The sequence below is a fragment of the Saccopteryx bilineata genome, chromosome 6 (assembly GCF_036850765.1).
Source record: "Saccopteryx bilineata isolate mSacBil1 chromosome 6, mSacBil1_pri_phased_curated, whole genome shotgun sequence".
NCBI classification, from domain to species: domain Eukaryota; kingdom Metazoa; phylum Chordata; class Mammalia; order Chiroptera; family Emballonuridae; genus Saccopteryx; species Saccopteryx bilineata.
This window is the reverse complement of record NC_089495.1, coordinates 138,244,705-138,388,883: the sequence shown is the minus strand read 5'-3', so window position 1 is coordinate 138,388,883 and position 144,179 is coordinate 138,244,705. Positions and strand designations below refer to the sequence as shown.

Genomic DNA, 144,179 nt, shown 5'->3' with positions numbered 1-144,179 from the left:
TCTTTTAAGGTTGTACTCGTCTCTCCTCTTTTCTGTCTCTTTCATTTTATTTTACTTCAGAGGGATTTCTTCAACTCTATCTTTCAACCCTTCTACTGACTTAGAAAACCCCAGCAACTTGGTTATCTATTTTTAATTTCCAATGGATGATGTTTCTCTTGTTCTCTGGTGATACCTTTAAAACTAACTAAATAAATTTATGTTCTTGTTTTGTGGACACAATATCTTTTCTCATCTCAGGATATGACCATTAACTTATATTACCAACTGACTCATTTCCTCTGAATTCTTTTATTCTCTTGGTTGGTTTTCACCTCTTGTTGAAACTTTTCCTCAAATGCCCAGCAATCCCCAAATCTTTTATTTAAGAATGGGACATTGAGAACCTGAGTGGTAGGTGTGTGGTTGTGTGTAGTGTGTATCTGTGTGTGTGTGTGTGTGTGTGATATGTGTGTTGGGCTGGGGTGGGACTGGGAATAGTTGAGGACTGTTTGGGCCTCACGACAATGTGATCAGATGGCAAGCTAATATTTTTTGGAGAAAGTGGGTTTGGTCTTGGGGTTTCAGAAGTTTCCCAACTTTATCAAAGACGAAATTTGTGTTTCTAATTGGTTTTCCTTGTTTGGGTTTTTGGGTGATTTTCAAGAGGGGGAGAAAGTGGACACATCCTCCAGGCATCTTACAACAGGATGCCCTTGTTGCATCATTTCCTAGTGTTTCCCAAAGTGAGGAGACAGGCAGAAGGGCCGGGGGCCCTTGGAGAACGAACGTGAAAAACCGCGAATTTTTTTTTTTGGTGTTTATTTTCAGGACACTGTTACTGTGACGGACACACAACCAGTATAATGAATAAGCATAGGATTTCACAGTCCCGGGAGGACGATCCTGCACATTTCACAAACCTTTCTTGAAACGGAAATGGCTCTTTTCTGCAGGTAAAAAGGGCCACTGCATTCTCGCTTATCTTGGAAAGAGCTCCACATTACAGATAAGAAAAAAAAAAAGACGCATCTTTCTGAGTCTTTCCAATCCCAGACCAAGCTCCTAAACACTAATGCTGTCTGAAACGGAGTGAAGAAGTTCTTGGAAAGTCAGTGAGGTGGTATTGACAGGAAAAACCTCAAAAGCTAGCTTCAAAATGACTATCCCGGATAATCAATACAACTTGGCAAACAAACAAATTTGGCAAGGAGAAAAGAGGCTGTGTCACTCATCTGAGAGCATTGTTTGTTCTGTTGTGTCCTGGCTTGCAGGACCAATTCACGTGCCAGCTTTCTGTACAGGTCTGAAATTGTTTTCCTTGGCATCGTATACAGTCTCTCTCAAGGTGTCCCGAAACATCGCAGAGTGGATCTCCCAAATAGTGTCCATTGGAAACCACAGATTAAATGTATTCAGTCACTCAGTTAAACTATGGGTTATCCCTGAATATTCATTTCATATTTTACATCTTTGTGCTCCCTTGAGATAATCCCGTGCCCTGAGGCTCTGTGGTTCCTTTGCCTAATTTACACAGTGTTAGTGCTGACTGAGAAATGTGCAAGAGCTTCACAGTCACACAGGTAAAAGGGACTTTTTCAGCAGTGCCCCCAGTGAGCAGAGCAGATCTGTGCTAGCCTTCCTAAACTCTTCCAGGTGTTGCTAGAGAACCTTTGCCCTTCATGGACAGAGTGTCCAAAGATAATATTGTACTTTTAGAACACAGGGTTTACATGGTTGAAAAACTAAATTTTATATAGGAAGGTGTTGGGGACAAAAAGCCAACAGGGTTTTTGCAGTTTAGATTTTTAGGGGACAGAGGTGTGGGGAACTGGCTGTAAACTGACAGTCTGCCCAACCCCCCACATCCTTTGCCTGATTTTGCAAAAAGCTAAACCCTTCCCCACACCTCCATGTTAGCTGTGATGCTGGATTGTTTGTACTCATCCTATCTGCCTTGCCCCCCAGAAAGACTGGAGGCAAGTTTCTTCAATTCTTTGTGTGAAGTTAAGATGTTATGAATGGTGGGGGTTTTCTGCACTTGGTAAAAATTCTTGGGTTGCCTTGGAAATGTGATCAGAGATCTCATTGATTTGCTAATGGCCCACTTTGCCCTATAAATAAAGCAAGATGAGGTTTTTTGGGCACGCTTTGCTTCTGCTTATTAGCTTTGCAGAGCCCTTCTGAACCCACTCTTTAATTCTTTAAGCCTATTTTCTTAATTCCGCACAGTTCCCACTCAGGACCTGGAATTACTAGTTGCGCTGGTTCGCAACAGGAAGGTCATTACAATAATTAAGCCATGGGATAAACACTTGGTATAAACACTCGGCATCCGATGCAGGCGGGGTTCTGGGACAGGTGGAGATGTGCTTTGGCGGGACAATGGGATTTGGCTCTGGAAAGCAGACTCGAATTCCTTCCATAAGGTAGTGGGCATGGGGGGTGTCTCCGAAAAGCATGCAGTCACAAAAAGATGATTTGTGTAAGCATTTCAATCGCACCACCAAGGATGTATCAAATGCCTTTGGGTGGCAATTTTCTCTCTTCAGTCTTTCTGTATGTCTACATATTCTGTGATGTCTACCACAATTAATGAATTCTGCTTTGAAAATGTTACAGCCCAAAAACTACAACTGAACTTAATGGGAATTTACAGCAGTAGATATTTCTGCTACACTCATGGATAGTAAGACAAACTATTCTCATCTGTCGGGAGCCGATCAACAACTGCTGGCTGACAAGGTCACAGCAGAAGAAGACCCACAACTGCTGGCTGACAAGGTCACAGCAAGAGAAGACCCACAACTGCTGGCTGACAAGGTCACAGCAGGAGAAGACCCACAACTGCTGGCTGACAAGGTCACAGCAGAAGAAGATCAAAAACTGCTGATTGACAAGGTCACAGCAGAGAAGACCAATGGCTACGGGTTGACAAAGTCACCCAAAGGAGAGACACAACGATACTTCCCCCTTTGACTTTTTGAATTAATCTGGCCTTATATCCCCCCTTTTCTGGGTGTGTGCTATTATTTATGGCACAGGGATAATAGTACCGTGCTTTCCCTGTAGATTCGTAGTAATTTCTTTGGAAATGAGACAGAGGGTGTGAGTTCCACAGAAAAGCCTGTGGGCCCCTTGAGGGGCTCATAGACATAAGAGGCTGGCTATGATATCCCTCGTAAAGGGTTAAGTCTGTAGAATTCCTTCTTAATCATGTTAGAAAGAATAGATTGTGACTTGTGAATGAGTAGGAGGCAGTGGCTATGCACAGAGCACCTTTTGGCCTTCACTTAATTCAACATTTTTCCTCCCTAGCCTTTTCATGTGATAGAGAAACATTCCTTTCTTCTTGCTTATTTGATCTGCAGATAGTGGTACACTCTGAGAAGAATAGAGTTAGAACTTAACTAGTGTTTAAATATAATAAATAAGTAATATTTGACTAGACAATAGTATCTTAGGTAAGGTATAGTAGAATGGCCCATTGTGTGGCCTAGGATGAGAGCGCAGTCAGCAAGAAAAGAATGTTTTACTAAGAGAATTGTCTTTTGACTAAAGGCAATTGCTAGGCTTTCTCAATGAGATGTTCTTGTGAGATTTATATACTTTCCAAAATTCTTTGATAATGAGAGAAATGTAGAGGAATCCATAGAAGTAATAACAGTTAATGTCTTATGTTGCTACTAGGCTATCTTTCAAGTGCACTCTGTATATCTTTGGGTGAAAGCTATTCTTAATGTTATGTCAATTTCTTTATAGGCAAGCCTTTTAGAATCTTGTGAGAAAAAGTAGGACACTGCATAAACTCAAAGCCATTTACCTGAGCAAGCGGTGGTCCATTGTTAGTCCTTAATAATTTCGTCTGCTAATCTCTCTCTGCCCCTTACTTAACTCACAACAGCAGTAAAGTTAGTTAACTATTAGTACTAATACTTTAAAAGTTTTTACCGATGTTGTTATCGCTATTCAAGTTATTTTGTATTTTGAATGATTTGCTACCTGGTTTGTGATTTATAGATATAAATTAACTGTTATCTGAAAACATGTAAACATAGTGAAACAAAAGCAATAATTAACACCATGTAATTGTAACTCAGTGTGTGTAACTCAGTGTGTGTATAGCATTTGAGAGAGATGCCTGGCAGTAAATGCTAACCAGAGAATAAAGAGAAAGAAAAGAATTCGGCTCTCTCACTCGATTTTTGCCGACGCCGTCTCCTCCTGTGGGACCCCTGGATCCCCCCCGGGGCTGGACCCCAGCACTCATCTAGTTAAATAAGAGAAAAAAGGTCTTCTGACATTTAATCAAGACCATTCAACCCTTAAATATGCAATGATCTAAAGATAATATCAGCAATTGTATCTGTCTAGACACTTAGGAGAAACACATGCATACTCACTTAGAAGGAGGCATGCTGAAATTCTGCCCCATCCTCGTGAAAATAGAATGTTTCCCTTTAAACCAAAATCTCTTATTCATATTTTGGGGGTCAGATTCTGAACAACCTCTTGGAATTCCCTCCTCAGTCCTTTTCTTGTTGCCATTCCAAATCGGCAGGAAAGACTTGCTTTCTGGTTGCCAAGTAATGACTTCATCAGAAGACGGAAAAGAGAAAGAACTTCTATTACCTCTCCTTCTGAGGATGCACCTTCCAGAAAAGATTCAAACTCTTTATACAAGGGAAGGAAAAAGCACACAGATGCACAGGATTTGAATTTGGCAGGAGTGCAAATGCATCTGAGTCATTAGATTTCTCCAGTTGCCTTGCCTAGCAGGATGATAGACTTGCCCGTTTTGGAGCGGCTGGCTTGTTTTTGGTACCCACGAACAGTATTCCTGCTCACAGAATAAACACAGCCAAGAGGAGTCTGTGCTCTCCTCGGAAGAGCACCTTGTGAAATAGTTAGCTGGACCAGCTCTGCTGCAAATTGTATGTATCATGTTCGTTATGTCCCTACATGTGTGTTCTGAGCCTTGCTTTTCTTTAACATGAGTCCATCCAAACCTGCTGCTCTGACGTCTCTTCCCATGTATCCCGAGACAGGAGCACTGTCCTGGGAGGCAGACACAAATCTGGTCCAGTCTTTGTCACTTTCTATGTGGCTAGGCGTCTGAACATCTTTTGTACCTGAGTTTGCCCATCTATAAAATGGGGACACTGATCCCCTGGCTGCTAGTAAGTTTCACAGTCATGAAACGACAGGTAGAAAAAAGTATTTCCGGCCCTGGCCGGTTGGCTCAGCGGTAGAGCGTTGGCCTGGCGTGCGGGGGACCCGGGTTCGATTTCCGGCCAGGGCACATAGGAGAAGCGCCCATTTGCTTCTCCACCCCCACCCCCTCCTTCCTCTCTGTCTCTCTCTTCCCCTCCTGCAGCCAAGGCTCCATTGGAGCAAAGATGGCCCGGGCGCTGGGGATGGCTCCTTGGCCTCTGCCCCAGGCACTAGAGTGGCTCTGGTCGCAGCAGAGCGACGCCCCGGAGGGGCAGAGCATTGCCCCCTGGTGGGCAGAGCGTCGCCCCTGGTGGGCGTGCTGGGTGGATCCCGGTTGGGTGCATGCGGGAGTCTGTCTGACTGTCTCTCCCCATTTCCAGCTTCAGAAAAATACAAAAAAAAAAAAAAAGAAAAAAGTATTTCCACCAATTGTTAAAATGTTATCAACAGGTAAGGTATTCTCAGTAGTAAATATCAACACATGTGGAGGAATTTTCAATTGTGTGAAGCCGTACAAATATCACCATTGTGCCCTTTACTAGTTAAAAGGATCAGCACTTGGCACTTCAGGGAGCTTTTTCTACTATTCATTCTATCTGCTTCTCTAAGGTAGGAAACTCTGTACAGAGAATCCCTGTGGCGGGGATTGTCCCCACGCTGGTTTCCTCACCAGGGAGCACCACGTGGCCCTGTGGAAAGAGGGCCCCACTCAGGATCAGGCCTTCAGTGTCACCTGAGTTGGGTTGCTAAGTACTTTGGCGACTTTCAGGAAGTCCCTGGGCCCCGACTTTTTTGTCTCTGGCATGTTAAGTTAAACTAGATAGGTTCTAAAGTCCTATCTGGTTGTACAGTTTTATTATTTTATGTTCAGAATATCAGTTGCTTGTGAGGGAGAGTTCTCTAGAGCAATGATTTTCAACCTTTTTTGAGCCGCGGCACATTTTTTACATTTACAAAATCCTGGGGCACACCACCTACCAAAATGACACTCTAACACAGTACATATTATACATATAGTTAATAATAATATAGTTTCTAAGTGTATTTATACTCACTTAGTGTGAAACCTGGGCCTGTTTCAATGAACACAAAAGGGATATCCTGGCAGGAATGGAAGAAAGACACACACGAAACTCTTCCTCAACAGTTCTCAGTCTCTCTCTGTTTTTAGTTTTTATCGCAGTCAAGCTTGAGAAGCTCAGCTCACATAGATATGTGGTTGAAAATGGGAGCAATGTCAAAATAGCTTTGTTGGCCAGAATGGGGAACTCCTTGGCAACAGATAACCAAAAACTGTCCAAAGGAAGATCAGCAAACTTTAGCTTTAAAGTTAGATAACATTGTGATGCATTGTATATCACCCTCTGCGGGGGCCTCTTTTAAAAAGAAAAAGGTCAAATATCTATATACAGTGTATATCAGGATAGACATAACCAGCTGAGGCTGAGGCTTCACCTAGTGGTGGCAACATTTACCTCCAGTCCTGACCAGGATTAGAAATTGGGACCATGGGGAGGAGTAGCAGCTTCAACTACTTGCCCGCTGCAGCCACACAATGACAAGTGCGCGGCAGCCCGAGTGGGGACCTTCCTGGGTATGGATGAGAGGTGGCCTACTATTGGTTCATCGCTAGGGATGAATCCTAGAAGGTGATTGGTCAGTGAGCGTTTCCTGAGCCTCCACTCTTCCTGTCGCTGATAGCTAGAAGGATTGTGAGGGGAATGTTTATGTTCGGATGGAGGTAGCTGGCGGTGGGCTGGATAAATAGCCTCCGCAGGCCGTATCCGGCACGCGGGCCGTAGTTTGGGGACCCACGTTTAATTTCCCCACAGCACACCTGACCATGTCTCACGGCACACTGGTTGAAAAACACTGCTCTAGAGTGATTTAGAGTCTTTGTGTCACATGTCATGTGAGGGAGGGGCTGTGAGTGTCATTGAACAATCAGCCCCCAGCTTCTTAAACACAGACTCAGGGAGAGATATTTTTGTTTTGCTGCCCAGAGTGAGCCTGCACAGTGGGGTGCCCGCTGCGTAGCATATTCAACAGCCCAGGAGCCATCAGGGAGATGAATAAACTGCCCGCAGGCCTAGTGAGGTATGTTTTGTTGCCATGGTGCTCCTGGAGCAGCTCAAGTATAAACCTACCGCTGGAGACCTGGCTCCATTGCTTTCAAATGACCTCCTGCCTTACAGGAGAGACATCAAGGGTTTCTGAGAATTAGCTTTTATTTTGAAAGTATTCATAAACCAAAGGCATTCAACGTGAAAAGCGCAGACTTTTGACTCAGAAGGACATTGTTTTGAGCCCCACGTTGAGTTTATTAATAGGAGGTGTTAGGTAAATTGATCTCTCTGAGCCTCAGTTTATTCATCTCTAAAATGGAATGATAGGCCTGACCAGGCGGTGGCGCAGTGGATAGAGCGTCGGACTGGGATGCGGAAGTACCCAGGTTCGAGACCCCGAGGTCGTGCGCGGACTCATCTGGCTTGAGCAAAGAGCTCGCCAGCTTGGACCCAAGGTCGCTGGCTCCAGCAAGGGGTTACTCGGTCTGCTGAAGGCCCGCGGTCAAGGTACGTGTGAGAAAGCAATCAATGAACTACTAAGAAGTCGCAACGCGCAACGAGAAACTGATGATTGATGCTTCTCATCTCTCTCTGTTCCTGTCTGTCTGTCCCTGTCTATCTCTGCCTCTGTAAAAAAAAAAAAAAAAAAAGGAATGATAGCTCTTTTGCAGACTCATTTACAGAAAATACATGAAAATACCTGGCCTGTATTGGGGACTCCATAAATGGTCCTTGTTATTCATGGATGAAAACATATTTCTAAAATCTGGCAATTAACTGCACAATTTAGATACAAAGGAGTCTGAAAAGTTTCAAAATAAAAACAAGGTGATATTTGAAAAAGTCCTTCTCAGCTCTGGCCGGTAGGCTCAGTGGATAGAGTATCAGCTCGATGTGTGGAGGTCCCGGGGTTCAATTCCCAGTCAGGGCATACACGAGAAGCAACCATCTGCTTCTCTTCCCCTCTCTCTCTCGAGAAGCAACCATCTGCTTCTCTTCCCCTCTCCCTCTCGCATCTCTCACTCTCTTCCCCTGTCATAGACAGTGGCTTGATTGGTTTGAGCATCAGCCCCAGATGGAGGTCACCAGGTAGAGAGACCCCAGTCGGGGTGCATGCAGGAGTGTCTCTCTATCTCCCCTCCTCTCACTTAAAAAAAAGTTCTTCTCAATTTTACAGTTTAAAACTGTAAACAGATAGAGCCTTTATAAAACCTGTTACCTGTTACTTAGATTTTATTATTTCCTATTCTATCATATGTTAAAAGAACAAAGAGATTTTTCTGTTTTACACTGTGGGGGAGGAAAAAACTTTCCTTTACCCTTTACAATTCTTTTTGGTGTAATAATTAAATCTACATAAGACAGATTAAAAAGAGAAACAACCAAATTTAATTACATATGTACATATGGGAACCTCACATACATGGGCAGTTCAAAGGCAGAAAGGGGGTGTGTGAGTCCTGCTGGATCAGTTTAGAAAGAAAGAACTTCCGCCCTTAATGTTGATCACCATGGACATAGAATCAAGTTCCTCATCTTTCCCCAACCCCAGGTGATTGATGTCTGATCTCCCTAGTTTGCCTCTGGCAAGAATCCTTCTGAATCAGTTTAGCCAGAATCCCCCTCTACTCTTGAGGTTTCCTCTTATTACTTTTCCATCCACTGACCTCTACCACCCTCCCCCCCCCCCCGCCCCCGACTCTGCTCCTTCAGTACAAAGGAGCTGCATTCAGAATTGAGCCCTGTTCATACCGAAGTCTCTCCTCTTCTATTGTAATAGAAGCCTTTATAATAAAATCAGTTGTTATCACTTTAACTATGGTCCAGCTTTGGCTTTTTTTTAATAGAGGGCAAAATTTAAGTATCGGTTCTTATATACTGATTTATTGATTTTCTTTTGTTTCCTAAAAAAAAAAATTGGGGCATATTATTCTGAAACTTTGGGTTTAATACCAAAAGTCCAGTCAGTATTCAAGACCCGTCTCTTGAACCTTCTCTTCCAAGAAGCTCTGGTGGACAGCTAGCTGGCCTCTCCCACGTGGCCATGTCGCTGTGAGTTACAGTTCATTGCTAGGACATGGGCGGGCTGTCGAGGGTCATGCCATCATTACCTCCCATTTCAGGAAAGAGCCTGGTGCCCTTTTCATCCAAAGTGAGGACTCTCTAGCTCAGTTCTCAAGATCATTTATTTCTTTTGCAAGCCCCCCCACCTCTGTTACAGTAACTGTTAAAATTAAGGTGACCAACTTTTTACAATGAAAAGGAGGACAAAAATAAATTGAAGAAAACAGTATCGTAAATAAAAGAAACATTTTATCCATTGCAACAATAATACACTAAAATATGATAAATGCATAATAAAAACTTTTGTAATATTTTATATTATAATTATGCTTACATGCTTATTAATTTTTAATAATAATTGTAAGAAAAAAGTACTCATTTAGATACACATATGTCACATCCCACACAATGGATCGACTCCGCATTGATCAAATACAGACATTTAGAGATTAGTCTTCCAATATCAAAAAGGAGGAAATGTAGGAGAACACTTTTCAAGGGAGGACGGAACTTACAAAAGAAGGACTGTCCTCCCTAAACGAGGACGATTGGTCACCTTACTAAAATTCTTTTTGCACCAAAAGCCTTAATCTAGAGTATTGTTTTCAAACTTCAGAAGAAAAAATACTTCTACGTTGGCTGAAGGCATATTTCATGAGGTTGAGTAGAAGAAAAAATTTTCAACCTCATGCTATTTTACTTTCTTTACTATGGGTCAACTATAAATATTTCAGAAGCATAACATACATGAAGTAAGGAGGCATGCTCCAGAATGTGGTTTGGTCCCAGGCAGTTGACAGATGGAGCCAGGTTGTTTACCCTGAGCCTCTTACCTCCATTGTTCTTCTCATTCTGCAGATAACATCAGAATTAGACATGGTGTATCATCTGCTGTTATAAAGTAGTGTACCTTAATTCCGTGGGTTGCATAGAGACACCAAGGCAGGATACAGAAGAAATTTTAGGAGAAGATTTATTAATAAGTCTGCTACATATGACTTACAAAGTGTACAGCCTACCCAAATTGTGCAGCCTCGAATTTAGCTCTGAGGCTAGTTATATACACTTGATCACATACAGGTTGGGGGGAAAAGGAGGGGGAGCATGACGCAATAGTCAATCATTAACATTTGTCTATAGGATCTATTAAAATGAAAAAAACATTCCTACATGTTAAAACTTACAAGGTAACACAATAGCCACAAATGTTATTTTACATATTAAAGACATTCCCAAATCTTCTAGTGTCTACCCCTCATCCTTGTCACCATAGCAAAATGGTTAGTTTAGGATAAGGAGAGAGGCTAAATGAAAATACCCTTGATAAAAGTGATGGGGCTAGCTTATTAGGAAACTTAATAAGCTAGTCCCCACTTGCTTAGTTTATAAGTTTTTTTACATATAAAAAGATTTCAAGAGGGATGATTATTAGAAAGCATATAAAATGTTACAGAATACAGGTTTTACAAGCAAGGGGGAGTTGGCTTGTGATCCCTTTGTCTAGCGGTATAGTCACTCTCAGGACTCCAGGAGGGGAGGAAGAGTTAGGATCATGTAGGATATGTAAACATTGTCTCCTAAAGGATCTTATTGAAGGGGAAGAAGTTCTTTGTTGTCTAGCAAGTAGTGGCCTCAGTCCTTCCAAAGAACTATAGTAAAACTATGATTAGTTACTAACTTTTGCCCCTTTAATCTCTTTCTCTGGGTTTTATTTTTCTTTTCAGAAAGGAGGGGTAAGGGGATCTGACTCTTCCTTCTAAAATACTAATGTTAATTTTTTCAATTCTTCAGCACCTTATCACACTGCCTGCTAGAAGATGGAAAGGTAGGACGTTCTCAACTAGAGAGTTTTAACTCCAGATTTTTTCAGGGAGCCTAGATTTGCAAGATGAAACAAAGAGTTCTGTTCCTGTTCTCACAGGGACATTTTTCTCTGATTGGGAAGGACAATCTGGTTCCTAAAAGGTCAGGAGAATGTTCACTTGGTGTCAGTACAGACACATTTTATGGGACAGAAGGGTGTTTTTGTGCTCAGCTTGTGAATCTAGGCCTGCCTCAGGCAGGAGGAGTCTAGCAGCCTTTCCCACGGCACTTTCAACATTTGTTGGTTTTGTTTTCTTTTTATTGAAAGCCATGAGTAATCTTTTCTCTTGTCGATGTGCATGTTAAATGACTGATTTGAGGGTACTGCTAACTTTCTGGTATATATATAGAGAGTATACGTTTATATAGCAAATCACATGCATATAAGGTAAGTAAAATGTATTATTTTGTTTCTGTTTCAAGAAGTATAGGACATACAGCAATAGTTTTTAAATTACGGTAACTGCCACTAGTAAAAAGTTCAGCATACACATGTGGTAGTTGTAGACTGAAAAAAGGGCCACCTACAGAACCTGACAGGCTCAGGGGTGGTCTGCATGGCGGCTTTGCAGACTCAGAGACCTAGAGTAACCACACAGAATGGTCTGAAATTAAAACCTTCTAACTAAAAGCAATTCATGGCAGGTAGTCAAGTCCTAGGGCGATATTTCTCTAACAAAGGTCCATGTTTACCTTAATTGAGCCTGTCTGTTGTCTTTTGGACTTACAATAACATACCTGACAACATACAGTACCTTTAAAATATAAGAGTAACCTTTTCCAGGTTCCAGACCCCTCAGGGCACAACCACCCCACCAAAGCAGAAACCACAAACCCCTTCATTATTCCTATTATCATGTTAATTGTTAACTGTTAACTATCCTATGCCCCCCTATGTAAATCTGTAACTTCTCCTTTTACTTTTTATCTAATCCTAGAGATTTCCTCGTTTTGCTTTCTCCTGCCCCCCTAATCTGTCACCAGTGAATTTCCTGTAACCCCCTGACGTCTTCCCCTTTGATTCTGATATATAAAATTGAGGAGCCACTGCACCACCTCACCCGTAGGTGTTGTAAAGTACCAAAAGCTACAGAAGTAATATTAATATTTTGGGAGGCTTGAAGAACATTTTATTAATTTGGGTTAAGGTGAGCAGAGAGATTGTGAGAAATAGTCTCTGTACTGTGTGATTTGCATAACCAGGATGGCCCTTGGCATTGTATTGTAAATGCAAAGGGGAGGAAAACAAGGATTCCCAGACATTTCACCAGGCCTGTGGGGAAAAGGGTAAATGGCTAGCCAGGTACAGGGAGAGAAAAGCCAAAATAAATAGCAATGAGCCATTTGCGGGCATTTGTCCCCACAGAAACTACCTCTCCTATGTAAATGCGTGTGGTTAACACGTGTGACTCTGGACAGAGAGATGGCAGATAAACACTAGATAATATAAGAATGCCTTTTAATATGTAAAAAGACATCTTTCTACCATTGTGTTGACTTGTAAATTTTGTTTTCTCCAAAATGATGTATGGCTTACAAATTGAACATGGTCCTATCATGTTAAAGGACATATGACTATATCCAATAGTGGTAAGGGGCTCCTAATTACAATTTTTGCTTCTGTACTTCCCACTTACAAAACTATAAAAACTAGGTAGAACAAAGGGCCGGCGTGCTCTCCCTCAGATTTCTGTCGGAGTTGCCTCCGCTTGGCCAAGCTAGACAATAAAGCTTTGATGTGTAATTGACAGACTTTGTTCGTTTCTTCAATGTTTCGGGTCCCTCTGGATTAGGCTTAACAAAATAAGCAGTGAAACCATCATTTTCTGGAGCATTTTCTCAATCTGGTGAGATTTTGCTTCCCCACAATCATTGACAGTTTGGTTGAGATAAACTCACAAAAACCCTTACAGGTTTGGACCTTTCTTGCATTGAGATAATAACACTGTCGGTATTGTCATGCAAAAATCAGGATGGCATGATAGATTTCTCTCTGACCAAGTTCCCTCAGGACTTAGAAAAATCTCTAAAAACACCTAATTGATTTAAATGTCAAACATTAAAAAAAAACCCAAAGCTTGATGTACTGATAGGGTCGTCCCTTCTGCCCTGAAGAGTGGTAATACTGGTTTTCCTACTCAGAACTTGCAGCTTCAGCAGCTAGAGTGCCAACCTTTATTTATGGGTCAACCGGAACATGAAAACGTCACTCCAGGTTTCTTACTCTTGAAGCTATTTGGACAGGGAAGGAGGTGGAAACCTGTGTACATACACAGGCGAAGGTCAAATATTGATTCTGGAGACCAGCTCATTCTGGTGACAATCTGGGGAAACGGCAGCCACAGCATTTCAGAGTCAGGAAAATAACTCGGTCATCTGGCGATGCCCTCAGTTTACAGATGAGGGAAAGGAGGCCCCAGAGCACCCTGCTGGTTTACTCAGCTAGAGTTCGGATAAACCGACAAGAGGATTCCTCACTCTTTCTATTGTACTGTGTTACCTATCCGTATTTCCAGGGCAGAATCTGGGTTTGGTCAGGGAATAACAAAAGATCCAATGTCACCAGATTATCAAAAGTATAGCATTAAAATGAATCACAAATGGAGAAACCATTCATTCAAAGGCTGATAGGGAGCATTATCGAGGAAGGCTGAGGCCATTTGACACCTAAATCCACTGAACAGTTTTTTGTTTTTGTTTTTTTACAGAGGCAGAGATAGACAGGGACAGACAGATGAGAAGCATCAATCATCAGTTTCTTGTTGCGCGTTGCGACTTCTTAGTTGTTCATTGATTGCTTTCTCACATGTGCCTTGACCGCGGGCCTTCAGCAGACCGAGTAACCCCCTGCTGGAGTCAGTGACCTTGGGTCCAAGCTGGTGAGCTCTTTGCTCAAGCCAGATGAGCCCGCGCTCAAGCTGGCGACCTCGGGGTCTCGAACCTGGGTCCTTCCGCATCCCAGTCCGATGCTCTATCCACTGCGCAACCACCTGGTCAGGCAATCCACTGAACAGTTTTAACATTACTAACAAAACCCCCGCCACATAGGGTGTGTTTCGATGTCACGCCAGAAGAAGCACATATTATCACCTGTGAAAGATTCTGGCCAAAAAATAAAATAAAATAAAAACGGAATCTAGGCCTGACCTGTGGTGGCGCAGTGGATAAAGCGACCTGGAAACGCTGAGGTCGCCGGTTCGAAACCCTGGGCTTGCCTGGTCAAGGCACATATGGGAGTTGATGCTTCCAGCTCCTCCCCCCTTCTCTCTCCGTCTCTCTCTACCTCTCTCCTCTCTAAAAAAATGGATTAAAAAAAAAAACAAAAAAACGGAATCTAAGGAACGACATCTAACTCCCAGTTGAAAGGAAATATGGAGGTGTTGGTCAAATAAGTTTGTAAATATGATATATATGTTTGCTTGCTTATAGTTTGCATTGGGTGTGGGAGACAGGCTGTAAGCTGGCAAGATCCTTATAGCCTAAGGCTTAGTTTTAAGACTAAGCCTTTGCTACCCTTCTAATACTAAGATCTTCTCAACACTAAGCTTTTCACCACACCCTTGACTGTTACATGATGTAGGATGGTTCACTTTTATGAGGAATCCCATTTCTGCCTCAGATAAGTGGCTTTATATCAGAGACTTCTTTATTTGTATATTGGCTTAAAGGTTTTAATTTCTACACTATAAAATATGGCAGACTGGGGGCTCTCTCTCTCAGTTCCTGCATTGCAGAGGAAGACAGCCAGGATGGTGGAGTGCTGAAGGAGAAGCCAGTTTGTGCAGAATTTGTGCAGAGAGAAGGAGATGGGGAACAGAGGTGAATAAGGCTGGTGGGGCCTTTGATTCTAGGAATACTTGGATGAATCAGTAGCTTTTTTTTTTTTTCTGAAGCTGGAAATGGGGAGGCAGTCAGACAGACTCCCGCATGCTCCCGACCGGGATCCATCTGGCATGCCCACCAGGGAGTGATGCTCTGCCCATCTGGGGCGTTGCTCTGTTGCAACCAGAGCCATGGTAGCACCTGAGGCAGAGGCCATGGAGCCATCCTCAGCGCCTGGGCCAACTTTGCTCCAATGGAGCCTTGGCTGCAGGAGGGAAAGAGAGAGACAGAGAGGAAGGAGAGGGGGAGGGGTGGAGAAGCAGATGGGTGCTTCTCCTGTGTGCCCTGCCCGGGAATCCAACCCAGGACTCCTGTATGCCAGGCCGATGCTCTACCACTGAGCCAACCGGCCAGGGCTGAATCAGTAGCTTTGTGAGCATTGAATGAGTGGGTTTTGGCGTCTAGTGTGTGTATTTACTCACCCGCTATGTGCCAGCTAGGATTAAAGGTAATGGCCCACCAGTTTTTGGCTCCGTTGTTTCATTACCATTTGTCCGAATCAAATGCAAACCTGCATGGGCCAGGCGGCTGTAATGGTGGCCGTGGCTACTGGCTTTACAGGAGGCATAGATGTTAAACACCACAGGGATGTAACTGGCCAGATACACACTGGAAAATTCTAGATCCGATGTCTGTAGAAAATGGATGACCCAATTTCTTTAACAACAACAATAAAATAATAGAAAGAAGAAATCAGAAAAGAGGTTAGGGAGGATTTTTACACATTAAAAGAGACATAAGAGATATTAATTAAATGTAATGCAGGGAGGTTGACTACCTCTTCATTTATTTATTTATTTATTTATTTTTATTTAGTGAGAGGAGGGGAGGCAGAGATGGACTCCCGTACATGTCCTGACCAGGATCCACTTGGCATGCCCACTAGGGAGTGATGCTCTGCTCATCTGGGGCCCTTGTTCTGTTGCAACCAGAGCCATTTTTAGCACCTGAGACAGAGGACACAGAGCCATCCTCAGTGCCCAGGGCCAACTCACTCCAATTGAGCCATAGCTGCAGGAGGGGAAATGAAGAGAGAGAGAGAGAAAGAGGAAAATGAGAGGTGAGAGGGGGAGAGGTGGAGAAGCAGATGGGCTCTTCTCCTGTGAGCCTGATTGGGAATTGAACCCAGGACATCCGCACACCGGCTGATGCTCTCTACTGAGCCAACCTGCCTGGGCCTTGACTACTTCTTAATTCAAACAAAAATAATGAAGGCTTAAAAAAAAAAAAGGCTTTTTATAGGACATTCAAGGATATTTGAACACTAACTGATATTAGATGATATTAAGTTTCTATCGTTAACATTTTTAGGTGTATATCTTTTAGAGATACAAATATTATTAATTATATACTATAGTTGTATAATATCTTAATATTATAATCCTATTCTAGTATATTAAAATTATATTAATTATTAAATAATATAATGCCTATCTGGGGAGGGAGTACATAGATGAAAGAAGCTTTGATTCATGTTGATAATTATTGAAGTTGATTGATAGATTAAATAAAGAACAAAATAATTGTTCTTTATTTTTGTGTACATTTGAAAAATCATTAAGGTAAAAAAGTGAAAAACAAATAAACCAAGGTAAACAGAATATGTAGGATAGACTCTATACATATACTCTGTTGCCAAATGTTTTTATAAGATTAAAATGATGATTGAGTCTGGAATGTTTCCATTTAAAGTTGCATTTCTGCATCTTTGCTGAATAGCATCCAAACACTGCTGGAAGGGACAGGTGGTATCCTTGGAACACCTCTCCTCTGCACTTGGTATCAAGATGAGTCTTTGGTGCCTCTGCCTCCCCCACTGACGCTCCTGAGGGTAGTGGCTGTATTTTACACCATCCTTCTGTCCCTGGTATATAAATAATGCAGTGTTTGATGGATGCCAAATAGAGAAATGAATTTTCAGAAAACAACATTTTCCTCCTTTGCCACTTTAATCAAGATTTCATTTATTCACGTTGACATGCAAACCTGTTTTTGTTTTTGCTGGTGTTGTTCTGCCCTTACTGAAAAAATAGGGGGAAAATGTTTAAAAAGAATCAAAAGAAATATCCAAATTCCCTTCCATCGCTCCACACTTTCTGTCGCCGGCCTTTAATTCTCTGAGCTTTCCTTATGCATAATTATTTAAAATTAATCATTACTGTGTATCTATCTGCCTTGGAACTTTTCCAGATTCTCAATTTTACTTCAGCTGATATTTAAAAGAAATTTTTTTCAAGATATCTATGTAAATTACTTCAATAACTTCTGAGTATTATGCTTCACTCTTATAAACAAAACTCATTCAGTGTAGGAAACAAGAATTTATTGATCAGTTGTTTGGACATTGTTCAAATAAAAGTGATGTAAATCTTTCTCATTCAGCGAGTGGAAACTCTCCATTTCTTCCTCTTCGAGTTGGAACTCAAAAACTAACTTACTTCTGGATGTTTCAAAAGAAGGTGTGGTTGATTGTCTACACAAAGATGGCCACAAACAAGTCTCTTCATCCCTACACATGCATGCTGCTTCTTCCATGAAGAGAGAGTGATTTCTTTCTCTTCTTTTAAAACTGGGCTACATTTGTGACTTATTTTGATCAACGCTGATCAAATGAAAAGGACATTGTGCCAGTTATAGGTTAAAGCTTTAAATGACCTAGCCACTTCTACCTTTACCATCTGGGAGCCCTGGACTGCAACGTGAGAACATCAAGCTCTCGTGTTGGAGAGAAAGGCCACATAGAGGTACACTGGTACCCAAGCCAGTAGGCAGCACCCAGTTCCCAGACATGAGTGGGGCCATCTTGGATCCTCTTATCTTTATTGAGCCCAGCTGAGGCTATGTGGGTCAGAGACAAGCTATTCCCACTGAGCCTTGCCCCAAATGAAGAACTACAGAATGGATGTTTTAAGCTACTGTTGGGGGGATAATTTGTTAAGCAGCTATAGAACACTGGCACAAAGGGAGAAGGTGAATCCTCTTTCTCTGTGATCAGCATATTCCTTGTTTGAAAATAAAGTGTTAATTTTCATTCTCTCTACCTTTCAAAGTTCTCCCATCTTTGGAAACTACCCAAAGTTCCCAAAGTCCAGGAGATTGGTTCTTTCCCAAGTGTTTTCTCCCCCAGGAAATGGGGCAGATTAGATTCGAAATGTGCCTGCAATATATCATTCCAGAGATTCTTCCAAGTGCCAGGATGAAAGGAAGTGATATAAAAAAATTATAGAGTACATCTTCAGGACACACGTACCAGCTTGAAGGAGCTTCCAGTGGCCAAATCTGGAATGGTTTGCCTACCAAAATAATTAAGTGTAATAATGCGTTATACACTATTTAAAATAGAAAAATAATTATTATCATATTATAATAAATGGGTAAGTAGAAAGGAAGGAAGAAGGAAAGAAAAAGATCACTCAGTCAATCAATCAATAGGAGGTGAGGAAGAGGAAGGGCTCACCCTTATGCCAGAATGCTGAAGCCCAATGTGTGTGCTGGGAGCGCTAGGGTTGGAAAATCCCCATTTTGCCACCATCATGTTAAAGACGGACTCTAGTCATCGATGGCTGACAAGTTTAAGGAAAATATCGGTGAGAGGAAGACATCTGTAAGCTCTTAATGTGCCACCTCCTAACAAAACTGCTTGTTAATGGCAAGGGAGAAAAATAAACAATAATTATAGAGCACGTGACCAGGTAATCATTTGTAAAGAATACGAAGTCTCCCCAATATGAGAGAAACACAAAGTGAGGAATAGCATATTTATTTATTTTTAAAGATTTTATTTATTCATTATAGAGAAGGGGGGAGGAGCAGAAAACATCAACTCCCATATGTGCCTTGACCAGGCAGGCCCAGGGTTTTGAACCGGCAACCTCAGCATTTCCAGGTTGACACTTTATCCACTGCACCACCACAGGTCAAGCAGGAATAGCATATTTAAAAAGAAAAGTTAGTGGACCTCGAAATATAGTCTTCGAAAGCGTCAATGTCAGGAAAGACAAAAAAAAAAAAAAGGTTATGAAAACGTTTTAGACTGAATGAGGCTAAAATGACCTGGCAACTCAATACAGTACTTGACCTGAGACTGGAACCTATCCCAGAAAACAAAATGTTCTCATATTGAAAAGTGCTATTAGATCAACTGACAAAATTGGGATATGGACTGTAGATTGGTCGATTAGATGAATGTGTTATGTGTCACTATAATTTATGAAGTTGATAACTGTATTGTGGTTGTTTAAGAGAAAAATCCCTAATCTTAAAAAAATGCACACTGTAAGGGAAGAGAGGGAAGGGGCTGGGGGAGGGGCATAAAGAGAAACAAATACAGGGTGCTGGAGGATGATTTGACTTTAGGTGATGGGTATACAACATAATTGACTATCCAACTGATGCAGAAATGTTTTCTCTAAATCTATGTACTCTGGTTGACCAATGTCACCCTGTCAAATTTAATTGTCTAAAAAAATATATAATAAAAAAATGCACACCAAAGTATTTAGGGGTAATGGGTTGTAATGTATGTAACTTACCTTAAATGATTCAGAAGCAAAAATGTGTGTAAGATGAATGAATGAGTGAATAAAGAAAAAGTACAAATAATAAAGCAAATGGAGTAGAATGTTACCAATAGGTGAATCTGGGTTTTGATAAACAGTATACAAGTATTGCCTGACCAGGCAGTGGAGCAGTAAATAGAGCATTGGACTGGGACGCAGAGGTTCCCTGGTCTGAGACTCCGAGGTTGTCAGCTTGAGCCCGGGCTCATCTGATTTTAGCAAGGCTCACCAGCTTGAGCCCAAGGTCGCTGGCTTGAGCAAGGGGTCACTTACTCTGCTCTAGCTCCCTGATCAAGGCACATATGAGAAAGCAATCAATGAACAACTAAGGTGCCACAACAAAGAATTGATGCTTCTCATCCCTCTCCCTTCCTATCTGTTTGTCCCTATCTGTATCTCTCTGATTCTCTCTGTCCCTGTCACAAAAAAAGTATACAAGTGTTAATTGCACTGTTTTTATACTTGTAGATAGTATAAGGCTGAAATTATTTCCAGATAAACATGTTAAAAAGTCCTACTGTTCTGAGATATAACCCATGAAACCATTTCTCAGCGTTCAAACCTAAATTATCTCCCTTTCTGAACAACTATAGCACTTTATTTATTCTATTTTATTTTATTTTTAAATGATCACATAGAACCTTGCATAGTTTCTTAGTGGTTTCAGGTTGTTTGGGGTGTCAAAGGCTGTACCTCAGTCTTCTCAATTGCATGTTAAGTGCTAGGTGTGGTCTTTGTCACTCTCTCCTGTCCCCTGCAGAACAATGGCACAGAGTAGAAGCCCTGCTTAGTCTGGAAAAAGCTCTGGGCATGAAGATTTGTCTAGAAGGGTCTGCACTGCCCTCAATTTCTCTGTGAACTTGAACAAATTATAAATGTACAGCTCTGTGCCTCAGTTTCCCCATTTGTTAAATCGCAGGACTATGGGTGGCTTTTCCTGTTCTAAAACCAGTGGTTAAATATTTGGTTCCTCTCCCTGGCCGGTTGGCTCAGTGGTAGAGCGTCGGCCTGGCATGCAGAAGTCCCGGGTTCGATTTCCGGCCAGGGCACACAGGAGCAGCGCCCATCTGCTTCTCCACCCTTCCCCCTCTCCTTCCTCTCTGTCTCTCTCTTCCCCTCCCGCAGCCGAGGCTCCATTGGAGCAAAGATGGCCCGGGCGCTGGGGATGGCTCCTTGGCCTCTGCCCCAGGCACTAGAGTGGCTCTGGTCGCAACAGAGCGATGCCCTGGAGGGGCAGAGCGTAGCCCCCTGGTGGGCGTGCCGGGTGGATCCCGGTCAGGCGCATGCGGGAGTCTGACTGTCTCTCCCCGTTTCCAGCTTCAGAAAAATACAAAAAAAAAAAAAAAGTTTTGTCTTCTGCTCAATAAAAGATGTGAGAAAAGGGAAAAAATATATATATTTGGTTCCATGGAAGCAGTTTTATATTCTAGACGTGACATGTGAAAAATTAAAAATTAGGATAAGTGTCCCTCAATATTTTTTTTAAATGCTTGATAACATATGAGGCTGCCGCTATTAAAAACAATTTAATAATTTGGGACCAAAAATCTTACAGGTGACATTTTGAACAAATTTGTTGAACCACACAGCAAACCTTGTATTTGTTTCGTGTTTGTGACATTTTTCTTTACCCTGAATACCACTGCAATGACTGCAGCTTGAGGCACGAGAGAGCAGACGCCCCTGACCCCTCGCTCTGGGTCTTGTCTTTTCAGCAGTTAAGTTGGTTTTATATCAATCTATTCACACTCTCCCCAGCTTCTCTGTGGCCAATGAAACACGCTTGTAAGATACTTGGTTGAGGTGAGAAGTTTGCCTGAGGTCCTCAGCAGTTTAATATTCATTTAATACCCTTCATTTGTTACTTCATTATTGATGCTAATGATTTTGAGGGAAGGCCCATAGACCTTCCGTCTTCTCTCTCCCTCCTTCCTTCTAAAATTGCTTGGTTTTCATATTGAAGCTATAAGAAGTCTCGTTCAAATGCATATTTTTTACTGAAAGATTGAAATGATGAACAGAAAAAGATTCCCCATTTTCTTGATTAGAATAAGTTCTCTCTTTTTATTTGATCTTTGCCTATGTCATGTCTATCTAACTCTAATCCTACCATCATAGTGGAAGTTTATAAAAGGTGTCAGCTGTTTTTGAAAATATTTGATCCACTGATAGAGTAACAAAATATAAGTTTTTTTTTAATTATAAACAGAATTTCAGCTAATAAAACAATATACTTAATTGAGTATCAGGCCTTCCAGTTGTCAAAGCTCCTATTCTATGCCTGGCAACTAAATAGAAAGGGGCTTGCACAGAGAGGCTAGACACTTAGTGAAGGAGGTGTGCAGTCCATGGCAACACCGTCAGGTAACTTTCTTTCATCTCTTCAGTAAACCAAACACATTGTGAATAAATGAACAATAATTAACACAAGAAATGTTAATTTCATATGGAATGTTTAATGTTCTCAAAAACAACTCAGTGAGGTGCTCAGTTATATCAGTGAGCAGGTTACATCTTGCTTTTTGTCACCTGTGGAAGCAAAAAAGTACAGTTCCTAAAATTTCCAGTACACACATGCAGGACATAGAATAGTCGTGACCTCAGAGGTAATCTAACCCCGCATGATTCTGTCACCTTTGAGCTCTAGTGTCCTTCTACCATATCACTGAGTTTGTGCTTTACATTGGCTAACTGACCTTACATTGGGCATACAGTAGCCTGCCACCCCACTCGTGTTCACTTTTTGTGGTGTCCGTTAACATAACTGTGGTCTGAAAAATTAAACGGAAAATTCCAGAAATAAACAGTTTAATATGTTTTAAGTTGCATTCCATTCTGAGCAGCGTGATGAAATCTCGTTTTGTCCTACTCCATCTTGTGCAGGATATGACTTTGTTCAGTGTCCCCTATTAGTCACTTAGGAGCTGTCTAGGTTATCAGATTGACCATCAGAGAGAGAGAGAAAGAGAGAGAGACCACACGCACACTTTTATTACAGTGTATTATTATAATCTTTTATTTTATTATTAGTCATTGTTGTTAATCTCTTGCTGTGCCTAATTTATTTATTTCTTTTTCTTTTTCTTTTTCTTTTTTTTTTTTCCTGAAGCCGGAAACGGGGAGAGACAGTCAGACAGACTCCCGCATGCACCGACCGGGATCCACCCGGCACGCCCACCAGGGGCGATGCTCTGCCCACCAGGGGGCGTCGCTCTGCCGCGACCAGAGCCACTCCAGCGCCTGGGGCAGAGGCCAAGGAGCCATCCCCAGCGCCCGGGCCATCCCTGCTCCAATGGAGTCCCGGCTGCGGGAGGGGAAGAGAGAGACAGAGAGGAAGGGGGGGGACGGGGTGGAGAAGCAAATGGGCTTCTCTCCTATGTGCCCTGGCCGAGAATCGAACCCGGGTCCCCTGCACGCCAGGCTGACGCTCCACCGCTGAGCCAACTGGCCAGGGCCGCTGTGCCTAATTTATAAATTCAGCTTTATTATAGGGCTAGGGAAAAACATAGTCTGTACATACGGTTCTGTCCTATCTGAGGCTTCAGGCATCCACCAGGAGGAGTGGTGGAACAGATCCTCTGCAGATAGTGCGCATTACTGCAGTGAAAAACTTTCTACCATTGGCCTTGTTGTTTTCATTGTTATTTTTAAAAGATTGGTGACAATTACATCTTGTGCCATAGCTCTGACAGATATCAAGATGGCCACGGGTGGAAATATTGTTCAGAATTTCTACTTTGTTAGCATCAAAGAATGATGGCTCATTGGACTGTATCACTCTTACTTTTGTAAATATAATTATGATTTTTGACTTTGTAAATATGATATTATAGGTAATATCAAATATATTACACAGATCATCAAATGAGACCACTGCCCAAGGTCAAAGACATATTTTAACTTCTACAAGAATACCATGAAAGGGGAGTAGTAACATTGTGTGGAATTCATGTCCATGTTATAACACCTTGCCCACATCTTCAGAAGCAGTATTGGTTCTTAAAAGACTAATAGGTTTTCAAAACTTTGGTGAGTTTATATCTTGCCCTCTTCCTTTCAAAGAAAGCATGTGTCTTCAAGAGAAACCCAAGATGAATTCCAGCCTGAAAGTTTAGGGGGCTTATTAAGAGATTGTATGCATTTTAAGATAAAGATCAGCTATTTTTTTCCACTCAACTATTTGCTTGACAAAATGTTTACACCCCATCTTGACAAATGTCTTTATTCAGAATAGGTTTGCCTGACCTGTGGTGGTGCAGTGGATAAAGCATTGACCTGGAATACTGAGGCCACCGGTTCAAAACCCTGGGCTTGCCCAGTTAAGGCACATATGGGATTTGATGCTTCCTGCTCCTCTCCCTCTCCCTCCCTCCTCTCTAAAACTGAATAACTAAAAAAAGATTAGGTTTATACTCTCATGTCTCAATAAGAGAAAATTGGGCACTAGAAATACTCCAAGTTTGTCTAACTGATGCTCTTTAGAAGTCTTTGTAAGAAATACCTGATGACACAAATGTAACTCAGGAAAAAGTAAGTTTATTTCAAAACTTAAATCCAAACATTGTTCATGAGTAATATGACATTTTAAATTATAAGCATGTTTTTTTTTGTTTTCCTTTTCTGATTAAATGGTAATTCTTAACAAGTGTACAAATATTAATTTGGGGTTAGTTGTTTGAAAATTTCTGATATGTAAATTCATATTCTTTGATATGGTGTTATGTCCGTATGTAAGGTTGGCTGAGTTAATGGGCGTTTAATTCAATCAGAACAGGGTTAAGATCAATACTTTAATATGTGTAGGTTTTACTTTTAGGGATATTTATTTGCTGTTTTTTGCTACTTATGCTGTTTTCTCTAATAATTACTCATACTAGTTTACTATCAGTTGTGTCAGATTCTTGGTGTAAGAATAGGAAAACCCACGATTGCAGCAAAACCTGCTCAGCAGGCTATGAGAATTAAGTTTGCTTTTTTACTTTGGAAACATTTAACAATTAGGGTCGATAAAAGATGCTATTATGAGTCTAGTGCTGGTATTGTGAAAAACAGAAACATAGGTGGATGTCGTATTTCTTAATGTTCTCACATATTTCCTATGCAGCTGATTTAGTAATTATGTAAACAATGAAACACACTGAGCCACTTGATGGGTGCATTGTCTTTGAACATCCATTTGGGTATGTTCTGAGGGCTTGTTTTCTCTTGAACAAATTCCCTTTCTTTTCTTGTAACATGAAATATTTAAATGTGTGAAACATATTTCATTGTTATCTTAATTTGTCACTTTCATTTAGTACAAGAATTCTGAATAAGAAAAATAGATATAATTTTTGTGAATGATTTTGTGGAAAATATTTGAAGGTTAAAAATATCAGTAAATGAGGAGAAGGTTGAAAGGTAAAGTTGAGAAAGTCTTATATGAGAAAAGACAGAGCTGGAAAATAGAGAAAAAATATTAAACTAGAGGCTCAACCCAGGAAGTTCACTATCTTATAAATAAGAATTCCATCAAGAAAGGACAGATATAATGAAGAGGGGAGGAAATGATCAAAAGAACAAAAAAACTTCTCTGAATTGAAGGTCCTGTGTTTGTAGAATGAAAAGGCCCACAAAATACCTGTAAGGTCGGTGGATAATGCGGAAACCCAGACCCGCGAACTTTGGCTAGGACCGCCCACAACCAAGAGCGCCAAAAGAGGCTTCACAGGAACCCTTTGGAAAAAAGCGACCGTCTGCCAGCCAGTGGGATTTCACCACATCATATTAGCTTGACTTCCCTAGAGGGACCCCTTTAAATATCTCCCACGCGGTTTAATCCTCGAGACTTCCCTGGCCTCCATCTCCTCCATCTTTCTTTCTTCGGGGCCAGGGAACCTTGCCGGGTGGGATGCTTGCTCTGTACTCAATAAAGCCTTTTGTTATTCCACACTTGGTGGCTCTAGCCCCCTTCCTTCCTTCTTGGTGGGGAAAAATACCTTACATTTTGGTGCCGAAAACCCAGGAGGAGTTGAAGTCCACAAGGACCGCTCCTCTTCCCCATCCCCTCCGAGAAAGAACCAGGATCTCCGACCTTCCACCCACTTCAGTGCACGGTGCGGTAAGTCCCCTGCCTCCACACACCCTTGAGTTCTTTCCTCCGAGACTCCCTGTCCGAAACCGTAGCTACATCAGGGGAGTCTTTTCCATTCCGAGTGAGTGTGTGTTTCTGGAGACGTCCAGAGCACATCCACTTTACCTTTTCCATCCGTGGCCAGACCTTGAGTTTTAGGATGCTAATACTCAAATCTGACCACTCTGAAGACTGAAGGCGGCCATGGGGGCACAGGAATCTCCCTCCCTAAAGAAGAAGAAACTGTTCTTCTTCTCTGCTGTGGCCAGGCCACAGAACCCACTGAATTAGCCTCCTGAAGGGACTTTCGGTGTTAACACCCTTGCCAATTTATCACCAAAAAAGCTGGGAACTGATTGGAGATCTCTTACATACACGGCTTCTAATTATTCATGCACTCGTCCTTAATCTCTGTGCTGCCTGTTCCACCACGCAGGCCTTTTTCTGGCCAGAGAAACCTCACCTAAAACCTCCACTCCTGATCTTTCCTTCTCCACGGACTCCCAACTCTCTCTCCCTCCTGTCTGACCCCCGGGGCACCCCTCTCTCGGGACTTTTCTCTGGTCCCTCTGTGGACCTCTTTTGTGCTTGGGTCTCTTCCTTCTGAGAGCCCCTCCCCTCCCTTCGCAAAAACCTGTTTCTTATTCACCACTACCATTCTCTTTCTCCTCCCCTGCTGGTCAGGGGCCCTTTCCTTCTCCACTGTGTTCTTAAACTCCTCCTCCGTCAGGGTATTCTCAGCCTGGCATTGGCTCTTACACCGGTTTTCAGGATGTCCAACCCCAATTTTCTTGCAGGAAATTCTGGCCCTGTGCTGCCTTTGGCTCCAGTGTTTCCTGTGGGATCTGGGTGCTGGGCTCTGCATGAGCCCTCCTCCTTTTATTCTCAACCCCCAAACCCCTATCTGGAACCTGTGAACACGGCATTTAAAGTTTTTAATGGTCTCAATTAGTAGAAACAGGCCAAGGCTGTTCGCCAGGCCCGCATGCAGCAGAAGGTAACGCTCCAAACCCTGGCTCTTGTGGCAACCCTGAGGCCAGTAGAACAACAGAGGCAAGGCACAGGAAGTGCCTGACCCAAATCCAAGCCATAAAGAGAAACCCCACCAGCAGCTTGCTTTAAGTGTGGCAAGCAGGACCACTGATCCCGGCAGGGCCCCTGCCCACGGCTGCCCACTGAGCCCTGCCCTGACTGCAAGCAGTCCAGTCACTGGCAGAGTGATTGTCCCTTTGGGCAACAGGCTTTTCCTCAGCGCCTCTATGTGGAGGACAAGCCGCCCGAATGGGAAGGCCAATCCAGCCAGGTGGGCACATCGCTCAAACTCCTAGGACACGGCCTGGACTTGGAGAACCCAGGGTATGCTGCAACAAGTGGGTAAGTCCATCTCATTTCTTGTGGACATGGGGGCTACCTTCTCTGTTTCGCCATCACACTCTGGACCTCTAATTCCCTCACAGGTCTCGGTTATGGGAATGGATGGGACCCCTTCCTTTCCCCTTTTTACGCCACTCCTGACATGCAGTTTTGCCTCAAGCTTGCCTCCTTACAGGGCCACTGGCAGTCAGAACCACTGGACTCCATCCATCTCCAGCTCACCAAAAGGCTGGACCCTAAAAATCCCCCTATTACTCCTCTTTTTTTAAATCCTTACAGGACTGCATCTGCAAAGTTTCTCAACTCACGGCCACACAGATGTTCCTCCTGACACCCCTCAAAGCCACCACCTTCCAATCTCCCCTCCCCACAATGCCCCTAATCAGCAGGAAGTAGCCAGACAAATAAACGGCTCCCCTTTTCTATTTAACACAAAAGGTCAGAATGTAAGGTCGGTGGATAATGGGGGATGGTCACGTGGGGAACCCAGACCCGCGAACTTTGGCTAGGACCGCCCACAATCAAGCGCGCCAAAAGAGGCTTCACAGGAACCCTTTGGAAAAAAGCGGCCGTCTGCCAGCCAGTGAGATTTCACCATGTCATATTAGCTTGACTTCCCTAGAGGGACCCTTTAAATATCTCCCACGCGACTTCCCTGGCCTCCATCTCCTCCATCTTTCTTTCTTCGGGGCCAGGGAACCTATCTGGGCGGGATGCTCTGTACTCAATAAAGCCTTTTGTTATTCCACACTTTGTGGTTCCTGCCCCTTCCTTACTTCTCAGCGGGGAAAAATACCTTACAATACCTAGTAACATGAATAGATTCACCCCAAGACTAATCATTAAAATTTCAGAATGTCAACAATAAAAAGAATATTCAAAAAGCTTTCAGAGAAGGAAGGAAATCCTCCCCCTCAAAAAAGATCACATACAAAGAATCAGGAATTAAAGTGGCATTTCTTAACAGCATCAGTGGAACTTACAAGAAAATGGAGCAATGACTTCAAAATTCTAAGTGAAAAAATGTTTCAGTCTAAAATCCTAGACTCAGGTCCTTGGCAGGTGTTACAGATTGTCACTTCCTCTGCTTGAAACACAAGTAAGCTAAAACCGTGTTTCCCAGGCTCCCTTGCAGCAACAATCCTAAACCTCACGAAGGGCCCATCAAGCCAACTCCCTCACGAGAGACTTGGAAGGTGGAGCAGGGTAAAGTGGCAGCTACACTGGGTAGGACATATTCTGGGACACTTGAGGCAAAGGTTATACCATCTCAGTGTTTTTCAGCCTTTTTTTTTTCTCCCTGGAAGAGCCTTTTTAAAACATTTTTTTCTCTAATTACCCCCACCAATGGAATTTTAATGCCACGGATATAACATATAGCTGTTTATGGACTTATGTGTGTGTTTTATATTTTAAAAGACTATGATGTTTTTGGACTCCCCACTCCCCCCAAAAATGTTTTTGTCCTTTTGGGGTAGTACTGCTCCACTGAGAACGTATGTAGTGTCCAGTCCGTGGAACCGTAAATACCACACACTGCAGGTGACATGGTGGTGGAATTACTACTAGAACAGTCCAGTGGTGTGACTGAGTGTGGTTCCTGGCTGTGTCACATTCAGGTGTTCCAATATAGCAGTGGTCCCCAACCCCCGGGCAGCAGACTGGTACCAGGCCATGGGCCATTTGGTACCAGTCCGCAGAGAAAGAATAACTAACTTACATTATTTCCGTTTTATTTATATTTAAGTCTGAACAATGTTTTATTTTTTTTAAATGACCAGATTCCTTCTGTTACATCTGTCTAAGACTCACTCTTGACACTTGTCTCAGTCACGTGATACATTTATCCGTTCCACCCTAAAGGTCGGTCCATGAAAATATTTTCTGACATTAGACTGGTCCGTGGCCCAAAAAAGGTTGAGGACCACAGCAATATAGGAGAGAAGTGAAAGGAATTCTTTCATGACCTCCAGAAAAGATTCTTGTCTGAAGTCTTGCTTCAGGGCTTAGAGAGCAGGCAGTCTAGAATGGAACAGGAGAACTCAGTGTTCTAGAACAGTGGTCCCCAACCCCCAGGCCGCGGACCGCTACCAGTCCGTAGGCCATTTGGTACTGGTCCGCAGAGAAAGAATAAATAACTTACATTATTTCCGTTTAATTTATATTTAAGTCTGAACAATGTTTTATTTTTTAAAAATGACCAGATTCCCTCTGTTACATCCGTCTAAGCTCACTCTTGATGCTTGTCTCGTAAGTTCGACAATTATATTTTAAAATACCACAGTTTTTACACCGGTTGCATAATTTTATTTTGTGCATTTATCCATCTCACCCTAAAGGCCGGTCCGTGAAAGTATTTTCTGACATTAAACCAGTCCATCGCCCAAAAAAGGTTGGTGACCACTGTTCTAGAACACCTAGAAGAACACAGAACTATATAGATTACCCCCTGCATGTGACCATGTTACGAGTTTTAGAGTTGGGTGGTAAGGATTTGGAAAGGAATTAGTGATAGCTACATAGAAAACTAAATGATGGAAAAGAAAAGGCGAATGGTAACTCCAGGAAAAATACAAAGGAGTAAACGTAATTATGGTACACTGTGTGATTCGCCTTTGAACAATATTTATGAGGTCATAATAATGGAAATGTTGGATATTTATTTAACCCAAAGTGGTGATATAATTATATTGGGCAGACAGGGTTCAAGGGAGGAAGGAAAAAAAGCTGCATTCTTTTCATCCATAGTCAGGTGGTCAATGAATGTTTAAAATTGTTAAAAATCTTGAAAGTAGTATAAACATTCCTTATAAAGAAAATGAGGAGGTCGATACCAATAGAGACAGTTTTAAGAGTTGAATGTGTTGACTATGGGAAGCAAAAATCAGGAGTGAGGAGAGGTTGGATAGGAAAGTTTCCTTTTTCTGTTAAAGTCTGTGTCTTTTCAACTTGTACACATATTACTTAGTGTAAAATAAAATAAAATAAAATTCAAAAAATAAAAGCAAGAGGAAAGAATGCCTGCACTGTTCTAGGGCCTCTTAAATGCTTCTTTAAAATTTTCCCCTGCATGATCTTGTAATATTTGTCAAAATTACTTTTTTTCAGGAAGAACCCAGTCGCTTCTTGGCAAAGACTTTAGACACGCATATTACCCATTGGTCTTGATCTAGATGAGTTTCTTAAAATTGAAAACTGTGGTAAACAAGTATTTTTGCTTCTCAAATTCTCTTCCTGGACCAGATGCTCTGTTACTTGAATGGTGCATTGGCCAGTGCTGGATCTTCAATGCAGGACCTCAAAGTTGGCAGGTTTCTGATATTTGTAAGAAACCAGAGTTATCAGAAATATGGAGGAATATTCATATCTTTATCTTTGTTACACATTGCAATCAACAAGAAATTTACTCTGAGCATTTAATTTTGATTTCAGTTAAGTAACAAAATGGGCCTAGGAATGCTAGTTGTCATAGTTATGAGGACCAATTTAGTATTAGTGGATTTAACACTTTGGCAGAGGAAAAGGGTTACACATGTGTTATTTGTAAGTTGGAAAGACACGTAATAAAACCTACCTACATCACTTGTTCTGGTATAAGAGTCAGCGCCTGTGAATTATTTCTGCATTTACTTAATTAAAAAGCAGTTCTTACCAAAGTGACGGCCTAGAGTATTGCTTCCTGAACTTCAGTGTGTGCTTAGGAATTACCCTTGGACCCTGGTAAAATGCAGATTCCAGGGCCCTGACCTAAAATAATAATTATCCTCCCCCTCCTCCCCCTTTATACAGATTCTGATTCTTTAAGAGTTTGATGTTGCCCTGGAATCTGGATTTTAAACATGTTCTGGGTGATTCTCATAAAGGTGGCCCTGTGGAAGCCACTGAGACACATGAACTTGTTGGCTTGTATCAGACACACTGGAGTTCATTTTCTTTTTATTTTAATTTATTTCTCAATGACACTCAAGCAACCCCAAAGGGAATGACTTTAAGTGCTCTCTCAGATAAGTATCTAGGGACCAGTAGCTGGATGTAGTTTGTACAAAGAGGAATAGAGTAGCTTTATGCGATAAGATCTAGATCCTGGCTCCTGTCCTAGAATAACATCAGATCATTTCATTGGTTACCAGCTGGACACTAACTAAAACCCCCCAATATTCGTGGATTCGGAGATGGTATTTAAAGAAATACTCTATAGAAGGAGGAAGTCTAATAATACCTGGAATTTTCAAAATCATCAAACAGAGCAAATAATTCTTACATGTGTCACAAAGTAATCCTCCCAATTACAAATCACACATTCATCTTAGTTCTTACTTATGAAATCCTTATATAAATTACCGTTTGTCTTTTTTTTTCATCCTTTTTCTATTGTGTAGGTTGTACAGACTCAGAGTAGAGGCTGATAGTTAAAACACAAGATAACCTAACTCATCACAGTATATTCAAGCATTTAACAAGAAAAAGTATTAAACGTTGTCGTCTGTGTCTGTAAATATAAAGCCCTGTTAATTCTTGCAGAGAAGATAGACTAGGACTTTAATAAATCATTCAATGTTCTCTTTATACTGCAAATCTTAGCCCTTGGTATCTCTTTTCCCTCCTCAATGTGGAGGGATGCGCTGACCATACCATGCTTTTGTTGTTAACTTGTACTTGGTGTATGATACCCGTGGGAAATGTGAGCTTGGATATTGAGACTTTCCACTTCTCTAATCGTAATGGTGAGGACAGTGAGGATGATGGAGGTGATGATGGCTAATATTTACCGGGAGCTTACAGTCTGACAAGCATTACATGTGTCATGTGCATTAAGTTATTTGAACAGCACAGACCATTATTATTCTCATTTTATAGGTGAGGAGACTGAGGCCCAAAGAGGTGAAATGACGTGTCCAAAATCAAAGAAATAATAACTAGCTTCAAACTCAGGTGATCTGGTGTCAGTGCCCAACGCTTTACCTGGTACATTTTATGACTCCCTCTCCCTAAAGCTTCAACCAAGTTAGGGGCAGTATTTCAAAGGAAGAATCTAAGAAAGGGGCTCCTATTGGTGCTTATTTCCACCTGATCTACATCCTCAATTTGGAAATGGAAACCCATTATTTGTAAATCTAATAGCAATTGATTTAAGCTACCTTGGGGACAGTTGGTATCTCTTTCATTGTAGATTTTTATTATTGTGTTGTGATTTTAATAAGCACTATCTTATGTTAATACAATATTTTAAGCCTAGATCAGAATTTACATACAGAAACCCAAATAGGAAAGAATATCTGCTTTCAAATGGAATTAAAAGATAATTTATTGAAATCGAAACCAAGCCATTATCTGATTAGAAGGACATTTCTTGGCAGGTATGTCATGTTTAACCAGAAGACTCACCTGTCTAGGACAGCAAGTCTTTGGCAAGAGAACTGGGTTAGATGTGGTAACCACAGACATGACACATAAGGTAGAGATGATATTCATTCCTTATTCTGCACTGCTTTGGGCCCTAGCAAAGATATTAGAATTCACGGAGCAGTCTCTGAAAAAGGACAGTAATGGAGGTAGGGTTTAAGCAGAAAATAAGTTTTTGACACATCTACCCACAAAGACGAAAATTTGCTGAAAGCGATGGGCTTCCAAGGGACTGCACGGGACTCTGGTCAGTTGGAGAATTGGCACTTTCTCTTTGTTACAGAGCTGGCACCAGAAGAGGGGGTGTAACTCCTCCCCAGTCCAGTTGCCAGACTAGACTATTTAGAGGAGCAGTGACATGTCAGCATGTTTAAGGGAGGAGCTCTTCTGATAACTGCAGATAAATATCAAGAATGTGCACTATTAGGCAGAACTGAGAAGATGCGGCCGGTGTGATATCTGAAGGATGTAGATGACCTAAGTGCTGCAGCTCCCGATGGTGATTATGATGAAACCTGGCTGGGTGTGGTGACTTACATGAAAGAGGCTTCATAATTTGAACACAAATGTTATTATGCAAATGCATGGAAGCATGGGAGTTTGTACTCTATCTTTCTATGCCTAGAGACCAGAGGGTTTCACACAGCACACTTAGAACAAGCACTCAGCGGGTGTTCTTTTAATAGAGACTAGACTCAGTCATATACAGGTGAAAAAAGCCAAACGAGGGAAATGAAATAGTTCCCCAAGATGTATAGATATAACACAGATATCATGAGAATAATAGATATTTTTAAATAAGAAAGATTAAGCATATAACAAATTAGAGGTAGCCCTGAGACTACTGGAGTGTTTTGAACACAATGCCGTTCTCAAACCAATGAGTAACCATCAGTTTTGCCTGCATCCTTTAAAGCTGGACTGAATGTAGGGTTAGGGAGATAAAAACATTCTGGAAATTGTTGGGACCCATAGAATTTTAGGAAGAAGGGACCATCAGAATTATATAGTTAAAAAAACTTTTTTTTAAATTAAATGATAGGTCGGGAGGCAAAGAGACAGACTCCCACATGTGCCTTGACCAGGATCCACCCAGCAAGCCCTCGTATGGGCTGATGCTCTGCCCATCTGGGGCCACTGCTCCATTGCTCAGCCACCAAGCTATTTTGGCGCCTGAGGTGAGACCGTGGTGCCATCCTCAGTGCCCACAGCCAACTTGCTCATTTGAGCCATGGTTGTGGAGGTGAGAGAGACAGTGAAGGTGAGAGAAGAGGGAGGAGGAGGGGTGGAGAAGCAGATGGGCACTTCTCCTGTGTGCCCTGGCCAGGAATCGAACTGAGGACTTCCACATGTCGGGCTGACTCTACGACTGAGCCAACTAGCCAGGGCCAGAATTATATAGTGTTTTAATCTCCTAATGTATGGACAATGAAACAAGAAAAAGTGAGGTACTGTTGCACAGGCCTTGGTGGTGGCACAGAGCCAGGACTTCCAAGTAGGTCCCTACTGCTTCCGTGTTCATGATCTCTCGTTCAGCCTACTTTGTGATGTCCTAATTGTTTAGGCCTTTAAGGGGGACTTTCTGAATTTCATTGTTTGGTCTTTGGTTAGATAGTTAAGTGCTTATGAAAACCAGTTGACTGGAGGCTTTTATTATGTGTATGGTCCCACGGCCTTCATCAACCAAGTTGCTCTGAGATACAAGGGTACCAAATTGGCAAAATCATTACCTGAGAATGCTAATTTCATGACACATACCATTTTTATGAAACAAAAACAGACTGGCAAGTTATTTACTTCTTCTAAGTAGTTCATTTCAAGTTAAAAATAAGTTGGGAAGAGAAATTTTAATTTTAGCAATCTTTGATTACTACAACCCTTTTTGGAGGGGAGAGCTAATGAAGAGAACGAGAACACCCGTAAATAGTCACTTTATTGTATATGAACTCTGCTCAGAGTTCTTACAATTCAGTCCAAGTTAGTAACTTGCTAAAATACGGTTGCCATACAGAAATCCCTTTTTTTACTCGTTACTTCTAATACTAATATATTTTAAAAATAATTTAATCTATTATTAATCTCATGCTCCTACTCACTATACTCCTGTCAGGCAGGACAGTTATTATTACCCTTAATTAACAATGAGAAACTTAAGGCACAACTAAATTAAGCAGATTTCTGAAGTTCATAGCTACAGTGTGTCCGTAAAGTCATGGTGCACTTTTGACCGGTCACAGGAAAGCAACAAAAGGCGACAGAAATGTGAAATCTGGCCCTGGCCAGTTGGCTCAGTGGTGGAGCGTTGGCCTGGTGTCCAGGAGTCCCGGGTTCGATTCCCGGCCAGGGCACACAGGAGAAGCACTCATCTGCTTCTCCACCCCTCCCCCTCTCCTTCCTCTCTGTCTCTCTCTTCCCCTCCTGCAGCCAAGGCTCCACTGGAGCAAAGTTTGCCCAGACACTGAGGATGGCTCTGTGGCCTCTGCCTCAGGCGCTAGAATGGCTCTGATTGCGGCAGAGCGACACCCCAAGATGGGCAGAGCATTGCCCCCTGGTGGGCATGCCGGGTGGATCCAGTTGGGCACATGTGGGAGTCTGTCTGACTGCCTCCCCATTTCCAGCTTCGGAGAGGTACAAAAAAAAAAAAAAAGAAAAAGAAAAAAAAGAAATGTGAAATCTGCACCAAATAAAAGGAAAACCCTCCCAGTTTCTGTAGGATGATGTGGCAGCATGCGCGCATGTGCAGATGATGACATAACACCGTGTATACAGCGGAGCAGCCCACGACCATGCCAGTCGAGATGTGGACGGTACAGAGGAAAGTTCAGTGTGTTCTGTGGCTCGCTAAATTCAAATCCATGACCAAAGTGCAACGTGAATATCGGCGCGTTTATAACGAAGCGCTACCACATAGGAATAACATTACTAGGTGGGATAAGCAGTTGAAGGAAACCAGCAGTTTGGTGGAGAAACCCTGTTCTGGTAAGCCATCAGTCAGTGACGAGTCTATAGAGGCTATATGGGATAGCTACCTAAGGAGGCCTAAAAAAATCTGTGCGTGAGCCCACATCGAACTGCACTGAATAGGTATGAAACTGGGAGAGTTTTCCTTTTATTTTTCACATTTCTATTGTCTTTTGTTGCTTTCCTGTGACTGGTCAAAAGTGCACCATGACTTTACGGACACACTGTATTTACTGGAAAAGTCAGGACTAAAATTCAGGCCTTTTGACTTCTAGCCAAATTTCTTTCTCCTGGACATTTTTTTTAAAAAAACATTTAATATCGAGTGACGTCACGGAAATGGCGCCGTGAGAAGCGCGTCCGACAGCTCTCCCCTAAATCACAACAAATTTATCAACTAGAAACAGAAAAATTTATCCTCGGAGCATTCCGGAGTTCCACACAAACTGAAAGCAAAAGGACTGTTATCACTTGAATCTGAGAGACGAGGGTGTGGAGAAAGCTACCGCAGCGACGCTCATTCAAGCCGCGAGGGAGTGCGCCTGCGGTGAGTCAGCCCATATACTTGGGAACCGCGAGCCGCCGCGAGCAGCCGCGAGCGCGCTCGGTCCGGTTGAGCACCGCTGACGTTCCCAGCGGCCCGCACACTGCGAGTGGGGGTCGCCGGCCACCGGTGCCCGAAGCGCCCCATTCACGCGCGTGCTTAGGCATTTTACGCGCCCAGGGCACCCTGCTGGCCCGCACACCCAGGGGGCTCCATTATCCTGCGCCTGGTGCGGTCCAGCCGCCAGCGGCGGGGCGAGCGGGAGAGGCTTGGGAGATTCTCTCTGTGGGCGGGGCACCTCACCCAGCCATTCAAGCTAACAATCAAGCGTTGGGGGAGGGGCGCGCGCAGGCAGCCTAAAATACCTTCGGAAGCACAGCTGCGACACAATCACTGAAATTAGCTTAACCCATAAAATCTGCGCACCCTCGGTTCTAATTGATAAGATCTCTCTCAGTTCAGCGATCCAAGACAAGAGGCGTGATATTTTTTAGTGCCTCTCGCTAAAGGGGCGGGGGCAACTTCTGATTGATAGAGCCTCCATATTCAGGGATAAACGCTAACAAGAAGGACTTGGCAGATAATAAGGTCTATACTACACTAGTCGTAAGCAGAGACTAGTGCCTCTTCTTCCCTGCAAAAACAGGCTACAAAGTGTGGAAAGCCTGGGTTGAGAGGTCCAACTAAATGATAGGCGCTGAACAGTCACCTTGACAACAATTGACTCCCACCCCCGCCTGATTACACTGGAGGCCCTGACTCTCAGAGCCTTTCCCAAAGCCTTGCACTGAGTGGGGATAGAGTGGGGATTTCCCAGCTCTTTGAGCCTCTTACTCCCCAGGCAGAAGCAGTTGCAGCCTTATAGCTGGATCACCAGGCTGCTAATTCAGAAAGGGGGGACTAGGAGAGAGAATCCAGGAAAGCAAACTCTCTCATCGTTGGACCCTGCAAACGCCAACAAGCCTTTACTTCCAGCAAGACTAAAGCCAATTATATGACATTGCCATAGAATCCCATCAACTGCAAATCCCTACCTAAGAGTGACACAGGGGCAGAGCCTGGGGTACAGAGTCACCGACTAGGAAGAGGGAGAGAAAAGAAAAAGGAAGAAGTTAACCTCTCAAAATCTAGAAAAACCCACAGACTTTACAACTTGATCCACTAATTTTTTGTTGTTGTTGTTTGTTTCTTCTATCTTTTTGCCTTTATTTCCTCCACCTCGGTCCTTCTATTCTCTGCCCATCTTATGCTTCCCCTTTCTTGAACTACACTACCCATGAGTGTTGCATTTTATTTTTCTTCTTCATCCTCACCCTCCTTTAAGGTTATACTCCAAAACACTTAACTCTCACTCTCTCCTCTTTTGTTTTTTTTTTTGTCTTGCTTTATTTTGTTTTTTTCTCCTCCTATTTTATTTCTTCCTTCATTTTTCTCTTTTTCTTATTTTTTCCTTTCTATTCGATTTTTGTTTTCTCATTTTACTTTCCTCCCATATAATCCTCAGTCACGAACAAATTAGTTAATTTGGGACTCAAGGCTTTTTTTTGGCTTTATTTCTCTTTTTTGCTTTTGTTTTTATTTTTTTTTTCTCTTGTTTGTTTATTTTTGTGGCATTTTGGGTCCTCCCAACCCAAGGTCTCCATTGTATTTAGTCTTCGCTCCACTTAATACAACAGATTTTTACTTATTATTTTTATTTTTTCTTCTTTATTATTCTTTTTTGGTCCTTTTTTCTGATTCCCTCTTATCCCTCTCATTATATCTCTTAGTTGACCATCACTTACAAGCAAATCATCTTATGCTTGTCTAAGATTTTCTTCCTTTTTTTTTTTTTTTTTTGCATTTAGTAGGTCCCTACTCCCTTTTTTTTGCCCCTTGAACTCTTCACCCCAAATCAGGCCCTCCATTATAGGCACGATATTTCCCTGAGGAGGGGAGAGGAGGGAAAGAGAAGAGAGAAAAAAAGGGGGAAATAATAAATTATTACTGTTTTTTTTGTGGGGTGTTTTACCCTTTTTTTTTTTCTTTTTACTCTTTATTAATTCTAATTAGTGCTATCAATAAGACCACCCTCAGATGCCGATAAGAAAGAGGAAATCGAATATTATGGATACAAAAGAAAGAGAGGTAACACAAATAGATGTGGAAAAATCTATGGAGAAAAGACTTAACATATTGGAAGACTTGGAGCTAAATGACAGAGAATTTAAAATAGAAATCTTAAAAATACTCAGAGATATACAAGAAAACACAGAAAGGCAATATAGGGAGATCAGAAAACAACTCAATGAACACAAAGAATATATTACCAAGGAAATTGAAACTATAAAAACAAATCAAACAGAAATGAAAAACTCAATTCACGAGCTGAAAAACGAGGTAACAAGCTTAGCTAACAGAACAGCCCAGATTGAAGATAGGATTAGTGAAATAGAAGACAAACAACTTGAGGCACAACAGAGAGAAGAAGAAAGAGACTCAAAAATAATAAAAAATGAGAAAGCCCTACAGAAATTGTCTGACTCCATCAGAAAGAATAACATAAGAATAATAGGTATATCAGAGGGAGAAGAGAAAGAAAATGGAATGGAGAATATACTCAAACAAATAATAGACGAGAACTTCCCAAGCCTGTGGAAGGAACTAAAGCCTCAAATTCAAGAAGCAAACAGAACACCAAGTTTTCTTAAGCCCAACAAACCCACTCCAAGGCACATCATAATAAAGATGACACAAACCAATGACAAAGAAAAAATTCTCAAGGCAGCCAGGGAAAAGAAGAGTACAACATATAAAGGAAGGCCTATTAGATTATCATCAGATTTCTCAGCAGAAACTCTACAAGCTAGAAGAGAGTGGACCCCAATATTTAAAGCCCTGAAAGAGAGGAACTTTCAGCCAAGAATACTATACCCATCAAAGCTATCCTTCAAGTATGAAGGAGATATAAAAACATTCACAAATACAGAAAAGATGAGAGAATTTATCAACAGAAAGCCCCCACTCCAGGAAATACTAAGGGGGGTTTCCCAACCAGATTCAAAGAACAAAAGAAAACAACACCACAAGTAACAGCTCCACCAAGAACACAATAAAACCAAACTTAAACTGTGACAACAAAGGAAAAAAAGGGGGGAGAGGATGGAGATTAACAGTGGCAAAGGATGATGAAGTGCAGAAATACTTATAAGATAGGGTACTACAATGAATATGGTAGGTACCCTTTTCATTACTTAATGGTAACCACCCTTAAAAAAACCAACACAAAAACACTTGACTTAAAAAAGGTAGCAACAGAGGAAAGAAGTATGGAACACAAACAAACAAAAACAAATGATAGAAAAACAAAAGAGAAGAATCAAACTAGATACAAAACTAACAGAAAGCAATTTATAAAATGGCAGTAGGGAACCCACAAGTGTCAATAATTACACTAAATGTAAATGGATTAAAATTACCAATAAAAAGACACAGAGTAGCAGAATGGATTAAAAAAGAAAATCCAACTATATGCTGCCTACAAGAAACACATCTAAGCAACAAGGATAAAAACAAATTCAAAGTGAAAGGCTGGAAAACAATACTCCAAGCAAACAACACCCAAAAAAAAGCCAGGTGTAGCAATACTCATATCTAATAATGCTGACTACAAGACAGAAAAAGTACTCAGAGACAAAAATGGTCATTTCATAATGATTAAGGGGAAGTTGAATCAAGAAGACATAACAATCCTTAATATATATGCACCAAACCAAGGAGCACCAAAATATATAAGACAGCTACTTATTGACCTTAAAACAAAAACTAACAAAAATACAATCATACTTGGAGACCTCAATACACCGCTGACGGCTCTAGATCGGTCATCCAAACAGAGAATCAATAAAGATATAGTGGCCTTAAACGAAATACTACAACACCTGGATATGATAGACATCTACAGGACACTTCATCCCAAAGCGACAGAGTATACATTTTTCTCTAGTGTACATGGAACATTCTCAAGAATTGACCATATGTTGGGCCACAAAGACAATATCAGCAAATTTAGAAAAATTGAAATTGTACCAAGCATATTTTCTGATCATAAAGCCTTGAAACTAGAATTCAACTGCAAAAAAGAGGGGGAAAAACCCACAAAAATGTGGAAACTAAACAACATACTTCTAAAAAATGAATGGGTCAAAGAAGAAATAAGCGCAGAAATCAAAAGATATATACAGACAAATGAAAATGAAAATACAACATATCAGAATCTCTGGGATGCAGCAAAAGCAGTAATAAGAGGAAAGTTCATATCACTTCAGGCCTATATGAACAAACAAGAGAGAGCCGAAGTAAACCACTTAACTTCACACCTTAAGGAACTAGAAAAAGAAGAACAAAGACAACCCAAAACCAGCCGAAGAAAGGAGATAATAAAAATCAGAGCAGAAATAAATGAAATAGAGAACAGAAAAACTATAGAAAAAATCAATAAAACAAGGAGCTGGTTCTTTGAAAAGATCAACAAAATTGACAAACCCTTGGCAAGACTCACCAAGGAAAAAAGACACAGGACTCAAATAAATAAAATCCAAAATGAAAGAGGAGAGATCACCACAGACATCATAGAAATACAAAGAATTATTGTAGAATACTATGAAAAATTATATGCCACCAAATACAACAATCTAGAAGAAATGGATAAATTCCTAGAACAATACAACTTTCCTAGACTGAGTCATGAAGAAGCAGAAAGCCTAAACAGACCAATCAGCAGGGAGGAAATAGAAAAAACTATTAAAAATCTCCCCAAAAATAAAAGTCCAGGCCCAGACGGTTATACTAGTGAATTCTATCAAACATTCAAAGAAGACTTGGTTCCTATTCTACTCAAAGTCTTCCAAAAAATTGAAGAAGAAGCAATACTTCCAAACACATTTTATGAGGCCAACATAACCCTCATACCAAAACCTGGCAAGGATGGCACAAAGAAAGAAAACTACAGACCAATATCTCTAATGAATACAGATGCTAAAATACTAAACACAATACTGGCAAACCGAATACAACAACATATTAAAAAAATAATACATCATGATCAAGTGGGATTCATCCCAGAATCTCAAGGATGGTTCAACATACGCAAAACGGTTAACGTAATACACCATATCAACAAAACAAAGAACAAAAACCACATGATCTTATCAATAGATGCAGAAAAGGCTTTTGATAAAATACAACACAATTTTATGTTTAAGACTCTCAACAAAATGGGTATAGAAGGAAAATATCTCAACATGATAAAGGCCATATATGATAAACCATCAGCCAACATCCTATTAAACGGCATAAAACTGAGGACTTTCTACCTTAAATCAGGAACAAGACAGGGTTGTCCACTCTCTCCACTCTTATTCAACGTGGTGCTAGAAGTTCTGGCCAGAGCAATCAGACAAGACAAAGAAATAAAAGGCATCCATATCGGAAAAGAAGAAGTAAAGCTATCACTTTTTGCTGATGATATGATCCTATACATCGAAAACCCGAAGGACTCCACAAAAAGATTATTAGAAACAATAAACCAATACAGTAAGGCCGCAGGATACAAAATTAACATACAAAAGTCCATAGCCTTTCTATATGCCAACAATGAAATATTAGAAAACGAACTCAAAAAAATAATCCCCTTCACGATTGCAACAAAAAAAATAAAATACGTAGGAATAAACATAACAAAGAACGTAAAGGACCTATATAATGAAAATTACAAAGCATTGTTAAGGGAAATTGAAAAAGATACAATGAGATGGAAAAATATTCCTTGTTCTTGGATAGGAAGAATAAATATAATCAAAATGGCCATATTACCCAAAGCAATATACAAATTTAATGCAATTCCCATCAAAATCCCTATGAGATTTTTTAAAGAAATGGAACAAAAAATCATCAGATTTATATGGAACTATAAAAAACCCCGAATAGCCAAAACAATCCTAAGGAAAAAGAATGAAGCTGGGGGCATTACAATACCTGACTTTAAACTATATTATAGGGCCACGATAATCAAAACAGCATGGTATTGGCAGAAAAATAGACACTCAGACCAATGGAACAGAATAGAAAGCCCAGAAATAAAACCACATATATATGGTCAAATAATCTTTGATAAAGGGGCCAACAACACACAATGGAGAAAAGAAAGCCTCTTCAACAAATGGTGTTGGGAAAACTGGAAAGCCACATGCAAAAGAATGAAACTCGACTACAGCCTGTCCCCGTGTACTAAAATTAATTCAAAATGGATCAAAGACCTAAATATAAGACCTGAAACAATAAAGTACATAGAAGAAGACATAGGTACTAAAATCATGGACCTGGGTTTTAAAGAACATTTTATGAACTTGACTCCAATGGCAAGAGAAGTGAAGGCAAAGATAAATGAATGGGACTACATCAGAATTAAAAGTTTTTGCTCAGCAAGAGAAACTGATATCAAAATAAACAGACAGCCAACTATATGGGAACTGATATTTTCAAACGACAGCTCAGATAAGGGCCTAATATCCAAAATTTACAAAGAACTCATAAAACTCAACAACAAACAAACAAACAATCCAATAAAAAAATGGGAAGAGGACATGAACAGACACTTCTCCCAGGAAGAGATACAAATGGCCAACAGATATATGAAAAGATGCTCAGCTTCATTAGTTATTAGAGAAATGCAAATCAAAACTACAATGAGATACCACCTCACTCCTGTTAGATTAGCTATTATCAACAAGACGGGTAATAGCAAATGTTGGAGAGGCTGTGGAGAAAAAGGAACCCTCATTCACTGTTGGTGGGACTGTAAAGTAGTACAACCATTATGGAGGAAAGTATGGTGGTTCCTCAAAAAACTGCAAATAGAACTACCTTATGACCCAGCAATCCCTCTACTGGGTATATACCCCAAAACCTCAGAAACATTGATACGTGAAGACACATGTAGCCCCATGTTCATTGCAGCACTGTTCACAGTGGCCAAGACATGGAAACAACCAAAAAGCCCTTCAATAGAAGACTGGATAAAGAAGATGTGGCACATATACACTATGGAATACTACTCAGCCATAAGAAATGATGACATCAGATCATTTACAGCAAAATGGTGGGATCTTGATAACATTATAAGGAGTGAAATAAGTAAATCAGAAAAAAACAAGAACTACATGATTCCATACATTGGTGGAACATAAAAATGAGACTAAGAGACATGGACAAGAGTGTGGTGGTTACCAAGGGTGGGGGGGGAGGGAGGACATGGGAGGGAGGGAGGGAGAGAGTTAGGGGGAGGGGGAGGGGCACAGAGAACTAGATAGAGGGTGACGGAGGACAATCTGACTTTGGGCGAGGGGTTTGCAACATAATTTGATGACAAAATAACCTAGACATGTTTTCTTTGAATATATGTACCCTGATTTATTAATGTCATCCCATTACCATTAATAAAAATTTATTAAAAAAAAACAAAAACATTTAATAAAAGACCTCATTTGCTACTTTTCCTTTTAAAAAAAATATTTTCTAATTACAATTGAAATACAATATCATATTCGTTTCAGGTGTACAACATAGTGATTAGACATTTATCAATATATACCTTACGAAGCGATCACCCAGAAAAGATGGGTACTTTTCTGATAACATTTCACTCTGTTTTGTGTGACTGTTTCTTCTTTTGATTGTTAAGTGTCATTTACTCTTCCTAGAACCCTACACATTCCTTGAACATAGCAAGTATGCAATAAATGTGCGTTTTTAAGAACTAAGAATGTGAGAATCATTTTTATAGGATGGATGTAATCTGAAGGACAGTGAGGCATTACACATAATTAGTTCAATTCTTTCTCCTCTCATCACCATGTAAGAGGTTTTAGTATAATCAGCAGTTATTGGTAGGAAGGCTGTCTCATCTATGCTATCTTCACTGAGCGACTAGCTTAAAATATGGGTCTCAGTTTCTTCATTAAAAACATGAAAATGTAGTAGTTTTAATATAAGAAAACAGTTTCTATTTTCAGAATTATCAATACATTATATTTCTTGAGTGGTAATTAACATTTTAAGACTTACCATGCACCATAGTTTGGATCTCTTTGTGTAGGTAAGACCTATACTTTATGAATTATAATTTATGCTATTTGTACACTCATGTTTACACAGGAGGAAACTGAGGCTTAGAATGGTTAAGTAACTCACCCAAGATCTTGCAGCAAATAAAAGCGACGGCTGAAAACCTACATCTGTCTGACTGCAAAATTTAAGCTATTATTAATACTATATTATATTTTACCTATAGCTTTATGACTGACACAAATTTTCCAGATGGCTAAAACCCTTCCCGTTGTAGATATTAAAGTAATTTTATGTAGTCACCCCAAACAGAGAACTATGCTCTTTCATATGCTACTAAAAAGTGCAGCCTAAGGCATCTCCTTTTTGTAGACATTATTCGTTCTAGACCTGAGAGTGTACCTTTAAACTTCTTACTTTAGACTGTAATCTAAATTAAAACGTGCTAAAACCTACCCTTTAGTTTTTTTTTAACAGTATCTCAAATTTCCTTCAGTTTATGCACTCTGCCACTTGTATACTTTACTTCTCCAAAATGGAAAAAAAGGGGGGAAATTTTCCCTAAAATTAAGAGAGAGGTCCAGATTATATGTTCAATGAGCAGCCCATTTAATAGGTTCGCTCTTTAATCGATTAAGACTCGTATTAGAACCCTACAGGGAGAATTAAGGTTCTGGTTGGTTGATTCTCTCTTCCATCCCTTATCCAGGGAGAGCTGAGACTGGGATTAAGTTCACCACATGATCCAAGAATGTTAGGCAGGGAGAGACTGAAACAAATTCATCCACCTCCTTCCCAGAGGGACAACCGAGGTCCAGAGAAGCGTTTCAGTGAAGCTTATGTATGCGCGCCTGCGCGGTCTTCATCATCCAAGGCTCTCCAGGAGTAATGGAGGAGACTGGGCACCTGGGAATTGATGAGAATTTCTGGGCTGGGTTTAAGTGTGAGGCACTTACCTTGTGCTAAGATGTAAACAGAAGGTAGATATCCTGGATCATAATCCTTTCTTACTAGATGTGCACTCTTGGGCAAGTGGCTTAACTTTTCAGTGGCTCAGCAAAGATTGAGGGTGGTTCCATCCCTATCTCATGAGGCTGTTGGGATTACCTGTTAAAACACCTTCAAAGCAGCGTTTAAAGCTTCTGGTCACTCACCATTACTGATTCCAACTAAAAAATTTAGGCTTTTTTTGAGCTCTCTTGACAGTCTATGGCATTCTTCCTTTTTTTTGAAGTCTTCTAAATAAAAGTTGACACATTTTCAAGGAACTCAAATGATTTTACTTCGATTAAGTTTGGGCAAGTAGGTTAGGCATGCACGTAACACACAAGCCACCACACTGACCGGGGTAGGTGGACAGAGCCCACATTGGAAGGGTCTGGCAATGGAAGCGACTCAGGGACGAGCAGAGGCTCAGAAACAGCGTTCCATCGTGGGGAAGGCAGGACCCTACGCCGGAGGTTGGTCACTGCAGGTACAGGTGAGGCTGTCTTCCCCACCCGAGCCTCTCACTCCTGGGAGGTCCAGGTTGGCTGGAGCGTGACCGAAAGGCACGCACAACTGGAACTGGCCTCAAGTCTGGGCTGTTTCACAGTAATCCTGAATGGGATTTCTTTCCTAAGTCACTGGTTTGGTTTGTTGTCCTCCTCCTCCTCCCGGGCCCAGGCTATGTCCCCAACTTCTCCCAGAGCTGGCTAGACGGCGCCCCTCACGTCGTCCCTTTGTCTGGCGGCCACTCGGTTCTCCTTTGTTGTCCACCGTCCCTCCTGGAGAGAGGTGCCGTGGCCGCTGACCCTCGGGAATACCGGAATAAAGGGACGAAGACCAGCACACCGCCCTTCCCCCCCTCCTCCGCCCGCCGGTCATCGCCACTCACGAGCAGCCCCGCCACGCCACCCCCAAGCCCCTCGGCCCGGGCCTGGCATGGGGCGGAGCGTGGCGCGGCCGGCGCGCTCTGATTGGCTGCCGCTGTCGGGGCGCCGCGCCCCGATTGGGCCGCAAGGCTGTCTGGCGCGAGGGCGCGCGAGGTGGGGAGGGGGCGGCTGGAAGCTGCTGGAAGTCAGGGGGCGGGGCGGGCGCGCGGGCGGTCTGGGGCGCTAGAGTGGGGACGCGGGGCTCCGGCGCGGGGGGCAGGGCCCGGCCGGTCACCGCCCCCGGCCCCTCCCCGACCCCGCCCCGTGCCGCCCCGATCGCGGGCGGCCAAGGGGCTGGCGCGCCGGGTGTATCCCCATCCTCGGCGGCGCCGGGCAGAGCGCGCGGGCGGCCTGAGCGTGGCGGGCGGAGCGCCAGGCCAGCCATGGCCACGACCAGCACCACGGGCTCCACCTTCCTGCAGCCCCTCAGCAACGCCGTGCAGCTGCCCATCGACCAGGTACCTGAGGCGGCCCTGCTGGCATCTTGCCCTTGCCGCCCCCTCCGGGGCCGTGTGGCATCCGCGCGGGAGCCGGGACCTGCGGTGCGGGCTGGGGCGGGGGCTGCTCCCCGAAGGGAGGGGGGGCGACCCGCCTGTTATTGTCCGCCCGCTGCCTGGCACCGGCCGCCCCTTCCCGGCGTGCCCACCCAGCCCCCACCCCGCCTGTACCCGTGCCGCCCGGGGTGGGGGGCTCGGGGCACCGACGTGCGCGTGTGCATGCTTGGCCTTGCTCCCTGCCATGGCAGCGCCCAGACCCAGGGCGTGCGTGCAGCGAGCCGGCGGAGATCGCAGTCCCGAAGCCACTTCAGTGCGTGTGGGCACCGGTGTAGACAGCGTAGAAAGGCTATGCTTCGGAAAAACCCGGGTGTTCGTGCCCTGCGCGCGTGGCACCCGCTGCCCCACGGGGAGGCTGGGTGGATGTACCCAGGTGGAGAGTGCGTTAGACATGGCGTGCGCGCGCGCGCGCTCCCGTGTCTGTGTAGGTGAGACCAGCTTGGGGGTCAGCCATCTGCGCTTTGGGACAGTTTGCTTTGAAGTGTGGTTTAATTTAAGAGACAGGCAACAGTTGGGGAGGAAGGCAGAGGTTATGCAGAAAAGTCAAAGTGAGTTAATAATCCAAAGATTTCTAGGTAAACGTTGCAAACTTGGAGCTAGAAGAAGCCACCCCACTGCTTTTCTTCTACCCCCCGAAAAAGCCTTTGACACTGTCTAGGGCAGGGTGGCATTTAAATGAGGCCAACTGAATTTGTATGACAGGTCTGAGGATTATTGTGAAATAAACAGTATTGGGATAAGGATAGCTGGGCCATGATCACTCAGAAAAGAAAGTTTGGAAGTATTTTGTCAGAGTGACAATTGAGGGAAGTTGCTGATGGGGATAGATAATAATTACTCTAGCCTCTAGGTTCTCGGTCCTCTTGAATGTGTAGCTGTCATTGATGTCACGGGGGGAATTTCACTTAAAATACAGGATTCTTCTGCATCCGGACTTGGTTTCATAACAGCAAGATGGGAACAGCTCCTGTGCCTAACATTTTGGCACTAACAACTTTGTGTTCCACTGTTTTAAAATTTTTATAGAGGCTGTGTCCAACGAGTGTAAAAACGTGTTAGCTGATGGTTCATATCTGAATTCTTATATATTTCAGCCGTAACTTTTGGTTCATGGTCAAGTGTATGAGGCTAATTGATCAAAGTGCCAGGGTTGAAATGAATTGTATACTATATGGAAGTAGTTGCCTCTGTTTATTAATACGCTGATCAGAACTTAGGGTTTTCCTGAGGAGAAGCCTCACATCTCTGAACTGAAGAGCAGGGTATGACCTTTGAGTGTATTATGTATTACACCCTGGCTTAAGTAGGTTGCTGCTAGTGTATCAGCAAATGCAGGGCAGATACCAGTTTAAAATTTTTTTGCTGATGAGAGGCAAGGTTTATTTTAGGGAGAAAGGTATATTCATATTCTCTTTGTCTCCTCTCTCTCTCTCACCCCCCTCCTACCATGATGAAATTTTTTTTACTAATGCTAATACCTTTACATTTATATGAAGGTTATCTTTTCAAGGTGATTTAATATTAATGAGCTCCTTTAAACATCTCAGCAACCCAGAGGAAGCTCTTTTCAGTTCTTGAAATAAGCAGGGGAATCCAGGGAAGGTGGCAGGGACTAAGAATTTTGACTTTCCTTCTTTATTATCTACGGTCTTGATTTGGCACTTTGGACAGGCTTCAGGCTTCATTCTCTTGGGACTACTTTGAACTTGTAGAGCCATGTGTATAGGATTTTGAAAAAAAAATTATATATATTAGTATTATTTTGTATTAGTTTCAGGTGTACAGTGGTTAGATAGTCATATACTTTATAGAGTAATTCCCTGGCATTTCAGGCACCCACCTGGCAGCATACATAGTTATACAACATTGTTAACTATATTCCCTATGCTATACTTTATATCCCCGTGACTTTTGTAACTACCAAGCTGTACTTCTCAGTCCCTTCACCTTTCTCACCTGACCACTAACTCCTTCCTTCTGGCAGCCATCAGTCTCTTCTCTGTATCTATGAATCTGTTTCTATTTTATCTGTTCATTTATTTATTTATTTTTTAGATTTTATTTATTCATTTTAGAGAGAGGGGACAGAGAGAGAGAGAAAGAGACAGAGAGAGAGAAGGGGTGGAGAAGCAGAAAGCATCAACTCTCATATGTGCCTTGATCAGGCAAGCCTAGGGTTTTGAACTGGCGACCTCAGTGTTTCAGGTCGACACTTTTATACCCACTGTGCCACCTCAGGTCAGGCTCTGTTCATTATTTTTATTTTTTATTTTACATATAAGTGAAATCATATAGTATTTATCTTTCTCTGCTTGACATAATACCCTCTAGGTCCATCCATGCTGTTGCAAATGGTAAGATTTGATTATTTTTTACGGCCAAGTAATATTCCATTACATATACAGTGTGTTCGTAAAGTCATGGTGCACTTTTGACCGGTCACAGGAAAGCAACAAAAGACAATAGAAATGTGAAAAATGCACCAAATAAAAGGAAAACTCTCCCAGTTTCATACCTATTCAGTGCAGTTCGATGTGGGCTCACGCACAGATTTTTTCGGGCTCCTTAGGTAGCTATCTCGTAGCCTCTACAGACTCGTCACTGACTGATGGCCTACCAGAACGAGGTTTCTCCACCAAACTGCCGGTTTCCTTCAACTGCTTATCCCACCGAGTAATGTTATTCCTATGTGGTGGTGCTTCGTTATACCTGTAAACTCGCCGATTTTCACGTTGCACTTTGGTCACGGATTCGAATTTAGCGAGCCACAGAACACACTGAACTTTCCTCTGTACTGTCCACATCTCGACTGGCATGGCCGTGGGCTGCTCCGCTGTATACACTGTGTTATGTCATCATCTGCGCATGCGCGCATGCTGCCACATCATCCTACAGAAACTGGGAGGGTTTTCCTTTTATTTGGTGCAGATTTCACATTTCTATCGCCTTTTGTTGCTTTCCTGTGACGGTCAAAAGTGCACCATGATGTTATAGACACACTGTATATGTACTACTGCTTTTTTTATCCACTTGTCTATTGATGGGCTTGGCTGTTATAAATAATGCTGCAGTGATCATAGGGGTGCATATATCCTTTTGAATTAGTGTATTGGGTTTCTTTGGATATATACCTATAAGTGAAATCACTAAGTCATAAGGCAAGCCCATTTTAAATGTTTTGAGGAACCTCCACATTGTTTTCCATAGTGGCTACACCAATCTGCATTCCTACCAACAGTGCATGGGGTTCCCCAGAGGCACATTAAGGTGGGCTGAGGCCCCAGATGCAGAGGAAAATATTGGGCCCCTTAAAAAAAAGAGAGAAATAGGGAAAATAAAAATATATATTAATCATATTTTTAAATAAATAAAAATATTATGTACTATTAATGTTAAAATTACACATATGAAACCAAACTTGGTGTCATTAGAAAAATGTATAAAGTTGGGGTTTTGCGGGGCCCTTCAGAAGTTGGGGCTCAGGGCACGCACCTGCTGTTAAATCCACCTCTGTGATTCCCTTTTCTTCACATCCTGGTTTGTTGATTTTATGGATGGTAGCCATTCTGACAGGTGTGAAATGATATTTCATTGTTGTTTTAATTTGCTTTTCTATCATGATTAGTGATGTTAAGCATCTTTTCATATGTCTATTGGCCATCTGTATGTCCTCTTGGAGAAGTGTCTGTTGAGGTCCTCTGCTCATTTTTAAATTCGATTGTTTGTTTTTTTAAGCAAGCCTTAATAATGAATTAATATCAACAAAAGCCTTAACTTTTTTGTCCTAACTTTTTATATAGTGATAATAAATTGTTTCTTTGAAGCAATAAACAGTTAACTTTTTTGTTGATAAAATTCTTGGAATTACTAAAAACTCATTGTAAAATTGGATGAATAAAGTCATTTAGCTACTATTTTAAACTAGAGCAATCTAGAAAATAATTTTTGTAATATGTAAATGAGTCAGTCCTAGTTAGAGAAAGCATAAGAATTGGTTGCTATCAAATAGTGTGATTTAATAGGAAAAAGACAAGTCAGGAAATGCAAAGTGTAAAAATATAACTTGTTAGTATGTTCATTTGTTATGTGCTAATTAACAGTGTTTTGAAAATTTAGGAGATTATAGAACTAGTTGTTCGATCTCAGAAAAAAAAGGACTCAGGGCCAGAAAAATTGTTTAACTATTTTACTAGAGTGCAGAATTTAGGAAATGATAGAAATTATTAGTATGTACGGGATACTATAAGAATATACATTGCAGGTGAGGTAGGAGAGAAAGGAGGAAATAAATGTTTTACAATAAGGCCAGGCAAGGAGAAGAAGCAAAATATCTTGCCTTAGACCCCTGGGTGTTTAATCTTTCCTGGAATTCCAGTGTGACTTGGAGATGACCATAGAACTTGTTCAGTAGGCCTTATGTTTAAATACAAATACAAAATCTATTGAATAGTTATCAAGTGAGGTTCTATGATGTTTTAAGATAGGAAATATCTAGCATCTGATGTTTCCCCTCTCGGGGCCTTGCATTCTAGGTGACTATTTCTAGGGCAGTAGTCAGTAAAGGGATAAATGGAGGTGGGTTTAAGGAGGATTTGAGCTCAGGGAGAGCTGTGCCAAGGACAAGGGGCAAAGGTGCGGGGTGGAGGAGGGTCAGACACACCGAACGTCGCCGTGTTCTTCATTAGTTGCTGATGTGGTGAATTTTCAGAAGAGTCCGAGAAGGAATACTAAACATGAGAGAATAACTGAGTGTCCCAGATCAACCTGTGTGTAGTTTTGTTTTTTTTAAATAGCTGCAACATATTTGTTCTATCATATTTGATTTACCTAAGTCTCTGAGTTACCAGACTGAGGTTGCTCTCTAGCCCTCTTCCCCTTCCCTCTTTCCTCTGTCCCTCCTTCCTTCCCTGGGGGAGGGGGAAGCCAGGGGTTTTGAAAGATGTGATTTATTAGCTCTTCTCCTGTTGCAAAACCAGCAATGCAGAAATCCCAGACGAGGACCATGCGGGAGATGCCATGTTTTCTTTAGAGAGGAAGATGCTCTTGAAGCATCTGCAAACTGGCATCCAGATGTGCATGAAGAATGACCTTTTTTTTTTTTTTTAATTGAGGTATGACAATGTAACATTATATTAGTTTCAGGTATATGCCATAATGATGTGTTATTTGTATATATTGTGAAATGATAACCACCATAAATCTAGTTAACATCCATTAACTAACATCTGTAAAGAAACATCTGTTTCCTTTCCTTTTAACCATTTTGTTGCCTTATTTCCCCATGATGCTGTAATTACTGTGAAACTAGACTAAATTTCCCTAGTGATGTGACATATAGGATGACATACCTGGCAGATGGCCAATTAGGGATGAGACGGGCTCATTGAACAGTTAGTTCTATTTGAGGACAGCGTCATGGTTTTAGGGACTGTGTGCTCAGGTTTTTGGGCAAGAAGAGGGGCTAGAGGGAGTCAGGTATTTTGAAAGGTTTGGAGGAGGGAGAAGAAGATGGGAAGGGGAAGGAGGATGCCCTGTTATTATGTTATTATTCATCCTGCAATTACTATCAGGCAATAATTCTAATGGTTGACACCTTACAGTTTACAGATTTCTTCCTTTTGCATTATATTATTTAACTGCATCTCACAGCACCCTACAAAGTCAGATAAAATTCAAGACTTGAAGTATTTAGCTTCAGGAGTACATGTATATATATATCAATATTTATATTTATATTTATCTATGTCTATATCTATATCTACTATATATCTGTCTATGTAGCTATCTATATAGTTATGTATCTATACCTGTGCTTATATCTCTATATATCTCTATATAAATCTGTATAATATATCTCTCTGTATATGTATCTATATATATATTTGACCTTGAGTTAAAGGTCAATTTTAATATATAGTCTTAATATGTGGCACATAATTTTGGTAGCTCATTGTTTTAGATCAGGTTTGTCAATGTGTTTTTTGTTTTTTATTCTGAAGCTGGAAACGGGGAGGCAGTCAGACAGACTCCCGCATGTGCCTGACCGGGATCCACCCGGCATGCCCACCAGGGGGCGATGCTCTGCCCATCCGGGGCCTCACTCTGTTGCATCCAGAGCCATTCTAGCACCTGAGGCAGAGGCCACAGAGCCATCCTCAGTGCCCGGGTCATCTTTGCTCCAATGGAGCCTTGGCTGCGGGAGGGGAAGAGAGAGACAGAGAGGAAGGAGAGGGGGAGGGATGGAGAAGCGGATGGGCACTTCTCCTGTGTGCGCTGGCTGGGAATCGAACTCGGGACTTCTGCACGCCAGGCCGACGCTCTTTCACTGAGCCCCGGGACTTCCGCACGCTAGGCCGATGCTCTATCACTGAGCCAACTGGCCAGGGCCTGTCAATGTGTTTTTGAAGGAGCAAGTGGAGGGAAAGAACTTCCCGTACACTGATGTGGGGTGTCATGGTTGGGACAGGGAGAAGCATGTGTGTGTGTGTAAGAGCGAAGTGCAGAGGCCCATGAAAACTCTTGTTTCCTTTTGATTAGTTTACTGGTAGACTTTTTTGTGTGTTTTCACCCTGTGCTATGCAGACAGTCAATGCAGTAAAGTACTGTATCAGGGAAAAAGAGTCATTTAAAACATGAACCTCTTTAGCTCTCCTTCAGTTCAGAGGTACGATGAACCCCATTTCATAGATGAAGAAATAGCTGAAGCTCTCATTATTGAGCTTGTTTTAAGAATCTGACTTTTAAAAGAAGGTGAATCCTCAACAAAAGAAGCCAAAGGTTCCCTTTATTTTAAAATGGCTATTCGAATGCTCTAGGTTTAGGACATAAATATTTAACCAATTTGTCTCACACGTCAACTTTTACACCCAGAGAGAGCACCAGCCTTCATCAGGAGATCCCGGAAGCCCCGAGACCAGCCGCTGGCGAGTGGAAGAGTCCTATGTGTAGGAAGGCCCATGGCTGGGGATCTTGAATCTGCATTTTAGGCCCTGTCACTTCCACTAACGTTATACGTGAGCCTTCTCTTGTGTAAAATGTGTGTTGTGCTTTAAAGTTCCACAGTTCTTTGTTTCTTTAACGCAAGAAGCTGCCCCAGATTCTTCTTGGACGAAGTTGGAGGGAATAGAAATAAAAACGTAGGGGAGGAAACGGGCTAATAGATTTTGAAGACGTTGTCAGCACTAAGAGTTTAATCTGCCTCTCTGTTGAATTGGAAACAGCTAAGCAATATGCCCCATGCCCTGAAAATGACAACGAACGTGAGTTTCCCTGCTGAACAGTCTGTTTCCCTTTATCCCTAGGAAGCAGTCGTGGGGGTGGGAGGGGGGGGTGCCGGGGAAGCACCATGATTAGATTTGGAACCAGACTTTGCCAGTGTGGTGCTCTTTGGCAGACTCTTGAATTTTTCTTTAAGCCCCCATTTCTTCGGCCCCGTACAATAAAGACAGTAACTACTTGTAGATTACTGTGAAGATGAAAACAACCTATGTAAAGTGCCCGGCTCCTGTATGTTTGATACACGGTTATTTTCTTCTTTACAGATTATGAAATCTTTGGAATTCGTTTTTCTCTTTTGGGAAGTTCACATGTGTCCCATTTTTAATCTTCAGGGCTTCCTTTTTAAGAAGGTGTTACGAGGCTCAGGTTTGGTTATCTGCCCGCACAGTGATTAAACAGGAGTCAAAAGTGGTTTTTCTGCTTCCTTACTGTTTCAAGAGCTCTTTGTCCCCCCCCGCTTTAAAAATGTTATTGCTGCCTCACTAGGTACAAATAACCCTCGCCTCTGTTTATTGTGGTCTAGCAGGGTCGACTTTCCAGGGAAACGATCAAAACAAGTCTCTCAGCTTCTGCCAGCACCGGGTAACAGGTGCGGTTCTGCAGTGAGACAGCGGTGGGTTTCTGTGAAATAAAGCAAGCCAGCTACATGGCCCTCAGAAGAGTTGTGAGTGACCTGGGTGGAGTTTGAAGTTGTGCTTTGGTAACCACGTGGGGTGTGGAGCCGGGGAGGGACAGCTAGTGTGTGGAGGGGTGGAAGCTGGGGACCTGTTGCAGGGATGAGCAACGTGCCCTTCTCCCTTTGTTTGCCACAGTCCTACCCATTCTTCCCACCCGGATCCGGTGCACCTTGCATAGAGATCTTTTCCTGAATGCCATCAAAGGCGACTGTTTCCTAATTTGTACAAAAGCATTTCGGATTTGGCATTTGTGTTCTGCTTAATGTCACATGTTCCCGTCTATGTTCTGGCGGGAAACAGGTGAGCAGGGTAACCGAGGAGACTTTAGGAGCCACGTAGTATGGAGATAGGGCAGGGCAGGAGAATCAGGAGGGAGCAGACAGTCTCCCTGGGGCCTGCAGGGGTAGGGGAAGGACAGGGCCAGAGGAGCCCCTGCAGGAGACAACCCAGCAGGGAGCTGGGGGGCTTCTGCGGGGAGGAGCTATGCCCCCCAGTGGGGACCAGCCAGCCTGAGGTAGACCTGGGGGAGGGAGTTGGGGGAGGTGCACACCCCCTCCTGGCGTCCCTCTCCTGCTGGAGCCTCTGTCGGAGGTCATGGGGATGCTCTGGGGCATAGAGGAGAGTGGGAAGTCGATCTGGAGGGCACTGAAACACCACCCAGGACTTGATGACCACTGATGTATTTTATGGTGTTAGTTATTTCTCTGCCTGATGAATGCAAAGGAAGAGCCGCCTGTCAGGCCCCTTGTGCACGTGTGCATCCTCTCCCTTCCTTCGCAGCCGTACCTTTGGAAGGAAACGTTGATTCTTTCTTTTCCATTTTCCTGATTCCAACTCACTTTACAGCCATTGTAATCAGGCTGCCACCTCCAACACTAATAGCCAGATCCAGCAGCACATTTTGAGGAACGGGTATACTAGTCAGTTACTTCCTTGCTGCCTTTTGCAATGCTTTGAAAGTGTGGATCTGCGGCCCCTTGTATCAAAATCACCTGGGGCCTGACCAGGCGGTGGCGCAGTGGATAGAGCATCGGACTGGGACGTGGAGGATCCAGGTTCGAGACCGTGAGGTCCCCAGCTTAAGCATGGGCTCATCTGGTTTGAGCAAGGCTCACCAGCTTGAGCCCAAGGTCACTGGCTTGAGCACTCGGTCTGCTGTAGGGCCCCCCCCCCCCCCCCCCGTCAAAGCACATATGAGACAGCAATCAGTGAACAACTGAGGTGCCATAGTGAAGAACTGATGCTTCTCATCTCTCTCCCTTCCTGTCTGTCCCTTTTCTCTGTCCCTGTCACACACACAAAAAAATCACCTGGAAATGTTGTTAAAAATGTATGTTTTCCACCCAGAACTATTGAACGAGGGCCAGGAGCCCGCATTTTTGGCTAGGCTTCTTCCTAGCCCCACCACCATTAGAGGGGGGAGCTACCTGGCCCTCTTTTTAAAGACTTTCTCTATTGTCAAAGGATTCTAAAAATCTGATGTATTTTTTAAATGTATGTATTTAAGCAATTAACATTTAACATCTAAACTATAATGTGGTTTAATTGTGCTATTAACAGTATGATTATAAGACTTGGGGAAAATAATCACCTCACACTCTGGGCTGAGGGGCTCTGGGAGAGGCCAGGTTTTCAGTGGAATGACTGATATTTACGTCCTCTTCCTGTCCTGTCATTGTACTTCCAGTGACTGCATGGGTAGCCTCACATGTAGCAAATGTCAAAGGTCTAAGCCTGGGGTCCTTCCTGATGTGATGCCCACCTGACTTTCCTTCTTGTTTACTGTTGAGGCCCACCGGCTAAAGGAGAGGCTGTGAACCTCCACGCATGGCTGCCAGCTCGTTACTCTGGCCTCATGCCCCCACGTTTGCCACCTCTCACACTCACCCACCACCTCACACTCACCCACCACCACTCACACTCACCCACCACCTCTCACACTCACCCACCACCTCACACTCACCCACCACCTCTCACACTCACCCACCACCTCTCACACTCACCCACCACTTCTCACACTCACCCACCACTTCACACTCACCCACCTCACACTCATCCACCACCTCTCACACTCACCCACCACCTCACACTCACCCACCTCTCACACTCATCCACCACCTCACACTCACCCACCACCTCTCACACTCACCCACCACCTCACACTCTCCCACCTCTCACACTCACCCATCACCTCACACTCACCCACCACCTCACACTCTCCCACCTCTCACACTCACCCATCACCTCACACTCACCCACCACCACCTCACACTCACCCACCACCTCTCACACTCACCCACCACCTCTCACACTCACCCACCACCTCTCACACTCACCCACCACCTCACACTCTCCCACCACCACCTCACACTCACCCACCACCTCTCACACTCACCCACCACCTCTCACTCACCCACCACCTCTCACACTCACCCACCACTTCTCACTCACCCACCACCACCTCACACTCACCCACCACCTCTCACACTCACCCACCACCTCTCACACCCACCACCTCACACTCACCCACCACCACCTCACACTCACCCACCACCTCTCACACTCACCCACCACCTCTCACACTCACCCACCACCTCTCACTCACCCACCTCTCACACTCACCCATCACCTCACACTCACCCACCACCACCTCACACTCACCCACCACCTCTCACACTCACCCACCACCTCTCACTCACCCACCACCTCACACTCACCCACCACCTCACACACTCACCCACCACCTCTTATACTCACCCACCACCTCTCACACTCACCCACCACCTCTTATACTCACCCACCACCTCTCACACTCACCCACCACCTCACACTCACCCACCACCTCTCACACTCACCCACCACCTCTCACTCACCCACCACCACCTCACACTCACCCACCACCTCTCACACTCACCCACCACCTCTCACTCTCCCACCACCTCACACTCTCCCACCACCACCTCACACTCACCCACCACCTCTCACACTCACCCACCACCTCTCACTCACCCACCACCTCACACTCACCCACCACCTCTCACTCACCCACCACCACCTCACACTCACCCACCACCTCTCACACTCACCCACCACCTCTCACCCACCACCTCACACTCACCCACCACCACCTCACACTCACCCACCACCTCTCACACTCACCCACCACCTCTCACACTCACCCACCACCTCTCACTCACCCACCTCTCACACTCACCCATCACCTCACACTCACCCACCACCACCTCACACTCACCCACCACCTCTCACACTCACCCACCACCTCTCACTCACCCACCACCTCACACTCACCCACCACCTCACACACTCACCCACCACCTCTTATACTCACCCACCACCTCTCACACTCACCCACCACCTCTTATACTCACCCACCACCTCTCACACTCACCCACCACCTCTTATACTCACCCACCACCTCTCACACTCACCCACCACCTCACACTCACCCACCACCTCTCACACTCACCCACCACCTCTCACTCACCCACCACCACCTCACACTCACCCACCACCTCTCACACTCACCCACCACCTCTCACTCTCCCACCACCTCACACTCTCCCACCACCACCTCACACTCACCCACCACCTCTCACACTCACCCACCACCTCTCACTCACCCACCACCTCACACTCACCCACCACCTCTCACTCACCCACCACCACCTCACACTCACCCACCACCTCTCACACTCACCCACCACCTCTCACCCACCACCTCACACTCACCCACCACCACCTCACACTCACCCACCACCTCTCACACTCACCCACCACCTCTCACACTCACCCACCACCTCTCACTCACCCACCTCTCACACTCACCCATCACCTCACACTCACCCACCACCACCTCACACTCACCCACCACCTCTCACACTCACCCACCACCTCTCACTCACCCACCACCTCACACTCACCCACCACCTCACACACTCACCCACCACCTCTTATACTCACCCACCACCTCTCACACTCACCCACCACCTCTTATACTCACCCACCACCTCTCACACTCACCCACCACCTCACACTCACCCACCACTTCTCACACTCACCCACCACTTCACACTCACCCACCTCACACTCATCCACCACCTCTCACACTCACCCACCACCTCACACACTCACCCACCACTTCTCACACTCACCCACCACCTCACACACTCACCCACCACCTCTTATACTCACCCACCACCTCTCACACTCACCCACCACCTCTCACACTCACCCACCCCCTCACACTCACCCACCACCTCACACTCACCCACCACCTCACACACTCACCCACCACCTCTCACACTCACCCACCACCTCACACACTCACCCACCACCTCTTATACTCACCCACCACCTCTCACACTCACCCACCACCTCTCACACTCACCCACCTCTCACACTCACCCACCACCTCTCACATTCAGCCTGTCTCTGAGGGGGAGAGGAGGAGGGGCAGACAGCTACCCAGGGCCACTCATGCAGAAGTGCAGCGGCAGCTGGAATTGGAACCCAGCTCAGCTACTTCGAGTTCCCCTCGGTATATTTCCTATCTCTGCCCTCCACGCCTGTGAGTAAGCCGGTTCCTCTGCCTGAAATCCCCCCACCCTTTTTCTGTTTTGTCCCAGCAAGCAAACCTGTGTTTTCAGTATTCAGCTGAAGCCTGTACCTTCCTGATAAAGCATTTTAAGATATGTCCCTTCCCTCCCGGTCACTCGACTCTCCCTTGTCGAGCCTCTTTGCTTGTGTAGGCTACACACTCACTCTGGGTGAATACGTCTTCCCACTGTAGGCTGGGGTGTCACAGGCGGAGCCTTTGGGGAGCTGCCTCCTGTGCCCCTGCAGCATTTCTGTCATGGCCGACCATCCTGTCCACCCCCGCCCCCCAGTTCTGGCCTCTGCCAGCTTCTCCGTTCTGCAGGGCCAGAGCCCAGCTTCAGCAGACCTGTCTTTCTTGGGAGGAGTAAATGGGATCATTTGGGGGGATCTTTCCACTGGCTCCTTGTCAAATGTGAGTACTTCTGACTCTAGGGAATAGTGCCCCTGCACTTTGGTGACCTCCATCCTGTTGAGAGGCCCTCCTTTCCCCTCCGACCGTAACCTGCTCAGGTAGCACCGGCGGCACTTGAGCTCTTGCTCACTTTACAAGTCTCCATGCCAGGCCCTGCACTCCTCCCCAAAACAGGGGCTTCCTCTAACTCACACCGTATCCCTCCTGCACAGGCCATCTTGGCAAAGGGTGTGTTTGGAGAACAGGGGGCTAGCGTGATGAAGAGCATAAACGGCCTCAAATTCTGATGGCTATTTATGAGCTGTGCAGTCTTAGCACTACTGATCTTCTGCAAGCCTCAGTTTCCTGGTCTGTAAGATGGGGCGATGGTGGGCCCTGCTTCCTAGGGCTGTGGTTGGCGTCAGGAGAGAGTGCAGTAGGGGTCAGAGCGCAGTCAGCGTTGGGTGTTGCTGACCACTCGGACACCTTCCTGGGGCTGTGGGGGAATCAGGATTGTGTTAGACTTCCACCTGTTGCTGAGGCTCTGTGGCGCAAGGTCAGTGTTCCATTCTGCAGCATCCATTCTGTGTCAGACAGGGCGCTGGCCTCTCAGGCACAGAGGAGAAGGTGGCTGAAGTTTAATGTGGTGAGTTTTCAACTTTCTGAAAGCAATGCTTGTTAGAAGGAGTTGGCCAGGCCGCGGTGGAGTGACACCAGCCAAGGGCCTGAGTGGGACTTCAGTTCAGGGGGTAGGAGTGGGCTTCGGGGATCCCTTTTCTGGAAATAGTTCACTGTTTTTGCTATCTTCCCTTGGTGCTCACAACCCCTTGAGCTGGAAGACAGTGGCCTCTCCCTGGCAAAGGCCCTTTCTTGTCCTCTGTTGGCCACCGGACCTCCACCACCGGGTCACTCTGGTGCCTCTGGCCAGCTGCGCAGCCTCCAGAAGCAAGGTCCTGTGCCGGGAGGTCCCCGAGGACAGTGCAGCAGGTCTCTCTGAGTTAGGGGAGCTACATGATCCTTGTTGGTTTTTTCTTCCAGAGGGCTACTTAATCGGGGACATGCAAAGCATTGGCCACGTTGGGGGGAGACGTGGCCGATTATTCACAAGGAAATGAAGATAACTAGGAGAGGGACCAATATTCTCAACTAGATGATGACTGTGGTATGGGCGATAAGGGACCATTGGAAAGAGAAACTTGATTGGCCCTGTTATCAAGACATTCAGAAAAACGCGGGCTTCAGCGGGCCTGCTGTTTATCTATAAAGAACAAAGGGCTGCGGTGCCCGCCCCCTCTCCTCTTAGTGAGGCTCTCTGGAAGGGCTCCTTGGGGCTCACCCCCCACGTCTTCCAGCTGATCCTCCAACCAGCCGGTCCTCCAACCAGCTGGTCCTCCAACCAGCCGGTCCTCCAACCAGCTGGTCCTCCAACCAACTGGTCCTCCAACCAGCCCGTCCTCCAACCAGCCCGTCCTCCAACCAGCCCATCCAGGGAAGCCTAGCTTCCGGCCAGCAGCAGGTGGCATCAGCAGGTTCTCCGTGGGCGGCCAGTATCTTGTGGAGTGAAGAGGCCAGGGACCCCCCCCCCCCCAGCTACCAACCAGATGGTCCTCACTCCATAAAGGCCCAGGCTTCTGGCAAGCTTGCCTTGTTCTTGTCTAGGCATTGGACAAACATGAAACATCCTTGCTGTTTTAATTCATAATCCAGTAGAAACCTTTGTAGCTTTTAGAGGTTTTCTGTGCCAGACTAGGTGTTTGTGGATGGTCAGAGTTGTAGAGAACATATCATTTTAGATATATTGAAGTTACTCAGTTATACTAACATAAAATAGCTTTCTGCTTATACAAACAAGCAGAAAAGTAGGGATTCTTCCATTTCCTCTTTGAAACCCAAGGTACAGGTAGAGCTGTAGTGCATGAAAGACAGTCAACGGGTATTTCCCTTGTTACGCCAGATGGAGAGAAGGGCTCTACCTTTTGTCACCACATGGTTTCAAAAGCATTGGTCTCCCAGGCACTCTAAAAATGGTTATAGAGGCCTGACCTGTGGTGGCGCAGTGGGATAAAGCGTCGACCTGGAACACTGAGGTCGCCGGTTTGAAACCTTGGGCTTGCCTGGTCAAGGCACATATGGGAGTTGATGCTTCCTGCTCCCCCCCCTTCTCTCTCTCTCTCTATCTCTCTCTCTCACTCCTCTCTCTAAAAAAAAAAAATCAATAAATAAAAATGGTTATAGAACTGAATGCATCTAATTGAGCAACAGTACATTTCAAATATAAATGTAAAGACCTGCACTGAAGCTCTAGAAATTAATTGTATAGAAGGACAGTTGTTTGAGACCAGCATGAAATTTTATGAATAAATCCAGGGAGTTTTGTTTATTGTAAGGTTGTGTTGGCTGTGCAGGCCATGGGGTCAATGGGACAGTTAATGGCAACATCATTCCAAATTAAAAATATCCAGAGGACACAGGCAAGGGACATAGGTGAAGGTCAATGTGGCTGTCCTCTGAGGCATGGAATAACCATCTGAAAAGCCTCCACTCACTGCTGTTGATGGTTTCCAAAGCTGATTTTTCAAGGGAAACTGGAATTCTGGATTGTTTTGTGACAGTAATTGAAACATTTTGGCTAAACGTTTTCTCTTCTTGAGCCTGAACAGCACACCCAGGCCAGATTTAGCTTGCTGGCCATCAGCAAGCAGGTGGCAGTTTCTGTTCTAGTTGATGGTGGTCACTCCCACTTGTCCTGTTCAGCAACTTCAGAGGAACGCTGACACACCTGATTACAGCCATTGCAGGGCGGAGAGGGTGATAGGAGACTTGGAAACCATGTCATACAATAGTTGAAGATGTAATTTTGGTATTTCACCACTTAGTAATTTCATCCTTAAATTGGCCAACAGAATTTAAAAATAAATCTTATCTGACTAGTTCTTTTCATTCAGAGAGAGTTGCCTCTTGGAATAATGTTGAAACTTACAGTGGGAAGGTGGGAATTTCACACCGATAGCCTTGCATCTTTTTGCTGGTCCGCTATTATACATGTTAATTGGCCTAAGTTGTCAAGGCTCTTTTATGGGGTGTGACATTCGAAAAAACAAGTCTAGTTAGCGAGGAGTGGGGGAGTAATGTCTGGAAAGGTCTTGATTACTGTATAAGCCCCTGTAAACTTTTCCATTTTTTAGGAATGTATATTGAATTTTGGCCAGAATACTTTATCTTGTGATAACTATTCAGGCGTTGGAGTTCATGTTTAATCTGCAGTGCATTCACTGTGACTGTGAGAGTGCCTTTGTAACACTAGGTCTGGCTCAGCTGTTCATGTTAGCTCCATACCAAGAATAGAAGTAATGAGGATCTTTGGTGTCTGAGGATAGCCAAGAGGATGAAAGGAAGGGGGCAGGGTTGAAAGGTACCCTCAGCTGGTACTTAGCATCTTTGGTGAGAGTTAACGTTAAAGGGTCCTGAGTCTGAGATCAGAATTCTGGTCCCTGTCCGGTCTTATATTGTGAGACTGGTCATGTCCTCTCCATTTGTTCTTGGACAATAGTTTTAAAGCCACAATTTACCAAGGAAAATCTTGGTGAATTTGGCTTCACATCATCGAGCTTCAGCCTTCCACTGGATTTGAGTGGACATTCTGATAAGCTAATCAAAACTGAAGAGTAGACTTTTGGGCATTGTCGGTCTGAATACTTGTTAGAAGTTTTGACATGGATTGGAAGGATTCATTCTGAAGAGTTCAGCTTCTTTTTGAAGGTACAGGAAATGCAAATTAAAGGAGAAATGCTCTGCTTCCAAGAAAGTTTTTGGCATGAGCTTATGAGTTTCACCACATAGGACGGTAAAGTAATTTGCAAAGTAGCTTTGTTGGGAATATGACATTTGGTAGGAAACACTTGTAGAGTTTTGAAAAAGATCCTGCTTGGACTATTAAAGGCAAAAGGCTGTTGGGCCAATTTCAGAAAAGATAAATAGACGGGATCAATGCAGAGGCTGGTCTTGAGTTGTTTTCCTTTCTGTGTTGGTTTTATTGAAAGCAGGCAACTCTGGGGAAATATTGAAGCTATACAACTATTTTTCTCTGTTTTGTCCCTCACTCCAGACTTGGTCATGTATGGTACCGGGGTTCTGGCTCTGGTAAAATGAAGGGGGGGGAGGCAGTGGAGGTCAGGGTGCTGTGGCTAGGTTGGTACCCTGGGTGAGCAGCTGGAGCAGCCGTCTGTTGAATAGGAACAGCATGCAGCAGGGCGAGGGCAGCGAAAGGGACGCCACACAGTTTGTGCATCACTGTGACTTACGTGTGCAGAGGAGGGCGTGATCCAAGTCAGCACCCTCTCTGAAGTGGCGAACCAAGGAGGTGAGGCAGTCGTGGTCCAGAGGACGAACCTTGGAAGAAGTGGCATCATCTGAGAATGGTTGTAGATTTGGGAAGTTCTGGCCTATAGTGAACGTTGGTACCTTTGGGATGTTTTTTAAAAAGGAAAGTTGATGTCACTTTAGATCAGGGGTCTCAAACTCAACTCAGCATGTGGGCCGCAGAGCAAGATCACAGCCGTTCGGCGGGCCGCACTAGGTCTACAAAAGGCAACTGTTACGCAACACTTTTCTCACTGCAGTTGAAAACAAAAAAAAAATCAGTACAACAAGCACAATCGTACATGCAGTTTACTCAGTGTCACAAAACAACCAGAAACTGTAGTTCGCATCACAACTGCTGTTAACTAAGCTAATATCTAGCTAGGATGCTAGAGAAATGAAAAATACAAGTAGGCCCCTAGGCTTACTTAATTTTATCCAAAATATTTTGAACTTCGTGGATTAGTCTGCGGGCCGCACAAAATTGTTTGGCGGGCCGCATGCGGCCGAGTTTGAGACCCCTGCTTTAGATGTTGGTAGTAAAGGTAGGCATTGTTTGTTGAACCTCTGGTGGAGGCCAGGGGTGTTGTTAGATCCTGGGGAGATGCAGAGAGGAGGGGGAGCTGGTTCTGGCTCGTGAGCTTCCAGTCTAGCAGCAAAAGGCCGACAGTGATCAACAGCGTGTGAATGAGTATCCGAAGGGGAGACATAATGGAATTAGGTTGGATAAGGCTACTGTTGATAGAGAATTCCAATACTGTCAGGGCGTAAAGATAATAGGAGTTTATTTTTCTGACTTGACAATTTTGATGTAAATGGTCCAGATTGCTGGGCAGTTCTGTTTCACCAATTGTATGAAGACCTGTGTTTCTTCCAATGCCTTGTTCAGTTCAGTGGCAGAAAAATAGGGTGTGGCCTTCTGACCAGCCTGCTTGAGGCTGGTTGGCTTAAGGGCAGTGGTCTTTTAGCTTGAAGTTGCCTAAAAATCCCCTCAGCACCTGCTAGAACACAGATTGCTGGGCCCTGTGACCACAGTTTCTGACCTAGTACGTCTGGGTCGGGGCTGGGTAATTTTCAAGTGGAAATGGTTCGCAGGTGTTACTATGCTGCCAGTCTGTTGACCATACTCAGAGAATGTGGAGAGGTCCCGTCCTCCAGCAGACAGGAAGGCACAGTTGTTGCCCAGAAGTGGCCCATACATATCACTTCAGCTCACATTCCTTCTGTGGGAGCCTTGTCACATGGCTGCTGGTCCCAGCAAGGAGGTGGGTGGGGGTGGGCAGTAAATATCTCCTCTCTGGGGCCATGCCCAGCCTAGTTCTGTGTGGGTGGGAGGGCAGGGCTGGCTCCACCAGAGTCTGGAGTCATCTAGGGAGCTACGACGATAACTTGGGGTTGGGCTGATCAGGGCAAGGTAACATTTGAGCCCAGATCTTGAAGGACAAATGTGCCTGGTGACTCAGAGCAAGTGGAACTCATCGTTGAGGAAAGAGTGTTTGTAAAGGAGCACAGGGGCAGGCTTGCGCCTTTGGTAAACATTGATTGATGGCAGGCCTTGTGCCAGAGTGTGTGGTGCAGAGGTTAGAGTGCTGATGGGCAGGGTCTGATGATGCAGCCGAGGAGAAAGCAGACCTATTTCGTACCTGACGGTTCTGGTGGTTAAGGTCCTGGGTTCAGGGCTCAGCTGAGGTTCAGGTTGGGCTTCTGCCACTTAGCATCTCTCATAAGCTGTGTGGGCCGCTTGAGCTCAGCTTTCTCTGTGTGAGAGCACTCTCTATACACGTTCATGGTCGCTGTCATTGCACCTTTGGTTGTTACAAAATAGTCTTCTCTGAGGCCTCCATTGGATGGTCACGTAGCTTCTGCTTGAACCCTTGTGTGGTGATGGAGACTAGCTCCTTTCTCAGGGCCCCCAGTTCTGTTTCTGGGTCACTGTGGTTGTTTGAGCTCATCATCTTCGGGCTTGCAAACTTTCTGGAATAATCCAGAGGTGGTCTGAATAAGCCCACTTCTCAGCCACCTCTTAGATATTGGAGACATACCCTTTTCCTTCACGTGGTTGGTTTTTGAACAATGGCACTTAGTGAGTGAGGTGTCAGTAGCGCTGAATCTTCGAACGTGGAATTCCTGGGCTTGTGCGTGAATGTGTGCGGCTCCCCTGGGGTGGCGCCTGCACATGGAAGTCAGTCAGCATCTGGTCCCGCCCTCCTCAGAGGACTGCGGTGCCGGTGTCCTTGTCTGAAGATTTATTGCTTTTTGCCTCCATTGTTTACTCAGATGTACTAAAAATAAAAAAGTAGTAGTAAGCATGCTCTCAGAAAAAGTATAGTTGAGACCATGATGGAAACCACCATTTCTTTAGACTCAGTGGACTCTTTGTAGTCAGCCGGATGATGGTGTGCCCAGAGTGAGACCAGGAACGTGACTGAAGGTCACATGGGGATGTTCTCTAAGGTGGTGTGGACAGAAGGCCCCCCCATCTTGGCTTCCATCCAGTGTCCAGGGCTGGGTGTTAGAACCAACATGGAGTTAAAGCCAAATATTACCCAGGCACATCTCAAATAGTCTTTTTCTTCAACTTCTAATAAAGATCGACAAAGCCCTCTAATCATTCTACAAATGTTTGTTCCCTTTCCTAGATTCAGAACAATAGAAATTCTCTTCTTAAGATATTCTTATAAAGACTGTTTGTTCAGGTCAATTAGAGAGAACAAAATACGTTTTAGCTACCCCAGTTCTCTTTGACACTTTGCTTTTTTCCTCCTATTTCTTAAGTATTTTTATGATGTGTGTATGATTCATCATGGATAGTACCACGTGAGCTTAGGGTATTGCTCCTTGTAAAACTGGCCTGATAGAACTAACTATTCTGCTTTTAATCATTCACACAAGGTGTATGGAATTCCCAAAAAGAGTTTTTTTTTCATTAAGAAGGTCATTTTGAGAAGACAAGATGGCGCTGGAGTAGGTGGACGTACCAACTCCCACCTCCCAGAACCAAAGTGGATTACAAACTAATTTTAAGAATGATCATCTGGAAAAACCAACTTTGGACTAAACTAAGGGGACTCTTCAACCAAGGAACACTGAAGAAGCCACACCGAGACTGGTAGAAAAAGCGGAAACGCGGAGAGGGCTGCCCAGCTCCCCAGAGCAAACGGCAGCCGGGAGAGACTCGCGTGGTGGGAAGTGATTTTAGCAGAGAGGGGAGGGTCCTGAATCCCAGGAACAAAGCCCCATCCTGCAGCCCCAGAGCCTAGAAGAGGCATATGGACAGTATTTAGCTGGAAACAAGTCAGGATACTGTTTGTGAGAAAGAGACTGATTTCTCAGACCCAGGATTCTTCTTAAAGGGACTGCACAGAAAACCTATCTCACAACCACTCACTCGGGGCTCCGGGGAACGGGGGGAGAGAGGAGAGGACCGGAGTAGCAGGAAGACAGTAGTGAGTCTTAGGGTCTGAGCTGCAGTGCCCGCACCCACATGGCTGAGGGCTCACTGGAGGGCGGGTTGCAGTGGGACGCGGAAGTGTGGTTCTGTTGGCAAGGGCGGAAGCTGGGTGGCCACCACTGGGCCCAGGTGTGAGCTCAGTCTTGCCCGGCTGGGGAGGAGGGGGCATACAAAAGTGGTCAAGCCCAGCTGCGGGCCGCCTGTAATCCAGCCTGCGGAAGAAGGGCGGGAACCCTGGAAGGGGTGGAGACAGGCCCTAGAGCAAGGGTGCAGGAGCACAGCCTTGCCCTGCCGGGGGAACCCAGGCTGTGGCCTGACTTGGGAGCCGGCTCCTCCCACGGGGGTGGAGCCAAAAGCTCAGAACAGGCAGAGACCCGCTACTGAGCGTGGGTACGCAATCCCGCCCAGCCTGTGGAGCTAAGGCTTGCAGCCATCCCACGAGCGGGCTCCTCCTGCAAGGGCAGGGCAAAAGCACGGTAATAGGCGGAGACCCGCAGTTGAGCAGAGGTGCTCGCCACTGTCCTCAGGGCCAAGCATAACGCCACCCACGGGGGCGGGGCGAAGGCCAAGGCCACCAAGGCTTGTATACCCGAGCATGTGATCATAGCCACCCCGTGAAGGAAAGGCAGAAACCACAGCAACATCCCCAGTGGGAAGGCACTGGCAACGCCCATACCCAAACACCCTAGGCAGCAACAGCAGAGGGGGTGGCAGGCCTGCAGACAGACCACACCTAAGGAACAGAGGCCACACCCAGTGGACTCCAGTGGCCAAGATCTTCTTTTACACAGAGAAGATGAGAAGACAGAGAAATGCAACACAAATGAGTCAAGAGAAATCCCCAGAAAAGGACCTGCATGAATCAGATATAACCAAATTACCAGATGCAGAGTTTAAAATAATGATTAGTAGGATGCTCAAAGATATTAGAACAACAATAGATGGTCATTACAAACACCTAAATAAAGAGATAGCAGATATAAAAACGGACATTGAAATAATAAAAAAGAATCAGTCAGAAATGACAAATACAATATCAGAAATGAAGAACACAATGGAAGGAATTAAAAGCAGAATGGATGAAGCTGAGAATAGAATCAGCGAGTTAGAGGACACGATAAATAAAAGCACGGAAGCAGAGCAAAAAAAGAAAAGAGACTCAAAAAATCTGAGGAAACTCTTAAGAGAACTCTGTGACATGAAGAGAAATAACATCCGCATCATAGGGGTTCCTGAAGAAGAAGAGAAAGAACAAGGGATAGAGACTTTGTTCAATCATATCATAGCTGAAAACTTCCCTCAATTAAGGCAGGAAAACATCTCACATGTTCAGGAAGCACAGAGAACTCCATTAAAGAGAAACCCAAAGAAATCAACACCAAGACACATCATAATTAAAATACCAAAGCTAAGTGATAAAGAGAAAATATTAAAAGCTGCTAGAGAAAAAAAGACTATCACCTACAAAGGAGCCCCCATAAGGATGACTTCCGACTTCTCAACAGAAACACTTGAGGCCAGAAGGGAATGGCAAGAAATATTCAAAGTAATGCAGAACAAGAACCTACAACCAAGATTACTTTATCCAGCAAGGCTATCATTTAAAATGGAAGGAGAAATAAAAAGCTTTCCAGACAAAAAAAACTCAAGGAATTCACTACAACCAAACCAAGGCTGCAAGAAATGCTAAGGGGCTTGTTGTAAACAGATCAAAGGAGAAAAGGAATATAGCAAAAGAGGAATACAATTTTAAAGAATAAAATGGCAATAAACAATTACATATCAATAATAACCTTAAATGTAAATGGATTAAATGATCCGATCAAAAGACATAGGGTAGCTGCGTGGATAAGAAAATAGGACCCATACATATGCTGTCTACAAGAGACACACCTTAAAAAGATGTACGTAGACTGAAGATAAATGGATGGAAAAAAATATTTCACGCAAATAGAAATGAAAAAAAAAGCTGGGGTAGCAATACTTAGACAAAATGGACTTTAAAACAAGACTGTAGTAAGAGATAAAGAAGGTCACTACATAATGATAAAGGGAGCAATCCAACAGGAAGATGTAACCATTATAAATATCTATGCACCTAATATAGGAGCACCTAAATATATAAAGCAGACTTTGATGGATTTAAAGGGCAAGATCAACAGCAATACTGTTATAGTAGGGGATTTCAATACCCCACTAACATCACTAGATAGATCCTCAAGAAAGAAAATTAACAAAGAAACAGCAGACTTAAAGGACATACTAGATCAACTCGATTTAATAAATATTTTTAGAACCTTTCACTCTAAAGCAGCAGAATATACATTCTTTAAAGAAGAACTAACTCCGATCCTTCTCAAGCTATTTAAAAAAGTTCGAGCGGAAGAAAGACTTCCTAGCTCCTTTTATGAGGCGAGCATAATTCTGATTCCAAAACCAGGCAAAGACAACACAAAGAAAGAAAATTAGAGGCCAATATCCCTGATGAATTTAGATGCTAAAATCCTCAACAAAATATTAGCAAACCGGATACAGCAATATGTGAAAAAAATCATACACCATGATCAAGTGGGATTTATCCTGGGAAGGCAAGGCTAGTACAATATTCGCAAATCAATCAATGTTATTCATCACATAAACAAAAGGAAGGAGAAAAACCACATGATAATTTCAATAGATGCAGAAAAAGCATTTGATAAAATCCAGCACCCATTCATGATCAAAACTCTTAGCAAAGTGGGAATACAGGGAACATACCTCAACACGATAAAGGCCATCTATGACAAACCCACAGCCAACATCATACTCAATGGGCAAAAATTAAAAGCAATCTCCTTAAGATCAGGAACAAGGCAGGAGTGCCCCCTTTCACCATTCTTATTCAACATAGTTCTGGAAGTGCTAGCCACAGCAATCAGACAAGAAAAAGAAATAAAAGGCATCCAAATTGGAATAGAAGAAGTAAAACTACCATTAGTTGCAGATGATATGATATTGTATAAAGTTTTAGTCAAAAAACTACTAGACCTGATAAATAAATTCAGCAAGGTGGCAGGATATAAAATTAATACTCAGAAATCAGGCATTTTTATACACTAACAATAAACTGTCAGAAAGAGAAATTAAGGAATCAATCCCCTTTACCATTGCAACCAAAAAAATAAAGTACCTAGGAATAAATTTAACCAGGGAGATTAAAGACTTGTACTCGGAAAATTATAAAACATTGATAAAAGAAATCAGGGAAGATACAAACAAGTGGAAGCATATACCGTGCTCATGGTTAGGAAGAATAAACATCATTAAACTGTCTATATTACCCAAAGCAATTTAGAAATTCAATGCAATACTGATTAAAATACCAATGACTTACTTCAAAGATATAGAACACATATTCCAAAAATTGATATGGAACCAAAAGAGAACACGAATAACCTCAGCAATCTTGAAAAGGAAGAATAGAGTGGGATGTATCACAGTTCCGGATATCAAGTTATACTATAAAACCATTGTACTCAAAACAGCCTGGTACTGGCATAAGAACTGGCATTTAGATCAATGGAACAGAACTGAGAACCCAGAAATAAACCCACACCTTTATGGACAACTGATATTTGACAAAGGAGGTAAGAGCATACATTGGAGTAAAGACAGCCTCTTCAACAAATGGTGTTAGGAAAATTGGAAAGCTACCTGCAAAAAAATAAAACTAGACCACCAACTTACACCATTCACAAAAATCAACTCAAAATGGATAAAAGACTTAAATGTAAGCCGTGAAACCATAAGGATCTTAGAAGAAAACATAGGCAGTAAGCTCTCTGACATTTCTCGCAGCAATATATTTGCCGATTTGTCTCCACAGGCAAGTGAAATAAAAGACAGGATAAACAAATGGGACTATATCAAACTAAAAAGCTTCTGCACAGCTAAAGACAATAAGAACAGAATAAAAAGACAAACTACACAATGGGAGAACATATTTGACAATGCATCTGATAAGAGGTTAATAACCAAAATTTATAAAGAACTTGTAAAACTTAATACCAGGAAGACAAACAATCCAATCCAAAAATGGGCAAAAGAAACGAATAGACACTTCTCCAAAGAGGACATACAGATGGCCAATAGGCATATGAAAAAATGCTCAACATCACTAATCATTAGAGAAATGCAAATTAAAACCACAATGAGGTATCACCTCACACCAGTCAGAATGGCGCTCATCAACAAAACACAGAATAAGTGCTGGCAAGGATGTGGAGAAAAGGGAACCCTCCTGCACTGCTGGTGGGAATGCAGACTGGTGCAGCCACTGTGGAAAACAGTATGGAGATTCCTCAAGAAATTAAAAATCGAACTGCCTTTTGACCCAGCTATCCCACTGTTAGGAATATACCCCAAGAACACCATAGCACTGTATGAAAAGAAGAAATGCACCCCCATGTTTATGGCAGCATTGTTCACAATAGCGTAGATCTGGAAACAGCCCAAGTGTCCGTCAGAGGACGAGTGGATTAAAAAGCTTTGGTACATATATACTATGGAATACTACTCAGCCATAAGAAATGATGACATCGGATCATTTACAACAACATGGATGAACCTTGATAACATTATACTGAGCGAAATAAGTAAATCAGAAAAAACTAAGAACTATATGATTCCCATACATAGGTGGGACATAAAAATGAGACTCAGAGATATGGACAAGAGTATGATGGTAACAGGGTGGGGGGGAGGAGAGGGAGGGGGATGGAGAAGAGGAGGGGCACAAAGAAATCCAGTTAGAAGGTGACGAAAGACAATTGGACTTTGGGTGATGGGAATGCAGCATAAGCAAATGGCAAAATAACCTAGAGCTGTTTTCTCTGAACATATGTACCCTGATTTATCAATGTCACCCCATTAAAAAAAAAAAGAATTTGTCTCAGGGCTAATTCAGGCAGTTAGAAGAATAGTATAAGGATGCTAATTCTGCTTCTCAGGCCACATCCTGCAAAAGGGGCCCCAAGAAAATTGGCGATTTGGCATCTCTGATTTTGCCAATTGGATTAAAAAAAAATAGGTCAGGATCGCCCTGAAATGGAACTAACAATACATGGGCATAAATTTAAAGTACTTTAAAAAAAAAAAAAAAAAAGGTCAATTTGTTGGCCCTGGCTGTTGGCACAGTAGATGAGTGTCATCCTAGCTGGTTCTACCCTGGGATTGCCTGCTCAGTCCCGAGGGCACCAGACTGAGCTCCGATCAGGACACATATGAGAAGCAATCAATGGCATAACTAAGTGAACCAACAAGTTGATGCTTCTGTTTTTCTCTCCCCTTCCTTCTTCCTCACTCCCCTCTCTCCCTCCCTAACCTCTCTCTCTCTCTCTCTCTCTCAAAAAAGTAATTTTTCATGACTTAAATGGAACTAAATAAAAATTGAAAACAGTTCTTAGAGGTGATTTGAAGTTAGTACTCTAAACAGTTTTAGAAATAATAGGATTATAGAATAATCTGTACTTTCTTTTTGACCTTAAAAAATTTGTAAACACTTAGCTCAAAGAATATAATGTGCTTTCTAAAGTTGTCATGTAAGTGACCTCTTTTTTAATACTTGTGTAGCTAGCTCATCTATTTTCCTGCATACAGTTTTTATACTGATGAGTTGTAGTGTCATTTTACTCTGGCAATAACAATCATGTATTTATATTTTAACTTATAAATCTATAAATCATATAAGAGGACTTCGCTCTAAGTTAAATGTAGGATGCTTATCTGTGTATATTTGAAAGTTAATATTCCTATATGAACAATATAAGTAGGAGTAAACAGCATTGCTGAATGATAGATTAGACTAATCTCAAGTGATCATTGATCTCCACAAATTCAAGGATGCTAGAAATGGCCAGCAAAATTGTGGATTTGGACTGACAGAGTGAATGAAATCAAACTTAGTTCATCTGCAACTTGAAAAGTATATGGAATTAAGTATGACAATGATCTTTTTGCTCTTTGGGAGGTGATTATTTTTCTTTTGTAATATATGTTTGACATTTGTGCATTTTAAAATTTCATTTGCATTGTCACTGATGTATTATGTGCCCTAATAGGGAACTGAATTTGGTTTGTGTATTTTTCTTTTTTTTTTTATTTTTTATTTCACTTTTTTTTTTTTTTTTTGCATTTTTCTGAAGCTGGAAACAGGGAGAGACAGTCAGACAGACTCCCGCATGCGCCCGACCGGGATCCACCTGGCACGCCCACCATGGGGCCACGCTCTGCCCACCAGGGGACGATACTCTGCCCATCCTGGGCGTCGCCATGTTGCAACCAGAGCCACTCTAGCGCCTGAGGCAGAGGCTACAGAGCCATCCCCAGCGCCTGGGCCATCTTTGCTCCAATGGAGCCTTGGCTGCGGGAGGGGAAGAGAGAGACAGAGAGGAAGGCGCGGCGGAGGGGTGGAGAAGCAAATGGGCGCTTCTCCTGTGTGCCCTGGCCAGGAATCGAACCCGGGTTCTCCACACGCTAGGCTGACGCTCTACCGCTGAGCCAACCGGCCAGGGCTTGGTTTGTGTATTTTTCAATTTAAAAAGTAACACATATTCACCTGACCAGGCAGTGGTGCAGTGGATAGAGTGTTGGCATGGCATGCTGAGGACCCAGGTTCAAAACTCCTAGGTTCCCGGCTTGAGCATGGGGTCGCTGGATTGAGCGTGTGATCATAGACATGACCTCATGGTCGCTGGCTTGAGCCCAAGGTCGCTGTCTTGAAGCCCAAGGTCGCTGCTTGAGTCCAAGGTCACTGGCTTGGGCAAGAGGTCATTCTCTCTGCTGTAGCCCCCTGGTCAAGGCACATACGAGAAAGCAATCAATGAACAAGTAAGATGCCACAATGAAGAATTGATGTTTCTCATCTCTCTCCCTTCCTGTCTGTCCCTGTCTCTCTCTTTCTCTCTTTCTCTCTCATTAAAAAAAATAAAATAAAGTAACACATTTATTGTATAAAGTTTATAAAATACAAAAAATATAAAGATGAAAATTTAAAAATCAACCATTACCATTGAACCGTTACAAAATTTTTATAACCTTTTGTTTTTTTAGTATTTGAGAGTATTTCCAATTCTATTAAATTGCTTTTCAAAACCTAATGGTCTGTCCTTTGGAAGTATTATTTAATTAGCTCTTAGTTGTGTGTAATATTTTGCTGTCATGATTTCTCAGTAAATTTCCTCATATATACGTTTGGTGCATATACTTGTTTATTTCCTTAGGAAGAGAGGTTTTTTTTAAAGTTTGAAACAGTATGTAAAATCACTGGTTTTTGAACAACTATTAGAACTTTTCCTTTTTCTCTTAAATTAGTATTTGTTTTCTCCTTTAGTAGTTTTAATTACGCTTTCACTTCTTTTATTTTTTTGCACTCACGTCCTTTAGAAGTTGTCTCACGTGTTCTTGGGTCTCGAGTGTCTGTGCACAGGAATGTCAGCGCTGCTCCTGGCAAGGGAGGGGTCTTCTGCACACTGTTTGTATAGTGTTGGTTTCCTAGGTCTTTCCCAAACTCGACTGAGCTCTTAGTGCAAGGACTGGGTCTGCCCCATCTGCGCCGTGGGCGACAGGCGCTCACCGCTGCAGGCGTTGGTTGGGGGTTTACGTTGCATGGTTTACATTACGTTACAATGGTTATATTGCACCCTTGTATGCTAATAATACATCTGAATTTTAGCAAAATTATGCTAAATTCATTTTAAGCCTCCAAATCTTTTGGAAGTCTACCAGCAGGCTTTTGTCTTTGTTTTTAATCAAACAGTTACTTAAAAACACTTGTAGAATTGCACTGTTCTCCTTAACCTTTTCATGGTATTTACTCACAGGTTCTCCTTCCAGTTTGTTTAGTGTTGAGCGTGGTCAACTTACCATTAGAAGGACCACACCACTCACTGTTGGACTGGATGGCACTGTGGGGGATGCTGGAGGCTGGGTGTTCTGCCACCCACACACCCCATTGGTACTCTGCTCTTCAGGGAGCAGGAAACGTAGAACCTGTCCTTAACCTCTCTTAGCTGTGCAAGCCTCAGGTCTCTCGTATGTAAAATACAAACAGTGGTAATGTTGGAGTGTCGGGGTTCTAGTAATTGATAACCTTCTCTTGCCAGATTTGGACCAAGCTGAGAGCGAGTGAGAGTCAGGGAGACCTGGACCCATGTCAGCCTTCCTGGTTAAACAAAAGCTGGATTGGAATAGATACCTTTGATGTGCAGCCACACGGCGCAACGGTGTACCTGAGCTCATTGAACTTGCCCAACACAGGCAGTTGGGCAACTATATGTATGTGTGTGTTGCTGTAAACACACACACATATATAGTTTTTTTAAAAAGACTTTAACCAATATTACTTAAAACGGTTTCTGCTTTGTCATTGAACCTAGCCAAACAAAATCACACATACCCTGTTTCGTTTTATGTAGGCTTGACTGAATTTCTTTTCTCCCCATTAATAGGTTGTGGTAAAGAAGTTAAGCTCCTGCAAAGTGATGGATAATTTGCAAATGTTAGTACTCGGATATATTTTCTAAAGAAAAAGTAAAGACAAAGTAAGAGAAGTTAACATTGAAAAAATATACTGAAGTATATTTTGGCTATATCTCGTTAATATGAAAAGTGAGTGAGTATTTTCTGGAAGAGTGTATATACAGTCGTAGAATAGAAGAAGATGGCATGTCCTGGTCGCAGCGGGTGTCATTATCAGGCAGCCACTCGCTGTGTCCCATCTGCCCGCTCTGTTAGTCATTCATGAATCTGAACTCGTCATCCTCAGCGTTGTGTTCATTTTAGTGGTTTCTGTGCCCTGACAACATTTTCTGTCACCTGTTCTTCTGACCACGCCTGGTGACAGGAGAGAGCTGTTACGGTACTTGTGCCCCTTTTAGTGTGGAGAATGTTGCCTATATTAACTCTGACAGAGGTGGCCTTTTCTTCCTCCACCCTGGGGCTTGCCTGGTCTTTTCCAGTCATGATTTCACTTGCAAATTAAAATGTCACTTGGCAAAATCTCAGGCTCAGGTGTGCACTACCTTGTAAGGCCTCGTGCTGTTATTATTCAGCATATGCTATGGCTGGTGAGAGAAGCGGGATGTGAGTCGAGTTCTCTTAAGTGTACAGTTGACCTCATTTTCTTTCTTGAATATTCATAGGCTCTTCTACTTTCCTTGATGACCTTCAATTTCTCTGTGTGGATGGATGCTTGGTAAGTTCTTTTTATTTGAAGACTCATGTCCTTTAGCTCTGGGAAAGCCTCTGGAATTACTTCTTAGGTTTCTTTCTTTCTCTTTCTCTCCCTCCCTCCCTCCCTTCCTCCTTCCCTTTCCTTTTACTAAGGATAAAAATGCAACTTAGAATTCATTGCTTTATGTAATTTCAAGGTTTCTGGCACACAGCTGTATCCAGGTGTTCAAACACGTCACCAGCCCTGTCCTTTGGACCTCTGTCCTTCGAGTTTTCATCATCCTTGCATAGGCTCTGCCAGGTGGTGGCCTCGAACAGGTCCACACACACCTCTTCCTGGTTTCTAGTCCAGCTGAGAAAGAGCTCCTCTTTTCCTCAGTAGCTCAGTAAAAACCTGAGGTAACTAGCTGCCTGTCTTTTCATTGCTGCTGCTGTTTTCTTTCCGGAGCTCTAATCTGTTGGATGTTGACGTCTTGGATGAACTCTCTCTCTTCTCTCTTGCTGCCCGTGTCTTTTGGGAACTTTCCTCAACTTTCTATTCCACCCTGTGGTAGATTTTCGTATTTCAGATTTTGTCACTTCTGACCAAGAGCGGAATCCCCTTCTCCTTGCACCTGGACAGGTCTCTGACTTCTCCAGCTCACAGTGCAGGGATAGTGAAGCTACGGGACTTCTGGGTGGGGTCATTATCAGGCTATAGCTGTCATTGGTGTGTGTGGCTTCTTGTCTGTCTGTCTTTCTTTCTCAGAGTGCTTTTCTTTGGAACCCAGTATCAACCTTAAAAATAAAATAGCCAGTTATTTTTATCAGCAAAACTTAGTTTATTCGGGAATAGCAGAGGAATTGCAGTTCAGCACATGCAAACCATGGTGAACATAGGCAACTCTGGAGAAGAGAGGAAGAGAGCATTGTTTTAGAAAGAAAAAGGAGGATGTGGGGAGGGGTGGTTATGAGCAAAAGTCCATTGGAGGAGAACAAGCGGTCAGCGTGGTGGTGGCTTCTCATTGGCTGAGCTGTGTCTGGGTAAGGAGAAAATCTTCCCCTTCTGCTGGAATAGTCAAGCAAGCTCTTTCTGCCCAAATTTGTAAAGTGAGCTGCAACGGGTGCTGTGCGCATGAGAGCTCCCTCTTCAGGACTTCCCGACTCCACTTTCAGTGGTTTTCTTCTATTTGTGGTCACACCAGCCACCATGTTGTGAGGGAGCCCAGGACACATGGAGGGGCTGCATGTAGCTGTTTCAACCAACAGCCCCAGCTAAGGGCTCAGAGGGCAGCCAGCATGAACCCGTCTGACACCAGGGAGCTGTGGATCAGTTCAGTTTGCCACTGATGCCGAGCAGAGCAGAGATAAGCTGTCCCTGTTCAACTGGGGTCAAACTGCAGGTCCAAGAGCAAAAGAAATGTTTTCAGTCACCAAGTTCAAGGGTAATTTTTACATCAGCAAAGGGATCTCTCCTTTTGGCAATCATGTTCTGATTTTATTTTTTAAAGACTTTATTTATTTTAGGAGAGAGAGAGAGAGAGAGAGAGAGAGAGAAGGAGGGAGGAGCAGGAAGCATCAACTCCCATATGTGCCTTGACCAGGAATCCCAGGGTTTCAAACTGGCGACCTTAGCATTCCAGGTCAACACTTATCCACTGGGCCACATGGGTCAGGCTTGGCAATCATGTTTTTAAAAATGTTTATTGAAATATAACTTACAATGAAATGCAGAAATTTGATGTGTACAGTTTGATTAATTTTGACAAAGTGTATACACTTATGTAACTTCTATGCCATGTAACTAACCCTCATGAAAGTGAACTTTGCCGATGGCTGTCTTTTTGCCTTGTGTTCTATTGGCCTTTCCTTGCTGTATGCGCATGCCCGCGCGCGTGTGCGTGTGCGTGCGTGTGTGTGTGTGTGTGTGCGTGTGTCTGGGTTGGGGGGAGTTCCAGCTCTGGTATCTCTTTGTGTGAGGGCTCTCGTCCCATCAAGAGGGCCCCACCCTCATGACCTCATCTGAACCTAATCACCTCTCAAAGGCTCCATCTCCAAACTGCATCACATTGGGGTTAAAGCGTCAGCGTGTAAATTGGGGGGGGGGGCAAGTCTTCAGTCCATACGAGGTCCTCTTTGTGATCCAGGGTCCTATGCAGGGTATTTCCATGTTACCTTTAGGTGTCATGTTTCCTTAAGTTCCTCTAGACCAGGGGTCCCCAAACTACCGCCCGTGGCATACGGCCCCCTGAGGCCATTTATCTGGCCCCCGCCGCACTTCTGGAAGGGGCACCTCTTTCATTCATTGGTGGTCAGTGAGAGGAGCACAGGATGCAGATGCAAAGCGTGGCGTCGCTCATGTATAGCACTACTTCCGGTGACGCGGGACGCACATGTCACAGCTCCAGAAGCACGTCATATCACTTGTTATGGCTAGCAGTGACAAATATGGAACCAGACATTGACCATTTCATTAGCCAAAAGCAGGCCCATAGTTCCCATTGAAATACTGGTCAGTTTGTTGATTTAAATTTACTTGTTCTTTATTTTAAATATTGTATTTGTTCCCATTTTGTTTTTTTACTTTAAAATAAGATATGTGCAGTGTGCATAGGGATTTGTTCATAGTTTTTTTTATAGTCTGGCCCTCCAAAGGTCTGAGGGACAGTGAACTGGCCCCCTGTGTAAAAAGTTTGGGGACCCCTGCTCTAGACTGTGACAGTTTCTCAGAGGTCCTCATTTTTGACCTGGCAGCTTTGAGGAGTACTGGCCAGGGATTTTGTAGACGCCCCTCCAGTGGGATGTGTCTGAATCTTTTCTCATGATTAATTAGTCTGGGCGTGTGGGTGTTTATTTGGGAGGAAGGCCACAGAGGTGCACTCTCATTTTTGTCTCATCATTGGCTTTCAACCTGATTTATCACTGTTGGTGTTAACCTGGGTCACCTGCTTGAGGCGCTTGTCAGGATTCCCCCCAGTAGTCTACCTTGTGCTCATTGGAAGGAGCCATTTTGAGCAGCTCCCATTGGCATAGGCTATGAGATGTGCTGAATGGAGGGATTACCTAGTTGATTTTAAAAAGGTCTTGTGAGTGTGTGGAGGGTGAGAGTAGGACCAGGGATGCCATTGAGGGTGGGTGTGCCGAGTGAGGCCTCCTGTGGAGAACACTGAGGGTGGAGCTGATGTCACTTATTGGGGACTGAAGGTGGAGACGCGAGAGAGTTGTCGGAGTGACACCTGCTGTCAGGGTTTGGGCAGACCATAGGGGAACTGGAAGAGATATGGCTTGGGGGGCCGGGGAGGGGAGGCTATGACAGCTGCCCCTTTGGCTGTGTTCAGTTTGAGCTGCTGGTTAGACTTGGGTGTAGGAATGTTGAGTAGACCACTGACTGTGAGTCTGGGGATCAGGATACTGCGACTCTCTCTACCCCTCTTCCCCCACCCCTGGAAATGCCTCTTCTACTTTCTATTGCTGTGAACTTGACTATTCTAGGTGCCTCATCCAAGAGAGCTCTCTGAGGCGGTCTGAACCCAGGTAGGGGGTCAGTCCTGCTGGCCACGTAGGCAGACCATGCGGGGAAGGAATCAGAAGTGTGAAGAATGTTTGTTTCCTTTTCTTTTTCTTTGTAAATTCCATAATCCACAAATGTGGATAGAGGTTATTCTTATTTTCATATTGAGAAATACGTCACAGACAAAGAAGCTGGTAAGGGTCGAAGGATTTGTGTTGGTGGTTTGCTAGGTGGTAACGGGCTCCTTCTTCAGACCTGCAGCCGTTGGCCTGCGGTGACCTGATGGGTGACATTCACGGAGACACCGTCCTTTCCTGCATACTGGGTTCTGTGTAGTTCCCAGTGAACTAATGTTGTCTCTACTGCTTTTCCTTAGAAATGTGGGGTGAGAGTCATGTTTTGGGGATAACCTTTATTCATCCACCAACTGGACAGTTTTAACTTTCATTAGTAATGAATTGCCTGTGACAACTCAAAATTGAGCTACTTCCCTGGGACTTGTAAATGGCTCCCTTTGACTGTTAATTATGGTGCCTCTATCAGCTGGGCTGTTTAACAATCACCTTGGAGTTGGTGTAAATATTTGATAAGGTTGATGTGCAGGTGGCTGTCCAGCTGTGGTAGAAACTGGCTGGAGCTGTGGTGGTGGAGCGAGCGGATCACGTGGGGGTCTGCTCCCCAGGGTGCCCGCCGGGGGAGGGTCCACGTCCATCTCTTGTGATTGACTGACCACATGTCGCTGAGTAATTTGGAAGTCTGATACTTGTGATTGATATCAGAAAATGCTTTCTAGCTCATGCTTAATATTAAAATACCATCAAGCGATAGGAAGAAGAGATTACATAAAAATTTAGAAAAATACGGTGATCCGAAAGATAAAACATGTGAGCTTGCAAGTACTTAACAACACATGTTAAGTGCTGGTCATATTCCAGGAATAGGTGCTAAGGAAGGTAATAAACAAGGTAGATGAAAATCGTTGTTCTTCTCAAGTGGACATCCTAGCAATTGCTTTAATGATTTACTGTAGGGTAATTTACCATGTGAAACATCAAGGGCATAAAAATCAATTGTGATTTTTTTTTTTAAGGTAGCAGTGTCTGAAACCTTTAAAAGTTCTTTAAAAAGTGAGAACTTAAGTACTTACAGTAGTTGATTCAGATAATGTATTCTTTAAGTTCTTAATAGTTAGTATTTGAAAGGCAAGGTGTCTCAGGCCCCAGCTAATCATGAAAATTTAATATATATTTTTTATTTTTTTAAATTTTATTTATTTTAGAGAGGAGGGGGGAAGAGAGAAAGAAACATTGATTTGTTGTCCATTTATTTATGTATTCATTGATTGATTCTTGTATGTGTCCTGACTGGGGATTGAATCCTCAACCTTGTTGTATCGGAACAATGCTCTAACCAACTGAGCTACCTGGCCAGGGCAAACGTTAATACTTTTTTTTTTTTTTGTATTTTTCTGAAGCTGGAAACGGGGAGAGACAGTCAGACAGACTCCCACATGCGCCCGACCGGGATCCACCCGGCACGCCCACCAGGGGCAACGCTCTGCCCACCAGGGGGCAATGCTCTGCCCCTTCGGGGCGTTGCTCTGTTGCGACCAGAGCCACTCTAGCGCCTGGGGCAGAGGCCAGGGAGCCCTCCCCAGTGCCCGGGCCATCTTTGCTCCAATGGAGCCTTGGCTGCGGGAGGGGAAGAGAGAGACAGAGAGGAAGGAGAGGGGGAGGGGTGGAGAAGCAAATGGGCGCTTCTCCTGTGTGCCCTGGCCGGGAATCGAACCTGGGTCCCCCGCATGCCAGGCCGACGCTCTACCGCTGAGCCAACCGGCCAGGGCCAAACGTTAATACTTTTTATAGTGACATGATCTTTATTGACAAGTGTATTGTTTTTGGTGGGAGTCAGTCTAATTTTAAAATTAGGTCAACATATGTGTAAATTGATATTGTATTGAACTGAAATCTGATGATATGAGGCAGCCCAAGAGCAATGAATTTTTGTATAATTTGAAGGCTTGTAAAATTAATAGAAGAGTTGAAATTGACTTTTTATTTTTGTTTTAGGGCTGGTGTTTTTGCCCCGTTTCACATAGGCCCCTGGAGAGGTATGCTCTCAAGTTAACTTGGGGAGGATCACTATATTTACGTGGGTTAATGCTTCTGATACTCATAGTAGAAAGGAATGAATGAATGAGTGAAATTAATAAATAAACAAACTGATCGATATGATTATTTTAGGTAATGCCTCTCCTTGCCCTGCACCAGGTAACCACTGATCTGCTTTTTGTCAGTATAGATTAGTTTGCATTTCCTAGTGGTTTGTACAAATAGAATTTGTACAGGAGACACTCGTCTTTTTCTGAATTCTTTCTTGTAATTAAGGTTGAGATTCACGTATATTATTGTTTATGTCACAACAGTTCATTTCTTTTTATTGCTAAGTGATCGCCTGTTGTATGGACATACATTGTTTTGTTTATCCAGTCATTTTGAATTTAGACTCTTCCCTTTTTTCCTTCAGCAAGAATTCTGGTTTAGTATTTGTAACCACCTGAGAGAGAAATACTGAGTCACACACACACAGATATGCACACATATGCACACATGAACACACTTGAGCTCCAAACCCTTCTAAACAAATGAAACTGTAGTTCCTGTTCTTATGTTTAGCCCCCTTTTATCCTGCTTAGGGGTGAACTACTTGCTAGTCATTTGTTAGCATAACTTTGACAAGTTGTTGGGATAGGAAGCACATCAACCCTCTGTCTGAGCTGTGAGTGATGTTCAGGGATGTTCTTTACTTTTTCTGGATTAAATTTTCAGTAGCTTGCCTTTCCTTGAGCCTCATGATTTAGCAGTTGTGGATACAGTTAACCCAGCACCTTTGAATTCCGCAGGTAAACTATCAATAGACGCCTTCTAAGTGCGTAGGAATTTTACATAGTTGATTACGACTGAAATGAAATGAGATAGGCCCTCCTTCACCTGGCAGGTGGACGGTGCCTGCTTTCCGCCTTGGGGGAGTCTCGATCAGTTCACTGGCTTTCTGCTCCTGCTTCTGAGCGTCTGAGAAGCTCACTGCTCTCTGGTCTGTGGCTGATCTGAGAGCGCCCGTCAGGGTCTGTTGGAATAAGCCCCTGGGAGTCTGGCTGTTTTTAACGACATGGAACTTAGCGTGGAGTGGTAGGTTATAGGAAGTCGGAGTTCCCACCTTGTGGTCCTATGCCTTTGTCAGGAAAGGCAGTGGAGAGAATGTTGTATCTCAGGGATGGGCCTGGGCCGGTGGAGCAGGGTTCTTAGTTGGCTAAAGCCCATGTGTGGGGTTAGGACAGGCAGTTGCCATGTAGTTCAGGAGATGGGATAGAGCTCCGAGAGGCATGCCAGGTTCCTCTGCTTCGTGTTCTCCTGACACCACCCCTCAGAGTGCAGTCCCATTTAGCAGCTGTCATTGGCCATTTGTGTCCTGTCAGCCTGTACGTTCTGTGAGTGCAGGATAAAGCATGTCTGTGCTCTCTTTGTACCTGTACAGTAAGTGCTTACTGCATGTAGGATAGAATGCACCTTTATGCTTCTATGTTTATTTTTTATTTCTAGTTATATTTTTCTAATGAAAGCAATTAATATTAAGAGCTTTAAGCCCCTAAGTAAGGTGGAAGCTACATTTGAGCTATTATATTCATAATAGTCTACTCTCCATGATTTTAAGCAAATACTTGAGATGTGATTCTCTCCCCTGCTCCCCGTTTTTCTTTCATTGAATTAACAGCACAAATGCAGTGAGGTACGGTATCCTGGGATGGGTAGGATTCCGAGATGGATTAAATTTGTTTCCAATCTTTGAGATGCTCACAGATTAAAAGGAAAGTCAAACTAATAGGCTGGAAAGTGACAAGTGTCATACAGAACGGATTGAAAGGTGTTTTGGAAGCCCACAGGTTCCCGAGGGCCTGGTAGGAGAGCTGGTGGAGGTGGTCCCATTACCAACAAGAGGAGAGGGGACCCAGGCGGAAGTGGCAGATCTGATGGGGGGGCTGGGTGCGCGTGCAGTAAGGCGCTCAGTGAGGTGGCCGGTCTGAATGTTGTGCACAATGTTATTCTTATGGGGTAATCAGTAGATTTTTATGGTGCTTATGAAAACTATATGCCCCAGTTTTGGGTCTGAATTCATTTCACACCAAATGAATTTGCAGGGAGGTCGTAGGCCTTCAATGAAATGAGTTTGGTATTACCTTACCAAAGCTGGTTCTTGCAGTAGTGGGATTTCGTTTCGTTTGAAAGAGTTGTTTTTCTATGGCAATGGGTTAATCGTGTTTGAAAATGTTGACTCCCTTTAAGACCTGGCTGTCATCCCGTGAGGGTCGGTGGGACAGAGCCAGCAATGCGGACCCTGCGTGGGAGAGATGAGGTCATCATGATCTTAAATCTCAGGGCTCAAGTTTTTGTTTGGAAATTTGAAAACAAGCATGTATCATCGCTTTTTAAAAATTTGTGTATTTAGGGATAATATAAACGCCCATAGTGCAAAGTAAAAGGCAGCTGGATGTACTGGGAGAAAGGGATCCCCCTGAACCCCGCCCTCTACCCCGAAGGGCAGCCACTTACAAGTCACTGCAGGAGCTCTCCAGAGGTTCTCAGGGGGACCCCAGGGCTCCCATTCCTCCTGTGCCGGTTAGCTCAGGCTTAGAGTCACTGGGGTATCTGCCCTGGCTTCTGTCTTCCTTCCTCTTTCCTCCCCCCCCCCCCCCCGCACACCCTCAAATTACTGGGAGCAGTTTCTTTGGAGACATATCAGGTCATTTATATGTTTTCAAGAAAATATTTTGAAAAAAGAATGTGTGAAGTTTTTTCAGTTTAACTTTCTTTGTTAAAGCAATCTTTCATTGAAAAGAAAGCTGTACAAAGAGCTGACCTATAACAAGCTAGAACATGCGTGGACTCCACATAGGGTCTTTTTAATTGGCTTTTTTAGCTCTCTGTGTTGATTTTGTTAAATAGGGTGGCGATATTTTGCATATAGCATCTTTTTAAAAGTCTTGCCTGTATTTGGCCCTGGCTGGGTAGCTCACTTCGTTAGAGCGTCGTCCCCACACACTGAGGTTGTGGTTTAATCCCTGATCAGGGCACATACAGGAATCAACCAATGAATGCATAAATAAGTGGAACAACAACTCAGTGTCTCTCTCTCACTCTCTCTGTGTCTCCCTTCCTTTCTCTCTAAAAATCAATAAAATAATTTAAAAGTTATGCCTGTAGCAATCAAATTTCATCTTCAGACATTCTCTGAAATTGGAGAGGCAGCCATGGAACAATCTAGAATTGGCCAGGCTTGGATTGGGTCCAGAGGACCTATTATATTCAGCTTGAGTTGGTTGAGTAAAGTGGGGCAAATAGTGCCTCCATCTAAGGATTAAGGAGATAACATGTGCGAAGTACCCAGCATGTGATGGATACTGATACGTTGTATCTGTGTATGTGTGTTCTCTCTTGCTATCTCTCCCTGCTCCAGTATTCATTTGCCTCCCCAACCCTACCCCACTCATAAGAATGATAGAGATATGGTTTCAGCTGGGGAAAGTTTTGCTTTTAAGACTTTTCAAAACAGTTCTTTGATCAGCCAGGTGTGTGTATTCTAGTATTTTCTATGTAAAATAATAGAAGGTCAGGACCTCTTCATCTGGATGTCCTACAATTTTTTTTTCTCCATGGGAACTACGCTACTTCCTCCTCCCAGAGTTGCCACTACCGTCTTGACAGTCCAGATCCTTCTAATCCTTTGTGGCCCTTGGGATGCCAAGGCCCAAAAGTCAGATAGATGCGCCTTTGCGATGCTTCCCCCAGGTCAGAGGAATTGCATGCTCCTCCTCTGGGTTCCCAGGTCTGTGCCGTCGCCCTAAACTTGTGCTTTAGATCCGCATCTGCTCTTTCGGGGCAGGACCATGTGTCACGCATCCCTGTCTCTCCTGCACAGCTGTCCTGGCCATCAGTGGGTCATGCGTCAGTTACTCAGCTGTATGATTTAGATAGTGCACCTCAACACTGAGACTCAGTGCCCCCCTCTGTAAAATGGAGCTTTCTGCCCTGGACATTGTACTGCAGTGACTCCCATCAAGTAAAGTTGCATTACTAACTTAGGCAGCTTGTTTTGGAGAGAATGTTGTATCTCAGGTACGGGTCTAGTGACCCGTCCTGGCCGCCTGTTGCCTGAGTGTTCTTGGACTTGGCTCCCTGTCCTCCTGCACCTCCAGGTGCTCCTGTCTCTGGGGGACTCGAACAGCAGTCTCCTGACCCACAGCTGCACGCGCCCAGTTCCTTCCTGCGCAGGAGCAGGGCTAGACCATGTCACTCCTTATTTTGAAAATCTTTGGTGGTTTTTCATCACCTATGGGCTTCGGTGGTTTTTGCATCACTATAAACTCCCCAGCATGACGGTCGAAGCCCCCGACTGTCTGACCCCGTCCCCCGCCCGTTCTGACTTTGGTCCGTTCACTGCCCACACCGTGCTTGGTTCTGTTCTCCCGTCCCGGCTGCTCTCATGCCTTTTTCCTGCTGACGATGCTCTTTTCTCATGTCCAATACGGTGGTTCTCACACCTGAGGGTCCCAAGAACCTGTGCGTTCTTTTTAAATACAGATTTTGGGGGTAGGCCTCCCTCAAAGATTTTGATTCATTTTGTTTTGGAGTGAGGCATGATCTTTATTTTCCCCCAAGTCTGTGAGATAACAACGTTTAAATGAATGTTCACAAATATATTAAAATTGGTATGTCAGGGGCCTAGAATGCTTCTACAACACTTACCACACTGCTTTACATGAGATAAACATGGGGCCGTGGGGGGAAGAGAGGGAGATGGAGACCTCAGATGGTGCTGGAGATCAGCTGTGACAGGAACTCCTATGTCACCTGCTTTGTGACATACACCCTTCATGCTTGTCCCTGGTGAAGTTCTTACATACTTTCTGTATAATCTATAAAGAGACATGTCCATGACTGAGTTCAAGTTCCTTGTGGATGAGTTTGCTTTTCTCATTAGATTCTAAAGTCACCCTGGCTAGCCCTAGGACTTAGGCATTTTTCGACTTCCTATGCTTTGCCCATAAAATACTCTATAAATTTTTGTTGAATTAGAGATATTTGAAAGTTTTACAAGAAGCTTTGTAGATGTGAGTAGTTGTTGATACTGTGAATATTATTTTTCTGATGTCCTTCTTGCTTAAAGAAATTGTGTTTGATCCCTGTACGGTAGGAGGGGTGCTGAGAGCCTGTTGGAAGACGCTTTGCTTGTATTGAGCCCGTTTCCAAGAGCAGTCGTCCCTCAGGCACGTACAGCAGCACTCAACTGTTTTCTCCTTGGAGTGCGAGAAAACGCAGTGTCTGTCTTTAGGCGGAGGTGTCTCTGTGGGTCTGTGGCAGCAGCCACGTGTACATATTGTGATTTGTTCATAACTGAGGCTTCTGAAGCAGTGACTTTTTTTTGTTGTTAATGTGTTTTTTGCACATTTCTGATGACAAACGGATTTTTTCTTTTATTTGTAGATTTTTAGACATGCTCTCCATAACATTTTATGAGAAGGCTTAGTAAGAGAGAGCCCCCTCCCTTTCAAATACGAACTCCGAGAGAGTGTTCTTCGTCATCTTTACTCAGTTACTCTCCTAGAGCGAAAGAAATGTTGAGGTAGGGGAAAGAGCGCGGCTCCCATCCCGCGGGTCTTTGCAAGCGCAGAGCCGGCAGCTCCTCGCAGGTTACCAGGAGTAGTGCCGACACTGACGCTGGTGGGCGTGGGAGTCCTGCTTCCCCTCGCCACTGTCCGTGGACTCCTTCCCCTGGTGTCATTCACTCCTTCTCTGAGCCCGTCTTTGAGGACCCCATTCCCCCCCGATTGGTTTCCACTGTTTTACAAGTGGTGCTGTAGACCAGCACCTTCCCCTTGATTCCTGGGTCCACACTCTGGATGCAAGAGCACGTGTCCCACCAGACCGGCTGGGGGGCTTGGCCAGATCTCGACCCTGAGGATTTTTGGAGAAACTCCAAGCTCTTGTTTTCTACAGGTCTCTCCTTCCCTCACATCACAGGGTGCCTGTACTTTTCCTTTCAGTGTCTGACCCTGTTACCCCACATTCTTCCGGGTGCCCCTCCAGGCCCTTGGCTGTGCTGGGTGCCTGGTGGTCCCTGCCCCGGGCAGCATGGGCCCACCACTTTGAGCTTGAGGCTGCCCTCCCTGGGAAGGCCCCTGAGTTTTGCTTTTGTTATGGAAGATCTTTATCTTATATTGTTTTTGTCCCGAGAATTTAAAGATGACATCACATGAAGAATTCTGGTCCATGTGGCTAACATGACATCTTCATTTTTCTTTCCAGGTCAACTTTGTAGTGTGCCAGCTCTTTGCCTTGTTAGCGGCTGTTTGGTTTCGAACTTACCTACATTCAAGCAAAACCAGCTCTTTTATAAGACATGTCGTTGCTACCCTTTTGGGCCTTTATCTTGCACTTTTTTGCTTTGGATGGTAAGTACTTTGATTCCTTTTCAGTGAAGACTTTGGATATCTTTTTTGAATGGAGTGTGTAGAGAAATACATCCTGTAGGGTTCTGTGCTTATATTTACTTACAAAGTTTTAAAGCCTTTATCTTTAATAGAAAAAATAAAGAGTGGAGAATGCAGTCTGTCTCCAGTTTGGGCAAGAGGACCGTTTACTATTTATAATTTATTTATAATTTATGGAAAAGGACAGAAGAAGAATAGAGACATTTCATTCTGTCATGAGTAGTTCTTTTCACCTATTTTGCAAATCTTTTATGCCGAGACAAATAACCCATTTAAAATAGTTTTTTTTTTTTTTTTTTTTTTTTTTTCTGTGCAAGTGGCTCTTAGAGAGTCTGGTACAGCCCACTGGTGGAACTTGGTGACCCTTTTCTACATTCTCCCACTAGTGAAAGGAGGCTTTTTGCTTTTGGTGGGAAGAAGAAGTGTTTGTGATGGAAAGCTCGTATTTGTGACTGACCCTTCCGATGCTCTGTGTGTCCCCATTGGGCTGTACCGGGGTTTGCACCAGGAGTGCCACCCACACCCTGTGTGTGCCCGCTGACTGGTGTGACACAGGCCAGGAGCGAGGACACTGTCCTGGCAAAGCCCAGGCGGACCCTCAGTGGAGGGGCTTCTTGGCGGTCGTTCTGTGTTTTCCCTCTTGGCGGGCACTGTGCTGCCGCCCCTGCTGTGCGACCTCGGGCTCCCTGATGGCTGTCTAGTCTGCTCCCTGCTGCTCGGGAGGAAGGTTCCGGGGGTGGGGGTGGTGGGGGTGGAAGTGCCCCTCTGCCCTGTGGCTCCGCAGGTTCCGTTGTGGGAGGAGGGTGCCTCTGTGTTCCTTCTAGGATATGGTTTCTGATCCTTGGGAGGGTTGGAGTATACGTCACTTCTTAATCTATTGCTTCTAGCAATGGCAAATGTTTCCAAGAAACTCATGAAAAACTGGTCAGTCTCTCCCATATTGCCCTGTGACCTGTCCTCTGATAGGTGCTGCTGTGTGTAGTCCTTTGATTTAAATATGAACTCTTAAGTCGGATCGAGTATGGTCCTTTCCTCTTCCTTGATAGCATCAAATTTATATCATCCAGGTTTTCTTAGGCTTCTCAGGTGATTCTGTTTAAACTCCTTGTAAATTATGCTGCAGGGTAATGTGTGCGTGCGTGCATGTGTTCTAACTATTATGGAACTTTGTAAATACAAAAGTGATTGAGAATACTATGTGGGGCACTCACTTTCTCACTACCCACCTTCCACAGTTATTGAAAGTCCAAAAGAATGTAGTTCTTTTTTTTTTTATTACAGAGACAGAGAAGCATCAATTATCAGTTTTCCATTATGACACCTTAATTGTTCATTGATTGCTTTCTCACATGTGCCTTGACCATGGGCCTTCAGCAGACCGAGTAACAACTTGCTCGAGCCAGTGACCTTGGGTCCAAGCTGGTGAGGTTTTGCTCAAACCAGTTGAGCCTGCGCTCAAGCTGGTGACCTCAGGGTCTCAAACCTGGGTCCTCTGCATCCCAGTCCGACGCTCTATCCACTGCGCCACCACCTGGTCAGGCGAAAGTCCAACATTCTTATTTTTATCTTTTCCCTAACTTATTCTTCTGGAGTATTCTAAAGCATATCCCAGGATACACATTTCACTTATAACTACTTTGGTGCTCAGTGTGTATTTGGGTAGCGTATTTTACGGAGTAGTTGGAAAAGGTTTGTATTTCAGGGGCACTGTTCACCTGGTGGCCTTGTAAATAGTGGTGGGTTGACACAGGCTGCTGAGGGCACAGCTGTGGGGATGCTGCCCTGACCTTAGAGGTGTTTGCAGCAGAGCCTACTAGAGTGCTTTTAACACAGCATCATGAGGAACCTGACCTTCATGTCAGGTAATCCTACGAATTTCAAATTATATGTGTTATGATAACCCAAATATTTTAAAAAAGAGTTCTCTGTTCTTTTCTTGAAGGAGAAACAGTGTCTGTTGCTTTCTTTGGTAAGGGAGACTGTCCTGCCCCTGTCGCAGGTGTGAACTCACGGTGCTCACTGGGTTGCCGGGAAGTAGACTGTCCTTGCTGTTGCGTTTCTGCACCTTGTGTTTCCAGTCTGGTGGCGATTGATCTTGACGACTTCCCTTATGGAAGACAGTAGTTATTGCTCCAGAAATAAGGTCGGCCATGCGACCTCCTTCTGTTTGGCCTCAGCCTTTTTATTTTTTTTTTAAGTATGCTTTGCTTTCGACTAAGTTAGTTACTTTCGACTAAGAATTCACTTACACTTTCAATGATTTATTTGACCATCTTTGATAGCAGTGTTGGAGATGGACTAGAGCTCACACTCTGGGGTCAGACCAACCTGACTCCATCTTGGTGCCTTGGCCTGGGGGCTGGGTGACGGTGGGCATGTTATTCAGCCTCTCTCAGCTTCACTTTTCTTGCCTGTGATACAGAACCATTGATGACGGTAAGGACTGACCAAGGTCACACTACAGAAAGGGGTGTACTGAGCACAACAGCTTCTCACTGTGAGCACAGAAAAGTTCCTCAGGACCAAGACCATTGAAATCATCACCCGTCATTACCATCATCGAGTCAGTGGTCCAGATTGACATTTCAGTGTTTATCATACAGTGCTGTAGTCGTTTATTTACGTGTGTGTCTTTCTCCCAAGACCGAAGCTCTCTGGGGGCAGGGACTGTTCCATCGACTCTATTCCCAGTGCCCAGATGGTGCCATTCAGAAAGGGGGCACTCAGTAAGGATCACTCAAACAATTCAAGAGGTGTTTCTCAACCTTTTTAAAATACATGTTCTTCTTTTCTAAAATTTCTCTATAAATTTTATACTTTCCTTTAGTGTGATTTGAAGTTCAAAATCAGTAAAATGTGCTGTCTGAGAACAAACTGACACTTTAGGATAAAGGATTGCTTTGTTTTCAAAGTCCTTAGGCATCTTAAAGATTAGGACCCATAACTCATGGCTTCTACTCTGCTCTACCCCTCAAAGAATCAGCCAGTGGACAAATTGTCCAAAAAGAAACAACTTTAGTTTCAATGTCAGGTAAGGTGCTAGTGAGGAATATGTATGACCTTTTAGTTTTCTCAACTCTAAATGATTAGGATTGGATGATGAGACTTTTAAGACACTATCTTGAATTTTTATTTTATTTATAAATACGTAATAGTTGAGTGCTTACATTGTGCCAGAGAACCCGGTCAACACTTTTCACGTATTGTCTCTTAATCCTGAAAAATACTTAGAAGTAGCTATGTATTTATTATGCTCATTTCTCTAATGGAGACAGGTAGACTGCTGCAAAAGTGGTCATGAGAAAGGAGGTCACCAGGGCCGTAAAGGCTGCTTGCCATAGGGTCGGTGAGACAGGTGAACGCAGAACCCTCTGCACAGGTGCAATCCCAAGAACAAAGGCTTGCACAGCCAGAGGCAGGCACCCCCAAACGATACCATCTGGAACATCGATTTGTTGTTCCACTTATTTATACACTCATTAGTGGATTCCTGTATGTGCCCTGACTGAGGATCAAAACCGAAACCTTGGTGTACAGATCCGATGCTCTAACCAACTGAGCTACCCGGCCAGGCCAAGTGTACTATCTGAACAAGAGGCCAGGGCCCTGGGGACCAACTGTGCTTTAAGGAACCGTGGCATTGTCATCTATCCCTCGTGTTCCAAGGAAATTTACTTATAGAAAAGGACAACTACAGAAGTCAATAGCCTTTCTATATGCCAACAATGAAACAATTCAGAATGAACTCAAAAGAATAATCCCCTTCACGATTGCAACAAAAAAAATAAAATACTTAGGAATAAACATAACAAAGAATGTAAAGGACTTATATAATGAAAACTATAAACCATTTTTAAGGGAAATTGAAAAAGATATAATGAGATGGAAGAATATACCTTGTTCTTGGCTAGGAAGAATAAATATAATCAAGATGGCTATATTACCCAAAGCAATATACAAATTTAATGCAATTCCCATCAAACTTCCAATGACGTTTTTTAAAGAAATAGAGCAAAAAATCATCAGATTTATATGGAACTATAAAAAAACCCCGAATAGCCAAAGCAATCCTAAAGAAAAAGAATGAAGCTGGGGGCATTACAATACCTGACTTCAAACTATATTATAGGGCCATGACAATCAAAACAGCATGGTATTGGCAGAAAAATAGACACTCAGACCAATGGAATAGAATAGAAAGTCCAGAAATAAAACCACATATATATAGTCAAATAATTTTTGATAAAGGGGCCAAGAACACACAATGGAGAAAAGAAAGCCTCTTCAATAAATGGTGCTGGGAAAACTGGAAAGCCACATGCAAAAGAATGAAACTGGACTACAGTCTCTCCCCCTGTACAAAAATTAACTCAAAATGGATCAAAGATCTAAACATAAGACCTGAAACAATTAAGTACATAGAAGAAGACATAGGTACTCAACTCATGGACCTGGGTTTTAAAGAGCATTTTATGAATTTGACTCCACAGGCAAGAGAAGTGAAGGCAAAAATTAATGAATGGGACTACATCAGACTAAGAAGTTTTTGCTCAGCAAGAGAAACTGATAACAAAATAAACAGAAAGCCAACTAAATGGGAAATGATATTTTCAAACAACAGCTCAGATAAGGGCCTAATATCCAAAATATACAAAGAACTCATAAAACTCAACAACAAACAAACAAACAATCCCATAAAAAAATGGGAAGAGGATATGAACAGACACTTCTCCCAGGAAGAAATACAAATGGCCAACAGATATATGAAAAGATGCTCATCTTCTTTAGCTATTAGAGAAATGCAAGTCAAAACGGCAATGAGATACCACCTCACACCTGTTCGATTAGCTATTATTAGCAAGACAGGTAATAGCAAATGTTGGAGAGGCTGTGGAGAAAAAGGAACCCTCATCCACTGTTGGTGGGAATGTAAAGTAGTACAACCATTATGGAAGAAAGTATGGTGGTTCCTCAAAAAACTGAAAATAGAACTACCTTATGACCCAGCAATCCCTCTACTGGGTATATACCCCCAAAACTCAGAAACATTGATAAGTAAAGACACATGCAGCCCCATGTTTATTGCAGCATTGTTCACAGTGGCCAGGACATGGAAACAACCAAAAAGCCCGTCAATAGATGACTGGATAAAGAAGATGTGGCACATATACACTATGGAATACTACTCAGCCATAAGAAATGATGACATCGGAACATTTACAGCAAAATGGTGGGATCTTGATAACATGATACGAAGCGAAATAAGTAAATCAGAAAAAACCAGGAACTGCATTATTCCATACGTAGGTGGGACATAAAAGTGAAACTGAGAGACATTGATAAGGGTGTGGTGGTTACGGGGGGGGGGGGAGGGGGGAATGGGAGAGGGAAAGGGGGAGGGGGAGGGGCACAGAGAGAACAAGATAGAGGGTGACGGAGGACAATCTGACTTTGGGTGATGGGTATGCAACATGATTGAATGACAAGATACCCTGGACTTGTTATCTTTGAATATATGTATCCTGATTTATTGATGTCACCCCATTAAAAAAATAAAATTATTTATAAAAAAAAAAAAGAAAAAGAAAAGGACAACTATGTCCCCAAGAGTCCTCAAAAAATATTTTTTTGTTGTTGAAGACAAGTATCTGGAACGAGTCCTGGTCCCAATAATGAAGCCCTTAGTGTATCTTGCAGTCCTCGTCAGCGTTTTTGCAGTTTGTCTGCTAGTGAATTCATGCGGGCAGTAAATTGGAGGCACATAATTAATTTGAAAAGTGTGTATTTCCATCACATTTTTTTAGCTTCTCTCTGTTTCAGTTTATGCTCATAGATGTTTTTCTGCTCTTGCGTGGCCCTGTGGTTATAGTAGCACTATGGGCCTACGTGTGGGGGGTGTGTGTGTGTGTGTGTGTGTACCCTGCCATGGAACCTACTTGTTATTTATAGTAGTTCATGAAAGAATTTGTTCAAAAATTTAGGTGGCTTATCTGTGTTGGAGATGCTTGTTCTGTAATGATTAGGTTTAAAAATAATTTAAGTTATAGGTTTAGATCCTTATTAATATTTTAAAATTGTATACAATGATTTTTTTTGTGTGTGTGTGGCAAAGACAGAGTCAGAGAGAGGGACAGATAGGGACAGACAGACAGGAAAGGAGATGAGAAACATCAACTCTTCGTTGCGGCTCCTTAGTTGCTCATTGACTGATTTCCCATATGTGCCTTGACTGGGGGGCTACAGCAGACCCAGTGACCCCTTGTTCGAGCCAGTGACCTTGGGCTCAAGCTGGAGAGCTTTGCTCAAACCAGATGAGCCTGCACTCAAGCTGGCGACCTTGAGGTCTCGAACCTGGGTCCTCCGTGTCCAAGTGCGACGCTCTATCCACTGCGCCACCGCCTGATCAGGCTGTGTACAATGATTTGAAAATTTTCCGTAAATTATTCATGCTGTCAGAGGGGAAGGAAATTGGAAATGTGTGTATGTGAGTGCTAGTATGCGTAACCTGGAATAGTTTGGGTTGATTTTAAAACCAGAGAGTCTGATCATGTTTTGCCTGAGTTTTATGCAGTGAATGGATAAATTAGTTCTCTCATTTAATGGTGGCTTTCTACATTAGAACATTAGCAAATACTGTGTCATCTCAGCCAGGATGGTTTGTCGGTAGATTACTACAAATTCAGGATTGTCTAGATTTGTGTAAGGGAGCTTATTGGAATTTAAGCCTTTGCTTTTTCAGAATAAATAGATGCGGGTGTATGGGCTTTTCAGTAAATCCTAATATTTAGTGGGGGGGTTTTGGGGTTTTTTTTGGTATTTTTAAATATTTTTTTGTTTTGTTGAAAAGACACAGCATATAGCTGATGCTAGAGAAGTTAGTTTTGGGAAAAATAACTGATGTTCGGTCAGGACTGTTCTGAAACCCAGATTTCTTGTTGCTTTTCATCACCGTACCTTGATTTACGGAAAGAGCCGTGACACAACCATCAACGGGCACTGTTGTGTCGCCAGGGGACCAGAGTGCCGTGCACTGGGTGTGACCTCCGGCATTCGGGCGGCTGCCTGCCAGCCCCTCTCGGGCCTATGGTCCAGGCCTCTCTCTCCGGGGTGGCCATGGGGTTCTAAGCTTTGGAGGTTGGATTATTTTTTTATCTGGGAATGTTCCTTGTTTTCACTTAAAGCACTTTTAAGCCTCAGTTGTTTTAGCTTGATATTTGTGAGTGGGTATCCATCCCTCTTCTAACAGTGCTCTCCCTTTTTGTAGGTATGCCTTACATTTTCTTGTACAAAGTGGAATTTCCTACTGTATCATGATCATAATAGGAGTGGAGACCATGCACAAGTAAGTGTTGGCTTTGTTCACATGTAAATATGTGTTTCATTCTAATGCAGTGAGATCAAAATAGAACTTCATTACATTAAAAATTATCCAAAACTATGAAAGGTTTTTCAAGAACTGTCATAAATGCCAAAATGAAGTCATTAGTGTGTGCCACTCTTCTGTTGACCTAAAGCAGGGCTCCCGGACCTCAGCCTGGTGGTGACACTTGTAGGCTGGGTAATCCAGGTTATACAAGTGTCCTGTGCTCTGGGAGGTGCCACAGTAGCCCTGCCCCTTCCTGCTATGTGCCAGGGGCACCCGCCCCCAAGCTGTACCAGCCATGAACGTCTTCATATATTTTCAGCTGGCCCTTGGTCGGGAGAGACTGCCTGCAGTTGAGAACCACTGGCTTACTCTAGGGGTGCAGCCATGGAGAGGAGTGAGGTGAATAGACCAGGGCGGGTTAGAAGGTAAATGTGGAAGGAATTCAGGATTGGTGGGAAGTGTAGGTAGGAGGAAAGATGTCAAGGGTGACTCTGGGCTCCTGGCTTGAACAGTTGGGAGGGACGCAAACCCTATTCCCTGAGGAAGGAACCCCAGAGGTGCATAGGGATAAGCATTTCAAGTGCATATATATTCAGAATCTAAAACAGCGCTCAGCCTATAGTGCACATTCAGTGAATCCTTGCTGAATAAATGCCCGCTGACTTCAGAGTGTCTGTGAGGCAGTTGGAGGCTGGTGGCTGGGCGTAGAGGTCTGGGTGAGGGATGTCAATTTGGGGGTAGAGGCCTGTGAGACTGACTTCTTGAGCACTCCGGGGCAGAGTGTACCAGAGGATCCTCCTGTCTGTAATGGCATATATGTTATTTTTCTGAGTTCTGAAACACATGTGGCTTCCAGAATTTCACACAAGGAATTACGGACCCATAGCCAGGTGACTGGACCTTTGGTGTTTGACCCACAGGGCTCCCCTCTGTTCTGTCTGCTGTCTTCTCTCAGTTTCCATTGTTGCCAGATGTCCTGGCCAGAGGGGACCAGCACTTCCAAGTTCTTGGTGTTTGAATTTGTGTATGAGAAGGAAAACATTTTGATGGTATTTCAGGCATAACAGGTATTAAACTGTTATGACCCTATTTTTTAAGCCTTACAGAGATGACAGGTTCAAAGTATAACTATATTTAATACCTGATAAAAAAATGTTGTGTGCTTTTAATCTGGATAACAGAAGGAAAGTTTAGATGATTAAGAAGAAAGGATTTACATATTACTGCATAAGCAAAAAAAAAAAAAAATACAATGCTTTTAAACTGGCAGGTTAGTAAGTTCCTGTCTAGTAAAAGGAAGTTGTTTTTTGAAAGGCAGAGGCGGTCTGTGAGGTGAACTCACAGTTCTTTAGACCCGCACTGCCTGATCTGGTGGCCATTCACCACATGTGTCTCTGTGGTTTTACAGTAATTAAGACTTGTTTCATCACACCAGCCACATTTCAAGTGCTACGTAGTCACAGGTGGCTGCTGGCCACTGTATGGGGCAGTGTGGACAGAGGACATGGCCTTCATCACTGAGGAGCATGAAGCTTTAGAGACACACGCTGTGTGATGTCGTGGTGCTGCTCTTAGTGTAAGCATGCCGGCGGAAGGTGTTGCTCACACCCATGCTGGTGATGTGAGAACAGAGTTTCGGTGTTGGGACCTGACACTGTGGTGAGCGTATTGGGGTCAGCGACGGTTTAACATATTAGTTGCTACTGCTGGCAATAAAGAGGAGGTGGGCAATGAACTTGAAAAGATTAGTCTTTCTTAGTTCCCTTCAGTTTCATCTTATACCTGTAAGTGTATAAAATGGAATTGACTTTATTTTTTTCCCTTTTATCCACCTATGCTTTTCTTTTTCATTTAGGCCTTCAAAACATTGGTTTAAAATGTTTTTAATAGCTCAGACCTTGAGAATTTCTCTTAAATACACTAGTTGGGACTTAGCGCATTCCTTTGTGTTGTTTGGAGGTATTATGTGTAATATGGTTCTGTGTGTTTCTTTTAGTCTACTGTTACATAGTATATGCAATGTATTTCCTTGAACAGCAGGGTTTTAAGCCTTTTAAATGCAGGACTGGGATTAAGGAGTACTGATCAGTTTAAAAATGCATGACTCTGCTTTATGTACTTTATAAGATGTTCATGGTGTGGTTGTTATAAGATGTTCATGGTGTGGTTGTTGCACTCTCTGTAACAAATCCATGTGTAAATTAAAATACTGTAATAAAAGCTTTATTTTTGTAGCTTGACTTACTTAACACTCTTATATGCTGTCTTATTCTGATCCCCATCTAGATAATTTACCTTTAAAATTTAACCTATTCTACAATTCAGTGCTCTTTCTAGTTTATATTTTCATAGAAGCTTTGAAATTTTTGAGGAAAAAATTGAAACCCTTAGGTGATGGAGACAAGAAGAGTATGTGGGGATAGCATGTTCTCTATGGTAGGGGATTAATTCTCCTTAGTTAAGGTAGGGAGTATATTCCAGACAGCATCCTGAGAGGTGGGATGAGGAAGTGTAGGTGAGCCTCCTTCTCTTGGTTTTGAGATCATGCTGCTTTAAAGCTGTCTCCAGAGTTTATACCTTCTCTCTCCCCCTCTCTCTCTCCCTCTTTCTCTCTCTCTCTCTCTGTGTGTTTTAAGATCACCTGTGGGAAAAGGGTTAGTGACTTACTTGTCTTTCTTACTGTAACTGACTTCCTGGTTCCCCAGAGCTCACCAGGTTTGGGCAGCAGCTGCTGGAGCCTATTTCTGGGGACTGTGCATTGTGTGAGGAAGAAGACCCTCTTGCCAGGACTCTGTTTATGTAGCTCAGCCCAGAGACCCAGAGCTTGCGAGCCTCAGCGTAAGTCCTGAGGTTAGCCTCAGCCCCAGCCTCCTTGTCCGGGGCCTCCTTCCTGGCCGTCTGTCCCCAGGCACTTTGCCTTGGGTTGTGAGACATCCCGTCTCACTGTCCTGTCTGTTTCTTTTGGCCTGGATGCTGGGTTGCCATGCGCCTCACGCAGAAGGCCGAGTAAGTGCACTGTGTCCGAGTGTGAGAGCCACAGGCAGGACTCCGGCTGACCTTCCTGGAGGACACAGGCACGAGGCTGACACAGGGGGGCAGAGGGCCTTCCTGGCGCTGCAGAGCAAGGTGGGGGCAGGGAGGCCGGAAGGGGCATCAGGGGCGGACTGTTGGCGTCATCCACGGCCCCATAGGGTGTGACTGTGTGTGGGGCACGTGCTGAGGAGAGGGCATCCTCACGTGCACAGGAACTCTCTGAGAGGAACGTCTGCGGCTGGGGTGTGTTGTGTGTGTGGCAGTTGCCCTGTCCTGACAGGTGACAAAGTGATTGTGTGCTGAGAGATGCAGGCCAGGCTGAGTTTCTGCCGTTTTAGTCTGGTGTTTCTCCAGCACAGACACACACGCCCCCCCCTATAGAAAATGCAGGAAAATAATTCCGTATGTACCCTAATGTGTGCCGCCACCACCAACATTCAGGTGAGGTGTCACCCTGGGTGCAGTCTGTGTGCACGGGATTCCCTCCCAGACTTCAGCCGAGTGGCCGTGGTCACAGTGCACATGTCACCACCTGAAATTATCTTGTTCACTTCATGGTCAGTCTCTACCCCTAGAATATATGTGTCACTGACACCTGGACGCTGTCTGCCTTAGGTCCTGAGCTGCATCTACCAAGGGGCCCAGTGGCGGGCCCGGCACGTGACCGCTTCTCAGTGAACATCTATAGCAAGAACCAGTTAGGGCCACAGCCGTGTTTCTTCACCCCGGCCCACCTTTTGCCTGGTTCTCCAGGGACACACTCTCTGTGCGTGTTTCCTCATCCGGAGAATGTTCCGTCTCCTTCCTCCACGGACTTTGCCCACTCTGTTTCCTCCCCCTCCCCCGCCCCTGCCCACCCTTTAGATCTCACTGTGACATGATATCCTTCGAGTGTCTTGTCGGGGTGCCTTAGCCTGGGACAGAAGATTTGTTCTGTGCATTCGTGGAATGGTACTCGCCTACTTCAGAGCATTTATCTCCATTTTTAATTGTAAGTGTATTAGGAGTTATGTGAGTATCATACTCTGCCTTCCTAGACTGCAGTGCGGTAGCAGCTGTATTTTCCTGCCTGTTCTTGTTTGTGAATGTGGCACAGTGTCTATGGGACGGTGTGACTCAGTGTCTAGTGAATGAACTGATGAGTGATAATGTGACTTCTGCAAGACCACTGCCCTTTACCAAGGAGCCCCCAAGGCCTCCCGTGTCCTCCTGTAGGACCCCCTCCCGTGTCCTATAGGACCCTCGGCCCCCTCTCAGGGCTGCCCCATGGGAGTTTATTTACAGCCACCATAATAAACCCGTGTTCCTCCTCTATGCGGGACAGGGTTCTGGCTCTGGTTCTTGGAGCCGGGCATCTGCTGGGCTTCGCTTCAATCTCCGTTTCCAGGGGGCGCTGGTTGGGGTGGGGAGGGACGCAGGAGGGATGGGATGGGGGTGGATGCAGAGCAAGGGCCTTTCCCACCTGGGATACAGAAGGGGAGAGGGTAGAAAAGGGCTTCAGTCACACCCGCCTGGCTTAAGAAGGCAGCTGCCCTGGCGAGGTTCCAGCGTGGCACTCGAGTGCGCTGGCGCGACTTTGTGGGGGGCATGGGAACCTCAGCACCCATCCTGTTAGTTTTTTGTTTTCAACTTTTTTATGGGAAAACTTGCTTTGAGTTCCAAAAAGTCACAGACTTTTGGAACACAGCGCAAGGAAACTCTGTTATTTAACTATAAACAGCAAAAATGTGGGGTGGTTAAAATAGGAAGGGTAGAAAAAAAGTCTGCTAATCTTGAGAAGTGATACTAAAGTTTCTTCATTATGATCTGGCAAGGAATAACGTTCAGAAAAACTGCTGGCCTGAAGACGTGAAGGGCACACATATATATACATACGTGTGTGTAGTGTGTGTATATGTGTATATACACATATAGTATATAATGTACATGGTGAAACTCATGTACCCAATGGGCTGCCACACTGCGTACGGGATTATATAGCAAGAGCTGTGGGAAAGTGATCTTAAACCTACCACCCCACGGCTCAGCTATCCACCGGTTTGAGCCAACATTTATTGTGTTCCACGGTGTTTCTGGAAACTCAGAGATAGTGGACATGTTGGTTCACTTGGGGACCAGAAATGCACCGTTCACTTGGGGACACGAGGGCTGTCAGTCACGTAACAAATACTTGTCATGCTGATGCTGGGATTCAGTGATGGATAAGAAGGTGTGCTGTCCCCACCAGACCCTTCCTGTCAGCCTTCCAGTCGCCCTGTGACTCTCACTGCAGGGACAGCTGAACAGTGGCAGGCAAAGGGAGCAGGCAGGAGGGACACGCTGGCCTGGGCCAGAAGGAGGCCCAGCTGTCCATGTGTCAGCCGTTTACTGTGTGTTCCGTAGAAGCAGAACAGATGTTTGGTGGTAAGTAGAATGATGCTAATGTATATTTATTTAAATTGGGAAATACTACGAAATATTCCCCTCCGACTCCTCCTGTATTGATGATAAGATCGAGAAGCCAGCTAGGACATAGGGAGAGGTTGGGCTCCGACTCTGCCGTGCATGGGGTCGCCTCGGCGATGGGTTGCATGGGCTCTGGATTGGAGTTAGACTGCATGGCTTTGGATTCGGGCTCTGCCACATTTTTGTTAGCTTTGGGACCTCGGCCAAGTCCCTTTCCCTTCCTGGATTGGAATTTAGATGAAACCAATGACTCAGCTTCCTCCAGGGGGTGTGCAGGTAAGTGCCCCGCATGGGGGGTTGGCCACCAAGAAGAGGTGCTCTAGTTCCAGGGTGCTGTACTTTCAGCAGCCGTTCTTAGTGACACTATTTCTCATGATGTCACAGCAGGGCTTGTTGTGTTCACCCCTGTGCATGGTGACGCATGTTTTCTTTTCTGAAGAATATGAACTCTCCATCAGGGGTGTCTCAATCATTTTTTAACCCAACTGTTGCGTGAATAGACGATAAAGGCTCAGTCAGTGAGGTCCGTTGTGTTAGGTTTGTTGAGTAGTTGTGGGCTCTTGCTTTTGAGTCTTTTAAACATGTATCTGATTTTGGTTTGGTTGGGAATTTTCAAACAGATTATATTCGTTTGTGCTGTACGTTGGTTGGTGGGTTGACTTGTAGCCTCGTTCAAATTTTCTGTCTCCTTTCCTACTCAGTTTTCTTCCTCCTAGGCTCACGGTAGAGCGGTGCCCCTGGAGACGGGCTGCTATTAGGGCTGGATGAGGCACGTTAAGCTGACGTGGCCTTTGTGTCAACTCACCATGACCCTGCAGAGCAGATAGTGTGGGTCTGTTTTCACCTGTTATTTGCCACAGACTCATGCAGTGTGGATTCTTAGATAAAAATGTTGGTAGGAGCCGCCTGAGCTTAACTAGGAAGGAGGGAAGGATGATTTTGGAACCACCATCTGGCAGACAGAAGCCTCAGGTCACTTGAATATTTTCCTCATGAAAAATATTAGAGGCTCAGTGGGAACTTTGTGGGGAAATACTAACTGTACTGAGGACCATCCCATGAGCCCATGAGAGGGAATACAATCTGGCAGGAGGGAAACCAGGCTCTTAGGTGGTTTCTTTAATGTTCTTTGTGGACCACATTTGAAAGCCTTGCAGTGGTTTACAATAAAGGTAGCTTCCCATTTGGTATTGCTGTGCAGAAGTTGAATTTCAGTAGGAAAACCACAAAAGATTCTAAAATCGATATTTTACGTGATCCTCACATTAGCCAGTGTTTCAGCAGTCACTGTGCACCTGTGACTGTGCCCAGTGCACACAGTGACAGAGGCGCTTCTTCCTGGCGTGGACCTTGCAGGTGGGCGTGGAAGACCTGTTTCACAGAGAGAGGTGTGTAAGTGGTAGATGGGAGATTGGAACAGGGTGTGTCTGGTTGCACCCGGGCCCACGCCTTTTACTTCCACACTGTGTTACTTCTGAGTGTTGAGCCTTATGATTATGAGAATGTGTCATTAAAAAGAAACACCCTCCACTGATGGAGAGGTAAAGGAGCCGACAAAGGCAGGGATTCGTGTGTAAGTTCTCTTCCTTCGAGCAAAGGGACAGATACCTTTCTCCAAAGGGTGCCGTGGCCTTTGGCATGTTGTGCTTAGGACTCAAGGTTTTTAAATATTCTCAGTTCCTATAGGAAGGAACACCTGTTAGTTACTTGGTGATTGGTAACAGGATGTCCAGGTCCTGTTGGATCCCTGAGAAATCTATAGGATATAGCACCCCTCCATAAAGTTCTGCACTTGGGAAAGGGTGTGGTTTGGGATCCTCTGTGCTATTAAGCCAGTAGAGTGGTATTTGAATTCTAAATTTTATTTCCAGTTCTAAACGGGATCTCTGTTATGAGGTTTCAGTCATCCTTGAGCAAATAAGGGAGCTTTCCCTTCTTGGATTAAGGTTTTTATAGAAGTGGGGGTTGCTTTAATGTAGGGGTGCCAAAAAGACTAGCATCCGTCCTCCCCTCAGTAGATAAAGGTGTCACACTGGGTGTTGCTATTGTATATGAAAGTATCAGAGTGGAAAGAAATTTGCACAGATGAGTCACATAATGGGGTTCTGCCAGGTCAGGTCTGTCTAAAATCTCAGACTGATGGCTAATACTCCAAATTAATCAGTCGAGAAACAAGAGAGTTTGAAGAGATCCAATTAGGTGGTGTATACTTCTTGTTTTAAAAATAACGATCATATATTATTTTATAATAACCAGATAACTGGAATAATTAGAAGCAAGAATACTTCTAAAAAGAAATAAAGACATTTCTGTACTGTCTGATCTTCAGGGCGATGAAGGAGTGTATGTTGTTAGATAGCTTATTTACCAAGATTCTTTTAAAGGTTTTATTTGTTTTAAGTTGGAGAAGCAAAAAAAGATTTTCATCTGCTTACCAGATAGCATGAACATCCTAGTTTCCTTTCCTTTCTTTTCTTTCTTTTTTTTTTTTTTTTTTTTGTGTGTGTGTGTGACAGAGATCGAGTCAAAGAGAGGGACAGATAGGGACAGACAGGAAGAGAGATGAGATGAGAAGCATCAATTTTTCATTGCGGCTTCTTAATTGTTCATTGACTGCTTTCTCATATGTGCCTTGACCAGGGGGCTATAGCAGAGCGAGTGACCCTTGCTCAAGCCAGCGACCTTGGGCTCAAGCTGGTGAGCCTTGCTCAAACCAGATGAACCTGCACTCAAGCTGGTGACCTCAGGGTCTCGAACCTGGGTCCTCTGTGTCCCAGTCTGATGCTCTGTTCACTGCACTACTGCCTGGTCGGGCCTAGTTTATTTTCTTAAAGAATAACAAGAACCACTGAGACATGGTATTGGGGCTGGCTTTTTCTTAGTCTTTATTAAAATACAGTGTTGGGATGTTTTTAAAAGGTTTTAACCTTTAAATAAATAATGTGAATAATAGTAATTTTAATATTTAAAATCTCTCCCTTTATTTGAGATTTCTCCTGGCTTTTGTGTTATGCCTGAGTTGATATTAATCAAAATGCATAATAAATATTTACTTTTCTGTTTTAATGTCAATTGACTGAGAACAGAATTTTAAAATACTTTTAGATAAATTAATTTGTGTAGGAAAGAAGAACATTGACCTCTTCGCTGCTAGCTGATTAAAGAGCTCTTGTTTAGAGCAGTTATGGGAAGACATAGGGTGACAGAAGAATTATCTGACAATCAGAAACACTGCCCCACGTTTCGGTGAGAGGAGACCCCAGCCGGCAAGCCTATGCATCTCTTCAGTAGTGCAGACTGAGTTTTCACTTCAGCTGAATGCCCAGGAAGGAGATGGGGTTGCAGTTTTTTCCCCCCCCATGGAAATTCACCTTGGGCTATGCGTGTGTGCGCCTCAGCAGGACCTGCCTTCAGAGGACGGTAGCAGACAGTGTCTGGTGGGCTGGGCACTGTCTGCCTTTCATGTTTTATTTTATTTTATTTTTAAATTTTATTTATTCATTTTTAGAAAGGAGAGAGAGAGGGAGAGAGAGAAACAGAGAGAGAGGAGGGGGGAGGAGCTGGAAGCATCAACTCCCATATGTGCCTTGACCAGGCAAGCCCAGGGTTTCGAACCGGCAACCTCAGCATTTCCAGGTTGACGCTTTATCCACTGCACCACCACAGGTCAGGCCGATGCCTTTCATGTTTTAAAAAAACCTTGCAGAGAACTCATGCATTGTTGGAACATTGTTTCCTTTCAAAACTTGAGTGATCAGAGAACTATTGTAGACTAATATGCAAAGCTCTTTTTCTCAGGAGCTTTAGAATGTCTTAAAGAATTGAAAACAAAGTCCAACAAGGGAGAGAGATATAAACTAAGAAACAAGTAAGGTGAACTCCCTAAAGAACAACAGACAACATTAATTATTAATACACTATGGTTAGTAGCTACTTGACCCTTAAGAGCTAACATTTTTTAAAAGACAGATTTTGTGTCGGATACATGTCAATGTGAATGTGCGTTTCTGACTCTTGTGGCCGCTCCTTGCTGGCGTCCTCTTGTCTCCGCCTCTCAGCTGAGGGGCAGGACTCAAGTGAGAGCCGCCCCCTGTCCCCACATCGGGTCCTCAGCAGGCTCAGTGTGAAGCCACACTCTCAGCGAAAGCCCCAGGCAGCAATCTCCCTGGCCTCATTGTCACATGCCACTTCCATGGGAAATGTTCGCTGTCCTTCCCGTTTCATTTTGAGGTTGTTTTCCTTCCTTGTTCATTGGTGTGGATGCAAGTCATATAGTGCACACTGAACTGGGAAGCTAAGTCTCTTCATTCTAATTCTCTGGTTAGTTTTTTAATTTGTGTGGGCTTCGTTTGATGCCCACTGCTACATGTAAGAGCCATTAAGTATATCAGTGAGTTGCACTATTTCCCTACCCTCAATGTCCCTAGCAGAAGCTACATGTGTTAGTAGAAGTATTTCCTACAGTACTGAGTCTTACTGAGTGAAGGTTTACATCCGTGATTCTGTTGGCTTACACACCTCCTCCCTCCCCCACCAGATGGACAAAAACAAAACGAGGAAGGTGCCTGCCTGGTTGGACGTCTGGTTTCATTTCCGTGTCGCTGGCATGCCAGGGCAAGTTCTCCTGCCTCCCCATGACATCTTTCCCAGCCTTGGGGCTTCAGTGGTTGCTCTGTTCTTTTTCCCCCAAATGGCTGTCATCCACTATCTTCTAGATAGTGGTTTTCAACTGCCGGTTCATGGACCAGTGCTGGACCGCCAGAAATTTCATGCAGGTCCGCGAAAGGGTTAACCACCCGGATGTGGTATGAAGATTATAGACCTGATTGGTTGAAAACCACTATTCTGAATCAATAGTTTGCAAGTATGGTCCACAGACCCTGGCAACCCCTGATATCCTTCTAGGAGGTAGTAGGTCAGAACTGTTTTCCTAATAATACTTAGACATGACCGTCCTTGTCACTACATTGTCTCATGGGTAGACATGACTTTCCAGGGGCTACGCGGTGTGTACTGTGGCAGGAGAAACAGAATTCCGCTGTTTTCTGTTCATTCGGACGGTAAAGAGATTTGCAGTAGTGGAAGACGGTGCTGTTCTTCTCATTAATCTTTTTTTTTGAAAATATATTTCATTAAAATGTTTATATTGGCATATTATCACTATTCTTGAGTTAACAGATTCTTTATAAGTTCTCAGTTTATTAATGATGGTTGTTTTGGTGGGTTATGCTTCTTTGGTTTCCTTAATTTTTCTTTAAAATTTTTATTTATGATTTTAATTTGTGTTTACATAGATTCAAGTGTCTCACCAAATATAACTCCCCCCACCCTCTCATTCCACCTCGCCCCCCATGTCCCCTCCCCCCAATGGTTTCCTTCATTTTTAAGAGGGTAAAGGATCTAAAGACCTCCCAGCCTATCATCGAAGTCGCCCATGCTCGTCCTCAGGTTCTGTTGTGCCTGTGCCCGTCCTGTCCGCCCGTCTGGTGCCAGTCTGCTTCTGAATCCTGAAGCTGCTGGAGCTGGTGAGACCACAGCATCTGGACCGGAGCTCTCCCCATCCCTTGCTCCCTTTGTCCCCGCTCCCGCTGGGCCGTCACGACGGGCCATGTGCCTGGCGGTGCGGTGGTCTGACAGAGACGAGCTGAGCTCCTGGCAGCGGTGCTGCAGGTGATGCCGGTCCCAACCATACCGTCTCAGGCCCCCGGCCAGTGACTTCCTGACCTCGCCTTTCTGTAGCCTGTCATCTCTGCCATTCGTGGTAGCACTTGGCAGCCCGTCCTTCTGTCATTCCATACGCCAGCAGGCAAATGGCCAGTCTTGGAAGGACACAGAGCTTTGTTGTGCTCAGACAGCTGAGTGTTTGGGAGACCCCCACACGGCGGGGGCGACGGCAGATTCCTGACTGCTCACTTCCCTTAACACTCAGTTCTTCTGAACATCGTTTTAATTGGTGCCTTCAGTTCTCTCCGCCATTTTGCTTAAGACGAGGCTGAATCTTAGCCCCCTTTCAATTCATTCACTCCATCCTTTCTGGGAGATAAAGAGTCAGAGGAAGGCATTGAGAAGTAGCGGGAAGGAAGGAGGAGGAGGAGGGATAGTGACTCCAAGGAGGAGATGTGAGCTGATGTATGCCGGGCAGATGGGGTTGCTGGCTGCCCTTCTCGTGCTGTTCCCCTCCCCACCGGCCGCATGTCTGGCACCAGCCCGCCTTGGGTGCAGGTCCCGTCTTCCTCGCTCACACTTCCTTCTGACATCGTTCTCCATCTGAGCAGCCGGGCTGGCCGCTGAGAACCCTCCCTTCTCCCTTCTCACCTCCACATCTAGCCGTCGCCAAGAACTGACTTTCAATCCTTTCAACTGGAAGGGTTGAAAACAGCACCTGGCATGTAGTAAGCACGCCTCGGCTGTTATGACTTCCCTCCTGCTACTCGGGTTCCCCACAGCTCTGCTGCACCAGACCTGTCCCGTTAGTTCACCTGGATTCACACCAGTCTGCCTGCTGGCCGCCCTGCCCTCTGCTCTGTCCTGTTCTCTGCTGCCCGAATGATCTTCTGAAACCTCTGTCTGCCCCTGGCTGTCTTCTGCTTCATACTCTGCCGTGGCTCCCCATGGCTCCCTATACCTCCCTGCACCTCCCCATGGCTCCCAGTGGCTCCCCGCACCTCCCTATGGCTCCCCGCACCCCCTCGCACCTCCCTGCGACTCCCTGCAACTCCCCGCGGCTCCCTGTGCCCCCATGGCTCCCTGCACCTCCCCGTGGCTCCTTGCACCTCCTCATACCTCCCTGTGGCTCTCCGCAACTCCCCACGGCTCCCCGCACCCCTGTGGCTCCCCGCGGTTCCCCGCGCCTCCCTGCACCTCCCAATGGCTCCCTGCAACTTCCGGTGGCTCTTCATGGCTCCCTATGGGTCCCTGCGGATCCACATGGCTCCTCATGGGTCCCTATGGCTTTCTGTACCTCCCTGTGTCTCCCCATGGGTCCCTGTGGCTCTGCGGCTCCATGGCTTGGTGGCTGTGTGCCTTTGCCCTGCCTTTCTGTCCACTTGAGTGACAGCTCTCAATCCTCAGCTGAGGTAGTCTTAGCTGTAATGAACCATTGTAGCTTCACACACAAATGCTATTACAATTGGTTCCTCTGTATTTGCATGAATTCATCCTGGTCTTTGAGAGTCCTGTTTCTACGTGACCTCTGGGCTGCAGCCCTCTCCCCTGCCCCCTTGCTGATAGGACAAGTCCCCTGCACCTTGTACACCCCCTGCACTTCCTGCGTGACACTGTGCCTGCGGATTGGCTCACAGGCGTGGCGACACCGAGTAGACCCTGACTCAGAGCCTTCTCCTGCTCACCTGCTTAGAGCATTGTCACACTGAGTTCCTGTCCTCTCCAGCTCAGTTTCCTTGCCATCAGTCAGTAGTAATAATACTACCTGCCTCCTAGGATTGTGGTGAAGATCAAATGACATAAACTGTATTTCATTAAATGCCAGATGTCACTGATTATAATGTGTGCCATTATTTTATGTACCACTAGGAAGGAGTACATGCCATCAGTGTTGAGAGGGGGGTCTTGAGCTCAGAGATGTTAAGATGTGAGCACATAGGAGTGTCACACTCGGTGGGTGCAGGGTATGGAGCCCCTGGGGTGGGTTGGTGAGCTCCGTGCCTGAGCCCGTGAGCTCTTCTAGTTTGCCCCCAGGACTTGGGACCCGAGAGGTGGGGGACTGAGCTGCATCAATTCTGTCCTCAGAACCACCCTACAAGTGCTAACTGATTGGAATGTGTGTTTGCACACAGTTGAATCAGCTCAGCTTGTGAGTTGACTGTTTTCTGAGGCCAACACCTGGGGGCAGACTGAAGAGGGTTCTTCTTCCAGGTCCCCGGCGCTGAGAGGCCCTGACCCACCTGGCTTAGCTCATCTGTGGCAGGGTCTACTTCTCAGTCCTGCTTTTGTATCATAAGCCGAAGTATGGGTTATGGAGAGCTGAGTTCACAGTCTTTCTTATTGCCTTTGTTTTTGAGACCTTGACAGAATTCATCAAATGACCTTTTTTCCTTTTCTGCTTTCCCCTAAATCTTTTTTCACCCTGCAGGAAAACAGAAGAAAGGCGAGTGATCCTTTGTGTGGCGTGGGTGGGGGGACCAGGACCTTTCATTAAGATGCGCCTCTGGGAACAGTCTCCCATTTGGGAGTGGCCCCAGGTCTCTAAGTTGGGGAATGGTAGGGGGATGTGAAGCTTTTTCCAAATATTTTTCTTCAGCGTCCTGGCTTTATTAGCAGCTACGTGAGGCTGAAACCTGGATGATTTTTTGTGGATAATTGTGTCTCAGTTGCCCAAAGATTCTATCATTACATTATCTGCCAATGTAGTTTTTTTTGATGCTATTAAAAGTTTTACATTTTTGTTTCTGTGTGTTGACACAGAATTGGAGACTATTAATCAGATGATATTTTGCATTAGACCCAAAGGTCTTAAATCTTTTTTTCTTCAATGAAAGGGAAGCTGTATTGCGGCCCCAGAGCCACAAAGTGCAAGCAGAAGGCCAACCTGTGGGCTGAGGGGCCGGTGAGGGACCTTAATTGACCTTCTCGGGGTGCAGGCTGTTGGTGTGGTCGCATTTCTTATGGCAGGTGACCACACAGGGTGCGGGTGGGTGTACCACTCGGGGCACCTCACCATGTTGCAGCTGTACTTGTGGGCGAGCTGGGGAAGAACTCAGTGATGCCACCACAGACGAAGCGCCCAGTGCAGGGTGGACTGAGTAGTGTGGGCTGAGGGGACACACCCTCCAGCTGTCACTGGCACCGATCAGGGCCCTCCTTGTTTTGGATTTTAGCTTTGACGTTCCCAGTGATGTCACTGGGCTCAATCTCAAAGGGTGATGGTCTTTTTTTTTTTTAAAAAAGATTTTTTTATTTATTGATTTTAGGGGGAGGGAGAGAGAGAGGGAGATAGATAGATTGTAGTTGCTTCACTCTGGCTGCTCATTGATTGCTTCTCGAATATGCCTTGACTGGGCAAGCCAGGGGTTTTGAACTGGCGGCCTTAGCATTCCAGGTCAGCACTCCACTCACTGCGCTGCCACAGGGCAGGCCAGTTAGGGTCCTCGCGAAGACCTGCATCTCTGCATCTGCTGGGGAGGCTGCTGCCACCTCATTGGAGAGAAAGAGAGCAAAGACCTTAAGTCTGGATGTAAACTGTTCAAGTCTATGTTTTTTTTTTTTTTTTTCTTTTTTCATTTTTTTTCTGAAGCTGGAAACAGGGAGAGACAGTCAGACAGACTCCCGCATGCGCCCGACCGGGATCCACCCGGCACGCCCACCAGGGGCAACGCTCTGCCCACCAGGGGGCGACGCTCTGCCCATCCTGGGCGTCGCCATGTTGCGACCAGAGCCACTCTAGCGCCTGGGGCAGAGGCCACAGAGCCATCCCCAGCGCCCGGGCCATCTTTGCTCCAATGGAGCCTTGGCTGCGGGAGGGGAAGAGAGAGACAGAGAGGAAAGCGCGGTGGAGGGGTGGAGAAGCAAATGGGCGCTTCTCCTGTGTGCCCTGGCCGGGAATCGAACCCGGGTCCTCCGCACGCTAGGCCGACGCTCTACCGCTGAGCCAACCGGCCAGGGCCTCAAGTCTATGTTTTGAAGGATAAAATAATCTGGCTTATTACCAAGCCAAAACTCAATTTGAATCAACTTCGGATTTTTTTTTTTTTGGTAAAGAACAATTAAGTGACTTCATTGTGTCACTAAGCCAGGTGTAGGAACAGAAGTTGGATTTTGTAAAAAGGTTAAATAAACAAGAGCAGGGTGGTCTGGTTCATTTCTGTCATCTGTAAACAAAGCGAGAACAGGAGGGACCTGAGTGACTCTGTGGATCAGTGTCAGCATTTGCGTCTGGTCTGGTAAAGACAGCTGAGCCCCTATTCCTCTTATTTGTGAATGAGTCTTTGTAAAGGAGCTACCGGCAGCCCTCACAACTCCTGTTATATTTGTAACCCATTGAGAGCTCTGCTCCAGCTGAGAGGACACCTGGTCGGATAGGTGGGACAGGTGACCCCCGGAGCATCTGTGTGCTGTGGGGGGACATACGGTCCCCTGCCGGTCTCCAGGGAAGAACTGAACACTTGGGTCACAGACATCAGGACCTGGGGAAGGACGCAAGCAGGGACCCTGGAGAGGGAGTCACTTTTTCCCGCGGGCACAGTGGCATTCTAAAGTGGCTGGGAATGAGAGAGGGAACTCTGACTCTTGCGTGAAGATGGTGTTTATGTCTTTTGCTGGTAAAGAAGGTGGTTTTAAAAAGTGTTTTCCAATCCTTCTATCTGAGTAGCACACACAGAGATGCTCTCCCACTGACCAGCTCGGCTCCTGTTCCCGGGCGGGGGCGGGGGGCGGGCGTCTGGCCACCTCTTGTTGCCACCAGCACGTCACTAGGTATGGGTATAAGTTTCTGATTTTTTAGATCTGTGTTGGAACTTTAATTTAGTGGATAAGAAATAATGGTCCCATGTCAGCCTACAAAAAAAAAAGAAAACCCATTTAAGTGAATGAAACTTTTTAAAAGAGCGATGAGGTGGACAAAAATTTCCCCCCAAACAGTTTATAAAACTGGATCAACTTGTTAAAAGGATTTTAGGGCTCTGGAAATGGACCAAAAACAAAATAACAATTTGAGAAGCATTTATTCCTAAAAAGCTGCTGACCTCTGAGTAGAAACTGGGAGTCTGTGGTGTTCTTGCCTGGGGTAACCTACATTCTTCGTTCCTTGGCATGGTGGTTCCGCTGGTGCAGGACCTACCCTGAGAGCTGACTGGATTAGGAGGGGGGCTGAGAACCTGGGCGGGGGCTGCCAAGAGCGGCACCAGCTCTCCCACCAGGCGGCAGGGGCCGTGCATTGAGGAGAGAGGGACCCTGAAGGGAGAGAGCCATGGATGGACTTGAGAGGGTCTCTGCGCAGCCCTGGCTGAAGAGCTGGGGGCTGCTTCCAGGCCCAGGGGGGCCTGGGAGACAGGGAGCGCTGGGACCCACTTGGAAACGGGCGGCCCAGTGAGGGAGCTCGCCAACCCACACAGGTGCACGGCAGAGACCGAGCCTCCCTGGCAGGGGTCTGAGCACAGGCTCCGGCTAGCCACCTGCTGGCCTCTGAGACAGGCAGACACACTGTCTGTCTGTGGACTGGTGCTGGCCCGCCAGAAATTTGGTACTGGTCCACAAAAGAGTTAACCACCCTGATGTTGTAAGAAGATTATATTGTATGAAGAAATTTCTGGCAGACCAGGAGTTGAAAGAAACCCTGCTGGAGCATATTTTTTGTAGAGACATGGGGGCCAATTGAAACTTAGAATGTTGAGGACAAGTTTTAAAAATCCTATTTTGACTTTATTAAATGTATATTTTAGCCAGATATTTTTGTGCTATATTTTGTTTTCTAGTGAGGAGGAGGAATGAATAGAACAGGTACTAGTGCTCACAGTTTTGTGCTGTGAGTGTGACTTTCAGATACAGAGTTCGGTGTAAGGAGGCCTTCCAGAAGGAAAACTGCGTGAGGGTGGGGACCGGATGAGTTTACCACTGCAGATGATACAGAGATGAAGAGACTGAAGGAGAAACTAGTGAAGGGTTTTTATCATTTATTTAACAAAGCCTGGGGAGTAGATCTAGTGACACGGAAGTTTCAAACCATATCAAATAGTTCATAAATTACTTAAATGTATTCTTTAACAAAATGAATCTTTTATTTTCACTAATCTGGCTTATTTTTGTTTTCCAGATATTGTTTTGTGTTTGCTTTGGGATACCTCATAGTGTGCCAAATTACTAGAGTCTATATCTTTGATTATGGACAATATTCTGCTGATTTTTCAGGGTAAGATGAAAACTTTGATTTAGTAGCCTTTTTTTTCTATTCTAACATGTTGATTAAAGGACAATATATAGCTGCATTTAGTAGTTCAAATTAAAAGCTATTACTAAACATTTTAGTTGAAGAGTTTTTGTAAATTTAGAAATTTTCTTCTTGTAAAATGGTCTTATAAAAGATTATAGTATTATATAAGTCATGAAATTAACCTATCCTTTTAGATTAAAATATTCTAAATATATAGCAATTAAATTTGTTATATGGCTGTCTGATAGTGTGAAAGTATTTCCTAATTTCAGTAGAAATTCCTGCAGCCATTTGTAGCTGTTGCAACCCAGTCCCCTGAGCCTGCGTCCTTGCTACCCTTTCTTTCCTTGTTCTCCGAGCCCCTTCTGTATTGTCGTTCAGCAGCTCCGGCATAAGATCTGATCACCTGTTCTTACCTCCTGTGGGGCTCTCTCTGGACCAGAGGTCCTTGGGCTCCCTTCGGCTGTCTGCCTCCCTGGGGAGGACCCCTGCACATGCGTCTGACTTCTTTGCAGTTCCCTTTCATGGAGTGTCTTGCATTCTTGTGTCCAGCATCCAGCCGAGTGGCCGAAAGGACTCTGGCTTTCGTTCCCTCACAGGGGACTTAGTCCCTTTGTGGTTCTCACTGCCCCTGACAAAACTGACTGAGTGCCTGTCATGAGATAAATGCAGCCCAAGTCCTTAAGAACTAACTTGGTCACTGTCTTTATAAAAGGGACATCTGCTGACAGCTTGGTCCCGGGTGGGGAAGTTAAAGGTGAGCCTCTGTTTTCTCTGTGTCAAGCCTGACGGCTTTCTCTACTGAACCAGATACAGAAGACCTGCTTTTAAGTCGTCTGGACAGGACTGCTACTGGCTAGGAAGTCCAGCTTAAGAATAACTACAGTAGAAAACATGAAACCAAGCAAGTCATAGTATCTATGAAAAAAACTGTTCCACAGTAGAGATGGACCAAAGGGGTATGAACCTAGGCCAAAATCCCTGCTGAGAAACAGGAGAATTTCAGAGGTTGAAGTTCTTTTTCTCCTTAATGAGATTAAAATGGATTTGACTTTTATTAAACAGATTTAAGAAATAAGCTTGGATGAAAGGAGACTGCATGCAAAAGAACAAACCACCAAGCCAAAGCAAAACTGATTAAATATATGAAAGAAATATCTAGTCAAATTAGCAACATGTTGAATAGAATTGAGAAATACACCTGAAATGAGAACAGATGCTTGTGATCTAGCCTACAAATAATCAGTGTTCTTGAAAAAAAAGTTAGTCGATGAGCAAGATCAATAAATATACTGGGGCACTCTGACAATCTCTATGAATGCGAAGAAGTCACCCAGGTCACATGTTGGCCGTCTATCATGAAAATAGGAACGAGTTGTATACATTCAAAAGAATCAGAACCACTTAGGGAATTTAATTTTCCTAAGAACAGCGACTGTACTGGTCTTGTTTGTCATGGTATCTCTCATGTTTAACAGAGAGTGGCATTAAATAAGAACTAAGTTAAGTATTTAATATCAAATGTCAATGGAAAGGGTATTCTGGATAAATGCAGTTATGCATTTTGATGATAGAAATGTGACCAGTAGCAACTAACTTATTATTAGTTGTAGTTTGTTGTTACAGTATTATAAAGTCCTGAATTTTCAGGTTAGCTTGGGAGTCCTGGGACTGCAGGCAGACACCAGGGGCGCTGAGCAGACAGGGATCGAGCTGCTATTTTCCTTCAGCCCTGTCTGCTCTATGTTTCTTTAGTTTATATTTTGGTATTCCATATAATATTTCATTAACAAATATGGCGCTGCTTATGTTTTTAAATGCCAGATTTAGAAAGTAATTAATGCTCTGGGTCATTAGCTCTTCTGTTTTCTTTATCTGCTATTATAAACTCTTGTTAGTAGCTCTCTAGCTGGGGATAGGCTACCTGCTATGAAAAAAAACAATATAATTTCACTGTCTTTACATAACAAAAGTCTTTCTCACTCACATTACAGTTCAAGGGAGGGAGCCTGTGCTCCATCCACACAATCACTCAGGGCACGAGCTCCCTCCTGGTGTCTGTACCTCTTTCAGGTGTCAGAGTCCCCTGTGGTCAGGTGAGGGGTGTGTCGGGCAGGGAGAGCAGAGAGCGGCTCTCATACCCTCTGCTCATGTCCTGTTGGAAAAGACAAGTCACGTGACTCTGTAGATGGAGGGTAGTTTACATTCAAAGTGAAAATGCATGTTTATAATAAAACAGCTTTAATGACATGGATTTTAAGAATTTTGCTGAAATTTAAAATTTTACTTAAATATTTAAAGATGTGTGAAAAAAACAACATTGCATTTTAAAGATGGACAACCTGAGATAAAACTCTTAAGTTCAGCATGTACTTTCATCCACTAGCACATAACACTTGACCATTGCCAGTGAACTGATAAATGTTAGACTAGTTAAAGGGGCCACCCTGGCAGAGATAAGCTGAAGGACTCTCTTATTTTATGATAGACACAGGAGAGAAACGGAGCCACATGCAAGCAGGCTGGAATCTCTAGGCAGTTAGAAACTCTGAGTGTGTTATAGCAGAAAGGACCCTAACTGGGTCCTGATTAGGGTAAATATAATAGCCATCCAAAATGTTGGCTGCTGAAGAAGATAGCATTGCATAAAGAGACCCAATCTCTGTGCTGAGTGGTCCTGTCTGTTGTCCAAAAACTAGAAGCACAAGAAGAAAAGCCGGACTCTTACTGAGGAATCACCCAGGAGTGCTTTCTGCGAGAGGTCTTATTGGCACGAGGCATGGCAAACTTATTCCGTGTGTGCGTGCGTGTGGGTGTGTGTGTATGTGTGTAGTTAGGCTCAAGGTACATTTTAAACGATTAGATGAAGGGAACCCTGTTTTTTTTTTAATTTATTTATTCATTTTAGAGAGGAGAGGGAGAGACAGAGGGAGAGAGAGAGAGGAGAGACAGCGAGAGAGAAGGGGGGGAGCAGGAAGCATCAACTCCCATATGTGCCTTGACCAGGCAAGCCCAGGGTTTTGAACCGGCGACCTCAGCATTTCCAGGTCGACGCTTTATCCACTGCGCCACCACAGGTCAGGCCGGGAACCCTGTTAATAGAGGTTTGTTTAGTGCGGCAAGGTTGAAAAGCTGTGAGTGGTTAGCTTTAAGGAGATGGACACAAGAGAGTGTACACAATTAAGTATTTTTCCTTTACGTCAGCAATAATCAGATAGAAAATATAATAGAAAAAGGATCTTAGCTTCAAAAGCAATAGAAACTGTGAGATACCTAAGAATGCATGTAGAAAGAAATGTGTGGGACCTCTGTGTGGAAAACTACAACTTGACTACGGGACATAAGAGAAGACAGCTGGGGAAACGTCTCCTCAGGTGGTGAATCAGTGTCGAAAAGATGGTCCTTCTGCCCACGTTGGTCTGTAGGTGTGACTGCGGTTCATGGTGGGGTTTGGAGGGAAATGAGTGTGAAGCAGCCATGTGCATACACTGGGACCAGCATGGGACCAGACCGGTCACGGCGGCCAGGCATGAAGTGCGCGGACAGCCTAGAAACAGTGCAGTCATGAGTTCGCGTGGAGCGCTGCTCCGGAGTCCTCAGTGAATGGGATCGAGACAGAAAACAGAGGCCAGTGCTTGCCTCCTGTGTGGAGAAGGGCTGTGTTGCTGGAAGCATGGACAAATTTTTGGCTGAACATGAGCTCTGATTGGAATCTGTTGATTTTTTTGTGATGCCAAAAGGATGGCTTCTTGGATTCACCAAAGAGGTACATACGACATAATTCCCCACCGATATCTTGAGAATGGCGCTTTTCCGTGGAGGCTGCCGCAGAGAAGAAGCAGCCTCCTGTTGCACCAGAAATGCTCAAGAAAGTGGGAAAATGGTGCAGAGCTGATCCAATCACTGCGAAAGAAGTTTGCTCCAGAAACACTTTGGAAGGCGAGGAGGAAGCGTGTGTGTGACGAAGCTGAGCACCATGCTGAGGAAGTGGGCAGAGGTTCAGATCAGAACTGGGATTCGAATGGCAGGGATGTGAGACTAGCTGGCCGCCTAGCAACCTGCGGGACCCAGGAAGGCATCTGCCGTCAGGGTCTGAGGGCTTAGCGGCGTGAACTGCAGGCCCGAGCAATGCTGCAGCTTCTGCGCCGTCGGTAGATCCTCAGCGGCACCGTGCTAAGGTCAGCAGGCTGCATTTAACGTGCTGGAGGGGGGGGAACCACACTGCACGGGGGTACCCAGGCTGGAAGTCAGTATGCGAACCGGTCTGTAAGCGTGGTTATGGAGAAATCAACAAAAAACAAGCTGCACTAACTGATACTACATCAGTTGCTCAGTCTCTTGGTGAATGTGGTCTCATTTGCCTGGAGGATCTGATTCGTGAGATCCAAACCATTGGCAAAGGCTTCAAAGATGCAAACAGCTTCCGGTGGCCCTTTGAGTTACCTTCTCTGGGAGGTGGAACACCCTGTGGCCCTTCAAGTTGCCTTCTCTGGGAGGTGGAATGAAGAGAAAGACCACGCATATCAAAGAAAGTGGAGATGCTGATAACAGGGAAAACGGGACCAAGAGGCTTATCAGAAGTATGGACTAAGGTATCTACTATAGTTATTTTCGTGATCTGGTCAGTTAATAAGTAATGACCACTTTAAAATTGGGAAAAAAATCAGGACCATATTTAAAGCTAAGCAGATAGCATCAGATGCATAGTAAATATTTTCTTCCCGGTCACTCCTGTGTATTCATTCGGCTAAGCTATACTGTGCACCTGTGTGCCTTTGCTCAGTGCCGAGTGCTTTCACAGCGGACAGTCCTGTCAAGCATGAAAGGGTGCAGGCCATTTGGTCCACAGGTGTGACTGATTTGCCACGTTCACTTTTTTTAAAAGCCTCATTCAGCCGAGAGTCTGCGCTTAGATAGCTCTCAGTACCCCCTGACACAGGAGACATAAGAGGCCCCTGCTCCGCCTTTCTCCTCCTCTGCCCGTATACCTGGTAACTCGGTTGTAGGTAGGTGGATGTGAATTATTCATCCGCTACACCCTGGTGTTCCATTTATCTTGTTTCACCCTGTGGGAGTCTCCCCACCCCTTGACCTACCTTTGGTAGAGGGAACATTCTGGTTAGCTGCAGTAACATTCTGGTTACTACCAACGTAGTTCAAGTTGCCAAGAGTAAACGTGCATGGATCTCTTACATAGTATGACTTGTCTGTCCCCCTCTGACCCTCCCAGCCTTTTCCCATGGTGTCAGGTCCATTCACAAACCACTGTGGTGTAACGATTTTGATCAGAAGTCCGCAGTGTTTTCTTAAGACTCTAAACTGTGGGCCACTGGCCTTAAAAACCGTCCACAAAGTGTGCCCTACCCTCCCATCTCACCCGATGTTTCCTCCTCAGTCATCTGATGCTTAGCTGGACGTAACTGCAGTCATATCTTTGCTCTGCTCGGACATCCTGCCCAGCCGTGTCTGCATGTCCAGACCTCCTTGACCTGACAGGCCAGGTGAAGTGACTCCTGTTTGAGGGTTCTCCTCTCCATTTTCTCAGTCTGAAGCTCTCTCTTGACTCTACATTTCTGAAGTCTGCTCATCTAGATCTTCACACTTCTCACTGTTCCGCGTCCTGTCCATCTCCCTTGAGAGAGAGCATCCTCAGACACAGCCTGACAGGGCCACATGCCTCCAGTGTCCCGCTAGGTGCAGTCCGGTGTTTGCTACCATCTGCTCTGTCTCCATTCTGTTCAAGGACCCAGCACGTGGCTCTTTCTGCAATCCACGCAGTGGCCTTGTTCTCCCCGTTTTATATGTAATCGGGGAGGGGAAGTTGAGTAGCTTCCCCGTCTCCCACAGTTACTGAGTATGGTGGGGCCAGGATTTGAGTTGAGTTTCTAACGTACGTTCAACCGCCTGTCCACCACATTTCCCCCGGCTGTCTCAGGCCTCTCGCACTAAATACACCTGAAGCTGGATTCCTGGTTCCTGTCTCTGCTGCATTCCTTCCCAGTTAGCTCCATCCTCCTGGTCACTTGCTGCTCTGGTCAGAGACCTTGGTGGCAGCCTGTCTCAGACCTGCCCTGAGTCCACGATCAAATCATCCCCAACTCCTGTGGGCCTGACCTTCAAGTTTAAGGCAGCTCGAGAGCAGTCAGACCGTCTGTGCTGTTGCCATGCCCTCTGCCTGTTCTTCTCCAGCCTCCACCACACTTCTCTGCCTGTGCTCCTCATGGCTCCTGCAAGGACTCCTCCACCTGCCCGGTCACATTCATGTACTTCCAATCTGCCTGTCATGCTTTTGCCCAAGGGCTCCTGAATTTGCCATTCTGCCCTCTTGGGACATTCTTACCCTGACCTCTACATGCCTTGCTTCCTGACCCAAGTTCTCTGTTCACGTGTTACCTGGATGAGGCTAATTCTCACCCATATCCTGGCACCCTTGCCACCCCCTCCCCCATCTCATTCTACTCAGCGCTTAGCATCTGGTGTCCAGCGTATTTACCTGTTTATTACCTGTCTCTCTTACCCATACCCTGTCTCTGCCTACCCCTCCCCCCTGCCTCATTCTACTGCTTGGCACTTAGCAGCGCCTGGCACTGGCTATATTTACTTGTTAGTTCATTTATTATCTGTTCTCTGCAGTACAGGGTCAATTCCAGGACAGCGAGAACTCTGTCTGACTCATGCTGTGTCCCCAGCACCTGGTGCCCGGTCCGTCCTGATCAAAGACTTGCTTTCTGAATGCGGGAGTAAAGAGAAGGAGTGAGTGGGTGTGGCTCGGCGGCTGGCGGCCTTTCTGTTCTCTCTCATGGCTGTTCCTCTGGTGTCTGGACGCGGGGTTTATCTGGCTTAATGGGTGCTGCTGGGTGTGAAGGAGAGAGCACTATGTACTGAGAGATGGCGGAGCGTGGACAGTCAGCAGTGGCCGGTTGTCACGTAGCTCATACCTCGGCAAGCTGACCCTGGATCTAGTAGGTTCTGTGGTTGCTTTGCAGAGGGCATGTATAGAGATCATTAGAGTTCAGCATTGAGTTAATGGAAGGATGAAGAAAGTGATTTGTTTTAGCATTTGTTCTCTAATAATGTTTAACTGCACTTGAGTTTTACTGTGTGATAGTACTAAACCCTATTATTCTCATTCTTTGTAGAAAAAATGAAGGCGTGTAGATGTTTAACATTTGTATCCTTAGTTTTAGTTTCAAGAAGTCTAGAATTTTCCTGTTTTTTTTACATCAGATGGGTATTTTTAAATGTTACCTGCAGCTATTTCATCCATTGAGGAATTTATTTTGACCAGTCAGATCCCCATTTTTCCTCATTTCTGTCAGAGAGCCGATGGGAGAGGTCCCTGTGCCTCCTCCACTCCAATACGGTGACGTTGCCATAGAGGTCCGGTGACTCCATCCCAGGACCTGACCTTAATCGGGTTGGGTCCTGAGCCGCCCGCTCCTCCTCCACCCGCATTCACCAGTCCCCACCCCAGGGCAACAGGAGGGTCTTTCTGACTCACATCAATTTATCTCAGACTCTAAGACCTGGGATGAACTATTGGAGGCTCTTCTAGATGTGAAGTCGACAGGCAGTTAAAATGCCAGGTACGGTGCAAGTGAAATAATTGTGCAGTCACTCTGTCACCAAAATAGGTATTTGTGAACAAAAGGTGTTAAGAAAAGTCACTGCAGTTACCCTCTTTGTGATAGCGGAATGTTTTCACTTAGAGGAGCTTTCTTCACCCACTGGGTTCTGCTGTAATGGGTTGAGGTTCGTCCTGACTCCCCTGTCACTGTCATGTCTGCTGGTCATATGCGGGTCCATGTTGGACTCCTGGCTCCATCTCCCTCCCCCCCGGTTTACTTCTCTGCGCTCTCATGAATCTGTTCATCCCCTGCCGAACTTTCCCTGTAGTGCTTCTTCACTGCTCTTCACAACATAGTCCTTCATAGTCGCTCCCTGTTGATGGTGTCCTGTGCTGTTTTACTCTGACATTCGCTGCCACCGGCCCCACGCTGTGACGGGCTGGACCAGGGGCATTGGGAACTGTCGCACTTTTAAAACCCAAGGGAATGCTCGGGGCTAATGAGCACCAGTCAAGGAGACAGAAAGGTGGTGAGATGTTTTTGCAAACTAGTCCGCACTTGGAACCCGCGCCGGCCAGCGCCAGAGGGTGCAGAGTTACCCGGGACACGCCCCTGCTGTCACGGAGGCAGGAAGTCTGCAGCGACCCGAGAAGTAAATAATTACAGAACAGCATGGTCAATGTCTTCGAGCACGGATGAGAATGGACAGGAGGCAGGGAGCATTTAGCCTATGGGAGGAATAATAGATACCGACACTTAGAAGAGTCAGTTTGTTTGGTGTTTGAAAAATATTTATTCAGCACATATCTGATGCCAGGCACCGTTCTGGGCGCCTGAGGCTCTACAGTGAAGGGACTGCCAGCTCCTTACCTCGTGCACTTTGTATGGAGGAAGGACGGGTTTTATGACGACCACTGTAGCTCAATACGTGGAGCAGCCCGGGACGTGCAGGTCCTTTGAAGGAAGCTAGAGGGGACTGAGCTGCGACTCGGCGTGCGGGCCATGACGTGCCCTCGGGAAGCACCAACCACATTTCTGGGGCACCTGCTACAGGTAGGCAAAGTCGGTTTGCAGTTGTGGGTACACGTGACACTGAGTTTATTCTTGTTATTTATTCATGATTGCATTGTTTTCCATACAAACAACTGTAAACCTACCTTTGTCTAAGGGTACCTAACAGTGTAGTGTGTTACTAAGTTGATAACAGAAATTTAATAATTATTTTATCAGGGTTGTTTTGGTTTTTTTTTTGTTATGTTTTAAGGTGACACAGGAATGAGAATTTAGAATGGAAGGTAATTTTAAATTTTATAATTGGTTGGTGAATGGAACTGTGTGAACAGAAGTAGGCAGAGCGAGAAAGTGATTCTGCCCTCCGGGAAAGGGCGATTGGAGGGCATTTCTCTAACCCCCAGGGGTGTGTTCAGGGCCCTGCGGCTCCACCCGCAACAGCGCGTGTTCTGAGCACCTTGGCGGCCAGGCTGTCGGAGGAGTGCTCCCCGAGAATGGGTGGGGGGATATAATAAGCACTGACTCGGGGGCGCTGTTTCAGCTGTCGTCTGACAGTGTTTCTGGAGCTTTGCATTTCCGTGGGGAGAGAGAGCCGTGGGTCCTCGGGGTCCCGCTCTGCACATCGCATTGCTGGGGAAGGAACGGTTCACATGGACCCCTGATGGTGCTGCTGACACTGTGAGAAGTCATCTCTTCTCTCTGTGTGTCTGGAGGGTTAGTGGACATCTGGTCCTTTCAGAAATGTCCACACTTAGGAAACACCTCCGGGTTCAGACAGCCTATCACATTTACTTCTACTTTTGGTTTACAGGATTCATACAGAAGAGCGACCTCATGTTTATTGATCCAACTGTTGTGCTATGGCTGTGTGCCAACAGTACCCCTCCTTGCCTCTATGGCCTTGCTGGTCACGGCCCATGGCGTTAGGTTAGATAGAGGGTTTCGGCGGGGGCCCTGGATACTTATGGGCATTTGGGACAGAACCATGTATCAAGTGCCATGTCTCAAGGACCTTTTAGTCATGGACGAAATGTCTTGGTGATTTGGATAGGATAAGTGTCCTGCAAGGGTTTAAAGTAGCTGGCATTTGCCACGGGCGGCAGTGGACACTGACCAGTCCCGTGCTCTAGCCGTGGGGCAGGCGGAGTAGAGGAGAACAAGGCTGGCTGACTGCACTGGGGCCTGAGCCCCGCCCTGCCCCCCTCCCGGCTGATGGAGGGTGACTGCACACTCAGCACAGAGAGCTCATTTTCTGACTGTAGCCAGGAAATTTCAAACCTATAAATGAATAACTTATGGCTAATTGTTCTTCAGTACTTATGGCTGTGAGCCAATGTAGTAGTTAAAGGATAAAACTGTATCTGGGTGGTTTTCTTTTGTGGGTTTATTTATTTTTCCAAGTTACCCATTCAACCAGAGGTGATAAAATATGGAAAAATAATGCCATTTTCTTACTTGTAACACGCTTTAGTCTTCTTTTCTTCATGGTGTGGCCTGGTCTGTGGGCTCCAGGGGCTGTCTCCGGGGCATCTTTCTGGAGCCACCGTCCTGGGGCCTGGCTCCCGGACCAGAGAGACAGGCATGCCCCCTTCTCCTTTCTCCTGCGTTTCCGCCCTCTGGTTTTGTTCCGCATTTCTTTCCCAAACTCCTCTAATGTGCCCGTTCCCCCTTTCCTGGCAACTCACTTCCCACCTTTAAGTACAGCCCAGGCAAAAGGCAGCCTGGTGTTTGAAAAGCTGCTGCGTCAGAATCAGGTGCTGGCCTCATGGGAGCCTGTGTGGTGCCCTTTGGGCCAGCCTGGCCTCTTGTTGCCAGGCACGGTGGGGGCGGGGCCTCAGCCTTGCTCGCCGTGGCCTTGGGCCTGGCTGAGCCTTCCTCTGGCTTCGTGGAGTGAGGCCCTTCCATCTCCTGTGTCTCCCGCAATGCAGCCGCCCCAGGTCTTGTTTAATGTTAAAACTTTCAGGATTTTGTAACTGTTTAAGCAGAATAAACTTTTTCCTACGTCATCACTGTTATTTTAAATACACTCTTTTAAAATAGTTATTTTTCATTTTGTCGCAGCCCAATGATGATAATTACCCAGAAGATCACTAGTTTGGCTTATGAAATTCATGACGGTAAGAATTTAGACGTTAATTTTTTGTCATTGAAAGAAATCATATTGAGCTAATCTTTTGCTTGAGATCTTTGGTAAAAGGTAATGCCCCTGTTAAAAGCCATAACATTTATTATTAAATATGTTGCTTTGGGGAATTTCCTTTGAAGAAGAGTCAAATTAGTTGCTTGGTGTGTGTTGCTTGTCTTACACAGACCTAAACGTGTTGGATGAACACGCGGTGGTCCTTTGATATGACTGGCCTAGTGTTGCAATGAGCAAGAAAGGAGCCCGTTGTACCAAACAGTTTTTACTAAAATTGGGATTGTAACATGAATCTCAAATGAGAAAAGTGATGAAAATGTGAGTGGGAAAAATGCCATTTTTTTCCTTGGAGAAATCATAATTCCTGAAAGTGCCCGTTTTTATTTCTCAGGGATGTTTCGAAAGGATGAAGAGCTGACTCCGTCACAGAGAGACTTAGCTGTAAGGTACGTGCCTCTTAAAGCCCTCCCTCCCGTGCTCGCGCCCGCCCTCCCATCCTCTCGGCCGCCCTCGAGCCCTCCCTCTGACCCACACTGTCTCTGCTGGAGACGCCACACTCTCATGGCCACAGCTGACTTGTCACTCTAGAGCAGCGGTTCTCAACCTGTGGGTCGTGACCCGGTGGGGGTCGAACGACCAAAACACAGGAGTCGCCTAAAGCCATCGGAAAATACATATTTATTATACAATATATTTTTAAGTAAAATATGTATTTCCGATGGCTTTAGGCGACCCCTGTGTTTTGGAATTCAACCCCCGCCGCGGTCGCGACCCACAGGTTGAGAACCGCTGCTCTAGAGGTACCTCCTTCATGAAGACCGAGCCTCCTCCCTCATTTACCCCGGGCGTCTCTGCTAAGGTCTCATGGCACCTTGAATATATCACAGTACAGTGTACACCTCCTGGGTACTGTGAGGCCATCTGCTAAACTTTCTGTCTCTCCCTCTGCCGTGAGCCTCCCTGAAGATAGGAAGACCGTGCAGTCTTCTTGTCTTCCCTGTAGTGACTCGGAGTAATAATTGCAGCTGCCATTTATAGACAGTAACATGATGGCAAGCACTGGGTGAGCTTGAGTGTGTTAGCGTAGCACATGGGTGTGGTGTTCTCAAATAATGAAGAACCAGGAAAGATGTTCTCACTTTTTTATTTGAGGAATTCATTCTGGGATAGGCTGCTTCTTCATTTATTATAGGTACTCTGTTGACTACTTTAAGAAATAGCTTGCTTTTTGGAAGGCTTCTTTCTTAATATAATCTAATTAGAGGTCAAATAGGTGTTTTACATAAAGGAAAGCAACTTCTGAAGCACCTTGTTCCCTGGGAATCTAGAACTGAGAGCCGTGTGGCTGCCAGAGGAATGAGGTGACGTCTGTGACAGTAGGCAGCCCTGCCCTTAGTGTCCGCCTCTGACCCTGTGTGGCATTCTGGAGAATCCTCTTATATTTTCCCACTTTTAAATTTCTCTACTTTGATACTCCCTTTAGTCAGTCTTTATTTGTTGGTAAACATACACTGGAATGAACTCAGTTGATGGGAGGTTGATGCGATCTGTGTGTGTCCTTGGTCTAGCCAGGCGTCCCCAAACTACAGCCCGCGGGCCGCAATGTGGCCCCCTGAGGCTATTTATCCAGCCCCCACTGCACTTCTGGAAGGGGCACCTCTTTCATTGGTGGTCAGTGAGAGGACCACTGTATTTGGCAGCCCTCCAATGGTCTGAGGGACAGTGAACTGGCCCCCTGTATAAAAAGTTTGGAGACCCCTGAAGCCCGTGACCCACTTATCACTCAGTTCCTGTTTCATCTCTGACTCTCACTCTGGGCAAAAACCCAATCCCATTAAACCCAGCTCTCTATGCTCTGAGCAGTGGGAGACAGCACAGTGCAAAAATGTCCGGTCTTGCTAATTGGACTCATTTTGAATTTGTAACCCCAAATTTAAGTTATGGTGCCATTTATCAATGGTGACTTAGGGCAAAAACTCAGGCAAACTCCCTTTTTCTTACAGCATATCCACTTTGGCAAGTCAAGATAACTATTTCTGTGATCTCTGTTTCTTTTTTTTTTTTTTGTATTTTTCTGAAGCTGGAAACCGGGAGAGACAGTCAGACAGACTCCTGCATGCGCCCGACCGGGATCCACCCGGCACACCCACCAGGGGCAACGCTCTGCCCACCAGGGGGCAATGCTCTGCCCCTCTGGGGCGTCGCTCTGTTGCGACCAGAGCCACTCTAGCACCTGGGGCAGAGGCCAAGGAGCCATCCCCAGCACCCGGGCCATCTTTGCTCCTATGGAGCCTTGGCTGCGGGAGGGGAAGAGAGAGACAGAGGAAGGAGGGGGGGGTGGAGAAGCAAATGGGCGCTTCTCCTATGTGCCCTGGCCGGGAATCGAACCCGGCTCCCCCCGCACGCCAGGCCGACGCTCTACCGCTGAGCCAACCGGCCAGGGCCATGATCTCTGTTTCTAATCTGACTTTGACATTTGACCCTCTCTGACCTGACTGGCCTCTCACCATTCCCACTGAGATTCCCCCAGCCCAGCATTGTTTTCTACGTGGTCTGCTGTAATAGCTCCCCAGCCGGGATCTGTTTTCTCTCCTGTCCTATCCAGTCCTTCCCACCCAGTACATCCAGTAGGCAGAGATCCTTTTAATGTGCATTGATTTATACCATCCCCTCCCTGGACACAGATCCTCCAGTGGGTCCTTTGAAATTGAGAATGAACTAAGAAACTTCTGACCACGGCATGGAAGGCCTGGAAAGAGCCTGTAGCCACCACTGTCCCTCACTCAGTCCCCAGTGACCACAGACCTTCCTCTCCACCAGGAACACCCCCTTTCCTGCTGTCATGTGCTAACCCTTGGCCTGCTTTATTTTTTTCAGAATGTGTATTATTTTCTGATGGCATATGTTTAGTTTGTCCCTCTCCCTATCAAAATGTCAGCTCCATGGAGATAGAACTTTGTCTTGTTTACCAGTATATCCTCATCATTTATTGAACAGGTCACCATTGGGGGCAGCTGTGCCCCCAGAGGACATGTGATGATGTCTGGAGACATTCTTTGTTGTCACACACAGAGAGGTTGGTGCTGCTGACATCAAATGGGCAGAGGCCAGGGACACTGCAGGACGTCCTATGTGCCCAGGACAGCCCCACCCCAAAGAGTTATTGTCAAAAATGCCAGTAGTGCTGAGATTGAGAAGCCTTAGCCTAGGACAACACCTAGTTAATAAATGTTTTTGGAATGAAAGGATCTTTCACTAATGTCATAAATGAAGTATTGTAATTATATGTGGTTCTCATTTTAATGGCAAAAATTATCATTCCCTACTGCAGTTCCCAAAATGACTTGCCATTTGATATGACAGTTGAGCCAGAAATTATTTCAGCAGATTTCATGGTTCAGAATGATCTCCTGTTCTTGCACATTGTGATACATAGTTTGACTTTGTAAGATTGAGCTGCGCTTGGATAAGCTGGCATTGTGTTTGATCTTGAAATAATTGGTATTGAAAAGGGACTTCTGTTGTCCAGCACAAGGAACCCCTTTGTGCCTGTGGTTGCAGGGCACGTCCCGGTATGGGAGGGCCAGAAGGCATGCCATCTCAGCATTACATAGAAAGAACGGCAGGAGGAAGTGTGCGGGAAACATTTTGCTCTCATCAGTTGTGAGTCCTCAAGAGAAAATACTGAAGGTTCAAAATACTTTGAAACGTAGAAAAATAATTTTGAAGAAATTAACAAGGAGTTCTGGTTAAGTGGTGACCTAGCTAGTAGTGTCAGGTGGACAGAGAACACTGTCTTCTCAGAACCCAGTTTTTGTAAAAGTATAAATACATGTTCGAGGACTTCTCTCCACTCCTCTGGCCACACAGAGTGTTGGTGCTTTTTCGGGAGACAGCTTCTTGTGTTAGCAAGGAAGAGGGATGGTAACATGATCGAGAAGCCTGCTCACTGTCCCCAGGTGTGGTTCTTTTGTTCATGATAGTTGTGTTAGTAGACAGCAGACTTGATATATGGAGCTGGTTTTAAAAATTAAGAACATGCAGACCCTGGCTAGTTGGCTCAGCGGTATAGCATTGGCCTGACATGTGTAAGTCCTGGGTTCAATTCCTAGTCAGGGCACACAGGAGAAGTGACCATCTGCTTCTCTACCCCTCACGCTTCCCCTTCTTTCTCTCATTCTTTCTCTCTCTCTTCCCCTCCTGAAGCCATGGTTCAAGCAAGTTGGCCCTGGGCAAGATGGCTCCATGGTCTCCGCCTCATGCGCTAAAATGGCTTGGTTGCCTAGCAATGGAACAGTGGCCCCAGATGGGCAGAGCATCCCCTGGTAGTAGGCTTGCTCAGTGGATCCCGATTGGGGTGTGTGCAGGAGTTTGATCTCTCTGACTCCCCTCCTCTCAATAAAAACAAAAACAAAAACATAGCATTTCTAATTCATTTATGTGATAATATATCTATATATTCTGCTCTGTTACTAACCAGCTTTTACCTGGTTACCTGCACTGAGAACTGAAATGCTTGGTAAACTTCAGGCACCACTGGCCATGGGGACTGACCTCAAAGCAATGGAGTCAGTGTTGGGAGCTACCCTCTCTCTCACACCCCATATCCTGTCCATCAACAGTCCCGTGGCTGTGCTGCCGGACTGTGGACAGGTGCTGCCACCCCACCACACTGGGCTGGTGGCACCTCCTGTTGGGAGAATGCAGTGGTCTCCTGCCCGATCTTCCTCCTTCCAGCCTGGCCCTATGCACACACAGGGGCTATAGTTTTTTGAAACATAGTTTTTCATTGCATTCAAAATAAAATTCTGAGTTCCCACCGTGGCTTGTGGGACAGCGCGGTATGATCTCACTGTGGCTCCCTCTTGTCCTGGCTCAGTCTGCGCCAGCCACTGCCTCCCTGCTGCCCAGGGGCCCTATCCCGGGGGTTTTGCACTCCCTGGTCCCTCTGCCTGGAATCCCTGTCCTGCAGTCTCACATCTCCCTCTCTACTTCTCTGGTCCCTGCTCAAAGTCCCCTTTGCTGAGAGGCTTCTCTGACTTAGTAATATGACAGAAGAACCCCTTTTCTTTGTAGTGCTTAGCACCTCTGAACATATTTTATATTTTTAGTTATGTTTATGTAAGCTCTGTGAATGCAGAATGTCTCTATTGTTTACTGTGGTGTCAAGACACAGGCACACGCGAGCACTTAGGCCCACGCACACAGACGTGTTAAACGAGCGAATGATGGACCGGTCGGAGATGGTTCTTTCTGCCACGTCTTGTCCATTTTGGGTTGTTTTCTTGTGAGGAATTAGGTAGAAACTCTTTGCAGTTGCTCATAAAGATGTGGGGAAACTCTTTAATCTAAAACTACGGTTGAGATGACTATGTCCTGATCCTGTAAGGCTCTTATTGTATGAGTACAAGTGGAAGTCAAAGCTTGCTTTATTTTGGGGATGCTGGGAGCGGCAAGATAGAAGACGACTGTTTCTGTTATATACCCTGAACGCCGCTGGGCCGTCTCACGTGTTGCCGTCTTGTCCTTGCAGGCGTATGCCGAGCCTACTGGAGTATTTCAGTTACACCTGTAACTTCATGGGTATCCTGGCCGGCCCCCTCTGCTCTTACAAGGACTACATCACCTTCATTGAAGGCAGGTCCTACCATGTGACACAGTCAGCAGAAAATGGCAAAGAAGAGCTGCCCTGTGGGCGAGCCGAGCCGTTGCCGAACGTAAGAGTGGGACTCTTCTGGGACCTCGATCATGTGTGTCAATGAGTCCCGTTCATTTAAGTATGCTAATGGTTTCAAGTTTGAATTTACCTGCCAGTTTTAAAAAGTATCTTGCAAAAGAAATGACTCTTGACTCAACGCCTAGTAGAGATGCTTACTGAAAGTGCAGTCATGAAAGAACAAGACGAGTGACTTAAAAAGCTGCCGAGCTCCTCCGGAAGAGGGGCACTTTATAGCGACAGAGTGTTTTCTAGGGAACCAAGCCACCTCCCTTTCCTGGCTTCTCCCACCCAGGCTTCATGTCCCAGCAGTCGAGTGGTCTCATCTTCTGCTTTTCCTTCTCCTTCCTGGCCCATTGAAATCTTCCTCCTGCTCCAACTCCAGCAACGGCAATGCAGCGGCAGCCAGCACTTCTGTGTGCCCCCCCCCCCCCCCAATGCTGGCGCTACAGTCAGACTTCAGTCACTCAGCCCTCACCACAGTCTCCGGGGTGGGGCCCTTCATTTCCCAGTTTACCGAGTGGGCGAGGAACCCAAGCCTCGGAGCCTGAGGCCCGCAGTGGGGGAGAGGGCGCCCCCACCCGCAGGCTGCACTCCCTTTGCCTGGTGGGCACCTGAACCTCTCAGGGAGGGCTCTGGGCTCTGTGCAGGGGAATGTTCTGTGGGAGTCTGCTAGAACCTAAAAGTCCCACAGAAGAGGGTGGTTCAGGTGTCTGAGACCGTGAAAGGGGTCCTGTGCTTTTACAGAACCGAGAGCGGGGAGCAGAGGCTCTGCCCCCTTTCCAGGTCACTGTAGCCGAGCGTGGATGAGAGTCAGGTGCTCATTCTCACAAGCTCTCACCTCTTTTCTACGTGCAGCTCATTGTGTTTTAGACCAGAAAGCTGCTTTTGTCTTCATACTTTCTGTTACTAAGTGTTCATTGAAAAAGTATGTATCAAACTGGGTTGAATTTCAGACTTGATATTGGGTATATTTAGATCACTTCCGTTGACTGTTTTGTGTCTCCTGGCTGACCACGTGATCTTTTAGAGGTCTCACTGCCCTAAGTGACAATAAAGGAATTGGAGCTCTAAGTGCTGTTAAGTTCATGAAGTTCTGTCTTGTCCCCTCAGATGGCAGTCACGCAGAAGCTCTTAGTCTGTGGGCTTTCCTTATTTTTCCACTTGACCGTCTCGAACATGTTACCTGTGGAGTACAACATTGATGAACATTTCCAAGCCACCACCTCGTGGCCAGCCAGGGTTCTCTACCTGTATGTCTCCCTCTTGGCTGCTAGACCCAAATACTATTTTGCATGGACGTTGGGTAAGTAAAAAGTGAACAGACATTTCTGTCAGTGTGCTGCAGTGCTTCTTGCCCTGTGCCTAGCCATGAGAGTGCCCTCTGGAGGATATATAGTTAAAGACCACTTAGAAAAATTAGAGTCACTTATATACAGGAAACAGACCTTATAGCTCATAACCAAAATATGAGGATATATATATATAAAACAACTGTTAGGATATTCTAAAAACTGGATCAAGGCCCATTTTATTAGATTGAAATGAGAATAAATCTCCTTTTACTGTTTAACAATAAAAGACACCTTCTGGGAAAACATGGTTGATTGCTACATTGATTCTTAACACTGTTTTTTCAACTTTGTTTATACAGCTGATGCTATTAATAACGCTGCTGGCTTTGGTTTCAGAGGATATGATAAAAACGGAGAAGCTTGTTGGGACTTAATTTCCAATTTGAGGATTCAGCAGATAGAGGTTAGTAAACTAGTAAGAAGTTTGCCATATGATACTTGAAGTATCATAATTTGCTTTCCTAGGTTATGCTGTGATGTACAAGAGTGGTACTGAAAGTTTTTTACTAACAACACTTCTTTCATTCAACCAGTATTTGCTGGTTGTTAACCGTGTACCCCAGGCGGAGACAGACACGCCCGGGCTCTCGTGGAACTTTGATCTAGTGGGGGTGCTGTGGTACAGAAAGATGGGTTACAATCAAGGGGGTGTCGGGTATGTGCGTGTCATGATAAAATAGGAGTCTGCCTTAGATGGGGGGGTCCTCAAGGAAATAACGTCTTCAGCTGAGCCACAGGAGGGAGGCAGTCAGCCCCATAAGCTGAGGGGAGCAAGCAGCCTGAGGATTGTGGCTCCTGTTGGTTCTCGGTGTAGGGAGTGGGGACAGACAAGCGGGGAGAAGTGGAGGCCAGGTCAGGCGCAGTCTTAGAGGTCATGGCAGGGTTGTGAGCGTTAAGAGCGACTGAGTGTTGTGGGTGGGCTCCATGCCAAACGCACGTGTGACTTTTGATTGTTTAGCTTCCGAGGTGCCGTTATTCTTGCCTTTTAACAGATGAGGAGACTGAGAGACATTTTTAAACAGTCAGGTATATCTGAATACAAAGTTGGTATTAGATGATGTTAAGAAATTATTGTGATTTTGGGGGGTCTGATTATGGGTTTTTAAAAGTCCTTATTTATTGGACATAAATTCTGAACAATATACAGGTGAAATAGGATGTTTGATATTTTGCTTTGAAATACACTTAACAATGTTAGCAATAAAAATGAACACTGGGAGGGAAAAGTTGATAATTGTGGAAATTGTGATGAATATTTGTAGTGATTCAAACCTTTTGTTCATTATTGTGACCTTAAGAAGCCCTCTGAGACCTTTACTTTCATAAACTCCTCATAACATTTTAATATTATAGATACACTGTATATTCGTTTATGTACTAACTGTATATGTGTACTTTGTAAATAAAAAGAGGCAGACTTTTTTGTTTCCTAAAAACCAGTTTTCATCCCTGTGGGGGTGAAATCACCCCTGTTGAGAAAGCATGGTATAGAAAACAGTGAAGAGAAGAGAAGGGAGTTCATTTTTGTGAAGTAGGGAATGGGTCTGAGTGTTCAGGGCTGCTGAGATGTCCGAGAAGGTATGAGCTCACAAGCGCCTTTGGCTTTAATGACGTGAGAGTGTATGGAGGTATTTGCTAACAGACTTGAGGGAGGGATAGGCATAAAGGCCAGACTGTGCAGCTCGTAGACATTTATTACCCATCTAGCTGAGGGAACAGGTGATGGAAGGGTTGAAGGATTCGTGCTTTATTTTAAAATGGAGAGACTGAAACATGTTTACGGATTGGAGAGTGTTTGAGGAGGTAGAGTGTGAAGATACAGTAGCGGGACAGAGAGACTTATCGATAAGTGAGGTCCCTAAGAAGATGGAGAGAGGGACACGGTGCAGAGGCAGGTGGACTGACTCGATGGAAGAGGGACTACTTCTATTGTACCATCAGCACAGGAGGAAAGGAAAAGTGTAGATGCAACTGAGTTTGTAGCTTTACTGGTGAGAACTTGGCATCCGATGATTTATATCATCGCTAGCTATAAAGGAGGAGGCAGAGTTACTTTCTGTGAGGGAAGGAGGAGGGATAGGACCAGACACGCGAGAGTGGAGGAATTTTGAAGCATTAGGTTGGACCTTATGAAATTGCTGGCATTTATCTGGCTGTGACTTACCAAATAAAGACAACTTCAGATGGTTCAGTTCATTTTCAAGAAAAGGAGAATGAACTGTCTAGGGAGGGAAGGGTTGCCAGGAGACCAAGGGGCCCATCGGAGTGGAGAGCCAGGAGTGGCGGGCAGACGTCTCACACGTATGTTGTGTGGTGTTCTGCGCTGAGCAGTCAGAGGCTGTGAGGAGGAGCACGGTTCGTCTGGGTTAGGATTTGGTAGGTAGGTCAGTTATCAGGGAGAGGAAAAGGGTTTTGATGAGAGTAGTGGACAGTGGACCATGGAATCTACAACGGTGAGAAGGGGGTGAAGACCTGAGGAGGATATCGTTCTGTAGGGAAGGAGCAGAGGCCAGGGACCCAAGGTACCCCCCTGCCCCCAGATCAAAGGACAGCTTTCGTGGGAAAGCTTAGCCACGCCTGGAAGGTGAGAAGATGGTAGCAGGCCTGCACACAGGCACACAGGAGCAGCCGTGCAGGGCCACCATCTGGGGAGCCGGGGACTGAGTGACTGCTGCTGGAGGGGACGTCCATCCAGTCCTCTGTGAGAGTCATCTGCTTACTGTCAGGTTCCTGTGGGACAACTCCGTGACAGCCCTGACATGTGAGCACGGAGGAGGAAGAGGTGGTGCTCCCCCTGGCGTGCGGCAGGCCCTGCAGGGCGCAGCTCCTCCTGGGGCGTGGGCTTGCTGGGTGGTGGTGGGGCGGCAATGTTAGGAAAGAAATCGCTGTGCCACCATCATTGTCAAGTTCGTTTATTTTTAGCACAATAAAACATTGTTACTTATACTTAAAACTTCTTTATTTTGTTGGGCAAAGAAAAAAGTTCCTTTGTTTTTCAGATGTCAACAAGTTTCAAGATGTTTCTTGATAATTGGAATATTCAGACAGCTCTTTGGCTCAAGAGGTATGTTTCTTCACAAATGATCTTTAGCTAATAATTGAGGTTCAGTGTCACTGAGTTCAGATTCTGGATTAAATTAAGGATGTGTTGAGTGACATCGTGGCCTTGGTGTTCACCAGGAAACACTGTTAACATCCTCCAGGGCCGAGCCATGAAGGTTGTTGTCACTGACCTACCTCTCCACCGGCCGGTGAAAGCCTTGGCCAAGGTCAGATCACGGTGTCCTCCGCCCTTGTTCATGCCAGATCTGGTCAAACAGAACAAGTGACTGTACTGCCACGGTGCATATACCCTGGATTTCTCCAGAGCAATTCCAGTTTTAAAGTATTTTAGTTCAACAGATCTCTGTATGGAGACACAAGACGACAGAGACAGAAGACTCAGTCTCTGCGAGTTCACGGTCCTGCTGCAGGCGCAGCAGAAGGTCCACAACTGCTGTGCCCTGCAGTGAGAGCACGGGAGAGGGAGCAGCGACCATGAGGGCGCTGGGAAGACTGGCAGGACTTTGCCAGGTGGCCATGGGGAGGTAGAGGAGCTCAGGTGGGGGACACTCACAGAATATAAGGTGAGGAAATTACTCAGACACTCAGGGACCCCCATCTCACGGTCCCCAGTGAGGCAGTGCTCTCGTGGACTTTGTTTTATAAATTGCCCTGTGGTGCTGGTGCTCTCAGCCCTTTTGCAACGTCCGTTATTGTATGACAAGGTGGTTATCATTATTCCTTGCTCTCTAGAATGCACCATCATCGCTTTACGTTGCCTTGCACCCACCCCACCACACCCCCGTGGCTGCGGCGTTTGTGAGCTAATCTGTAGTGTCATTTTTCTTGTTGTTGAATTTTAAATTTGATACCTTAGGAAAATCTTATTTTCATCTGAGTTCTCTAGTCTGTTACAAGAAAACTTTAGAATAAACATTACCTACTTGTCAGAAAGAATAGTGTTATTCCATAAATTAAAAGGTCTTGATGTTACTAATGGAAATAATAAAACAGTATAAATTAAAAATAACTTCAACCATAGTTAGATTTTTTTCTTTTGGTAACTAATATAGACTCCCAAACACTAGAAGTTACCATTTTATCTATTCCATATATCAGTAAGAAGAGGAAAATTAAATTCCTTTTCTTAAACTTGACACTTAATAGCTGTACGTCCCTGAGGGTCCAGATGACATGAGGCCTAAGGTAACTTGTGGCTGTTTCCCTGGTTCCCCTGGACCCCCTCAGGTAAGGAAGTGACTGCTGTGGGCTCTGCGAAGTCTGATCACTCACTCTTGTCGGTGCTTCTTATGGTTCCTAGGGTGTGTTATGAGCGAGCCACCTTGAGTCCAACCATCCAGACCTTCATTCTCTCTGCCATTTGGCACGGGGTGTACCCAGGATACTACCTGACGTTTCTGACAGGAGTGCTGATGACATTAGCGGCACGTGCTGTGAGTACCAGGAACTTCCGTTCATTCCTCACCAGCAGCGGCCCTTGAGCGGGGACAGAGGCGGAGCAAACTGTTCACGGCTGGTCAGGGCAGCGCGCCACTCTCTGTGAGCACGGGGTGTGCGGGTGCATTAGCTGAGGGCTGCCATGGGCCCTGCACTTGGTCTGTCTGAGAACACTTGGCACACACAAAGTGGTCAATGTCATTACAGAAGTTTTCAAAGGAGAACTGAAACCTGAGTTAAGTAAGATGATCAGATGGGCGGAGCTTATTTTAGGAATGTTTCCTGAGGCTATGATCCTTGAGTCCTGGTGTGAATGCAGAATGGGGTGTGGACGGCCATTCTGGGGGCAGACACGTGAGGGGCAGGGCAGAGTTCTTTAGAGGGTTTGCCTGGTTGGGACCTGGAGTAACATTTTGGGAAACAGTTGAGCAAGTTTGTTGGTGACATGGGTGGGAAAAGAAGAGGGACACTCAGAAGTCGGAGGAAAGTGACATGACAAGAAAGGGGTTGTAACAGCTTATGTGTCATTTATAGGTAGGGTGGCTTCATTTCACAAGCGATTAGGTGTTTACTGTATTCAGTGGTAAGGTACTGTGGGGTGTGTGTGAGGCAAATGTCAAGGATAATTAAGGGTGGTTGTGGTCTAAGTAGGGGCATAAGGGGTGTGTGTGTGTGTACACACACGTGTACATGTACCATAAGATGTATGTGCCGGATTCCTTGTGTTTTATAGATTGTAAGTATCAGGTATTTAGAGGGGAATGAAGTCTCTTTTGGTTAAGTTTACAAGAGGTAACCTCATTAGGAAAGCATGGTTGGATTTGGGCTTTGAAAGATGACAGTTATTTCACTAGTGAGTATAATGGGAAAAATGGCATTCTAGGCATGGGAATGACGCTACAAAAACCTGGTTTGAAAGCTCATGGTGTGTTTGGGCATGACAGGTCAATGTGGTGGGAGCAGAAGGTTCACGTACGCATAAATGAGAATAGTGTGGAGAGGCCTAGGGCAGGCCGCGGGAGCCAGGCAGTAACAGGGACCGCCAACACCAGACTGCGCAAGAGTCTTGTCCCTACTCCATCTGCACGTCATGGGGCCACCTGACTCCATCCGCATGTCAGGGGACCAGCTAAGGATTTCAGCTGTGGGAGTGCAGGGCTGAGAGCCCTGACTCAGGGAGCTGGGGGTGGGGGGGCTGGGTAGGACCTTGGCAGGACCTGGGCGGGGGGGGGGATGAGGGGGGGGCAAGGGCTGGGCAGTATCCATCCGCCTTGGGCAACACAGAGGGTAAAGAAGATGCTGTCTCATTCTTTGACTGCTGTGAAAAGTGGACATTTTTTTTTTTTGTAGTTTACCAAACATGATTTAAGGAGCTCTAGGCAATGTTATTTTAACTTTTTTTGAAACTTTTTACTTGAGTACAACTTTCAGTCCATAGGGAAGTTGCCAAAAACTGTGCGCTCTCCCCCAGACACACTCTTGTCGCCGTGCACTGCTCATTTGCTCTGTCCGTGTGGGCGTGTCCTCTGGTCCCTCTATCCCATGCCCCGCGGACAGTGGACAGCAGTGCACTCGGGGGAGCAGTGTACAGGACAAAGCAATATCTTTGTTTCTTTATTTCAGATGAGAAGTAACTTCAGGCATTATTTCATCAAGTCTCCCCAGCTGAAGTTACTGTATGACATTGTCACCTGGATGGTGACCCAGGTAGCAGTCAGTTACACAGTTGTGCCGTTCGTGCTGCTCTCTATAAAGCCATCGTTCACGTTTTACAGGTGAGTGCGACTCTTACAGTTACGTCCCTGGGAATGACTTCATTTTTAAAAGAAAGCTCCTTGCAGACTTACTGATCTTGTACATTCTGTGTCGAGCTCGGAGAGCCTTTATTTCTCGGTACTTGATTTCTCTTGTATTTTAATGGAAATTTGCACTGTAGTGGATCTGTGTATTTTTTTTCTTTAAACAACATTTTTAAAGTTTATTGTATGTGGAAAAAGATCAAAGAAACCTCCCTGCTATTGGGTATGATGGCCAAGGTGTTCTGCCACCTCCTTCCTGCAGCTGAACACATGCTCGGCATGTTTCAGCCTCAACCACATGGTCTCCAGATTCTCCATATCGTGGGCTCCCCGCTCACGCCTCAGATGACAGTCCTAAATTAGAGAAATTTCAGCGGACTCACCACTGCATCAGAGATCTCCAGGGGTTAATAGACAGTGTAGCTGTTCTTTACAAGGAATGATTAAGTCTCTTCATTTCTTTAGTCAAAAGAACATAAATTAGTTATCTTTCATTTACCTGTTTTTGTTTCACTCTGTCTTTCCTGTTTCATCCGTCATTTGTCATTTTGTAATGTAGAAATTATTGTCTTGAATTTCATGTTTTATTTATGTAACTCCTCTCCTTCCCCTATGTAATGGCATCTTTGAGATCAAGTACTTTATTCTTTTATAACTTCATCATTACCCTAGCATTTAGAATGACAGCACTCACTATGTGGTCAAAAATTATTGAATTGAATATGACGATAATCATACAGGAACTCCTGCTAAAATTCCATTGTAACAAAATTGTTACATGGTTTTTAATGCAACCTCAACGTTTGAATTTTTGTCCAGTCTTTCTTTTTGTTCACAATCATTTGAACTTTTGCTTGTAGAAACAGTTTGGGCCACATTTGGCTTATGCTTAATTTGAGGAATGAAATTTCTAATAATATTTTTAATAATGTGACATTTCTTTATTTCGTGGCAGTACCATCGATAAGCAATATTGCTCACCTGTCACTCACTTCATTAGAATATGAATATGAATAACTTAACTAGGGAGCAGTAGGGACCAGGGCAGTGGCAGTCTTGCCTGTTCCTGCATTGTCTTGTTTGCTCAGTATTTGGTGCTGTGGGTTTGAGAGATTACTTTCAGCTACTAAGAAGTGCTTCTTTGTTTTTGGTCTATTTAGCCGTGGCCTTCTGACCCTTACAAAGGAACGTAATGTGATAACGGTGTCATGCTTATAATTGGCCTGGTTTGTACAGAGGTTCCTAGGTCCCCCCCAGTATACACCGTGGCGTTTCCTTCGAGGAAGGGCCAGGGTGGATAAGAGAAGAATGTAGTAAAGAAACACGTCCGAAGAGGGCAGGTGACATTTTGACAAGTGTACCATTGTTAAGAGCTGTTAATGATCAAAATGTAATGATCTTTTTCGTTTTTCTTTTAGCTCCTGGTATTACTGCCTTCACATTATTGGTATCTTAGTATTACTGTTGTTGCCAGTGAAAAAAACTCAAAGAGGAAAGACGACACATGAAAATGTGCAGCTGTCACGATCCAAAAAGTCTGACGAAACAGAGAATTCTTTGGGACAGAATAGTTTTTCTATAACAAACAATGTGTGCAATCAGAATCAAGAACTAGCCTCCATACATTCATCATTAAAGCAATGATAGGGAAAGCACTCAATGGCTATTTCTTGTATGTTAACAGAAACCAATCTTAGCACCTTCTCAAGGGGTCTGGGTTTGTTAGAAAGAGTCAGTGGGCGGGGAAATGGGACAGTTGTGGATAGGGAGTTTCCTGTGCACTCGATTGGAAATGGAGTGAGTGAGCCCCTCCCATGCCATGTCCCCGTGGGCCACGCCTTATATAAAATATTTCCATTATTTCAATGGGCGCTCAGGACCTCAGCGTCTGTCCATAGGGTCATGTGTGTGCCCTGTTGCTGAATGTACATGTGTGTCCCAAGGCACTGCAGAGGTGGAAAAACAATTGTGTCAGTCTGGATGAGGGAGAGAAATTAACTTTTCCAAATGAATGTCTTGCCTTAAACCCTCTATTTCCTACAATATTGTTCCTAAATGGTATTTTCAAAGTGTACTATTGTGAGACCTCTATTTCAATATTTGATGTTATGTGCTGTGAAGGAATTCTGGGGAAATTTGAAACAGGGTATTTAAGATTGTGGATACTTTAAAAAAATGCAATAAATATCTCGGTATTTGAAGGGTTTTCTTAAAGCATCTGAAGTGACTGAGTATGTAGTGAACCTGTAAACAGTGTGGATGCCAGGTTATGGGTAGCTTATTTTCCTGGAGAGGAAACCAGAGGGCATCAGTCAGAGAGCCCTTCCAGGAAGAATTTCTTAAACATAGTTAAAGATTGGTAATGTGATATTTTAAACTTGTTTTCTTACAGAAGAAAGAGAGAGGATGAGGCAGGCAGGCAGGCAGGAATAACGCACCGTGTGGGTCGGGGCTGGAGCCCGGGCAGCGGGAGAGGGCAGGTGCACAGGGCAGGTGCCAGGTGCTCAGCACAAGGGCTTTACCCTATTTGTCTGCGTTTTTGTGATAGGTATGACATAAAAGGTTTAGTAACTTTTTAATACATTGGACTCAAATGAAATTTCTCAGCATAACTTATATAGAATTATAAAAGGGTTGTGACGATGATATGGTCAATTGTTCGAAGGGTTTTGAAAGAGAAACCACGGTGCAGGCTCCTGCCTGGCTGTGCACTTTCTCACCCTTGACGCTTTAATTCACATTGGGAGAGTTTTAGGAAAATGAGAACTGAATGTCCTTGGCTCGCTCTGAACCACATTTTTAGAGAGTAATATAAATTAGTTTCCAAACTCTTAACTTCTCACATTAAAATTTTGCTGTTAACTCTTGTTAATGAGTTTTTGATTCTGTAAGTAAAGAAATGTGCTTTGATGTTCTGGGACATTTTTGCCATGATGAACCTGCCTTGACTCTCAAGGTGTCTCTCCGAATCCCAGGGTCCCATGATGCTGCCGTCGCGGGAAGGGAAGGGTGGCAGGTGCCAGCCTGGTGGCAAGGCCTCGGCTGGGACCTTGCACTGGGGCAAGTGAGGCGGTGGGCGGTGCCTGCAGGCTGCACCTTTGTTTGACCAGTCTCTTGTGAAATCTGTTTTCTTTTTGCCTTAAGTTATTTAATGAAATGCAAGCTGTCTCTCTAGGGTGAATCTCTTTCTTATTTTTATTAGTAAATTTCCAAATGAAGGTAAGAACAGAGCAACCATCCGGGCTTAAGTGAGGTAGGATCTCACTGAAAGAAGAAAGGCACAGCAAGCGTATCTGGAGCTCTTATCCGTGGAAATATCAATGGATTTTTTTTAGAGCTTCAGAAATACTTGAGTATTTGTATGAAATGTGTTCACTTTTCTAGGGGTGCATTTTTTCCCACCTGATAAGGTTAGCTGTGCCCTGCCCCTCCTGGGGAGAGTGGGCAGCTGGGTAGATGCTCTCTCTTTCCCAGCTTGGCAGGGAGCCGGCTGTGCCGGGAGAGGGTGCACAGGAGTGGGCGTGGGATGTGTCTGCCAGCCTTCTCTCGGTCAGTTACTGCTGTGGAGGCTCTGGCCACTGTTCAAAAAAAGAAACATGTTTGGAGTTCAAAAGACAAGCCTAGGCATGTCCTGAGTGAAACAAAAGAGCTTGATAGAACTTTTTGTTTGGCCTCGTTAGCCATCTACAAATAATCACCATTTTGTTTGTTACCTGGCTGTTTTATTTCCCAGCCTATAAACCTAAGCACTGTTGCCTCTCGCGCAGTGAATGTAAGCATAGCGCCACCATTGTGAAAACAAGATCATCGATGAGTTTTCCAATTGCTTTGAAGGTAAACAGATTGATTTTCAATCCACCTGGATCTGCTAGGTTTTACTGTTTTCGGTATGAAATGTTTTTTTTGAATAGCTCTTCTCTAATTATGGAGAAACTTATTAAAAAAAATTTTTTTTTCCATTAAGTTTATTGGGGTTAATTTTGGAGAGGTTATAATCACAAGTATGCAATCTAGAAGGAAAACGAAAGAAATCATTCTGATTCTCAAGGTGACTCTTCTGCTCCCAAAGAAACTTCTGGTGCTCTATGGAGTGTCTCCTTGGAGCAGTGGCAGGGTTACCACGTGGACTCCCAGGGGAGGAGTTGAGACGCCCTCCATCCCTGCGCTGTTCCTAGATGGCGAGCGGGTACTGCAAGGCCCACTGCACTGTGCGCCCACTTCCTTCTGAATCCCAGGGCAGGGCCCTTGCAGATTTATAGTATTTCCCCACTTTTCAGCTGTCAGCAGATGACTGCTCGATACCATATTTATACTTTTGGTTAATGATTACACTACTCAGGGAAAAAAATGAGCAAAAATAATTATTCTTTCATTTAATTTGATGTATCTCAGATGTCTCCATTTCACAAGTGGCTTAGTCTCGGTTTTTACAGTAAGCATTTTTATTGGAACTTGGGGTGATTGGGGAAATTTATTTAGCTTGTAACATGCCCTGCATAATAGAGGTTTCTTTGGTTTCAAAGACGCCCAGCCACCGCTTACACTGCCACCGTACTTTGGGTGGAAAAGGATTTTTGTTACTGATCCCCGCCACATGTGGCGTTCCCGTGCAGGGTGTCCCAGACACCAGTTCTGAGAAGAGTGTGCAGTGAAAAGGCTGGTTCTGAGACGCGAAGGCAGTCCACCCTGCAGCCCTACTGATCTTGGGGGAGACGGAACCTTCATGTGGCTCAGTCATTCGGGAGCCTGTGACTTGGACCGGTCACCGGTGCTCTGGACCAGAATTGCTTAATAAGCCCAATGGGTCAGTGCTAGAAGTGTGTGGCTAGTTGTGTCTGTGATGAATGGAAGCCTTTGCAAGGTTTGGAAGAGTCACGGACAAGGGCACATTCACGCTCAGAATTACTGTCATGGTCATGTACTTTCTTACTTGTGGACAAAGCTCTGGCTTTTGAAAAGGTTTCCAGGGACAACAGAAGAAAACCTTTCAGTCCCTTAATTCAGAAGTCACAGCATTTTTTACAGACTATAGCCCTTAAATGAGTTCTTTCACAGTGAAACAATCTCTGCTGAAGAAAATGTATTTTCCTTTAGCTTTCTGTGTCATTGTTCTGTTTGTGCTGTGTAACATTGAGGAAGAGATATGCTAAGGGTATTTTATACAAATTACCAACTTTACTGGACAAGGTTTATCACCATATAATTTCTCAAATATTATTTCATTCAAGGACATTTAAAACATAATTTAATTACATGCTATTTTAAACATTAGAAAAATTAAAAATTTTTGCCATTAAAAAATCTTTCCTGTTTCAAATTTTTACTATTCATGAACTTTTTGTTTCCTTATCACAAACTGTTTAAAATTATTCATTGTTTTTAGAAGCTATGCATTGTAATTGAAGGGAAAATATTACTTGAGAGAATGATTGTTTCAGAATGGTGCCTGTTATTACTGTCAGCAAATGATTTGTCCAGAGTGTTAGATATAAACTGGTATTTTGTGGAGTTTCATTCAACCACTGTCATCCATCCGAAATTGAACAGTTAGATTTAACATAGGTGCAGAATTCTAAGTAACACTGTGAAGGGAGGCCTTCCCTGCCCTCCAGCTCCGACTGCAGCTGGTCATTGGCTTGTGGCTGATGTCTGTGCACTGAGTGCAGATGCCAAGGGTTCGGCTTTCTACATCCTTCCCCGGGAAAGGGGGCCTTGTAGCCATGCCTGGTCCTCACGCTCAAGGAAAAGATGGGCGTTGACTTAAAAGAAGAAGCCCCCCATAAACTTGGATTTGGAAGGTTAGACGGAAGGGGGTGTCTCCACATGCTTCTGCAGCACCTGCACTCAAATCTGTTCCTGGCCGCTTTCAGGAGGAAGAGAACGTGAAATTAAATTTTCGGGTCGGGGTTTGTGGGGACGCTCTTATGTTCAAGTGGAAGCGGCACTTTGAGGCTCTTGAGCAGCGGCTGCAGCCCATTCCATTTGGATGGATGGGCTGCTTAATAATGTTTTTTAATGTTTAAAAATACTATTTATTTAATGGTTTTTTTTGTTTTTTTTATACATTATGCCAACCCCGGTCAAGAACTAACAAGCTCAGTAGGTCATTCATTGGGGAAGACTTTCTAAAATGGAGCCTAAAGACACATTTTTTATGCTGACTAATTCGTCTTGCCTTTAAAACTGATTGATCATCACTCTTCTTCTCACACACCTTTTATAAAGTAAGACAAACAATACACCCCCCCTCCCCCAGACTGTGGGTGTTCTAGAAATACGACTGTAAATATCCAGGCAAAACCACGGCCTTGGGCTTACTCAGAGACGCAAACCACCTCTGTCATGTTTTGTCCAGTGCTGCTACTATAAAAAGAAATGGAAATACAGTGAAAACCCCAAAGTTACTGAGCAGCAGCAGTTAGAATGGCTAGCCATTCTCTTAATAACACGTTGGAAATGGAAGAAGGGATGGGCTGCCTTCTACAGCAGTCGTAAATGACAGTGTCCTGCCCAGTCTCTATTTGGGGGTAGCTTCTTTGAGAAATTGATGTGTTGATATTCCTTTCTGTCCTTTCCTGTTCAAGGACAAATGCGTGTAAAGAGTTGAACAGACTTTTAAACTATGCCTCTTTCTTTGTTTTAAGTATTTTTGGTTCTGTGCTACACGGATTTGTCAGTGAAGTACATTTGCTCCTGACTGTTCCCCGTGGAGAAAGGGATCAAACATCCAGCACAAATGTATTCCAAACCAGT

The 144,179-nt window shown here is 44.7% G+C and overlaps 1 protein-coding gene across 10 annotated transcripts; it reads left to right on the top strand.

Annotated features, from left to right (window-relative positions):
• The first annotated feature begins 46,204 nt into the window (after positions 1-46,204).
• On the top strand, positions 46,205-142,722 carry MBOAT2 (membrane bound O-acyltransferase domain containing 2). 10 transcript variants are annotated; one of them, XM_066235366.1, is made up of 14 exons: positions 46,404-46,495; positions 76,544-76,596; positions 88,425-88,570; positions 95,874-95,951; positions 113,221-113,316; positions 123,978-124,033; positions 124,448-124,502; positions 129,590-129,773; positions 130,886-131,078; positions 131,427-131,530; positions 134,127-134,191; positions 135,491-135,623; positions 137,251-137,402; positions 138,845-142,722. In XM_066235366.1, exons 4-14 carry the CDS (start codon positions 95,920-95,922, stop codon positions 139,068-139,070), a joined length of 1,296 nt encoding a protein of 431 aa, XP_066091463.1. In that variant the 5' UTR covers positions 46,404-46,495; positions 76,544-76,596; positions 88,425-88,570; positions 95,874-95,919; the 3' UTR covers positions 139,071-142,722. The 10 variants fall into 10 exon arrangements, with proteins under 10 accessions (XP_066091454.1, XP_066091455.1, XP_066091463.1 ...); XM_066235357.1 differs by lacking the exon at positions 76,544-76,596 and having other exon boundaries at positions 46,205-46,495; XM_066235358.1 differs by lacking the exons at positions 76,544-76,596; positions 113,221-113,316 and having other exon boundaries at positions 46,205-46,495.
• The last annotated feature ends 1,457 nt before the right edge of the window (positions 142,723-144,179 follow it).

Bases quoted from the DNA above. Each gene is read 5' to 3' on its own strand.
- MBOAT2 (XM_066235357.1), top strand. From the start codon at position 46,421: ATGGCCACGACCAGCACCACGGGCTCCACCTTCCTGCAGCCCCTCAGC. The intron at 129,774-130,885 runs GTAAGAGTGGGA...TTGTCCCCTCAG, and splicing joins GAGCCGAGCCGTTGCCGAAC to ATGGCAGTCACGCAGAAGCT. The intron at 131,531-134,126 runs GTTAGTAAACTA...TTTGTTTTTCAG, and splicing joins TGAGGATTCAGCAGATAGAG to ATGTCAACAAGTTTCAAGAT.